The 144,179-nt window shown below is 42.5% G+C and overlaps 7 protein-coding genes across 7 annotated transcripts in view; 2 read left to right on the top strand and 5 right to left on the bottom strand.

Annotated features, from left to right (window-relative positions):
- LOC110528803 (adenylate cyclase 10) overlaps window positions 1-9,760 on the bottom strand; it is a 12,353-nt gene extending 2,593 nt beyond the window's left edge. Inside the window, exons 1-28 of the mRNA XM_036982855.2 lie at window positions 9,548-9,760; window positions 9,293-9,397; window positions 9,116-9,154; window positions 8,865-9,008; window positions 8,348-8,553; window positions 8,151-8,241; window positions 7,966-8,054; window positions 7,543-7,734; window positions 7,125-7,246; window positions 6,692-6,768; window positions 6,325-6,514; window positions 6,055-6,110; window positions 5,783-5,954; window positions 5,342-5,534; window positions 5,137-5,223; window positions 4,738-5,018; window positions 4,134-4,345; window positions 3,839-3,970; window positions 3,249-3,536; window positions 2,781-3,089; window positions 2,494-2,536; window positions 2,181-2,394; window positions 1,854-1,994; window positions 1,594-1,760; window positions 1,130-1,286; window positions 622-826; window positions 403-499; window positions 213-328 (exon numbers count right to left, since the gene is read on the bottom strand). Of these exons, the coding sequence (XP_036838750.2) occupies window positions 213-328; window positions 403-499; window positions 622-826; window positions 1,130-1,286; window positions 1,594-1,760; window positions 1,854-1,994; window positions 2,181-2,394; window positions 2,494-2,536; window positions 2,781-3,089; window positions 3,249-3,536; window positions 3,839-3,970; window positions 4,134-4,345; window positions 4,738-5,018; window positions 5,137-5,223; window positions 5,342-5,534; window positions 5,783-5,954; window positions 6,055-6,110; window positions 6,325-6,514; window positions 6,692-6,768; window positions 7,125-7,246; window positions 7,543-7,734; window positions 7,966-8,054; window positions 8,151-8,241; window positions 8,348-8,553; window positions 8,865-9,008; window positions 9,116-9,154; window positions 9,293-9,397; window positions 9,548-9,704 (4,282 nt within the window). The 5' untranslated portion in view covers window positions 9,705-9,760. The remainder of the gene's footprint in view (window positions 1-212; window positions 329-402; window positions 500-621; window positions 827-1,129; window positions 1,287-1,593; window positions 1,761-1,853; window positions 1,995-2,180; window positions 2,395-2,493; window positions 2,537-2,780; window positions 3,090-3,248; window positions 3,537-3,838; window positions 3,971-4,133; window positions 4,346-4,737; window positions 5,019-5,136; window positions 5,224-5,341; window positions 5,535-5,782; window positions 5,955-6,054; window positions 6,111-6,324; window positions 6,515-6,691; window positions 6,769-7,124; window positions 7,247-7,542; window positions 7,735-7,965; window positions 8,055-8,150; window positions 8,242-8,347; window positions 8,554-8,864; window positions 9,009-9,115; window positions 9,155-9,292; window positions 9,398-9,547) is intronic.
- Window positions 9,761-10,063: 303 nt separating this feature from the next.
- gcg2 (glucagon II) lies at window positions 10,064-12,898 on the bottom strand. Its single transcript, NM_001124700.1, is given in 8 exon segments — window positions 10,064-10,497; window positions 10,705-10,848; window positions 11,445-11,561; window positions 12,143-12,298; window positions 12,542-12,570; window positions 12,572-12,582; window positions 12,585-12,642; window positions 12,839-12,898. Coding segments are annotated over 7 exon segments (534 nt in total). The 5' UTR covers window positions 12,637-12,642; window positions 12,839-12,898; the 3' UTR covers window positions 10,064-10,472.
- A 1,552-nt stretch (window positions 12,899-14,450) lies between these two features.
- On the bottom strand, window positions 14,451-25,084 carry LOC110527424 (dipeptidyl peptidase 4). Its single transcript, XM_036982854.2, has 25 exons — window positions 24,874-25,084; window positions 24,644-24,731; window positions 23,987-24,079; window positions 23,542-23,633; window positions 23,276-23,350; window positions 22,975-23,027; window positions 20,814-20,886; window positions 20,282-20,402; window positions 19,882-20,036; window positions 19,350-19,447; window positions 19,072-19,213; window positions 18,834-18,872; window positions 18,604-18,702; window positions 18,377-18,501; window positions 18,110-18,234; window positions 17,783-17,833; window positions 17,595-17,693; window positions 17,414-17,483; window positions 16,914-17,108; window positions 16,314-16,368; window positions 16,053-16,152; window positions 15,872-15,930; window positions 15,679-15,751; window positions 15,375-15,448; window positions 14,451-15,227 (listed from the first exon to the last, which is right to left on the bottom strand). The coding sequence occupies exons 1-25, from the start codon at window positions 24,874-24,876 to the stop codon at window positions 15,135-15,137; spliced, it is 2,250 nt and encodes a 749-aa protein (XP_036838749.2). The 5' UTR covers window positions 24,877-25,084; the 3' UTR covers window positions 14,451-15,134.
- A 6,709-nt stretch (window positions 25,085-31,793) lies between these two features.
- On the top strand, window positions 31,794-41,776 carry LOC110527423 (grancalcin). Its single transcript, XM_021608685.3, has 8 exons — window positions 31,794-31,928; window positions 36,318-36,500; window positions 37,027-37,096; window positions 38,902-38,945; window positions 39,640-39,787; window positions 40,143-40,256; window positions 40,585-40,643; window positions 40,893-41,776. Exons 1-8 carry the CDS (start codon window positions 31,905-31,907, stop codon window positions 40,917-40,919), a joined length of 669 nt encoding a protein of 222 aa, XP_021464360.2. The 5' UTR covers window positions 31,794-31,904; the 3' UTR covers window positions 40,920-41,776.
- Window positions 41,773-113,424, bottom strand: LOC110527422 (voltage-gated inwardly rectifying potassium channel KCNH7). Its single transcript, XM_090240319.1, has 16 exons — window positions 112,861-113,424; window positions 111,839-112,069; window positions 89,868-90,023; window positions 75,537-76,007; window positions 72,651-72,865; window positions 66,995-67,420; window positions 61,542-61,780; window positions 61,089-61,249; window positions 60,660-60,859; window positions 57,698-57,950; window positions 51,734-51,939; window positions 51,498-51,597; window positions 50,248-50,544; window positions 47,545-47,704; window positions 45,869-46,067; window positions 41,773-45,080 (listed from the first exon to the last, which is right to left on the bottom strand). The coding sequence occupies exons 1-16, from the start codon at window positions 112,934-112,936 to the stop codon at window positions 44,799-44,801; spliced, it is 3,672 nt and encodes a 1,223-aa protein (XP_090096445.1). The 5' UTR covers window positions 112,937-113,424; the 3' UTR covers window positions 41,773-44,798.
- LOC149982319 (uncharacterized) lies at window positions 86,703-89,633 on the bottom strand. The gene is made up of 4 exons (XM_090242348.1): window positions 89,607-89,633; window positions 88,273-88,638; window positions 87,585-88,197; window positions 86,703-86,755 (listed from the first exon to the last, which is right to left on the bottom strand). The coding sequence occupies exons 1-4, from the start codon at window positions 89,631-89,633 to the stop codon at window positions 86,703-86,705; spliced, it is 1,059 nt and encodes a 352-aa protein (XP_090098474.1).
- Window positions 112,960-118,305, top strand: LOC149982318 (uncharacterized). The gene is made up of 4 exons (XM_090242202.1): window positions 112,960-112,973; window positions 117,294-117,657; window positions 117,844-118,035; window positions 118,168-118,305. Exons 1-4 carry the CDS (start codon window positions 112,960-112,962, stop codon window positions 118,303-118,305), a joined length of 708 nt encoding a protein of 235 aa, XP_090098328.1.
- The last annotated feature ends 25,874 nt before the right edge of the window (window positions 118,306-144,179 follow it).

The raw sequence follows: 144,179 nt of genomic DNA, 5'->3' as shown, positions 1-144,179 counted from the left end.
TGCTAGTGGTCCTCTGTAGCTCAGTTAGTAGAGCACGGAGCTCGCAACGGCGGTTCGATTCCCAGGACCAACCATATGTAAAATGTATGCGCGCATGACTAAGTCACTTTGGATAAAAACTAAATGGCATTTATAATTATTCTCCATTAGTTCATTAACTAAGATATGTCACGTGGAGATGGTGTCCCACAGTGATGGAATATCCAACTTGCCTGAGTAGAGCAGGAAGTCAAAGCAGCCTGCATAGAACCAGCCTTTAGCCGTGCTGATGCGGGTCCTGTTTCCCAGGTACTCCAGACTCTGCATCAGCTGGACACACTCCTCATACCTGGGTATCATAGTATTCAACAGTAGATAAGGTACACATCCCAGTAAAAGAAACAAGTAGAAGTAGTGCTTCACCTCTGTGTGAGGAGGAGGGGTGTGTGAAGGACAGAGATCACCAACATGTCCAGGCCCCGGCGGTTCGTCAGCTTGCTGATCTGCTCTGCTCGGAGACCTGAGAAGTAGAACTACTTTCAATACTGAAACTTTTTTGCTATTTATTTCTTCTCTGTCTGTCTCGCTTGCTTACACACTTATTTGTTTAAACCGAAGACACACATCCACTCCTCTCCTCACCATACTGGATGGAGTCGTGCAGGGCTCCGGAGCAGAGCTTGACGATGGAGAGGGAGCGTATGAAGTAGCTGGTGAGGATCAGGCCCTCCATGCAGTCAGGCAGCTCAACACAGGTTCCACACAGCATCCTCTCATAGATCTTACACCGGTCGTCCTGGCCATTCAGCTGACAATACTGGAGGTAGTCGATGCACGAGAAGATGATCTATAGACAGAGGTGGTGTGTCTGCGAGTGAGAGGGATGTGGAAGAGTGTAGGGGTGAATGTATACCAGGGTTCCCCAACTGGCAGCCCGCGGGTGCTTTTATTTATCCCTGCTGTATACTCTCTAAAGGATGGAAGACTTAGAGAATGTCAGATCATCTGTATTTCCTGATGAATCAATCTCTGAACAGTGTCTCTCTTTCTCCCCCCTCTCCCTCTCAACACACTGAGCCACATTGTGTTTGAGATTTCCACTGACCGAACAAACCCTGTAAAAAACAGAGAAGCAGAGTAAACAATCCACCTTGGTCTCCTCTGCACTCTTCTGGGCTGAGTTCATCTCCATAGTGATGGCCAGCGATGCGTTGAGCATGTTCTTGGGAGCTCTCCTCATGCAGCCGATCTGCCACATGTACGACAGACAGCAGATCTGCTCGTGGAGGAACGCCAGCTTCTTCTCTCTTTGGACACCAAGACAACAACAATAACAACATCTAAACAACAAAACCTTTATAAAAAGTGGAGCATGCACACGATTGTAAGATCCACTCAATTGATGGTGGAGCGCCTACATCACCACTGTGCTAGAGTTTATCTTTATAAAACTTTTTTACTGTTTGAGTTGAATGCAGATAAATGACTTAATTGTAGGTTGCGGTATGTTGTATTATTTTGTCGTCAATAAACTGAAAATAGTTGATATTATAGTGCTTGCTGTGTATAAAATTGGTTTAATCTTTATAGGGGCTTGTTGAACATAGAACACACCCAGGGTTGTCAGGGTTCTTGAATCTGTAGCACAGACTCTTCATCTTCTCACAGACATACTTCAGGGACATGGCCACGCGGTTCGTAGGGAGACGTCTGTTCAGGAGCCGTAGGGCGCTGGAAAACATGCTCTCAGCCTCCTCGATTTGGCCTGTGTTGTACAACACCTACATGTACAACAAACTAAACACTTTAGTTTGAGAAAAGCACTATTTTCCTTATCCTTTGAGATCATAAATATCATTTCAGTGAACTGTTACCTCCCCTCTGAGACGGAAAATACAGGCTCTCTCAAAGTTGTTGATTTTCACTTTGACTTTCGGGTCGGCAGTCTCAAAGGCCGGCTTGCCCACTTTCAGATTATCCAGTATGATCTTGGCTTCGTTTAAATAGGACAGGGCCTGAGAGCGAGAGCGAGAGCGAGAGCGAGAGCGAGAGCGAGAGCGAGAGCGAGAGAGAGAGAGAGAGAGAGAGAGAGAGAGAGAGAGACAGAGAGAGAGAGAGAGAGAGAGAGAGAGAGAGAGAGAGAGAATTTCTGTATGAGCATGAACAGATCAGAAAAAAGTGTAAAGGACACACACACACACCTTGAGGTTGTTGGAGAGGTAAGCCGATGCTGCGGCGGTCTCTAGCAGGTAATAAAAGGTTTTGGGCACGTCGCCCACGCCTGTGCAGTGGCGCACCATGGGGCACAGCACACACTCCGTCACCTGGGCACACCTACACTTCCTGGTTCTGTCCACTGTGGTGTTGTACTCATTCACCATAGAATCTAGTTTCAACAAGAACTCGTCCTCCTCACTGACACACGCAAACACACAAATACATTTGTTATGGAATCAGCCCACTTGTATTACTGGCCAGCTGATCTGGGACCAGGGGTAGAATATAAAACCTTACCTGTTGGGATGCAAAGGGCTGACCTGGTTCAGTTGTATAGTCTCTGAGAGGTGGAGAGGAGAACAACAGCAACAGCACACGTCAAATCAACCCTCAATGGTTACTTAGATCAGTTGGTTACAGCGTCACTAGTGTCAATCAATCTGCATGAAGTGTTTGTGTGTGTGTGTGTGTGTGTGTTTGGCCGAGCATGAGTGTTTGCGTCTGTCTCTCAGGGAGTGTTTGTGTACGTTTTCTCAGCTTGCGTGTGCTTCTCTAGCGGAGAGGTCAGTGGGTCCATCACTCACCCTTGGGGAGCCCCAGTGTACTTTGGCCCAGGAACAGGGCCTCCCCAGACTCTTGTACGTTGAGCAAACTCGGGTGGATCTCGATGAGGTTGTTCCCTATAGCCGCCTTGTGGCCGAAGATGAACTCGGCAATGCCGCAGTCCCTGCAGCGGTGGGCCTGCTTGAGGAGGTAGCTGGCACACTTCTGGTGGATCTCTCTCTTCTGCTCCTTCAGCCACAGCTCGTAGGCCGTCTCCTTGACCAGGGCCGTACAGAAACGCATCACCCTGCAGCGCCACGCGCCGTCCACAGATGCCTTGCCTGACACTTCTGAGAGGGGGGGCGAAGGAGGAAGGGCGAGAGAAATATACATGAGAGTGGGAGATAGATTTGGGGGGAGGAAGGTAGAGAGAGTCAGAGGGGAGACAGAGAGAGGTAGAGAGAGTGAAAGTTTTCCTTGTCTGCGCTAGCCTCAGCTCCACTACTGACCTTCACGGACGTCTTCTTGGCTGTCCTGGACACAGTAGCAGTTGAGTGCGTCCCAGCACTCTGACTCCTTGGTGAGTTGCTTGGTAAACTGCTTGGGCTTGGAGCCGCACTCAAACGTGCCCGACTTGAACAGGGAGGTGAGCGACAGGTTGAGCTTGTCGGGGTTTTCTGACTCTGGCAGGATGTTGATGAGCATCTGCGTGGTGATGGTTTGGCCGATGATGGCAGCACACTTCACCACCATCTGGTCGGCCGGCTGCAGGTGGTCTAGGTGGGCCAGGGCCATGCCTGAATAGAATTCCCTTTCATTAGTAGATTGGTTGGTAGAGAATGGCGCTTACAACGCCAGAATAGCGGGTTCGATTCCCGGGACCACCCATATGTAAAATGTATGCATGCATGACTAAGTCACTTTGGATAAAAGTGTCAGCTAAATGGAACTTATTATTAGTAGGCCAATAGACATGCCTGAACAGAAAACATCCTTAATGATTTTAGTGTTTTATTTATGAGTCATTTCTATCAAATAAGACTAATGAGATGAGGTTGCATTGTGTTTGGGGGCAGAATGCAGGAACCCTGTACCACACCTTTCAATGTCAGAGGGATGGGAACTTCGTGGAATTTGGCAGCTTCTCCGACAAAACAGACCAAAGCACGGTCAACAAAATGGTCCAGGGCTGTGATCTTGCGGGATTTCAACATGGATGCCTTGGGTGGACCTGCAACATTACAGTGTTTCACAAACAAGGGTGTTGATTGGCTGGGAAACCTGCCACTCATATATTCTCAGCCAATAGGTCTGTCCGTTTCACAGACAAGGGTGTTAATAGGCCGGGAGACCTCCCACTCAGACATTTTCAGCCAACAGATCCATCTTCCTACCCAGCGCTCCGGCCCTGGCGTCCTCCTCTTGCCCCACCTGGCTGGGTTTGGAGCAGTGTACCACCAGGGTGGGCTCAGGGAACAGGATGTCTACGTCTTTAGCCTCATCCTCCCCCTCCACCTCCTCGATCACGATCAGATTTCCCAGATACAGACTCTTCAAGAGCTCCTCACAGTAGTATGGAACTCCATGGCTTCTCTCCACCAGGAACCTATAAAACAGATGACACTTTTAATTGATACATGGCATGTTTTTATGAGGTAACTCGGCTTCTTCTGTGAAATATTCATGTACTGAGACAATGACAGCCTTAGAATGAGTCTTTAAAAAATTGCTAGAGTCGACAAGCCAATTCAAAAATGTACATTCAAATAAATGACTTTTTACTTCCTCTGGAATTCGATGCTTCAGTTGTCTTTGAGGGGTCAAAGGTCAAATTGGGGTGCTTATATTTGTCCTGTTTCACTGTATGTACAAGTGGGTAACCTGAACGTGTGTGAGGTGTGAAACTCCCAACTCCCCCCCGAGACACCCTCGGCGAGTCGATATGTGTAACATATGTATATTAACACAGTGTGTGTGTGTGTGTTCGTGTACACGTACAGCTCCACCTCGCTAGGGATGCGGACCACCCCCAGGATCTGGCAGGCTAGCTGGGCGATGACGGGGGGCTCCAACCCAGGCAGGTTAAGGTAGAGGGTCCGGGGGTCCTTGATGATGCGGCTAAGCTCCGAGAAGGGCCCGCTCTGACTGGTGTGGGGGAGAAGGGCCATACACACCAGAACCGAGGCTTTTTCACATGCTTCGAGCAGGAAGGTCAATGAGGATCGATCCACAAAGTGAGCCTGGTCCAACACGTACACGCACGGCTCGTCCTCGGCGAACTGGACAGACCACACACACGTAGTTATCACGAATCAATTGAATTCTAAGTAATCAAACAATCAATTCTCCACCTAAGTCGTGTTTTTACATCATCCACGTTATTTTCTTCTACATTACCTTGCAAAACAACTCCAGAAAGTAGTTCCTCATCTTCTTGTTCTTCGTTTGACTGTCCATGAGTGACACATCTTTCGACACAGGAAACTAAAAGCATAGAACAGATCTTACAGAAAAGACCCATCTACCCTCGTTAGCTACTACCAAACAGAATAAGAACTTTTAGAAAAGCAACAGTTCAGAGACCTGTTAGTCAAGGACCTACCTTGACTAACAGGATATCATTGAGAAGGCAGAGGTTCTGCCTCATCTTTGGGTCTAGGATCTTGGAGAGGAGGACTCTCTCTCGCTCGGCGTAGCTCTTACAGTTCTGAACTGACATGACGATGGCCAGTAGGGTCTGGAGGGCGTAGTTGGACTGCTTGATGTCCGTCTTGGCCAGCTCAAAAGAGATCACTCTGAAAGAAATCCCCCATTGTTGATGTCTATTTTTCTTTGTCACTACTGGAGTTGACTTACAACGAAATTAAATGACCACGGCTTGGGATACAGCACATATCTGTTTGTATTATCAACTAGCCTGGTGTCAGATCTGTTTGTGCATTTGGCATGACAATGACCATCGTAGTTGCCAAGACCTGAGCTGGGACCAGGCTAACTAACCAGGCTGATCTGGGACCAGGCTAAACTAACAGCTGGCACTGACCTGACTCCCTCCTTGGCTGTTCTGTATACCACCTCAGCCAGCAGGCGGCTCTTGCCATAGCCGATAGGTCCCTCGTAGATCAAAACATTGTTGTAGTTCTTGTGACCTGCAGCCCTGGCCTCCAAGAAGCCCTTCAGCATGCTGGAGTACACTTCAATTTCTTTCTCTCGGCCTAGCGCAACATTATGAGCGCAACATTATCATTCAAATCAATGTGATCTTCCACGATGAATGCATGTCATTCATAATCGTCAATACTTGAGAAAACTCACCCAAAAGAGGATATCCCTCCTCTCTCTCAACGGACATAGGTGCTTTACCAACAGTTCTGGAGATTAGATTTTGTTTTATAAGCATGTATGAACCTTTAGAATTTCTTATTACAATTGCAATGTCTCATTATGTAGCTTTTCAATACAAGAAAGCCACGACAATACACTTAATTATCTAACATGACAATAGTCCAGTCCTCAATATGAAAGTGAGTACCAGTCAAGAGTTAATGGAGTATAAATGATGTTGGTCACATCAGATGGTCGTACATCTGCTGTTTATTGGCCATGAACTGATAAAGGACTCCAGGGTTCTTGACTCCCTTCATGGCTTTCTTGGGCAGTTCGTTAAAATAAAACGCGGGCAGTTTTGAGTAGTAGCAAGTCTCGCTGTCACATGACACCACCCCGGGGTAGTGCATCATCAGCCGTGCCGCCAGGTTCACCTTACGACCAATCACTAACGGCAAAGGACACAGAGATAGAGTTCAAAGTGCACTGGTCAAAATCTGAAAATAATAGTTATGTGAGTTAAAAAAAAACAATATAAAAGAGTCTACAACAAGTTATAGTAAGGTGGCAGTGGCAAAGCACAGTTCCAGCTGAGAGTTCAAGAGGATGTCAAGGTGTATTGTACCTGTGTATTCATGCCTCACTGGATGTCCTACTACACCACAGAACACTGGACCTGTGGTTACTCCAACAGAGACAGTCCTGTTGGACAACATTGGACCTTTTGTTAACTAACTATACAACATATTGCCCTCAAGTGTAATACAGATGTAGGATCTTAATTTGAGCCAGTTTTCTATAGCAGGAAAATAGTCCTGTAGCAAAAGAAAATGTGAATTATTATGTGAATTATAATTCATGGTCATTTTTGTAGGAGTTTATACATTTTTCGTAAGGGAAAATCAAGTGGAAATTACAAACCTCAAATACACTTAACATGTCCTGCATTGCAGGGAAATGATCCGGCAACAGGGTGATAAAATGTAAATCCTACATCTGTAGCTTGATAAAAATTAAAGGCATGTGGTCTTAGAATATTAGGATCAAATGGGACTTACTTGAGGCTGCGGATCTCTTTCTGGCAAAGGTCATGTACTCCATAGGCAGCCTGTAAGGCGTGGGCACTCTCATCCTCCCGCTTGTCCCCAGGGAGCCCAAACAGACAGAGGAAAGTACAGCCCTGCAACAAATTCCTTGTTATTTAAAAACATATAGCGGGTTTGACTGAAGAAGAAAGTATTGGTGAGTGCACCCATTGTTTCTGTTTCTCGTTAATTGTGCTTGTAGTTTTTCTCATTGCCACCGGGAACAGAGAATTGCTGGGTTGTTTTCATTTGTTCACACCGTACCAAAACATTTTGCATTTCTTATTGGACAAGTTCAGGTTAGTCCCTCCCTGTTTCAGCCTGGTTACGTTCATTTGGTTCCTACTGAATAAACCCCCAGGATTCCACCTTGAACAAACCACTAACTGACCTTGTCGAACATGAACACTTTATTGACCCTCCCGTGGTGCTTGACTATCTGCTGACCAATGCCAATGGCAGCCTGGTGGATGGTCATACACTGCTCCTGGTCACTCTCTCCTCCCTTGAACTGCATGTTGACAAACACTATGGTGGCCGGACGCATCTCAGAAAGATACTCCAGAGGCTGGTCGTCATCTATCTAACGAGGGAGGAGAGGTCAGAATAGAAAACCATGGCTACGTTCCAGTGACCGTACTAACATACTTAGTAGAATGTTTAGCTCAATACATTTCTTAATTCTAGGTTAGTAGTAGTGTGGACATTAAAACAGAGCCTACATTTATACATTCACAAAGTGATTCTGATTTGGGAAAAAACTGACAACTTTTGCTATTGTACAGAAAGTGGACGGTAGTAGGTAGGTTCTTACCTTCTGCAAAACCGTTTTCATGATGTACTTCCGTAAAGTTTTCTCAAGCTCGGCGTTTGGCATCAGTCGAGATGCTCTCCTCACACACTCTGTAGACCAAAAAAAAGGACTGGTTAGGATGTTACAACACAACCGTAGAAGTAGAAATATCACAGGCTGATATCTAGCTACTCTCGTTACGGTACCTCTTGTCACTTTGTCATGCTCTACAGACGTTCCTATTGAATCCTGGTACTTCTCAACAGAGAAACTGGGCTCTCGCTTGATGTATCGCACCTGCATTGAATGACAACCATTCACATAAAGTAATCTAGAAACCACCTGCCTGCTTGAAACTGCATTCATCATAAATGTATCCATCCATCCACAAACACACACACACCTTCACGGCTCTCTCGTTCTCTATGGGGTCAATGGCGATGTTGTCCCGCTCACATAGTTCCCAGGCGTTAGGTGACAAGATGATTGTGCTGGCCACCGCCAAACCCTCTGCCAGCCGCACCTCGTCTACCGCCCGGCCAATCACCACAAAGTACTGACTGATCTCGTCTCCTACGATCACCTTGGAGAGCTTCCCAGCAGATATACCTTGGGACAGCAGAGGAGAAAGGGTATCATATTTGAGGTTCTAGTAGCCTATAAAGTCAAGTGTAACCGGATAATAAGGGCACAAATTCACAAAGAGTAGAGTACTGATCTAGGATCAGGTCCCCCTTATTCAAATCAAAATCAAATCAAATGTTATATTTAGCAGATGTTATTGTAGGTGCAGCGAAATGCATGTGTTCCTTGTGATTTAAAAGGAAAAACTGATCCTAGATCTGCACTCTTTGTGAATGCAGGCCCTGGTGTTATAGCACAAACACGTCTCTCGGCCTGTAGGAGACTCAGACAAGCACCTATTTTAACTTTTAGCTGACAGCCCACTTCTGTCTCCCGGACTCCACACTGGTCCTGGATGTTGAGGCTGCATTTGACTACCAGGGAGATTACTTCACTGAGCTGGACTCTCTCCACAGTCCATAGAGCCAAGATGGCATCGCCTGTGATTAAAAGTTGTTTGGCCATGAAGAGTTGAAAAGCACTGTAGGTAGGAATTGTGATTATGGTGAATCTGTGTCTAAAAGCTGAGAGGGAAGCCTATTGTTACCTGCATAATTCAGAATATCTCCCCCAGCATCAAGAATATCTGAAATACAGGCAACAAAGCATTGCTTGGTAATATTATTTTTTTAGACTAATTTATTCTAAGTTAAGTTAACTAACGGTACATCACGTTAGATTGATATTGTATTGCTTTAACTTAATAAAACCATCGCTAACTTACGACTGACTATTTCCCCAATGTAGCTGTTAAGCGTGCGTGTCAACTCGTCTGCTCCATAGCCTTTCTTGCTACTCAAACTGAATTTCTCAGTCAGATTAGTAAAGCCTAAAAAATATACAAAATGGATTAGTTGACTTCCAGCTAGTGGGTTAGCAAACGTTAGCTAGCTAGCTTCTAAACGTAGATCGAAAGGGAATTCCAGCTCATGTTAGCTGGCGAGATAGCTAATGTAGCTAGCTACTGAGATTAGCTTGCCTGAGACATCCGCGAAGAGAAGGACTCCATGAAAGTTCTCTGCGTAGGGGATATCGTTGGTGAGGGTGCTGTAGACAACAAGATCAGGTACATGGGCAGCTATTTTGCTTATTTTGTACGAGTCCTCTATCTCACCCTCTCCCTTTATCCAACCCATTTTAGATGTAGTTTAGGGGCATCATGTTTTTCCGTTGAGCGAATCTGAACGGTCGTTTTTTTCCGTGAAGAATTCCGTTCTAGAATTCAACTGTTCACTACAAACTGGTTCACCAATTCAAAAACAAGTAGCTATGAAAATTATTTTTTTAATAACTAAACGTTACTTGAATGCCATGCATTTCGGTTTCAGAACCATGGACAGAGCTTCTTTGAGACGCAAAACCACAGCTTCTCAACTCTAGTCTAGTACATAAACTACGATCATTGGCACAACAGTTGAATGTCAGCACCATGAAGTGAAATAGTTTGGGATTCCATTGGTATGGATGCATGGCTAGTCAAAAAGAGTACAGCAAACACAATGAAAGAGTTTAATTTTGCAGAGCAGGTTTTGATACATATAGAATAAAAAACCTAATTCACACAAATGTTACCAGATAATTTTGCACATTATATCTGAGTTTTTACCATGTTCCCTTTTTTTCAACATTACAAATATAGAAAATAATGTTAATTTATAGAAAAATATTTGTATAATTTGACAACTTGATGCATAAATGCACCACAAAGTTAAGGAAGAATACATTATCTGTTTTTTTTATCACATAATGTAGAGTAAACAATGTAAGTATTTCCAACATTGTATCAACGTTACAACAATGCTAAGCAGTATGGCTTTTTAGTATGGCTTTTAGTTTTTGTCAAGGCTTATCATTTGTAGCACAGTATCCAAGTTTCTCTTGATCAAGGAAGTGTTTGTCTTCTTTCAATGATCTTCTTGACGTTTGTTACTGAAATAAACAATAAACAAAATGATCAAACTGTGACACCGTACACAGTTAGTGTGTGAGAGTGAGATACAGAGAAAAAGAGTGTGACAGCAATAAATTATGGATCAAAATGGCACCAAATTCACTCGTTTCAATCAGAGCCCTAGTGCACTATAAAGGCAGTAGGGTCCCATTTCATACAGCTTCTGGTTGTGTTCTGATGTTTACCTTTTCCCTGAGGGTTTGGAGGTCATGACCCAGAGTAAATACTCTTTGGCAGCCAAGCTGTCTAGGACCTTGTTCACGTCGCTGGTGAAGCTCCCATCTACATGTCTTCTGCTCATTGGGCCATTCATGCTCTCCTCTGCAGATCTAGGTACAGCACACAAGATAACACACCTTTGTCAGTGGTTCCAAAGACAATACTTCCACACACAATACTACCACGCACAATACTTGCACACACAATACTTCCACACAAAACACTTCCACACTCAACGCTTCCACACACAATACTTCTGTACATGATTACCAACTAGGTTGGGTTCAACTTTTAGTCGGCCGAACACATTTTCTTCAGGAAATGTACCCTTTTCTAGTTGCGCCTTATGACTATTGGATGATTTATGAAGTAGTGATCTGTAGCTGTAGTCATTCATTGTGCATTAGAGGACACCTTGGCTCCCTGAACAGGTGTTTGTGCACACAGTAACTGTGTAACATGCTCTCTTCCAACCCAGTCAACACAGTCATCCGAGGGGCAAATATCAATAAATGTAGAGCATAGTTTCATGGGATTTATTGGGCACGACCACATGAAATGTCAACACAGGCCTTAAGAAATCAGAAAGCGACGGTGTGGCAATGGATCAATTAGCTAAGTAGTTGATTATCTTTTCTCTCTCTCTTCTTCTCGCGTTAGACATGACACACAAGAGGTTGGTACTGTAGGGTGAAGGGAAGCCTACTCTCGTCTGGCCGGTCCTGATTTGAGCCAGGAAACAAAGTCCTTGGCCGCCTGGTCCTGTAGGTAGGTGCTCACGTCGCTGGTGTAGGTCCCATCGGCATGGCGTTTGGATGGAGCACTAGATGGAGGTAGAGAGGAAATGGTGTGACGGACACGAAACTCCACTAAACCAATGATAGTACTGTGAAATCATTCTGGCTCAGCTAAAAATGGCCTCTGAGTTCTTATAACTGTGTTTCACTAACTTTGCTGGTAAAACATTCAAATATTGTATTTTAAGTGTATGTATTAATACACAAGTTGAGGATAAGTTGATAATGAAAATGGATGGGTGGTATTAGTTTCAAAGTGATGAGTAGTGTTAAGGACGTCATGTTACTTTGTTTGACTTGGAAAGACTGTGTATATGAACATGTTGCTCAGTACTATCCTTTCTCTGTATGTATAAACAATGCCATAATATACATGGTGCTTTAGACATGTGTTTTTGGGATGAAGTTTACATCTGTAATTTCTCCATCCAAATCTTTGATTGTTCATCTCAAGATATACCGTATTCATCACATTAAAAGTTTAATAAAAAAAAACAGAACTGTTCTTGTTCTCATTATGATAAATAGCTTATTATTTCTCGACCCCACAGTATAATATCAGTAATGAGCCTAGAAATATATAATATTACTCTGATGAAACACTCACCCACTCCTCTTGGAGTTCATAAGCCATTGAAGAAAGTCCCGAGCCATCCTTTCTTCCTGGTATTTACTGTAGTAGTTAGAGAAGGTTCCCTCGGATTGTCTCTTCATGTTAGGCACGCCCCTCAAATCCTCCAATAGTGAGTCTGCTGTCTCTAAGCTACAGGAGAAGAATAATCTTTCATGCTGAAATTATGCTGATAGATGCCTCATTATAGTCTAATTATGAGTAACAGTTGCTGTTGGATACATGTACATGATGTGTTAAACACTAGTCATTCCGTCTGTACTCTACGTTGATACTGTACATTTTTTTCTCTGATATGTTCTGAAAATATCCCATGGAAAATTGTGATCCCCCCCCCCCCCCCCCCATGGAAAATATACAATTTTTGAGCTGAACCTTGAGTTGTCCTCAGCCTCTTGCAAAGGAACTTGCCAACTGCTCTGTACGATGACCAGGAGGAGAACACCAGCCAGGGAGTGGATGCCAAACATTGTGACCTGCAGACAGAACTACAATTGAGTAACTTAGCTGAAGACAGTCATGTCCATTTTACATTGACAAGCAAAAGGCTCCGTATCAATCATACATCCATTGACAAAATCAAAGGTTTTGTTCACAATGGAAAAACTCATACAGTTTTGAAACAGATTTTCCTAAATCAATTAAGACGTATCCTGGATGCAAGAAACTCACCTGTTCCTGTTAATATGCGGGTAGATGAGAAGAAATGTGTGTTTGAGAGAGAGTGAGATCCTCTTCTTCAGTCCTGGTTCCTTGTGGTTGTATCTTGCTGACCTGACTGGCTGTGGGGGTCTTATATAGCATGGCCATGAGGCCAGGTCTGCTCCGGTGGCCCAATCCTCCCACTCTCCCACTCTGTTACACCCATTTGTTACTCTCGATCCATTACACATAGGGCCCCGTTTGGTTGCATTGGATTAACTCGCAATGAAACGTCTGTTTAAAATGGAAGATGTGGCATTATCCATGCGAGAAAACAGCTGTCACTTAGGTGTAGAAATCAAACAAGATGACATCCTGTCAAATAGTGTGTGTGTGTGTGTGTGTGTGTGTGTGTGTGTGTGTGTGTGTGTGTGTGTGTGTGTGTGTGTGTGTGTGTTTACTGTAAATGGGAAGCTGAGTCAGTGTTTGTGGATTTTATTAACTATGATAGAATCAGAGGTGGAAAATATTTTTGGGGTGTTTATACAGTACCAGTCAAAAGTTTGGACACACCTACTCATTCGAGGGTTTTTCTTTATTTTTACAATTTTTTACATTGTAGAATAATAGTGAAGACATCAAAACTATGAAATAAGACATGTAGAATCATGTAGTAACCAACAAAAAGTGTTTAAAAAAATCGAAGTATATTTTATACTTAAAATTCTTCAAAGTAGCCACCCTTTGCCTTGATGACAGTTTTGCACACTCTTGGCATTCTCTCAACCATGCATTTCAATTAACAGGTGTGCCTTGTTAAAAGTGAATTTGTGGAATTTCTTTCCTTCTTAATGCGTTTGAGCCAATCAGTTGTGTTGTGACACGGTAGGGGTGGTATACAGAAGATAACCCTATTTGGTAAAAGACCAAGTCCATATTATGGCTAGAACAGCTCAAGTAAGCAAAGAGAAACAACAGTCCATCATTATTTTAAGACATGAAGGTCAGTCAATCTGGAAAATGTCAAGAAATGTGAACATTTTTTCAAGTGCAGTCACAAAAACCATCTAGCGCTATGATGAAACTGGCTCTCATGAGGACCGGCACAGGAAAGGAAGACACAGAGTTACCTCTGCTGCAGAGGATAAGTTCATTAGAGTTACCAGCCACAGAAATAAATGCTTCACAGAATTCAGATAACAGACACATTTCAACATCAACTGTTCAGAGGAGACTGCGTGAATCAGTCAAATTGCTGCAAAGAAACCACTACTAAAGGATACCAATAATAAGAAGAGACTTTCTTGGGCCAAGAAACATGAGCAAGTCCAAAATTTAAATTGTTGGTTCCAACCACCATGTCTTTGTGAGACGCAGAGTAGGTGAACGGATGATCTCTGCATGTGTGGTTCCCACCGTGAAGCATGCAGGAGGTGTGATGGTGTGGGGGTGCTTTTTTTTTTGATTTGTTTAACACTGTTTTGGTTACTACCTGATTCCAAAGGTGTTATTTCATAGTTTTGATTGTCTTCACTACTATTCTACAGTGTAGAAAATAGTTAAACATTTAAATAAACCCTTGAATGAGTAGGTGTACTGTACTGTATGTACTGTCAATACCCTACAGTAAGAATCCACAATCTAGATTTAAACAATTTTATTGAAACAGTAGACACACACACTGTAGGTACAATGGTCTTCCAATATTCCCTTTATAAAAACATACAGTATGTTTGTACAATGTAAAATACAAAGCAATATAATGTATGGACATTCATGTTGATACCTCATAAATAAAATCAAGGCCCTTTAATGGATACAAGTCAGACATGCTTAGTCACTGGCTGATCAGTTCTCACAAAGCTCTTTGGTATTTCAATATAATCACATCCTTCATTTCAAATGTAACCCCATAACTCGCAGTGAGGCTCAGAACAAACAACGATAGATCAATCCTGCTGATGTCATTGTTTTATAACTGTATAGAGAGAGGAGAGTCGTTTGGAGTGTATGTTTGGGTACTGGCTCAAACAACTCAATTGATCAAAAAATAGGACAACATTCAATTAGATTTACATCATTTAGTAGACGTTCTTATGCAGAACTACTTCCACGAGCAATTAGGGTTAAGTGCCTTGCTCAAGGGCACATTGGCATATTTTTTCACCTACCCGGCTCGGGGATTCAAACCAGCAACCTTTTGGTAACTGGCCAAACGGTCTTAACCGCTAGGCTACCTGCTGTCCAAATGAATTCCAAATGAATTTGGAGCAGTTTGGTTATCGTTCGGCAAGCATCAGGTTGGGCATCATTCATTCGAATGGCATCAGGCGAAGCACCTCTGGAGGAAGTGACTCATGTGGGTATAGACATGCTGATTGGCTGAACCATCAAGACCATGGTCCTTGTCCGTGTACCACTGTAGTAAAGTGATAGAAAGAAGGAATTAGCACAGATCATGTGTTTATTGGAGAAGTGCTTTCATGGAGCAGGTTCATGGAGGTATAAAGCTGTACAACCACTGATTGTGTAGATAACTCATCAATCTAAAAATCTAAATATTTACCATAGCCTCAAAGTCCACTTGTTCCTCAACCAGAGCTGCAGAGATCTGAGCAGCTTGCTGAAAATGGACGTTGTCTGAAACAAATAGAGAGATATAAATAACAATGTAACAGCATCCGATGTGCAGTGTTTTCCTATTCTCACATGATATGGTAAAGCCTCAGGAAAAGTATGCACGTTGCTTAGTGGGTTTATGGGTTTACAAAGTCAAATGAATAGTCTAGACTCTAAACATTGCACGGTTGTTAATTACACAGGTGGTGTGTTTTTAAAGAACATTCCAGAAATACTAGAGGAGGCCTCACCATCTGCTGTCCCATGGACCAGAAGGTATTGCACTGATTTGAAGTTCTTAGCTCTGGCTGTCACTGTGGAGTTCTGTAAAACACGTTCACATGGTGTTGTTTCCGTGGAGAGTAATACCAGTTTGGGTAATAAATATAGTATAAAATCACGTGGATAAATAGCCATTTAAAACGTTGGCTTTGGTACACTTACTTTGTAGAATTCAAGATTTTCAGAAGGTTGATTCATGTAACGTTCTGTGTAGATTGTATCTGAAATATTGAACGTCGGGGACATTTTATGGATCATTTGCAATGATTTACAATTAGATATTTAGCTAACCTGTACATTATTGTAAATATATTAAGAACATATCAATAACAGAATGGCATACCATAATAATCCCACTTGGAAACTGGGGCAACTGCCATTCCACATTTGAAAACTCCACTCCCAGCTCCTAGAACCATTGATGTGACATAACCTCCATAGGACTATAAAACACAACGACAGCTGATCATTTTGGCCATGAATTCAGATAAGATTAGATTACTCAAGGCACACACACAAGATGATTGCACACATGCTGCATTTCATTCCGTTGCACTTGATGGTTCCAACTGATCACATGTTCAAACCTTATGCTTTAACTTACCCAACCCCAAATTGCTATTCTGCCTTTGTCGACAAAGCCCATATTGGTGAATTCTCTGAAAGAGAAAAGTGACTTGCTGTGATTGGGAACCACCATCACAAACACAAATGAATTTAAACGTGATGGTCAATTAAAAGGGGTTCTAATGGATCATGCCCACTGATGGTCCGTGGTCTAACTCTAATCTCTACTGTCCTTCGTCAGTGAGTCATCACTGTCCCTCTGACGTGAGATAAGGGAGAGGTAAGTAATATTGCATTCCAGCTGACCACATGTGACGTCTGATCAGTCACATCACTAGCCTGGTGGTCAGATCTGTATGTTCTTTAACCAACACCTCTGTCACATCCGTTGTCCTGCCAGACAGGAAACATTTAGCATGAAAGTGGAGATGAAGAGGATTTGGATAAAGCACATAAAGATCTGTCCACCAGGCTATTTTGCTCATAAAACTCAAACCACAATAGCCTTGGAATCTCTAAATATCCATGTAGAAATATATTGTGTTAAATCATGTTATCAAAATGTCACTATTGCAGTGTGACACAGTATAATACAAAGCAAGCTGTTTGAGTCTGTTCAACCACAGTTCAACCTTACTTTGCGGCCGTTATCTGATCTTCCACTTCATAGGTTCCCAGACGTCGGTAGATGGAGTGCATTAGCTTGTCACCTTGGTAACCACTTCCCCTTCCATCGAAGCTGGCAACGATGACCTTCTCTGTGCTCGCCAGGTATGCAGCCCAGCCTAACCTGTAGCGGTAGTCTGCTTTCTGACTGCAAGGCCCTGCATACCTGGAACACAAAAGAGGAAGACCAACGTTTATGGTTAGCGTTTATGGTTAGAGTTTTCCCTGACCACTTGAGCTCACCAGAAAACACTGCAGACTTTTGAATGTAACTAGGGCCAAGAGTTTTCCCTGACCACTTGAGCTCACCAGAAAACACTGCAGACTTCTGAATTTAACTAGGGCCAAGAGTATTTCCTGCTCAAGTCATGTTGTCAGGATTAACTCCCGGCCCACCTTATTACTACAGGAATTCATCATCAGATAAAGCAGATCATGTATTCACAGAGGTTAATGAATTAACATTCGTACACATCAATAAGTAAGGGGTATTTCTTGGATTTATCAAATCCAGGAGGCAAGGTCATCTGGTACCAAAGATCTGTCGGGAGAAACAGAAACATCCATCAGTGGACATCGAGCGAGGGATGTCCCATGGTTTTAATATCAGTTGAAAGATTACATTGAAGTCTTTAATAGTCGAAAACCTTACTGAATTCCCCTTGCTTGATGAAGCCGCGTCGCATGGTGGGCATGTGGATCTCAGACAGAAGGCCTTCTAAAGCCATGTTGTCTTCAAGAACCTGCATCTCTAAACAGGGCGATGAGAAGATGCACTGTGACGTTGCTTGGCTTATATCATTTATTTCCATCGCACACTAGTAAATGTAACTGGCCTACCTGAACCAGCATCCCTGTTGTCCCTGAGAGTATACAGAGGTAGTCCAGGACCTGTGGAGACAAACACATATTTAATATAGTGTGTGTCCAAACAAATGATCTAGAAGCACTACTACTACAGAAAATATCATTTTAAAGTAAATACCCCGGCTGGGATCTTGTTTAGGGATGTCACAGCACCAGTATTGCAATGACTTGACTGCACAAACACTGTTGGGATAGTGGGTTGTGTAGTGTGTGTGTGTGTGTGTGTGTGTGTGTGTGTGTGTGTGTGTGGGTGTGTGTGGGTGTGTGTGTGTGTGTGTGTATGTTGTGTGGCTGACGGACCTGAGCAGTCCATGCGGAAGAAAGAGGCATCATGGCTGAAGTAAGCTGAGTTGTATTGACACCTGTCCTCATTCAGGGTACAGGTCAGGCACTGGGTGGTGGGGGGAGTGGCTCCGAGAGTGGTCCTGAGACACAAACACAAACAACTGACATGATTCTATTGGCTGCAAATATAGAGTGAGAGTAAGTCATCGATTATGCATGTTGGAAATGACTGAATGAGCAGGACAGAACGAAGGCATGAAAACGAAAGAGTGATATTCTTACTTGTAAACGTTTCTCCCTCCTGGCTTGTGACCATATTGGTTGCTTGAATAGTATATGGTGTTGCTCGTCACTTTTAAAATGTCAACGACCTCCCAAGTCCCCGAGGTGACAGCTGTTGCTGTGCCCTGCAAGGACCCCATACAAATATTACAAATCAAGTGTGTATCATAACCATGTCTGGGTTACTGAGAAGGCGCATGAAGAGAAGTGTACTACTTAGTACTTACACCTGTTACGTGATGAATATGTTTATAGCCGTTATTGTCACTCATCACAATGTAAAAACCGTCTTTGTCTGCCGATAATGTAGGATTAGAAGGTGAAAACTAGAAAAAAACCAAAGATAATGTATTTATTTACAGGAATAATCCATGCTTGTTACTTTGTAAATGATGTTTTTATGGCCCAGGGATAGTGTAAACATGTTCCTATTGTTGTGTTCGTATAAAGTACATACCCGTCCAATCCAACCTGTGTTGCTTGTCATGTCAAGTTTCTGAAAACACAACAGAAAAAGTACATGATTTGATGGTTTATTATAATTTAATAGGAAATGTATTGTTTGTCATTCGTACAGTCTGATCCGATCTGTGTGACATATTAGGACCCCAACAAGTTCTCTGAGGTAAGGGTGATGAGAGGACAGGAGGGGAGGGCGGCGGGAAAACGTGGGGTGGGGGGCGTTTATGACGTACCTCTAACGCATTCTCGATCCAGGTGTTTCCGACTATGCTGAAGTCGTAGATCTGAAAGCGGAGCTCGTTCTGTTTCCTCTTCTGCCACTGGACAGCGATGCGTTCATCCGTTACCCAGGTGACTGTGGCCAAATAGTGATCACTGTAAAAAAACAACACCACTTGTCTCACAGCTTACACCTAAAATAGATTTTAAAATTCCAATGCAATGCATTTCTCTCCTACTCTTAAAAATGACAGCATTGTATAATGTATTGTGTACTACAGAGTTTCCTTACCCTGCACCAACTGAAGCTGGCACAACAACTTCTGTGATGTTTGATATGTTGACAGTATCATACACAAACAGCTTCACCACTGGATTGGGAGTACCAGGCTAGAAGATGGAGAAAAAAATACATTTATGCAAAACAATTACGATGAAATAAAAACAAACTTTGGGTCTTATAGGTTTTTTTTCTTACAAGCAAGCACATCTTTAAAATGTATTTTGTAATGCCTTGTTTTATAATGACTATATGTACAGTATCTATGCATTAATATGTGCAAATACAGAGTATATGACTCAAATACACAGTCATCAAGAGAGGTTTCCGAATTGGGAAATCACAGACCAATATAATTTTATTGGGACAGGGGAGGGCCTGAATGTACCCTGAGTTGTGATAAAACAACATGTTTTTAACCCAGAGGCCTTATGGTCCAGAGTCCAGTTCCCTTATCAACTGCCTCAGAACCTCATGCCAATAATGACCTACTCCAGCACACGTTTTTAGATACACATCAAACATACATTAAGTGTTATCTTACCTTAGGATAGGGGAAAATGACAGTGTCAGGATACTGTTCCTTCCCATACCAAGAATACTCTATGTTTTGGACCAGAGTGTCGTTAAACTCAGCATAGGCCAGATACCTCCCTCCAGGTGACCACCACATTGCCTCGTAAGAAGAGAACATTTCCTCTAACAAAACAATCAAAAAACAGTGTTAGGCCTACACCAGGATGGCACATCTATTTTGTGTGTTGTGTTTGCCTGTGTGGCTTAAACTGTTCACAGACTTCTGTGTTGTCAAAAGAGAAACTTGTGCACTAGGGACTATATAAATCACATTTTACACAATTCACATCACAGTGCTGACTAATATCTACTAGTTATAGTAAGAGGTATGTAAGATTCACTTCTGCCTTCTTGTATGTAATGCTTACCCTCATACACCCAATCTGGGATGCCATTTAAAATGTTGTTGTGTTTTCCATTGGAGGTCACCTGTATGGCCTTAGCAGTAGGGCTGGTCTTCACATAGACATCATTTTCCCACACAAAGGCCTGCATGTGAGAGGAACAAAGATATGGAGATAAGTCTTAATGACTCGAGTTCCTCTTTAAACAAAGGTATAACACTGTAATATGCACACTAGTGAGGAATATCTTTTGGTTTTCCAAGTAACCTGCAATATTATGTTTAGAGTAACAGTAACCTATTACATGTTGTCAATAAGTTATTTATTTGGCGCGTGATGAATATGCGATCTTTGAGCATTCCAGCTTTGAACTGAAGACAAACAAAAGTACATGTTGAATTGTTGGGTGAGTCCTATTGATGAGGAGTGTTTGGAGGACGTGTTGAATTGACAGCATATGGTGGCTGACCCATAAGAGTGTAATGGGTCAGCCACCAGAGAAGCATAGTATATCAACAAGTCCAATGGTTTCTCTCAAAGTGTCCTTGTAACCTACCATTTTGTTCCCTATTGGCGCCCATGCAAACAAATGGACTCGGTGAGGGATGTCTGGTGTACTGAGAAATGTCCTAAAATGAGATTAAATAAAAACTAACAGTATTAATGTCTTTGAGTTTGACAAAACACCATATACAGTTCATTCGGAAAATATTCAGATCCCTTGACTTTTTCTACATTTTGTTACGTTACAGCTAGAGGTCGACCGATTATGATTTTTCAACACCGATACCGATTATTGGAGGACCAAAAAAGCCGATACCGATTAATCGGACGATTTTTATTTATTTGTAATAATGACAATTACAACAATACTGAAATAACACTTATTTTAACTTAATATAATACATCAATAAAATCAATTTAGCCTCAAATAAATAATGAAGCATGTTCAATTTGGTTTAAATAAAAGTGTTGGAGAAGAAAGTAAAAGTGCAATATGTGCCATGTAAGAAAGCTAAAGTTTAAGTTCCTTGCTCAGAACATGAGAACATATGAAAGCTGGTGGTTCCTTTTAACATGAGTCTTCAATATTCCCAGGTAAGAAGTTTTAGGTTGTAGTTATTATAGGAATTATAGGACTATTTCCCTCTATACCATTTGTATTTCATTAATCTTTGACTATTGGAAGTTCTTATAGGAACTTTAGTATTCCCAGTGTAACGGTATAGCTTCCGTCCCTCTCCTCGCTCCTCCCTGGGCTCGAAACAGCAACACAACGACAACAGCCACCCTCGGAGCAGCGTTACCCATGCAGAGCAAGGGAAACAACCACTGCAAGTCTCAGAGCGAGTGACGTTTGAAACGCTATTAGCGCGCTAACTAGCCAGCCATTTCACTTCGGTTACACCAGCCTCATCTCGGGAGTTGATAGGCTTGAAGTCATAAACAGCGCAATGCTTGACGCACAATGAAGAGCTGCTGGCAAAATGCACAAAAGTGCTGTTTGAATGAATGTTTACGTACCTGCTTCTGCCTACCACCGCTCAGTCAGATACTTAGATACTTGTATGCTTGTATGCTCAGTCAGATTATACACAACGCAGGACACGCTAGATAATATCTAGTAATATCATGAACCATGTGTAGTTAACTAGTGATTATGATCGATTGATTATTTTTTATAAGATACGTTTAATGCTAGATAGCAACTTACCTTGGCTTACTGCATTCGCGTAACAGGCAGTAAGTATCCTTGTGGAGTGCAACAAGAGGCAGGTCGTTATTGCGTTGGACTAGTTAATTGTAAGGTTGCAAGATTCTGTCTTCTGCCCCTGAAGGAGCCAGCTAAATGAAGCTAGGCCTTCATTGAAAATAAGAATGTGTTCTTAACTGACTTGCCTAGTTAAATAAAGATTAAATAAAGGTGTACATTTTTTTTGTCAAAGTCGGTGTCCAAAAATACAGATTTCCGATTGTTATGAAAACATGAAATCGGCCCTAATTAAATCAGCCATTCTCACCCCCCCCCCCCCCCCCCCCAGTTACAGGCTTATTCTAAAATGTGTAGTTTGCACCTGAGCTCAATTTCAAATCTCAGCAAAGGCTCTGAATACTTAAGGTATTTCTCTTTTTTATTTGTAATTAAGATTTCTAAACATTATTGTGTGTAGATTTATTTTATTTATTATTTTTTTAAACTTTTATTTAACTAGGCAAGTCAGTTAAGAACAAATTCTTATTTTCAATGACGGCCTAGGAACAGTGGGTTAACTGCCTGTTCAGGGGCAGAACGACAGATTTGTACCATGTCAGCTCAGGGGTTTGAACTTGCAACCTTCCGGTTACTAGTCCAACTAGTCCAACACTCTAACCACTAGGCTACCCTGCCGCCCTGATGAGGATTTTTTAAAATGTAATCCATTTTAAAATAAGGCTGTAACGTAACAAAATGTGGAAAAAGGGAAGGGGTCTGAATATTTTCCGAATGCACTGTAAATGCGTCCCTATGAATAATTTGCAGTAAACAATACATTTTATGGCCCTCTTCAGTTCCTCTATTTGTTGAGTACTGGTGACCATTTCCTGCACTAGTCCCATGAATAAAATTAAACTCCCTATTTTCTCTACACTGCATATGTAATTCTCAAAGTCAAAGGGATATTGAAGATGTGTGTATAGTACACATTTGCAGACAAGAACAGTTGAAAGAGGCTTACGAGTCTGCCAAATCATAGAGAGAATATGAAGCTGTGAAGGAGTGTCTCCATATCTGTTGAAATAAATTAAGCAAATTATAATTAGGAATCATTAGATCAATTACTTATATGCATTAATGAATACATTAATTCAATTAGATGTATTTCTTTTTAAACTTTATTTATCCCTGCAGGGCAATTACTTTGAGCACATAAGTCTGATTCTGCAACAACAACCACACCACAATGACATGCCACACATAGCTACTTCACAGCAGGATAGCACAACAGCAACAAATCATTAAATAGCACAATCCATTACCTTAGTCCAATTGCTCTTGAAAGCAACATATCTTTTATCAGCAGACACTACATAATCAGAGGCAGCCACTTGATCCTATTTTCAACAAAAAAAGGAGCTGTGTTATACCTGACAAAAACACTCCTTCCTTCACCATGCTTACTTCCAAATATGCACTCACAGACAGACAGACAGACAGACAGACAGACAGACAGACAGACAGACAGACAGACAGACAGACAGACACACACACACACACACACACACACCCATGAGGGGTATCTTACAAATGTGATGCTGCTCAGGAATTCTGAGTTGTTTCCTGTAATCAGGTTGTGAAGGAAGACTGAACCGTCTTTTTGATGCAGATACTCATGGTCTATGAGGAGGGGAAAGAAGAGAGGAGTTTAATAATAACGAACTAACTGACCTTTAAGTTGAAATATCAGCAGTGTTGCTACTCGGGTCTCTGCCTAGCACTGATGATTTAACAAAAAGCCAAAGTGTGCCATTTAAATAGATGCAGTACATAGGCCTAGTATTGTTCTTTATTGTTTCTTATCATTTCTTAATGGGAACATTGTGTTGTTGGCTTATATCTAAACGTGCGTCCTACCAGGGTTAGAGTGTTGTGTCATACATTCCAGGCACACAATTACTGACTGGATTGAACATAACAGCCATCCACTCATTTACATACAGTTGATTGATTAGGCTTCTAGGGTGTTTTACCTGAGATCCAGCGCATGTTGTAGGATCTGGCCCTGATGGAGCTATTGAAGACATCACTGAGAGTGAACGTCCTCTGAGCCGTCACTTTTTCCTCTGAAACATGGGGCTCAAAGTTAGCATTCACTTATGTATTGTACTATACTCTATACTAGGAGGAATGTATCAGTGAAAACGACAGCAAGTCATAGGCTACTATAATGATTCATAAGACTACAATGCATTTACACATGATTAAACAGGGTCTTGATAAAAAATAGATACGGATCATGGGAGGAGGACTATAAGATTGTAACAGATAACAATGTAAGATCAATGCACATTTGACTGGGTTTGTAGAGCTGCTATAACTGAGGTAAATGTGCTAGTAGGCTACACAAATGTGGTACCTGCATAGAAGATGTGATATTGCAACAAGGTCCTACATTTCTAAAGCAATAAAGGACTAGGTCTACATGTTTGTATGGCACATGGATTATGTAAAAGTGTTTAATTTATGCAGTGTTCTGTTACAATAATACAATATTATTGTCCAGTGTATGCAATGTTCTATTGTAATAATAAAATACTTATTCTGAACATGTTTTATTTTTTTTTTACAGTTATGGTAGGCTACAATTTAACGGGTCACTGAAAGCAACTGAAAGTGGAACCACTCACCGTTCAGATATATTGCCGTGGGCACTGCTATCAAGATGATGACGACAGCAAGCCCCAAAAGTCCCAACACCACCTTACCTATGGAATTCTGTCAAAGGTGAATAGAATGATGGAAAAATGTTATGAAATAAATCGTTGTTTGAAGTATCTAGATTTGCGACACTTGTTCATCAACGAAATGTTATGTTGTATTATAAACAAATAATTGTCATTGAAGTTTTTAAGTTTACCATCCTGCCGATTTGAAGGTGGTGAATCCGTTTATATTCAAAATCACATTGACAGTAAACACGTTACCCACTAAACTGTTGAAGTGTAAATGGTGCAAAATAAAGTTCTGCGCAAGATAATTTCTGTAAAATATTATCTCAACGTCGGTTATAAAGCTGGGGCAATAAAATTCCGAAGTCCAAGGTAAAGCTCGTGAAGTTTGGACGTGTCTATTATTTTCCCCAGCGCCTGTTTTTGTGGAGAAGTTTATGGTTACTTATTGACCAATCTATTGTCGGATTGCATCCATACACAACTTTCATACACAAAACCGTTGAACAGTTGTAGAACAAGAATAGCCTTCAACACGCAAATTATTAATTTACGCAAATGATTAATTGAAGGCTATTCTTGTTCTACAACGCCATCCAGACACTGAATTTACAGTATTTAATTATTTTATAATTCCATTCAATCTGAATTTGGCATACATGTTTTATCTCCCTTTTTGAATTGTATTGTTTGGGCATTTTGTAAGGCATATGTCCTTGTGAGGGCAGGGTAGTCACATATGACTCTTGAGTGAATATCAACAATAAACTGACGTTTCATGTCTCACTGTTAATGGTATAAAAACAATGTAGCCTAATTCACAACTGCGTTGGATGACACTGACGTCACAGTTGGGCGAGATCTAATGCGCTAGCATCCCCTTGCACATTGGGTCAAAGAGTATCACTACTCTAAACTACTCATGGCTACAAATTATATTTACAAACTTCATCAATGAACTTCCTACTTGGGGTTCAGGTCAGGTTCCCCTCTTTAATCAGCGTGGGATCTCAACAGAAGTGTGAAAACAAATACCGGTCTACATTCAGATACAGTATATCTGAGAACCAAATGAGTGTATATTAAGTGTAATTTAGTGACTTTTTTATTGGTTGCTTTCCTATTAACATTTTTATTTAGATTAATTGAATTGTCACAGTAAGCTGTAACTCAACCAAAGGTGGTGGAATGATTCTCAAAGTTTAATTCCAATTTCTGTGGTGATGTAATGCCTTTACTTCAAGGTCAACAACAAAGCCCCCTCTATTTTATTCTCAAGGGTTTTATGACATTGTCATCACATCTGATTTTTTACATGACTCACAGTTATCATCATGATGTCAGAGGCCCCCAGCTTGTGAACTTATGCTTCTGGTTATCGGCAGATTCAACCAGTTTCTCTGCGTAGGACTTACTCCATCTCATGGACTTTGTGTACAAGGCTACAAAAATAGATAGGGGTTACGTTAACTTTTACAACATGTCAACAGACAGACAAACAAGCAATTTTACAAGAAAAAGCTCTTTATTGAGAGACCGAGAGAGAGAGAGAGAGAGAGCGAGAGAGAGAGAGAGAGAAAGGCATACTTATATAGCTGTCTTGATGAGTAAGGATGAAGTAACATGGGTTGAAAAGCTCAATAACTAGTGGAAGGGTCACTGATGAGTCCATAAGTGATGAGCATTTGAAGATAAAGACTAAAAGCCAGTTAAAAGCTTAACAAATATCAGGTTCTTTTTTTTATTGACCTGAGCACTAGTAGCCTTTGCTGCTCTCGTTCTCTCAGACCGGACTTCCTATGTGAACAAATAGATCACTCTATTTTTGCCTGATGCTGTATAATTTGAGAAGCATTACACCGCGGATCTTTCCATTTACAGTATCTACTCTCAGATTCATGGTTAGGGCTAATGAAATTGTTTCCAGGTGTCACTTTGAACACGTTTGAGGTTTTATTGGCGTTCCTGGAATGAGAGAGGGGGAGGAGGGGTTATATAGTGGAGTACAGTGAGCACTATGGCGCAACATCATACCATAAAGCCATGGTTGATACTGGTGCTTTTTCCTCTCTCTGGCTGTTCTGTCCTTGGTTTTTACAACACATAGTCCCTGTTTCCTATAGCTTCCTATTGTCCCTTGAATAGATGGAATACTGTGGCATTTGAAGGTACACTGTGATGACAGGAGGTCGGTGGCACCTTAATTGGGGAGGGCGGGCTCATGGTAATGGACGGAGCAGTATAAGTGGAATGGCATCAAATACATCCAACATACGGTTTCCATGTGTTTGATGCCATTCCATTTGTGCTGTTTCAGCATTTATTATGAGCCATCCTCCCCTCAGCAGCCTTCACTGACTGTGATAGTTTATCAGTAGGCTAGGATTGAAAGAATGAAAAAGTGTAGTAACTACCGACATACAGTTGTAAAATGTCTACTGGTGGTGTCTACTGTCTAATCAATGTCTACTGGTAGTGTCTACTGTCTAATCAATGTCTACTGGTGGTGTCTACTGTCTAATCAATGTCTACTGGTAGTGTCTACTGTCTAATCAATGTCTACTGGTGGTGTCTACTGTCTAATCAATGTCTACTGGTGGTGTCTACTGTCTAATTAATGTCTAATCAATGTCTACTAGTGGTGTCTACTGTCTAATCAATGTCTACTGGTAGTGTCTACTGTCTAATCAATATCTACTGGTGGTGTCTACTGTCTAATCAATATCTATTGGTGGTGTCTACTGTCTAATCAATGTCTACTGGTAGTGTCTACTGTCTAATATATGTCTACTGGTGGTGTCTACTGTCTAATAAATGTATACTGTCTAATCAATGTCTACTGGTAGTGTCTACTGGCTAATCAATGTCTACTGGTGGTGTCTACTGTCTAATCAATGTCTACTGGTAGTGTCTACTGTCTAATCAATGTCTACTGGTGGTGTCTACTGTCTAATCAATGTCTACTGTCTAATCAATGTATACTGGTAGTGTCTACTGTCTAATATATGTCTACTGGTGGTGTCTACTGTCTAATCAATGTCTACTGGTAGTGTCTACTGTCTAATCAATGTCTACTGGTGGTGTCTACTGTCTAATCAATGTCTACTGTCTAATAAATGTATACTGTCTAATCAATGTCTACTGGTAGTGTCTACTGTCTAATCAATGTCTACTGGTGGTGTCTACTGTCTAATCAATGTCTACTGGTGGTGTCTACTGTCTAATCAATGTCTACTGGTAGTGTCTACTGTCTAATCAATGTCTACTGGTAGTGTCTACTGTCTAATCAATGTCTACTGGTAGTGTCTACTGTCTAATCAATGTCTACTGGTGGTGTCTACTGTCTAATCAATGTCTACTGTCTAATAAATGTATACTGTCTAATCAATGTCTACTGGTAGTGTCTACTGTCTAATCAATGTCTACTGGTGGTGTCTACTGTCTAATCAATGTCTACTGGTGGTGTCTACTGTCTAATCAATGTCTACTGGTAGTGTCTACTGTCTAATCAATGTCTACTGGTGGTGTCTACTGTCTAATCAATGTCTACTGTCTAATAAATGTATACTGTCTAATCAATGTCTACTGGTAGTGTCTACTGTCTAATCAATGTCTACTGGTGGTGTCTACTGTCTAATCAATGTCTACTGTCTAATCAATGTCGACTGGTTGTGTCTACTGGTTGTGTCTACTGTCTAATCAATGTCTACTGTCTAACTAATGTCTACTGGTTGTGTCTACTGTCTAATCAATGTCTATTGTCTAATCAATGTCTACTGTCTAATCAATGTCTACTGTCTAATCAGTGTCTACTGGTTGTGTCTACTGGTAGTGTCTACTGTCTAATCAATGTCTACTGTGGTGTCTACTGTCTAATCAATGTCTACTGTCTAATCAATGTCTACTGGTAGTGTCTACTGTCTAATCAATGTCTACTGGTGGTGTCTACTGTCTAATCAATGTCTACTGGTGGTGTCTACTGTTTAATCAATGTCTACTGGTAGTGTCTACTGTCTAATCAATGTCTACTGGTAGTGTCTAATGTCTAATCAATGTCTACTGGTGGTGTCTACTGTCTAATCAATGTCTACTGGTAGTGTCTACTTTCCAATCAATGTCTACTGGTGGTGTCTACTGTCTAATCAATGTCTACTGGTGGTATCTACTGTCTAATCAATGTCTACTGTCCAATCAATGTCTACTGGTAGTGTCTACTGTTTAATCAATGTCTACTGGTAGTGTCTACTGTCTAATCAATGTCTACTGGTGGTATCTACTGTCTAATCAATGTCTACTGTCCAATCAATGTCTACTGGTAGTGTCTACTGTTTAATCAATGTCTACTGGTGGTGTCTACTGTCCAATCAATGTCTACTGGTAGTGTCTACTGTTTAATCAATGTCTACTGGTAGTGTCTACTGTCTAATCAATGTCTACTGGTAGTGTCTAATGTCTAATCAATGTCTACTGGTGGTGTCTACTGTCTAATCAATGTCTACTGGTAGTGTCTACTGTCCAATCAATGTCTACTGGTGGTGTCTACTGTCTAATCAATGTCTACTGGTGGTATCTACTGTCTAATCAATGTCTACTGTCCAATCAATGTCTACTGGTAGTGTCTACTGTCCAATCAATGTCTACTGGTGGTGTCTACTGTCTAATTAATGTCTAATCAATGTCTACTGTCTAATAAATGTCTACTAGTGGTGTCTACTGTCTAAGCAATGTCTACTGGTAGTGTCTACTGTCTAATCAATGTCTACTGGTGGTGTCTACTGTTTAATCAATGTCTACTGTCTAATAAATGTCTCCTGGTGGTGTCTACTGTCTAATCAATGTTACCTGGTGGTGTCTACTCAATGTCTACTGGTGGTTTCTACTGTCTAATCAATGTCTACTGTCTAATTAATGTTACCTGGTGGTGTCTATTCAATGTCTACTCGTAGTGACTACTGTCTAGTGCATTTGGAAAGGATTCAGACCCCTTGACTATTCCACATCTTTTTATGTTACATCCTTATTCTAAAATGGATTCAATTGCCCCCCCCCCCCCCCCATCAATCTACACACAATATCCCATAATGACAAAGCAAAAATGCATTAAATGTTTCACTCCCTGAACTTGCTTCCCGACTCCCAGCGCACACGTTACGGATTACATCCGCGAGTCTACTTGGGTATCATATCAAATGTATTTATAAAGGCTTTTTTTAACATCAGCTGATATCATAAAGTGCTATGCAGCCTAAAACCCCAAACAGCAAGCAATGCAGATGTAGAAGCACAGTGGCTAGTTAAAACTCCCTTGAAAGGCAGGAACTTACAAAGAAACCTAAAGAGGAACCAGGCTCTGAGGGGTGGCCAGTCCTCTTTTGGCTGTGCCGGGTTGAGATTATAACAGTACATGGCCAAGATGTTCAAACGTTCATAGATGACCAGCAAGGTCAAATAATAATCACAGTGGTTGTAGAGGGTGCAACAGGTCAGCACCTCAGGAGTAAATTTCAGTTGGCTTTTCATAGCCGAGCATTCAGTAAGAGACAGCAGGTACGGTAGAAAGAGAGAGTCGAAAACAGCAGGGTAGCACGTCTGATCACACCAGGGTAAGCCTACATGAAACACAGCCCTTATTTTAAGTATTTTAAAAATCCCCTATGTGAAAAATAAATGTTGGAAAAGCGATTGGAACATTTTTTGTTTGACCGCTAGGGTTTATGGGTATTTAGACTCATACTGTGGTACTCTATAGTCTGTGAGTCTGTGTAAGCCTCTATATATTGGCATGTCTGATACCTGTAGAAATGCTTTAAAAATGGACTATGCCGAAATCGCTCTGCCATTTCCTGGTTGCAAAAATTCTAATAGCGTGCCTAATTTCAGTTTATGTGACAAAACACCCAAGTATAGTGTAAATAATCATTGTACCATCTAAACCGCTAAACAAAAAATATTATATTTTCTGCTGTTTCAAGCTGGTTTACAAAAACGAAAGTAAAAGATGCAAAAACAAACGTAAGCACGGGAAGCATAGAACAGCGCACATAGAAGATATCTACCGTTTCTTAGACTTGCTTTCAATGAGCATAACAGAGCTATAACTCACATCTCTATGTGCATTTGGTCAGGTCGCCTAAAAAGTTACATATTGCATGCATATTGCATGTGTTTTATTCTAGTCAAATGTGTTGTTGTACTATTATGTTTTTTGTGATACAATTTTCTCAAAAGTAATCTCTTGTGAGGATTGTCAATTTTGAAAAGTGTGAAGCTTCTGGTTTTGGTAGCCTAATGAAATGGCCTTTAAAGCTGCATCTTGGGTACCCTCTTGTGGTGACTATTGACTATTGTGTGAAGAAGATAGTGGTATTTTTGAGTCTGTGTAGTTCTTATTGGTGAATGTAAATGCTTATTCATTATAGGCCAGTCAGCCCTTGTACATTTTAGATCCGATTATTGTGCAGGAAAAATATAAATATCTGATAGCTTTTCCTATTTTTACTTGCCTTAATCAAGACAACCTCACAATCTTAATTTAATTTATTGGACGTTGAAATAATACAGCATTATTGGCTTCAATAAGAATATGTTTAACTCTATCAAGGTCTATTTCTGAGTGATGCTTGGTTGGAGCCGGTGAACAATAACATTACTATTTGGATGACTTATATTCTATTCTATTTTAATGGCCAGCAGGCCTACCTACTAGTCAACAGAGTACCAAGAATGCTGCTGGAGCTAATTGAATGCTATGAGCTTCCTCATTGGCTATCTTCACTATCAGTCAATTAGCCAATTCGCACTTCCGCCTTCTCGCAACACTTTATCGGATATTATGGTTTCCACTAGATAGCACAGTCACAATGTAAAAGTTGGCTATATCGTAAAAAAAAAAATATATATATATATATATATATATACAAATTCGATTTTTGGTCTTAATTTAGGGTTAGGGTTATGCATAAGGTTAGCAGTGTGTTTAAGATTGTGGTTAAGATTAAGTTATAAAAGGTATAAAATCACATTTTAAGAAGATAAAATGTAGAAATGGGCGGGTTTTTAGATATTGTGGCTGTAGTAACTAGTGACGACCGGAAATTATGTACACGTTACGTTGTTGCAGTGCATTTCAAGTAACGAGTTCGGTTTTGGTTTACATTTACTGACATCGAAACATTTCAGTGCATCGAATCGTTTTGTGGCAATTCTTTATAGTGTACAAATGGCTTATCCAGGATATGGCGGGGTGAGTAAACGCTTCATTTGTTATTTTACCTGGTGTTACAGTAGTCTACATACCTCAGGAGTTTGGCCTATTCCATTTCCGATATGGGGAGTGCTCAGATAAGACCCCTAAAATGTATCTTTGTTATGATGAAACATTGGATGGAACACGGTCAGTTGTAAGTGCAATCGTTTCTAAGTATCGACGTTAAAAGGTTTTGCATCTTTCTAGGCACAGTCATTTTGGCAAGTAGCTGTTGGGCTACATCTTGATTGTGACAGAAAAGTTGATATTGCCCTCAGTTTTAGTTACTTAGTTTAGTCACTAGTTCCAGTTTTCATAAATAGTTTTTGACCCCCTCGATGAACTCTGAGGGGACTGTGGATCTGTCTCCCTGTACATTAGTCACACACGATATCTCTGACAGCTTTGGGTCGATTTTGATGAAACTTGGCTGAATTAATCGTCTTGTCATTGTGATCCGGAATTTACAAAATTACACTGATTGGCCCAATGTGGGATTATGTAATTAACTGAAATGTGTTAGTTACTCACGATTTCTCAATTTTCCCAAGGGTGGCACTGCATCATTCTTGGGGGAGGACATGTTTACTTTTGCTTTGTTTATTTTTGAGTAATGTTAACAATTGACAAAATACCAGCTGGCAAAATTCAGTCTTTAGAAGCACTTAATGCTGTATTTTCAAATCACCCCATGTAAATGCACTAAGTAGGTGGCTATTTAGGCTAACTAGTTACAGTAGCCTATCTGTAGTCTTGGCTACATACACTGTTTCAACCCCTCTAGCATGGCCCACAGCTCAACCTTTCAACCGCTGTCATGGTCACTGCATTGACCTAGGATATATGTCCACACCTACAGTAGCCCCCGAGAACCCAAGTGGGGCTGGGCTTATACCCAGATCTTGAGTCTGGGACTCAATTGAACATATGGACTTCAGCTGGATCAATGAACTGCAATCCCAATGATCTGTTTTTAACATTTAGAAACATTATAATCCTTGCTTGCAATACCGTTTTGGAAACCTTTGGAACTTTCACATCGTGAGAAAGAATCTTTCAAATCCATAAGATACACTTACTGTATGCAGTTTTGCAAAGTTTTACCAGACAGAATTTTCAAAAACACAACCCTCAGCTGAGGTACAAAACTTCCTCCCTAGTTATGCTCCATTGCAGATTTTTGAAGTGGAAATTGGCGGTGAGGAAGTGTCGTCTCGGTTGTAGTCGGTGTTCTTGAAAATACAGCTGGGTGAAATGTTCCTAAACTGCGTACCGTAAGTGTATATTTTGTATATGACATTTTTTCTCACTTATATGAAAGTTAAGTTCCAAATGTTTACAAAACTGTCACGTGCGAGGCGTATTTGCATTTAGACAGAACATTTGGGCAGCGTTGGAGCGCCGGGCGTTTTCCGCACAAGTTGAAAGGGGATTTCCAGTGGTGGAATGGAGTTGGAGTCATGGTCTCGTCCACAACCTGCTAATATTGTCAGTGCAAATGTCCCCTCACTACATTTAGAAATAGGTCCACAACCTGCTAATATTGACAGTGAAAATATTTTGAAATGGGGAAACTGGAAAGAATGCACATCACTCAATTATAAACAATCACCTGACTACAGTGCCTTGCGAAAGTATTCGGCCCCCTTGAACTTTGCGACCTTTTGCCACATTTCAGGCTTCAAACATAAAGATATAAAACTATTTTTTTGTGAAGAATAAACAACAAGTGGGACACAATCATGAAGTGGAACGACATTTATTGGATATTTCAAACTTTTTTAACAAATCAAAAACTGAAAAATTGGGCGTGCAAAATTATTCAGCCCCTTTACTTTCAGTGCAGCAAACTCTCTCCAGAAGTTCAGTGAGGATCTCTGAATGATCCAATGTTGACCTAAATGACTAATGATGATAAATACAATCCACCTGTGTGTAATCTAGTCTCCGTATAAATGCACCTGCACTGTGATAGTCTCAGAGGTCCGTTAAAAGCGCAGAGAGCATCATGAAGAACAAGGAACACACCAGGCAGGTCCGAGATACTGTTGTGAAGAAGTTTAAAGCCGGATTTGGATACAAAAAGATTTCCCAAGCTTTAAACATCCCAAGGAGCACTGTGCAAGCGATAATATTGAAATGGAAGGAGTATCAGACCACTGCAAATCTACCAAGACCTGGCCGTCCCTCTAAACTTTCAGCTCATACAAGGAGAAGACTGATCAGAGATGCAGCCAAGAGGCCCATGATCACTCTGGATGAACTGCAGAGATCTACAGCTGAGGTGGGAGACTCTGTCCATAGGACAACAATCAGTCGTATATTGCACAAATCTGGCCTTTATGGAAGAGTGGCAAGATGAAAGCCATTTCTTAAAGATATCCATAAAAAGTGTAGTTTAAAGTTTGCCACAAGCCACCTGGGAGACACACCAAACATGTGGAAGAAGGTGCTCTGGTCAGATGAAACCAAAATTGAACTTTTTGGCAACAATGCAAAACGTTATGTTTGGCGTAAAAGCAACACAGCTGAACACACCATCCCCACTGTCAAACATGGTGGTGGCAGCATCATGGTTTGGGCCTGCTTTTCTTCAGCAGGGACAGGGAAGATGGATGGGAAGATGGATGGAGCCAAATACAGGACCATTCTGGAAGAAACCCTGATGGAGTCTGCAAAAGACCTGAGACTGGGACGGAGATTTGTCTTCCAACAAGACAATGATCCAAAACATAAAGCAAAATCTACATTGGAATGGTTCAAAAATAAACATATCCAGGTGTTAGAATGGCCAAGTCAAAGTCCAGACCTCAATCCAATCGAGAATCTGTGGAAAGAACTGAAAACTGCTGTTCACAAATGCTCTCCATCCAACCTCACTGAGCTCGAGCTGTTTTGCAAGGAGGAATGGGAAAGAATTTCAGTCTCTCGATGTGCAAAACTGATAGAAACATACCCCAAGCGACTTACAGCTGTAATCGCAGCAAAAGGTGGCGCTACAAAGTATTAACTTAAGGGGGCTGAATAATTTTGCACGCCCAATTTTTCAGTTTTTGATTTGTTAAAGTTTGAAATATCCAATAAATGTCGTTCCACTTCATGATTGTGTCCCACTTGTTGTTGATTCTTCACAAAAAAAATACAGTTTTATATCTTTATGTTTGAAGCCTGAAATGTGGCAAAAGGTCGCAAAGTTCAAGGGGGCCGAATACTTTCGCAAGGCACTGTATATCGTTTAAGAATGACTACTGAGGAAGACGTCCTGTCCAAACGTCAGTAATAGTATACCTGTTTGCTTCCCACCAAGGCATCAGGCCTTAGTGTAAGAACGTCTACAGTGCCTTCAGAAGGTATTCATGCCCCTTGATTTATTCCACATTTTGGTGTTACGGCCTGAATTCAAAATTGATTAAATTATAATTTTTTTCACCAATCTACACTCAATACACCATAACGACAAAGTAAAAACATTTACATAAGTATCCGCACCCGAGTCAGTACTTTGTAGAATCACCTTTGGTGGCGATAACAGCTGTGAGTCTTTTTGGGTAAGCCTCTAAGAGCTTTGCACACCAGGATTGTAAAATATTTGCCCATTTATTCTTTACAAAAAAATATTCAAGCTCTGTCAAGTTGTTCATTGCTAGACAGCCATTTTCTTGCCTTGCCATAGATTTTCAAGCTGATTTTAGGTCAATACAGTAACTAGGCCACTCAGGAACATTAAATGTCATCTTGGTAAGTAACTTCAGTGTAGATTTGGCCTTGCATTAGGTTATTGTCCTGCTGCATGGTGAATTCGCCTCACCTCCCGGTGTTGGAAAGCAGATATTTTTACACATCTACTGATTCGTGCCATTCTTTGTGAAGCATTTAAAAACGTCCCTGGTCTTTGTTGTTGAATATGTGCTTGAAATTCATTACTCGATTGAGGGACCTTACCGATACTTTTGGGGGTACAGATATGGGGTAGTTATTCAGAAATCAAGATGACCACTATTATTGAACACGGAATGAGTCAATGCAACTTATATATATATTTTTTTAGCACATTTTTACTTCTGAACTTACTTAGGCTTGCCATAACAAAGGTGTTGAATACCTATTGACTCAAGACATTTCAGCTTTACATTTTTTATTCATTTCAAACATTTTCTACAAACAAAATTCCACTTTGTCATTAAGGGGTATTGTGTGTTGGATCAGTGACACGAAATCTCAATTGAATCGATTCAGACTAACACAAAAAATGTGGAAAAGTATATGGTGAAGGCACCGTATATAGCTGCTTGTTTGTTGAGTGCTACAATCTATTGAATTAGTCATTTTTGGGAAGTTTTCCTTAAGCCCTGTTACTTGATGACTGTACTCTCCTTTTCCTGTCAGTATGGAGGACCAATGCAAGGCATGCAACTCCAGGGTATGCCCATGCAGGGTGGACCCATGGGAGGCCCACCCCAGGCAGGCTACCCCCAGAATGGTGGAGGCTACCCTGGTACCTTTGCTGCTCCTCCTCAGCAGCCTGTTAATGACCCCATGTGGGGATACTTTACTACCATAGCAGGACAGGTGAGTGATCAATGCTTTTTATTTAAATTCATGATCATGGGTACAGTAAATATTCCTCTTTGGATAGAATGCAACATTTACTTGCGTCCCGAGTGGGGCAGTGGTCTAAGGCACTGCATCGCATTGCTTGGCGCTGTAGCAACTCCTTTTGGCAGGCCGGGCACCTGCAGGCTGACTTCCTCCGACACATTGGTGCAGCTGGCTTCCGGGTTAAGCGGGCGAGTGTTAAGAAGCACTGCTTGGCGGGTCATGTTTCGGAGGACTCATGACTCGACCTTCGCCTCTCCCGAGTCCATTGGGGAGTTGCAGCGACGAGACGAGTTCGCAATTTGATATCATGAGAAAAAGGGGGTAAAATACAACGACAACAAAAAGAATGCAACATTACTGGTACATGCATGGTGATGTCATGGTTACACCACAAAGTGATCTCAAGACATTCAAGTCTTTTTTTTTTTACATTCATTGCATAGTAATGATAAGTTGTTGCTGGAGAGTAATCTTACAGGGATATTCCTCTGTGCAGGATGGTGAGATTGATGCAGAGGAGCTTCAGAGGTGTCTTACACAGACTGGTATCAGTGGCACCTATACTCGTAAGTTCACACCCAGTCCCATGATCAAGGTTCACTTTGTGGTTCATGAATGATTAGATTATGTTGTGTGTATTTTATGATTTTAGTATCCCGCGTTAATACAGTGCCTTGCGAAAGTATTCGGCCCCCTTGAACTTTGCGACCTTTTGCCACATTTCAGGCTTCAAACATAAAGATTTAAAACTGTATTTTTTTGTGAAGAATCAACAAGTGGGACACAATCATGAAGTGGACGACATTTATTGGATATTTCAAACTTTTTTAACAAATCAAAAACTGAAAAATTGGGCGTGCAAAATTATTCAGCCCCCTTAAGTTAATACTTTGTAGCGCCACCTTTTGCTGCGATTACAGCTGTAAGTCGCTTGGGGTATGTCTATCAGTTTTGCACATCGAGAGACTGAAATTTTTTCCCATTCCTCCTTGCAAAACAGCTCGAGCTCAGTGAGGTTGGATGGAGAGCATTTGTGAACAGCAGTTTTCAGTTCTTTCCACAGATTCTCGATTGGATTCAGGTCTGGACTTTGACTTGGCCATTCTAACACCTGGATATGTTTATTTTTGAACCATTCCATTGTAGATTTTGCTTTATGTTTTGGATCATTGTCTTGTTGGAAGACAAATCTCCGTCCCAGTCTCAGGTCTTTTGCAGACTCCATCAGGTTTTCTTCCAGAATGGTCCTGTATTTGTCTCCATCCATCTTCCCATCAATTTTAACCATCTTCCCTGTCCCTGCTGAAGAAAAGCAGGCCCAAACCATGATGCTGCCACCACCATGTTTGACAGTGGGGATGGTGTGTTCAGCTGTGTTGCTTTTACGCCAAACATAACGTTTTGCATTGTTGCCAAAAAGTTCAATTTTGGTTTAATCTGACCAGAGCACCTTCTTCCACATGTTTTGTGTGTCTCCCAGGTGGCTTGTGGCAAACTTTAAACAACACTTTTTATGGATATCTTTAAGAAATGGCTTTCCTCTTGCCACTCTTCCATAAAGGCCAGATTTGTGCAATATACGACTGATTGTTGTCCTATGGACAGAGTCTCCCACCTCAGCTGTAGATCTCTGCAGTTCATCCAGAGTGATCATGGGCCTCTTGGCTGCATCTCTGATCAGTCTTCTCCTTGTATGAGCTGAAAGTTTAGAGGGACGGCCAGGTCTTGGTAGATTTGCAGTGGTCTGATACTCCTTCCATTTCAATATTATCGCTTGCACAGTGCTCCTTGGGATGTTTAAAGCTTGGGAAATCTTTTTGTATCCAAATCCGGCTTTAAACTTCTTCACAACAGTATCTCGGACCTGCCTGGTGTGTTCCTTGTTCTTCATGATGCTCTCTGCGCTTTTGACGGACCTCTGAGACTATCACAGTGCAGGTGCATTTATACGGAGACTTGATTACATACAGGTGGATTGTATTTATCATCATTAGTCATTTAGGTCAACATTGGATCATTCAGAGATCCTCACTGAACTTCTGGAGAGAGTTTGCTGCACTGAAAGTAAAGGGGCTGAATAATTTTGCACACCCAATTTTTGATTTGTTAAAAAAGTTTGAAATATCCAATAAATGTCGTTCCACTTCATGATTGTGTCCCACTTGTTGTTGATTCTTCACAAAAAAATACAGTTTTATATCTTTATGTTTGAAGCCTGAAATGTGGCAAAAGGTCGCAAAGTTCAAGGGGGCCGAATACTTTCGCAAGGCACTGTATAGTCTTTACAAAGATTTGTCACTGGTTTTCTGTTTGGTATTGTCATTGTATGTCTGTTTTTCATTGTGTGATCATGGTTTCTCTTTTCCAACAGCCTTCAGTTTGGAGACATGTAGAATCATGATCGCAATGCTGGATGTATCCTTTCTATATCAATGAATCTCTTGGACTGGGCCTCTGTCCAGTGTCATTGAAGTTTGTTTGGTATTGCACTTTGCTTCTTTGACTTGCTGGTGAAAAATGAATAACAGTCATAAATGTTAATGAAGTAATAAACCTAATGTGTCAGTGCCGAGTTCATCCTTCTCTTTTAACAGGTGAGAAAGCTTTGAGCAGTAGGTGACTTGGGATGATTCATTTTAATTCCCCTAAATTACTTCCTGGCTGCAGTATATTTCACACTTATGCAAGGCCTAGTCTACTGGGTCCCATTCAGTATGCATTTGCCAATGAATTTGCAAGATAGAACTAGCCTCATGCTCTAGTTGCGTCATGCCTGTAGCTCCATTTTCAGAGCAAGTCCTGTTTCTCTCTGAACATGTTCATGCTTCTTATGTAGAGTAATAGACTTTACGACAAGGATGTACAACAGTCAGCATTTGCAGTTTGAGATGTTCTATATAATGTTTTTTCAGATTAAGCACATGATGTGATGTGTAAGTGGGCTGTATTGAGACAGAGGGTTTCTTATGGAATTGATTTAGTCGCAGAAAGGTCAAGTTCTCCCACATTTAACACAACTCATCATATCCTTTGTGAGACCAGTTCACATGGCCATTTTTAGTTTCTTACCTAACGAACAAAGTTAACCCTTTAACTAACCTCCCACCAGAGAGACATGACTGGAAAGCTGGGCTTCATTGAGTTCAAGGAGCTGTTTGCTGCCCTGAGTAGCTGGAAGCAGAACTTCATGATGTTCGACCAGGACCGGAGTGGCACGGTGGAACCCCATGAGATGACCCAGTCCATCTCCGCTATGGGTGAGTCAGTGCTCTGCCAGGCTAATGATATGGGGCAGTCCATTCTGACATCCAAAGAGGGGCAGCGTTCCAGGGCCTGGTTCAGATGCAGCATCTGAAAGGGGTTGGGAGGTTTGACTTCTTTAAATGATTTAAACCATTGATAGACTCCTACAATAATTATAATTTTGGTGTAGCTGGAGATGATTGCAAGGTATTGGTCCGTGAGTCCCTTCTTGATGCAAAGTAGATGGACAATAGGCAAAGGCTGGTGTTTATGATCATTGTCAACTAAATGCAGTGGTCACTATGGATGAATCCTAATACTATGTTGGCTTATGACTAATTGAATGCATGCTGTGATCTCATTCTACAGGCTACAGGATCAGCCCGCAAGCTCTGAACGCTGTCATCAAACGCTACAGCAAGGCTGGCCGGATCTACTTTGACGACTATGTGGCATGTGCTGTGAAGCTTCGCGCCCTCACAGGTAAGATGCTGACTTGGAGGCTGCCAATTAAGATGTTTAACTTCAGTTTTTTTTATTTTTATTGATCAGCATTTCACATTTCCTCACAATCCAGAGCTATGGATTTCGTTATAAAATCAAATCAATTCTGTCATTCATTAAACTTTTACTCATTCCAATCCATTATCTTTTGAGGTGTAATTTGTCTTGTTTGGTCCTGGTCTCTTTTGTGTATGTACATTCATAGGCTCATTAACACAGTGAGTGTCTCGCTAGGTTATTGTTGTCCAATGAATGGCATTCAAATTTCACCACAGTACACCTACATCTTTACTATGTGTGTCTACAGAGAGCTTCAGGAGGAGAGACCAGATGCAGCAGGGGGCTGTCAACTTCCAATACGATGACGTAAGTGTGCAATTCAGGGCCGTGTTCAGTAGGCACAATACGGAAGAAAACACTTTGAAACGGGGAGGTACTATCTGAACACGTGTTTTTGGTTTCATTTTGAAACTTTAGTATGCCCTGATGAACACATCCCAGTTTTCCTCTCTCTTTCCCCAGCCTGTACTGTGATTCCCAATAGCCTGTCCTGACTTGCGAGTTATAGTAATTACATCAAAATGAGCTAATTTTCTCTTGATTTTCCTCCTGTAGTTTATCCTGTGTACCATGTCCATCTGAGTGGTGTGGTCCGGCCCATCCCGTGCTGGAGTCAGAGCGGGGTGCTTCGACCGGCAGTCTGGGGCTCGCTGACCACTTCCCCTAAATAATGGAAAGGCACCAATCAATATTAGCCTATTGTTCTTAGGTTGAGTCCCATAACCAACTTAAAATGGGGAAGGAGTTTACAACAGAAACTGCTTGTTTGCTTGCCATAATGTCTGCCTGCCTTGTACGCTATGCAAGAATGTGCAGATTTGCCAGATATCATATGGCGTGTTTCTAAATGTATCTGCTTGTTGTAAATTCTGTTGCTAAAGGACAGTGGTAGATTTGAATAAAGAAAGGGATGGCAAAGCTGTTACTGATCTTTATGATGATGACTTTTGTGCCTCAGATCATACGGTTTCCATATTCTTCCCCATCACTGTATACGTTCTGTTTTTATAACCACTATATTGTTTTATAACCACTATATAGGTGTGAACTAGTTTTACATTAAACACATTTTAAAGTATAGGTATATATAATATTTTTTATTACAAATATACAGTTATGCTAGCTTTGCCTTTTGTTTAAGGTAACTATATGCATCTCTTGATTTAAATAAAATGTGGCCTAACATGATAAACAAATGAATCAAACATGGAATTCACAAATATATATGAATAACACGCACTGTGGTAAACATGCACTGTTATTCCTTTGCGAAGAAAAGCATGCATTAACTACCAATGACAATGTCTCTAATTTTGTGATACCATTTGCGTAACTCAGGATGAAATATTTATCAGACATGTTAAGTGCTTCATGACTGTTGGGCCATTCATCAGTGATATTGGTGTCATTCACAACACAATAAACTCAGTTTGTAGTCAGTATGTGTTCTGTTTATTCATTTATACAATTGCACAAATGGTTTTCATCAATATATGTACACAATATATTAAATATCTTTAAGTACAGTATATTCCAGGACAACATTCATATTAGCTGTTAAGTGTTGCATTGTATAAAATACAGTGGCAAACATTTTAAAAAATGCATAAAAACAATTGTGAACAGCACTAGATTTAAAAAGTGACATTTAGCTCTAAAGTACACATTTTATAAATGTTTTCCTGTGCAAGTATGCACTCTGAAAAGTTCAGTGGGGCACTCTTCATTGGACACGTCATGTTTCAGCTACTTTGTATCGCGTCTGAGCTCTGGAACGCTTCTACTAGAAACCCCTTACCGTGTTTCGCCAGGGTTACGTGAGTTTCAGCCCATCTGTGGTGGGTTTTAAAACCGATTAAGCAGTTGTGGCCACTCAACTGGCATTACAATGACATGCAGCAAAGGACCTGTGCCCTCGGAAAAGGCTTATAGCTGTGTATGGGCGCAACTCATAGGATAGGGCCGGTAAGATCTGACATTAAAAGTAGACTCAGCAATATATCATATTGCTGAGTCTGCCTTTAATTCAAACCTATCTAAGTACTGCTACAAAACATGCATAGCTATAGTATTCCCAATGAATATGACTTCCCTAGATTCCATTTGCTCTGACTACAAAGTTATTAGTATATATGTTAATTGCTACATATGGGAGCATGATATGTGTTCTTCATATTGTATCTGTCACTTCTTGGGCTGATACACAATTGAACCAAAACACTTAAAAAATTATGGAATATTAAGTGTCCTCTTATAGAAACATTGAGTATTTATTACCATTGTTTATCATTTTATAACTCCAGCTCTCCCCTTCATGATAAATCACAAACCTGTTGTTTTGAAATATGTTAAAACAAATTGCCAGCAGATGTTGATCCATGCAATACCACACATCTGACTAAGTTTGTGTTTGTGTAAAATAAGTCATAACTAAAATGGCTTACTTTGCAACATGCAGAATCCGTCCATATTCAATACATTTACATTGCTGAATTGAATGCATATTATTCAGCTGAATAAATGTGTTTAGGACATTTGTGAAGGCTAATATAGGTTAGTAAAGCTAAGGCTAACGAGGGCTAAGCTGCTAGCTCAGCCTGAATCTCTACGTTGTCGGTTTCTGACACCGTCTCAGCATTGATTTTGTCACTTGTCTAGAAACAGCAATAAAATCAGTTTTCTTGGAATATAAATGGAAGCCCCTAAACATGCATGGAAAGAAGAATTTAAGCTTGTAAAGATTGTGGGGTACAGTACTTATGAAAGGTATTAATTAAAGGTAGACTCAGCGGGTTGACTTCCTGCTTATAGACAACAATCAAATCTGTCAAACTGCTATTGGCTCTTCCTTTGCATGATTGGCAACGGACAATAGTGACTGATTACAATGTGGTAGTTGATTTCTGGAACTTGGATGTTTTCATGATGAAGTCATACTGCTATGCCTACTGTACCTTTACATAATTGGTTACATGTAACTACTCAATAACTCGTTAGGAAAATGAAATAGAATTTGGCCTGATTCCTCTTATTACAATTCAAAAAAGATATCTGAGCAATTCACCTTTAGAGAGTTGCTATTCATTGTAGTTTTCTACATCTGAACATGTAATGTTGCGTTACAACTCCTTTTATACAATGATATGCATTTCGTTAAGTGCTGGCCCTTTCAAGAGAGAAATGATCCTGCACATCGATTACATATCGGGAAAAGAATCGTTAGTCCACCCTGTTCATGCCTCTGTGTGTCATTACAGTAATACATCGTGTTTAATACAATACCAAAAAAACTATGCATACACTTCCCATCAAATTATTTTTTGACAATATTTTCAATGGTAAAACATATTCAGTGATTCAGGGAGGAAAGTAGCTATATCAAGTGGATGAGTATCCCATTTTGTAAATTTAAATATACAGTAGAGACCATTTGCATTTTTTTTTACAAGAATACAGAACTTGAAATACAGTCCTTTAGTTTCTGTTTTAGTTCATGCCATACACACTTTAAAGATCATTTTGACTTTTGGGCTTCTACCTGTGTTCATTTCTAGATTTAATCAAATATGTATATTATTCATGTGTGTAAATGAATGTTTTAATGCTATCGTTATTGCTTTCATGGCCCCATGAAAGAGACTTGTGGTGCAAAGTGATCACAAATCAACTCTCCCAGGAATACTTTAGCAGTGTAAGGGATACTTTGTAGAAGAGCTTTCCCAACCATTTCAATCATATTCATTTGCATATCTGTGTATTTATAATCCAATAGAAGATGCATTTTACATAGTGGTTCTTTGTCTCTTATGATCAGAGGACTTTTTGAAAGACATGTGGACGGTAGGTACTTAGGCACAGTATATGATGAAATATTATTATATATCATGTCGGACGTGGAGATTGTTAATTAGCCAAATGCATTACATGGTGTCTGTTTGATAAGGTCATTAACGCGATGAGTTTAAAACCGCACACTTATTTTCAGATCGAAAATGCCTTTGAAACAGAGTTTCAAGTGGCTTTGTCCCCATCGATTGGGAATAATTATATAACGGAGACTCATCACTCTGAAAGCATGCCGACCTCACACCATGACTGTGCAGTGCATGAGATGGTGTTGTGTTTTGAACATGCAACAGAAAACACTTCCAAAACATGCATTTTTCTCTCTTGGAAGAACAAGCATGTTAGGTGCCTTTGTGTTGCTGGCAGTGTTACATCTGAAATATGTACATGGTAGATAATTACAGATGTTAGTAATATACAGTATAAATACCGCTGTATAAATGTACTATATAACACATCTAAATCAGAGACCGGCAGAAAATATTGGAAAAGGAGTGGAAGAAAGTCGACAGTATTCCTTGCATATACAGTCTCCTTCTAAGACCCTGAGTCAAACTTTGAGAGAAGCCCTAGTTTTCCATAGAGAGAAAGAGGGGCGCAGGTAGGCGAAATGGCCTACTTTCCCAGAAGCCCAGGGTCGGATACCGGCCTGTGGAGTCCTGACGTTTCTGAATTTTCAGGTGCTGCGTCGGGGAGCGAGGCTTGTCTGGCGGAGGGGAAGAGGGCACTAGGTTGTTGTTGTTTCTCCGGAGAGTCAATTTTGTTTTGTATGTGTCTGGGCTCTGTGTCCTTCTCTAGCAGTCCCGCCCTGAGGTCCTCTTCTGGGGGCATTTCCGTGGGACCCTGGCCTGACATAGATTCTTTGGATTTGTTCAGAGGCTTCTCCATGTCAGGATTCTGTGAAGCAGTAAGCACAACCTGGTCTCAGAGCAAAATGTATTATATTCAAAACAATCTGTGCCACTCCATTTAGTATGGTATGTTACTTTACGTTAGGTTACATTACATTGGCCGACCAATGTAATAACGTCCGTACAATAAAATAATTGCATGACGTATAGTATCCTGCGTCTTGATTGCATTTTACCCGTTTAGTATGATATATTATGCTTGACTGCTTTAGTATGATATGCCACGTTAGTTTAGGGGTTAAGGTTTGGGTTAGGAGTTAGATTATAGGGTTAGGGAAAGGGTTAGTGAACATGCTAATTAGTGGAAAATTCGCTAAAAAGTAGCAAGTAGTTGCTAATTATTTAAAATGCAAAAGTTGTCTGTGATGAGGTTTGAATACGCAATATTTAGGTTGCTAGACGTTCCTTTCGTTTTTGTCTTAAGTAATTTACTGTCCGTACCAAACGTAACATATCATGCTAATTTGAGTGTCCCGGATTTACGTTTACTATGTTATGTATAGTCAATGTAATGTACCCTAACATAAAGTAACATATCAAACTAAATGGATGGCATGGATTTTGGTCAAATATAATACGTTTTGCTCTGAGACCAGGCTGGTCAGAAAATAATGTAACCATCCGTCAGTATACAGAACAGACAGTGATAATGCACCTATAGACCATTATATTGACTGGGGAGTGTAATGTGCCTAGCCAGTATATACAGAGCCATTATGCATAACACAGTATACAGCTCTGAGGGCTAGTGTAGACTTGGCTGGTTCAGTATACCTGAGCCAGTGGTGAAGCAGGGTTGAGGCTGTGTTGAGGCTCTGAGATCCTGATGGCAGAAACAGGCTGCACCCTGATGGCAGGCCTCTGGTACTTTGGGCTGGAGGTGACGATGCTGTAGGCTGGGGGAACCACGGTGCACTGCCTTTGCAGCAGCTGGAGGATGGCCTTGATGTCTGACGTCATCTGGAACTCCAGCCTGGATGGTGGGTGGGGGGAGTCAGGGAGACAGCATAAGGGGTGGGTCCTAGCTTGCGATCCACATGCGTCACTCACATTTTTAAAATAAATCTGCCACTTACGTCAATGCGTGATTTATGTAAAAATCTGAGCACCTTAAAATAGGTCCTCAGTGTATTAGCTATGTATTAGCTTAAGCTACTGTAGGTTTCGTTTTATGCATGTGTCTGGGGTTGTATTGGGAGAGCGCAGTCAGTAATACTCAATGCAAACAGTAGAGGGAACCCCAACCCATACAATTCAGAGAAGACACGAACGCTGCAAACCTGTCCAAAAGCACATCTTTATCTGTTTCAGATCTTTCCACCCCAAACAAAATGTCATCACAATTTATTTTTATGTGGACTTCTCTATTTTGTGAATGATAATTTCTTGATTTTTCTCCATTTTTGCTTACAACACCTTCAAGGTTTCGAAAAGCTAATGTTGAAATATATCACTTTAATGGATTTATTTCCAATGACAAACACACAGACCTGTGTACTGTATCTAGAAACGGCACACCCATACTGCCTTCAGAGCACTGCGGACAGAGAACAAGCCAGTGTTTGTCACAGTTGCTGTTGAGCTGTAAGACAATCTGAGCCTATCAACACCCCCGGCAGGCGTGCTCCAGCTAGATGAGGCAGGGTAGTGTGGCCGCCATGTCTGTTGAGTGGCCAGGCGTCTGCCCATTACCTCCCTAAAGCAGGAGAAATGAGAGCGACGTACGCCTGCAAAGAGCCTGAGGTGGCCAGTCTGTAACCGCCACTTCCAGTGGAAGAAGGGATATGGAGAGGGAAGATACAGTAGAGAGAGAGAAAAAAAGTGAAAGAGAGCATAGGCTATATATAGATGGAACGTATATATATATATATATATATATATATATAGAGAGAGAGAGAGAGAGAGAGAGAGAGAGAGAGGCAGAGAGAGAGTGAGAGAGATAAATAAAAAGAGAAAGAGTCGGACTGACTCAGAGGCCTCCTCCCACTTTTTGGCTGATGTGACCCCTCCCTCTGTCTGCTGTTGCCCCGCACCATCTCCCAACCCTCCCCTCCAAACTCTGCCGTGACGTCTGCTGTCTTTGTGTTGCGACTGCGTCTCACGGGCGTCAGCTAAAAATAGGCGATGCTGTCTGCTGTCTGTAGCAGCTGGATCCCTTCCACGCAGAACGTATGCAGAAGTCGACTCTGTGTTATATAGTGAGCCTTACTTTACAAGCAATGCTTTACCGTGGACCGTGGATGCGTACGGTAAAACCAGTTGTATTCTGATGGCTGTTGTACTGGAAAAACCTTGCTGTGGAGCTAGTCTATAGTGCAGTGGGATGTAGTGATAGTTGGGCTAGGGTTATTTGAAGACGGTGTAGTCTGTTTACCACCAGAACGGCTTGGTTAAAGTTGTGTTTTTTTTTAATGGCGAATTACGATCAGAATTTCGCATCTCCCCTTCACCTGTTTAGATGCTCTTGCAGCAGGTCCAGACGTTGCTCCACCTCTCCGTAGGTGTTGTCCGGCTCACTGTCCTCCTCTCCGACCCCACTTCGGGAGTCCTGGGCCGACTCCTCCAGGACCTCCCTGGGCCGCACGCACCCCCACTCCTCCCCACGCAGGTCTAGACACACACATGCACAAACGCATTTATATACCATTATATATGCAACTAAATCACAGCACCAATCATTTCCCACAGAACATTGAATCCTTTTTAGTTAGGTATGATCCTTTGCCAACAATATTGTCTGATGACCGTAGTGGCTTGAGAAGGTACAGAGTACTAACCACCAACACTGACTATATAGCGGTCCCTCATCCATACCAGTCCTGTCAAAGGCTACCATTTAATTGATCAATGGGTACATTGGGCCCACTGTATAACCAGCAGTTATAGCATCAATCACTCTCTCCCTCACATTGCTACCTGGTTGTTAGAAACTATAATAGCAGCACTGTGTCCAGAATCATTTCCCCCTCAGGCACAAAAAAAGTTGGTCTAGTCTTTTACAGCTACTGAGTGGGTGTCGATAGGAATAGTACACACCTGATAGATGTCTACCACTGTGTTAAATCGCTATAATGCCAACAATGTTCTTCAGTCCTGGTACTGTGGACCCACAGGGGTGCACCGTTTTGTTCTAGCCCAGCACTAGCAAAGCTGATATAGAAAGAAATACCACAATCATCCAGCCCTTGATTCTTAAAGCAGGTATGTTAGTGCAGGGCTAGAAGTAAAACCTGCACCTTTGTTGGTTTAAATTCCAGTCCTTGGGTACCCCAAAAGGTTGCACATGTTTGTTGTAGCCCAGCAGTAAAAAAAAACAATTCAACTAACCAACAGCTAGATATGTAGATGTGTTACTGCTGGCCTAGAACAAATATGTACTCTAACCTTAACCCAGTGCAAGGCTAGAGAAACATTGGGTTGTAACTAGAAACCTCAGCCACAATGTCAACAATGGCTATGTCGTAAAAATTCATGAAAACCAAAATGTTCTTTTTGGTCTTCATTTAAGGTTAATGTTAGGCATTAGGGTTAGCAGTGTGGTTAGGGTCAAGGTTAGGTTTAAAATCAGATTTTAAGTGGAGAAATTGTAGAAGGGTAGGCAGGGTGTATGAATTTGTGGCTGTGGTGACTAGTGATGACCGAAGCACTGCACTAGACTCAGTGATTGAGTTGATCATGCTTGGAAGATAGCTTTTACAGAAATGAAAGATGTCAAGAACAGAAGCTACCATTTATTTTGCCTCCATGCTGGGGTGATTACAGGAATCAATATCCAGCAGGCAACACTGCCTGCCTCCTACTCAAACCAGGAATCATCATCATCCGCTTAAGAACTGAATTACAGCATATTACTCTCAAATCACCACATGCTGACAGGAATGTTCATCACGGAGCGCAATACTCTGGAGACGCAAATAGAAACGTGTAATTTCATTTTTCCAATTGTTATTGTTACAGTGGCCATGTGCATATCGAGGCAGTTTTAATAATTTTTACCACATTGATGTTAACATATTACCAAAGTAGTTGAGGATTTTACAAAGAAAGTAGTTATGTTAGGGATAATTATTTGTGAAAGTCGTGTTTGGGGGAGTAGAGGAAGTGTGTGTGTCTCTCTGTGTGTGTGTGTCATAGGTGTGTAGGGCTGATAAACAAAGCATAAACAAACAAGCTAAGCTCATGATCTCTTTCACAAGCTGGTCACCGTATATCATGCCATCTTTAATGCCAACCAGGCATCAACAAGGTAATGAGCTGGCATCTGGTGGCAAATTGGCGAGGGATAAAACATGAACAGGATTTTCCAACAAACCTGTAAGAGTGCCAGGTCTGAAATTAACCTATGGCCTGTAAGAAGCCAGCCTCACCAGTCCTTCTGTCTTCTTCTTACTCACTGGGAAAAAATGGTCTGGGATCAGTGCTAGGATTTACCATGTAGGGCCTGAGGTTTTCCTGACCATGTTTCCTAACCAGGGAAAACTCCTGGCCACAGGAGCTTAATTCTATTTTCATAGCTAGTTTACCTCCTGTTTTGCTTGGTTTTAGATGACGCCTTAACACTGTGCTAGAACAGCACAACAATAGATACTGTGTCAGTCGAAGCACTCTGCTTTAATATTAGCATTGATGCATTTTCTACCACTGAATAACAGTATATATACAGTAAATGAAAACATCTAACAGAGTGTGTTCGAAACCCTGCATTTCCAGACCAATGACCCTGGTTGGTTGTCGGATATAAATAATCCTCTTATAATGGTAGTTGCCGTGGCGATGAGCCCTAATCCTTGTTTGGATTTTTAATATGTGTGACATCCTGCTCCAGTGGCCCAGGGTCATTTCCTTTATCCAAATTAATTACAGACAGTTACTCAATATTCTGTAGAAAAGGGCTTGAAAGGACATGTCTTGTCGTGTGACCATTGGTTGTTTTGGGCCCTCTGGCTTCGGTGTTGTGCTACCCATACACTCACTGAAGGTTATTTCTGGTATGGACATTTTACCAGGTCGTTGTTGCAAGATAAAATGAGTTATTTTGATCTTTTAATGGTTATGGAGCTCATTTGAATTGGTGGGTCAGCTTTTGGTCTTGCCAAAATGGCCTAGCCATTAAAAGCATTGTTGTAGGGATCTTTAGAGGCTTCTAACTGTACCTTTATAAGACTGGCTCCTCTCCACATTGTCTCCTCCCCCTGACGCGTCCGGAACAACGTCCCCCAGCCCAAGTCCCAAGGTGTGGTCCCTCACCAAGGGGTAACCCTGCCCCCCCGAGCACAGAGGCCTCTGCTCCTCCCCCTCCCCTCCCTCCTCCTCCTCTTCTTCCTCTTCCCTCTCCTCCTCCGAGTCTCTCCTCTCCTCCAACACGGTGGCTACAGCCTGGGAGGAGGGGTAGAGCTGCCTCTCCCGCTCACCACCATCGCAGAACATCGACGTTTCTTTGATCTGGGTCCCTGTGGGGAAGGAGGAGGGCAATCAGGATGAGTGTGTCTGTGCGTGCGTGTGGGCATGCATGCATGTGTGTGCATCCATGCATGTCTGTGTGTGTGTGTGTGTGCGTGCATTTGAGTGTGAGTGAGTGTGTGTTGGAGGAACACTGGGTTCTTTGTTACAGACAGCTCCTCTGGGAGGCAGCAGCTCGGCAGATCAAACAATAGGAAGGTGTCGTGCTCTAAACGGTCCCCACCAGATCTGCTGCTGCCTCAGAGCCTTGCTGCCGTAAAGATCCTCTATATATTTCATTGTGTGCTTGCAACTTTGCCTTTACAGAAGCAGAGGAAAGGTGACAGAGAGGGAAACTGTCAGTAAATGTGAAGGAAAATAAGTACAGGAGAGATAACATCCAATGGCATGCATTGAAGGATATGATATGGCTGAAAATGTAGAACATTTGACTTTAAATGTGGTATAATCTGTCTGAATTAGACAAAAACACATTTGGACAATCTGCAGTACAGGTCAACATGACATGGTGGGAGAGGGGTTTATTTTAGGAGATGGAACTGTATTCTGAAAAACCGTAACCATGGTGACCACTTTAATTAGTTTGAATGGATACCAAACTGTTGAGTGGTGTGTTGCAACAATGCCTCCCAACTTACAGAGCTCTTAGAAGCCAAATTAAAACTTTTCCCTTTGTATGAATACAGTCTTCTCACACTTGGAGACACTTTCATGAAGGCAGGTATCCTAGCGGTTAGAAGGGAAAGGTCGCTGGTTCGAATCCCAGAGCCAACTAGGTGGGGAATATTCTCTCTCTCGATGTGCCCTTGAGCAAGGCACTTAACCCTAATTGCTCTGGATAAGAGCGTCTCCTAAATAACTAAAATGCATGATATTGTATAAAACAGGCTGGCTCAGTTGAACTGTTTGAAAAAGAGTTGTCATAAAAACCACCTCAACTCACCTGCGGAAGATGTCCTCTTGTTAGTGAGCCTTCTTCTGCATTTGATGTCATCCCCATCAGAATCACTGGGGGAGGGGTAGACTGACTCTGCATTCTGAGGCTGCAAACAAGAAAATACACCCCTTACAATTGTATCTGTACTGCCTACCGGTCGCATGGTCCATCCATCCACCCACCAATCCATCCATCCTTCTGTCCTTCCATATGTGTCTGTCTGTCAGTCCTTCTGTATTTACCTTGCCGCTCTCGTCTCGGAGGTTAAAGGTCAGCTCCAGGTTGCTGAGGAAGTAGTCGGCGAACTCGGGGTACATGTCAAGCACCTCCAGGATCTCCTCCCTCTGGATGGTGTGCAGGTCACAGTAGCTGAGCGCCCGCACGTCCGCGTTGGCCTTCCCCGGCTTGGCGTACAGGTGGATCATCTCCCCAAAGATGTCATTCTTCCCTGGAAGAGAGAGAGAATGAGGAGAGAGGGGGAGAAAATGAGAGGGAGGGAGGAGAGAGGGAGAGAGGAGGGGAGGTAGAGAGATGAAAGGGAGAGGGAGGTAGGGAAGGGAGAATGGGAGTGGGTAGAGAGATAAAGGGGGAGAGGTAAATGGAAGGGAGAGAGGGAGAGAAAGAAAGATAAAGGTTTGATAAACATGGTGAAATATAACATGCACATAATGACACACATGCCTTGACCCACAAACAGCTGAACCACCTGGTGTATTTCCCATAATGCAGCTCAGCTGTCTTTTGAGGTCATCTAACAGTGCATTTGGAAAGTATTCAGACCCCTTTTCCACATTTTGTTACGTTACAACCTTATTCTAAAATATATATTTTTTATCACATCAATCTACACACAATACCCCATAATGACAAAGCGAAAACAGGTTTATCGAAATTTTAGCAATTGTGTTAAAAAAAAAAAAACAGAAACCCTTTGCTATTAGACGTGAAATCAAGCTCAGGTCCATCCTGTTTCCATTGATCATTCTTGAGATGTTTCTACAACTTGGAGTCCACCTCTGGTAAATTCAATCGATTGGACATGATTTGGAAAGGCACACACCTGTCTGTATAAGGTCCCACAGTTAACAGTGCATGTCAGAGCAAAAACCAAGCCATGAGGTTGAAGGAATTGTCCGTAGAGCTCTGAGACAGGATTGTGTCCAGGTACAGATCTGGGGAAGGATACCAAAACATTTCTGCAGCATTGAAAGTGCCCAAGAACACAGTGGCCTCCATCATTCTTAAATGGAAGAAGTTTGGAACCACCAAGACTCTTCCTAGAGCTGACTGCCCAGCCAAACTGAGCAATCGGGGAAAAGGGCCTTGGTCAGGGAAGTGATCAAGAACCCGATGGTCACTCTGACAGAGCTCTAGAGTTCCTCTGTGGAGATGGGAGAACCTTCCAGAAGGACAACCATCTCTGCAGCACTCCACCAATCAGGGCTTTATGGTAGAGTGTCCAGACAGAAGCCACTCCTCAGTAAAAGGCACATGACAGCCTGCTTGGAGTTTGCCTAAAGGCATCTAAAGGACTCTCAGACCATGAGAAACAAGATTCTCTGGCCTGATGAATCCAAGATTGAACTCTTTGGACTGAATACCAAGCGTCACGTCTGGAGGAAACCAGGCACCGCTCATCATCTGGCCAATACCATCCCGACGATGAAGCATGGTGATGGCAATATCATATTGTGGGGATGTTTTTCAGCGGCAGGGACTGGGAGACTAGTTAGAATCGAGGGAAAGATGAATGGAGCAAAGTACAGAGAGATCCTTGATGAAAACCTGGTCCAGAGTGCTCAGGACCTCAGACTGGGGCGAAGGTTCACCTTCCAACAGGACAACAAACCTAAGCACACAGCCAAGACAATGCAGGAGTGGCTTCGAGACAAGTCTCTGAATGTCCTTGAGTTACCTGGACTTGAACCCGATCGAACATTTCTGGAGAGACATGAAAATAGCTGTGCAGCGATGCTCCCCATCAAACCCGACAGAGCTTGAGAGGATCTGCAGAAAAGAACGGGAGAAACTCCCCAAATACAGTTGTGCCAAGCATGTAGCGTCATGCCCAAGAAGACTCAAGGCTGTAATCGCTGCCAAAGGTGCTTCAACAAAGTAGTGAGTAAAGGGTCTGAATACTTATGTAAATGTGATGTTTTGTAACGTGTGCGCTGGGAGTCGGGAAGCAAGTTCAGGGAGTGAATAATTTCATCAATAAATTAAACACCATTCAAAACAAGAAACACAAACAACACACAGACATGAAACTGAAACAGGAACAATAACACCTGGGGAAGGATCCAAAGGGAGGGACATAAATTGGGCAGGTATTCAAGGAGGTGATGGAGTCCAGGTGATTGTCATTAGGTGCTGACGCGCGTGACAGGTGTGCGCAATAATAAGCAGCCTGGTGACCTAGAGGCCGGAGAGGGAGCACACGTGACATGTTTCAGTTTTTATGTTTTAAAGACACGAGCAAAAATGTACAAGAACGTGTTTATACTTTGTCGTTATGGGGCATTTTGTAGATTAATGACGTGAAGGAAACAGGAAACCACACACTGCTCTTGATACTATCACCAATCTTTAATAAGCTTACGTATCGGCCACAGGGCCTTCGTCAGAGCTCTGGTGTAAGCTTATTAAAGATCGGTGATACTATCAAGAGCAGTGTGTGGTTTCCTGTTTCCTTCATCTTGTTCAGTTGTTGCCATGCACCTGCAAATTAGATTGCTCAGATGTGCGAGTGCCTTTTGGATTTTGTAGATGAATGACCATCCATTTTAGAATAAGGCTGTAATGTAACAAAATGTAGGAAGAGTGAAGGCGTCTGAATAATTTCCAAATGCACTGTTAAATGTATACCTGTCCTTCTGCCACTTCCTTATAGGACAACAGGGAGGTAGTGTGAATGTCTATAGGGCTGTGTCTATATGACAACAGGGAGACAGTGTGAATGTCTATAGGGCTGTGTCTATATGACAACAGGGAGACAGTGTGAATGTCTATAGGGCTGTGTCTATATGACAACAGGGAGACAGTGTGAATGTCTATAGGGCTGTGACTATATGACAACAGGGAGGTAGTGTGAATGTCTATAGGGCTGTGACTATATGACAACAGGGAGGTAGTGTGAATGTCTATAGGGCTGTGACTATATGACAACAGGGAGGTAGTGTGAATGTCTATAGGGCTGTGTCTATATGACAACAGGGAGACAGTGTGAATGTCTATAGGGCTGTGACTATATGACAACAGGGAGGCAGTGTGAATGTCTATAGGGCTGTGACTATATGACAACATGGAGACAGTGTTGTCATATAGTCAGCCCTATAGTGTGACTGTTTATAGGGCTGTGTCTATAGGACAACAGGGAGGTAGTGTGAATGTCTATAGGGCTGTGACTATATGACAACAGGGAGACAGTGTGAATGTCTATAGGGCTGTGACTATATGACAACAGGAAGGTAGTGTGAATGTCTATAGGGCTGTGACTATATGACAACAGGGAGACAGTGTGAATGTCTATAGGGCTGTGACTATATGACAACATGGACACAGTGTGAATGTCTATAGGGCTGTGACTATATGACAACAGGGAGACAGTGTGAATGTCTATAGGGCTGTGACTATATGACAACATGGACACAGTGTGAATGTCTATAGGGCTGTGACTATATGACAACAGGGAGACAGTGTGAATGTCTATAGGGCTGTGACTATATGACAACAGGAAGGTAGTGTGAATGTCTATAGGGCTGTGACTATATGACAACAGGGAGGTAGTGTGAATGTCTATAGGGCTGTGACTATATGACAACAGGGAGACAGTGTGAATGTCTATAGGGCTGTGACTATATGACAACAGGAAGGTAGTGTGAATGTCTATAGGGCTGACTATATGACAACAGGGAGACAGTGTGAATGTCTATAGGGCTGTGTCTATATGACAACAGGGAGGCAGTGTAAATGTCTATAGGGCTGTGACTATATGACAACAGGGAGGTAGTGTGAATGTCTATAGGGCTGTGACTATATGACAACAGGGAGACAGTGTGAATGTCTATAGGGCTGTGACTATATGACAACAGGGAGACAGTGTGAATGTCTATAGGGCTGTGACTATATGACAACAGGGAGGTAGTGTGAATGTCTATAGGGCTTTGTCTATATGACAACAGGGAGACAGTGTGAATGTCTATAGGGCTGACCTGGAATGACCGAGAGGCTCAGTTATATCATTATTTCACGCAGGACTTCCCTTTGCGCAGACCTGTCAGTTTACAGTGTTGGTATGGTAGTGATATCCTGTCCTGTCACCTCCAGAGATACCAACATGTGTGTGTGTGTGTGTGTGTGTGTGTGTGTGTGTGTGTGTGTGTGTGTGTGTGTGTGTGTGTGTGTGTGTGTGTGTGTGTGTGTGTGTGTGTGTGTGTGTGTACGTGCCCCACAGCATGCCCTGGCTCTTGGCCTAGATCTCCATGGTCAAATGAACGAATACGGCTTTGTACAAACCTTGGCCGGCGTTAAGGTGAGAGTAAGGACAAGCACCTAGTCTTTCCTCTGCTCAGTTCACCATTTTAACTTCAAAAGCTCGATGCAACATCTATTTTACAGATACAATTAATTGTTTATTGCTCTCTGTCGATTACACACTAATTGCAATTACTAACTCACAATAGAATTTGCATAGAAATACTTGACTAGCATTTGTGTCCTTATTAACCCATCTCATTCAACACACCTGTGGTTTTTCCCCTGCTCAGCTGTTGCATGTGTCAACCAATGGTTCCCTGCCATGTCATCAACTGTAACGTCAGCCATCAGATTGCTATAACATACTGTATAATGTGGTTAACTGATGCACAAAATACTTATCCAGGAGTTGTAAGATCTGGCATGCATCAGCAATGTCTGAGCAGGGGAACACGACCGCCGTCTTCCCATGACCCTATTGTGTCGCTGCGTTTTGCTGAAGCTCATTGGCTGAGTGAGAAATGAGCAGTTTATACAATGCTTAGCCTGTAACACTTGCTTGGCGCTGGGCTGACGCCGAGAAAGAGAGAGAGAGAGAAAAACGGAGAGAGAGAGAGATAAAGGAGATGGGAAAGAAGGAAGGAGAGATGAAGGGGAGATTTACTCTGATTACATCCCAGGGATGTCAATATCTCCTGCGAGCAGCGACTGCTAACCCCACCAACACTCCATCACCCTCAGCAGGCAATTAGATAGCATAATACATGATCCAATAAACCACCCTACGTTCCCCTCTCTCCCTCCACCCACTCTCTACTCTCTCTCTCTCTCTGTCTCTCTCCCGCCCCACCTCTCCCCTCCCCCCTCTCTCTCTCTCTCTCCCCCCATCTCGCCCCCCACTCTTTATCTTCCCCTCTATCGCTCTCTCCTTTATCCTCTACCCCTCTCTCTCTTCTCCCAGCTATAAAACCCTCCAATAGAGCGCTATTGTCTATCACAGTTTGTTCTTGGAGGGAGCCATGAGAATCTGTGCTCATTAGAGATGTCAGCTGCTCACCCAGGCATAGCAGAACAGTGAGACTAGCCTCTAATAAACAGTACACAGAGGGTATACAGACACACACAGAGAGGCAAGAGACACACACACACACTTTGATGAAGAGTGCAGCACTGGGACACCTGAACTGTACTGTGTTACTATTCATTTCCAGTACCGCTTGAACTGTTTAGAGACAAAAACAGTGTTTGAAAGTGTGCCTGCGGTGCTGCTGTTCTAAGCCTGTTTCTCTTCCAAACATCCTGATTAAGCTGACCTTCAGGCAGAGGGAAATCATTAGAAGTGTTTGAGTAGTGTGAACATCCAGTAAGGAAGTATTCACACAGCCATAGGTATGCACACAGCCATAGGTATTCACACAGCCACATCTCCAGGATGTCAATTTACTGGAGAACAGCACACCTTCCACAGCCCGACATGAATACAAAGACAAGTTATTGTTGCAGTAACTAGTGAGTCGCATATATTTTGGTTCGGGACTTTTTTACAAAGCACAAAATACCTCTGAAGTGTCAAATGGATGTAAACAATGAAACTTGGTTTTAATTGCAACCTTTCATCCGGTTGTTCTTGTGAAAGAGAATGTGTATTCAATAACCTACCAGGTTAAATAAAGATATATTAATAAACAATGTGAAACAATAAACAACGTCCACATTTGAGTAGCGCATACCCAAAATGGCCACCACAATGTCTTCCTTGAGGATTTCGATGGACCCCCGGGACAAGAAGTAGAGGGCAGTAAGCACGTCTCCACAGTGGACTAGTGTGTCGCCCGGTGGGGAGTGCGTGGTCTTGAACCTCATGGCCAGGGCCCTCAGGCAGCCCTTAGTAGCCCCTTGGAATGCCTTGCAGCCCTGGAGCAGACTCGCGTTGAGGTGGAGGCAGATATCAGCCTGGAGACACTCTGGGAAACCCTTTAGGACCTGGGGGCGTGAAAAGACAGGCCACAGCAATAGGAGAATGGTCAGATAGGACTGGGACGGAAGCGTTTATGGTGTTATCAGAGGTCTGCTGTCAAACTAACTTGAGACGTCTTTGGGTGTGGGTTTGGTTTGAGTTTGTGAGTCAGATTTGGTTTGGAATCCAGTGGGTTGATACAATTGCCAAATGTGTTTTGGGTCTTCTTCTCAAAATCTAAATACTGCATTGTCACATGTGACTGTTTGAGGGGGTATTTTTATGGCATCTTTCCATAGTTTTTAATCAGAGTACTAGCAGTTGGGGGTAAACAGATGGATATCCAACACTGCTGTACAATACACAACAAACTAGGAAAACATGGAAACAAACATGGAAACACGCCTTCCCTTTGATAAAATAAATAAATAATTGGCACAAGTGTGCTCATGAGGGAACTTTCTATCTTAGTGGGGTATCATTAGTGTCTGTGATTCAGATTTATTATAAAAATGAATAAATAAAATACTTACCTCAAACCTGAATTAACCTGTCATGTCATTTAGAGTTTAAGGATCAGAGTGACAAAAGTATTTCAACTATTTCAATTACTACATGCTTAAATGCAAATAGTATCACTGGAAAAAATGTCACCTAAATGATTCAGTGACATTAATGCCCTCAACTGGAAAACAAGTCATTCGCCTGGGACTGAACACCACACAGGGTCAAAGGTTACAGGTTAAAGGTCATGAGATGACTGTAAACAGAGGATCAAATCTTGAACTGTGAAATCACAGAGGACCAGAGTGCAAGGGAAGGCTTCAAACACACAAAAGGGGAAAATTAAACAATAAAACATACTTACTCTATATCACATACAAAACAATGACCTTATTAACAAAAAACTAATCTGGACAAATCTACATTTCTTGAAAAAGAGAGGCTATTTTTCAATAGTTGGGGATTAAAATCATAGCAGAAGATTTTGGAAAGGAGAGATTGAACAACATTTGGCAAGTGCAGGTGCAATATCGCTGGACATGTGTGCCAAGCCTCCCACATGGAGGGAAACCTGGCAGTGCCAGGCTGTCTGTGCCTCTAACTGCCATATAAAATTATGTGATTGTGTTTGAACACACAGATTTCATGCAAACGGTGACCTTGTGGCAAGCCACATGCAAGTCAATCTGTGATGGACAATATGGGCTGCTAGAAGCACTGAGGGTTATACTACTGGCTGACATGCAATAGGGAAGTCAGTATGTACACTGAGTGTACAAAACATTAAGAACACCTGCTTTTTCCAGGTGAAAGCCATGATCCCTTATTGATGTCACATGTTAAATCCACTTCAATCAGTGTAGATGAATGGGACGAGACAGGTTAAAGAAGGATTTTTAAGCCTTGAGACAATTGAGATATGGATTGTGTATGTGTGCCATTCAGAGGGTGAATGGGCAAGACTAAATATTTAAGCGCCTTTGAACGGGGTAATGTAGTAGGTACCAGGCGCACCTGTTTGAGTGTGACAAGAACTGCAACACTGCTGGGTTTTCACGCTCAACAATTTCCCATGTGTATCAAGAATAGCCCACCACCCAAAGGACATCCAGCCAACTTGACACAACTATCGGAAGCATTGGAGTCAACATGGGCCAGTATCCCTGTGGAAAGCTTTCGACACCTTGTAGAGTCCATGTGCTGACGAATTGAGGCTGTTCTGAGGGCAAAAGGGGGGTTGCAACTCAGTATTAGGAAGGTGTTCTTAATGTTTTCTATACTCAGTGTACAAGGCATGATCTAGAGAGGGCTACAGTATTTAAAAGTAACTGGGGAGCATGCCTTCAAATTATCATGATTTTTTCCTAGACTATAAAGACAAAGTTATGGATTTTAATAAATGTATTCTTTGATTTTCGTCTTGGTCAACGATTTACTACACTATGCCTTTTTTTTTTTAAAACAACACGTTTCTTTGAACACAGTACCTCCTGCTCTTACCAGAGTGATGAAGTCATTCCATTTGACATGAGGCAGACAAGGAAAAGACACATTTAAATAAGTACAGTTAACATCACCAGGGGAAAAGCCGGTTTACATACAGTATCCATGGCTTTCATTCTAGAGTTTAGAATCCTAATCAAGATCATAATAATGTCATATAACCATGTCGCTAAGGGAATGGTAAGAACCGTCATGGAGACAAGGTTGTTTAAGGTCAGAAAAAAACATTGAACAGCTTCACCGAGAAGCTAAGTACTGTAGGAGAAACACAGCAAGGCAGTAACATAACCGCATCGTCAAACTGTGGGGCTGAACATGAAAAACCTCTCGAAGAACAGCAGCAATCTGAATCATCAATCGGAGACTTAACCATTATCTCTTCCCTTATCCCACCATATGACTAACATTATGTCCCAATATGAGCATTTTTTTTGCCAAAGTCTCACTTGGAAGACTTATTAGCCCCACACACACACACACAAACACGCACACACACACACACACACACACACACACACACACACACACACACACACACACACACACACACACACACACACACACACACACACACACACACACACACACACACACACACACACACACACACACACACACACATACACACACACACACACACACACACACACACAGCCTCCCCTACATCCCCACCCACCCACCCCCACCCTCCTCCCTACACAACCCCCACACACTCCCCCCATTCGCACCATATTCATGTCGATGCCATTGGTGTAGTTCCAGGCGTGTTGGAAGTACTCCTCCAGGCGTTGCCTCAGTGGGTTGGGGATCTGGTGGAAGCGGATGAATTCTTTGACCCGGAGCATCTGCAGGTGGTACCGCGCCGTACCAGAGTACAACCGCTGGATGATGGCCGACACATTACCAAAGATACTGGCGTACATCAGGGCTGCGAGAGGGAGAATCACACCAGACAGGTGATCATCATGTCGTCATCACTGCTAGCAATATTCTAATTTCCCTTAATTAATCAGTAGCTAGGAATATAGTAGTACAATGACTTATTGAGTAGTACTACTTGGCTTTACAGTAATAGTGATTCACTGTAGAAATGTGTATAATGTATTCATTTGTTTGTTCGTTCATTCATTCCATCTGTTTTCAGTCTAAACACTCACAGCCAATCAGCATGACACAGATGGAGAAGATCTTCTCGGAGTTGGTGTTGGGTGAGACGTTGCCAAAGCCCACGCTGGTCAGACTACTGAAGGTAAAATAGAGGGCCGTGACGTATTTGTCCTTGATGGACGGGCCAGAGCTGGGGTCACTGTAGTTGTACCTAGGGGGTGAGACAGTACACTCAGTTCATGGTTCGATACATTTCACTGTATTTTTTCTACAGTATTATCCCAACATAATAATGGGGAAAGTATTTTTTTTTAAATCTGATTTTGTACCAATATTTCTTAGTGTAATTAACAAATCATAAAGTTATTTCCGATCATTCAACTGCATCGTTATTAAAGAGTCATGTGATACAGTAAATAGTATTGGGGTACATTGAGGCACAAGTCCATGGTGCATGTTGTTATGATATTCAGTAATTCAGTATATTTTGGCTTGCCTAGTACCTCTTTCCAATGGACACGCCCAGGTTATCCAGCCAGCCAATCTTGTGCTCCAGATAGGGCTTCTCCACATTGCCGATGGCGTACCAGATGCAGGCCAGCCAATGGGCAATGAGGGCGAAGATGCACATGAGGAGCATAAGGACGGCGGCGCCGTACTCTGAATATCGGTCCAGCTTACGGGCCACGCGAACTAGTCGGAGCAGCCGGGCGGTCTTCAGCAGCCCAATCAGAGTTGTGGTCTGAGGGGACATAGAAGTAAACAGAGCTGTGATTGGCTGGGGGTTTGAGTGTTGCAGTACAGTCCAGGCAAGTTATTTGTTAATTGGATGCACCACAACAGGAAGCAATTTGTTGTTATTAGGGGTAACCTTAAGGTCAGATCAAAGGTTAGGAGTTAGGGTTAAGATAGTACTGTTTACAATCAAGCTTGGCTAAATGACCACGATCCAGTTTCTAATTCCAGTTTCTAAATCACTGAACATGACAGCGTGTCAATGGAAGGGAACTCTGCAAAAAATAGACTGCTGTCTAAACCAGCAGAGAGCAGTGGCAATAATACGAATATAACATAACATATTTCGGTCATTCTAAAATGTTGTTAGGAGGAATGAGGGGAAAGGGGGATTTATCAAGCCTACATGCTACATACTAAGACGACTGCAGAGAAAAATGTGTTTTTAAAGAACAATAAAAAAAGAACATCTAAAAGAACTGAGCTTTTGACAGAGAACGTCCAAGTCTTCCAGCCAGGCAGCATGAAAGCAAACACCACGCCTCTCCTGTCCTCCCACCCCTCCTTCTGTTCAGTTTCATTTAAACAGTCTCGATCCTGGCATCTCTCCATCTCGGTTCCTGCCCAGCTAAATTAACACGGTGACAACAACAACAACAAAAACGACCACGGCCTGCCATGAGATAAGAGCTGATTTATTAGTGTCGCACAGTCTGCAAACAGCATAAGTGAGTCTTAGGGAAATTCTAATAGTTTGTTCCACGTCTCCTCAGGACCAACGATTATAGTAATATCCTGAGGGAAGTCATTACTACTACTGTTTCTTGTCCTCTACAGTCACTCAGCTCTCTGCACCTGTACACGTTTATTTACAGGGTGCTTCTCCCGTTTACACATGAGACTCAATTTGACAGTGACTATGGTTCCTTGTCTCATAGAAGGGGGTCTGATTTATGGCGCAACACTGACTTGACTCTGTCACAGGTGAATGTGCTCTGGTGAGGGACACGGATGCTACTGCTGAGTCTCTGAAAGCTCCATTACAAACCGCCCGGGCCATCCGCCCAGATCTTCCCTCTATATCGCTGCAATCATTTACAGCAGATTTGGTCTACTTTACTCTTAGAAAAAAAGGTGTTATCTAGAACCTAAAAGGGTTCTTTGGCTGTCCCTGTAACGTCTGCTTCCAACTCACACTCTCAAACACGTAGATCCCCTGAATGTAGCTCACTCTCCAGATCTCAATCACCTGAATTCTGATCACCTGTTCACACACCTGTATGTCATTATCACACACTATTTAGTTCAGTCTTTTGCACCCCATCTTTGTGAGGTATTGTTTGTTTTGTGACACACTTCTATTTGGAGCTTTGTTTTTCCCGTAATGTAATCCTCCAGTGTACGATAGTTTCTGCCTGCCTCACTAACGACGCCGTTTGCCTATTCCCTGCCTGTACTGGATTTCCTGTTCTCAACCTATTGCCTGATCTCCCAGACGACGTTATTAGACTTTTCCCTGTCTGTAACTACTTGACTCCTTCTGTGGTCCTTTACAATAAACATCTGCTGTGCCCTGCGCGTGAAACCAGCTCTCTGTCTCAGAAAGTGTTCATTAAAGGCCCCTAAGGAGAATGCTACGAAGAACACTTTTTGGATCCAGGTAGAACCCTTTTGGGTTCCATGAAGAACCCTGGAACCAAAAAAGGTTCTCCTATAGGGACAGCCGAAGAACCCTTTTTTCTAAGGGTGTACTTCTCAACCGGGAAGAGAAATCAGTCTCAGACAGACAGGGCATATCCTAAATCAATCAGAAATTCTTTCTGGGTTTTTAGAATTGGTCCTAACTGTTGATCTTGACTGGAATGTCGGATGTGCAGAGTGAAAAGGGGTGCTTTAGTAGGCTATATTAGTGTATGGTTGATTAAAGTACTTGCTTAAGTCTGCAGTGCTTGTGAGTTGAAGAGTGGAGAGCTAACGCTTCTCCCTAACAACCCTGATGATAAATCCGGGGATGGGGTTTGCTAGTCATCTGTGTTGGCCTGTCCACTCTACACAACCCCTGATAGGCAGACAACATGTGATGGCTTGTGTTCAACCACTGTCTGAAATAGAAGACATAATCCCATAGGCTACTGGCTACAACAGGGTTTTCTAACTACGTTCCTGGGGCCCGATCCCAATTTAGGAATTGATGCCTTTCCTACGCAATCAATCAATCAAATGTGTTTATAAAGCCCTTCTTACATCAGCTGATGTCACAAAGTGCTGTACAGAAACCCAGCCTAAAACCCCAAACAGCAAACGATGCAGGTGTAGAAGCACGGTGGCTAGGAAAAACTCCCTAAAAGGCCAGAACCTAGAAAGAAACCTAGAGAGGAACCAGGCTATGTGGGATGGCCAGTCCTCTTCTGGCTGTGCCGGGTGGAGATTATAACAGAACATGGCCAAGATGTTCAAATGTTCATAAATGACCAGCATGGTCAAATAATAATAATCACAGTGGTTGTCGAGGGTGCAACAGGTCAGTTGTGTCAGTTGGCTTTTCATAGCCAATCACGCACGCCTTTCCTATGCACTCATCAGTATTTGGCATACAGATTTACCTTATTTAGTTGGCTACCTTGCACACTTTGTATACATTTAATTCAACTGCTGAAAACCTTCCCACTTGCTGGCCAACATATTTTCTCGTGGAGTTTTCATTCAATGGGGTTTTCAGTACATGCATCTCTTTAAATAAGGTTTTAATTACAATTGTCAACAGACTCAATAGAATACATTAAGAGAACAGGTTCAGAATATGGGGATCAATGAAAGAAAGCCATCTATGCATATTGTTCTCCATTTCAGCGCCAACTAGATTTAAAAATACTCTTGCAGATTATTTCGGCACATTTTAGGGTTAGGAAAGTATGTATGAATCATACATTTTTTGGGGGGAGAGTCTACGTACTAAATACTGGATATTGATGAATAAGAATACAGTGGTTTGATTCATCCTGAAAGCTGTCATATTCAAATTCAATCCATGAAACATTGGAAGAAGGAAAAAGGAGTTACCTTTTTGTATAAATATAACCTTAATTCTCACTAATCATGGAAACGGTCTAGTCGCTGTGAACCTTGTGCCAGGCTCCAGGTTTAACCGGCTAGTCTGAGTTCCATAATGATTCAAATAGGCTACATGTCCCAAAATATTGTGCAACGTTAGCCAGATATGATCCACTAATGCTAGCGACCCTCAAGAAAATGAATGATGCAAAAATAAATCCATATGGGTAGTATTACTGACTGCGGCTCCTGGTAGTGGCTAATGTTTATCATGATACAAACTAGAAAATAAAACAGAGAAAAGCCTGGGTATATAATCAAAACATTATAAAGCGTATACATCAACTCGGGAGGTCCAGCCCTACAGAAGCCTATAGCTTGGGTCTCCACACTTCATCCATGCAAATTATGAGGGCACACAATAACAATTCTGAATAACGGCACAGCTATTTATATCTTATTTCACTGTGAAAAATATGATTTTCAGTTTTCTTCCATATGGCTGGTTTCACATTCGTCTCCAGGGATCATAAGGAAAAATCATCGGAAAAACAATTGCTATGTGTATTTACGATCCCCTTCTCCAAACGGATTAGTCATTTACTCTTATCAATAGATCCTACCAAGTTGTAAACTACAGTGCACGGAGAACGGTACTATTTCTATCAGAAAGAAATGAAGTAGATGCATTTTCCACTTGGAACCGGTAAATTCGCTAGACCTTATTCATGGTTTCATTGCGCGTCAAATTGGTGGAATTATGAGGGAATTAGGTAAAGTTCAGAATCTGTAGACACACCTCCTCCACACCTTCATTTATTCTAGCTCCACCTCAAACAAATAGTGGGTGAATAGCATGCTATTCTCATGTTTCAATTTAAAGTAAGACTACGCATAGAGAGAAAAAGGCCATAAAAAGGCAATTACGTTGCATTTACGCATGCTCAACTCGGGCATGAATCTGGGTCCTGGAAAACTACTGTCTGGGTATGCAGGCTTTTGTTTCAGCCCCGCACTGACACACCTCGTTCAAATGATCAACAAATTCAATTTGGACGTCCATTTTCTTAATTGGTTGTTGCTGCAGGACCTGCACGTGTTATCATAAAATGTAGCCTCTGCTGCTTATTTCCTGAAAAGTGAGAAACATTATATTACAATGGACACACGCTGTGGCATGGCACCCCTCGTCTGTCTGTTCCTCTTCCTCTTCCTGCCATTCACTGACAAACCCAGACGGAGGGTAACTCTCTGGTACAAGACACCTGATGGTAAATAATGACTCGACAAATCACTGCTCTGACACACCACTGCTCCCTACACATGCTCACTTGTCATCATTTTGCAGGAGACATCTTTTTTTTCTTTCTGGAACATCATGTACCCTCTCCTGTCCTGCTCTGTGATGTGCCAGCAAGGGACACACTTAGCAGTCGCTGCTCGGCTGAGATATTGACATCCTGTGGGTGTAATCAGAGTAGATAAATCGTCCCTCTCTCTTCCTCTTTCCCTCTCATACGCGGGAGCACATCTCTCCCTCTCACTGCAGTTCAACAATCTTTCTTTTAATCTGCATCTTTCTTGCTCTGTCTTTCCCTCTCTCCTTTTCTCGAGTTGAGAACTTGGAAAGCTACTGTTCCACCTGATGGGAGCCAAAAGTAACACAGACAAATCAACAACAACAAACTGCAGTTTAGGACTCAAAGCTATTTGAGAGGCAGACGCCGTTCAACAGTTTTAGGACGCCTGAGGCAATCTGCCATAGCTACAGACTGAGACCCAATCAGATGTGAAAACGAGAGGCGTCTGACTAGCGAAACCTACAGGGGCACCGTCATGTCGACGAGGACCCTGAGGTTGTCTGACGTGTGCCTGTGAGTAAGTGACTAAGCGACTTTAATTCAAACATTTCAGAGAATGAGGGAAAACTAGAGGAGCACCATGTCATCACGACTTGGACCCGAGGCCTAGTGACACGTGTCTGTGAGTAAGCGGCTAAGTGACTAATGCCCGATTCACTCGATTAGGCCGATGCAAATGGCTCTTTCAAGCACTGTTCCCGTAACTATGGTGGACATGTAACCAGGCCAACACAGCACAGTACAGCTCGGTTTGACTCAGTTTCAGCTCGGTTGAGTAGTGTAAAAATAGTCTACGCGTTTGCCCTTACTTCCTCCGAGCCCGAGCCGAAGATGAGCAGATCAAAGGGGATGGCAGCCACCATGTCGATGAGGAACCAGCCCTTGAAATAGTGGATGGCTATCTTCGCCGGGTGGCTGACCACCTCCTCGTTGAGATTCACATAGGTTGTCCTGAAGTTGATCAATATGTCCACGATGAACATGATGTCCACCATGAGGTCGACCACGTTGAGCGGCGAGCACGAGTAGCCGCACTCCCTCCTCTTCTGCTCCTCTAGGTCGTTGAGGAGGAAGGCGGCGGAGTAGGGCGTGAAGATGGCCGTGTAGATGACCAGCAGCAGGATGAGCCAGTCCCACACCGCTTTGAAGGGGCTGTAGTGGAGGATGGTTAACTTGTCCATGCGGGGCGTCTGGAGCTTGTACTCGGGAAGCACATCTGCGCCCAGGGATAGCACCTGAGGAGGAAGGAGGGAGGAGTTAAGAGGAAGTAAAGTGAAGACATTAAGAAAATGGTGGTTTGGATCAATGTATTAGAAGAGCGAATGAATGCTATAGAATCCTAAGGAAATACTTTGAAATTCAAGCTAAATATTGTATAGGGGCCTAGCGCAAAAGCAACAATGCTAATGTTGCATTCAAATATTCTATAACACTATTTAAAACACTATTTAAACTACATATGTGGGCTATTATGGATACATACTGTACATGTATATGGCCTATACTCTATACTGTATATAACATTAATAAGTTCATTATATGGATGAAAATACACAAAGGTTAACGTCATCAGTTTGCCCTTTGTGCTTGGCTGTAGGGAGGATAACTATACATTTATACATTCATATACAGGTTGCTTATCCTCCTCAGGCACTCTATTCATTCTGTATGAGTCGATCACTAGACAATAAACACCGCTGAACTCCCAAGAGGAAATCAGTCACGTGGAAATATTGATGGAAGAACAGTGTCTTAACCACCCGTCCAGAACTACAATACCCATTAGCCACACATACAGTACATACTTCAAGAAGTTCATGTTAGCTTAGTATCTGACAATATCAGCCAGCAAATTGCAAACAAGTAATAAGACGGGAATGTCCTTGTAGGGGGCTTCTATGTAGGAAAAGCACTATTTAAGGAATGTTGAATTGCATCAATATCCCAAATATTCCAGTTGCAGTATGGCCTGTCCCTGGATAACTTTTAATATCAATATCACAGAGCAGATAGTAGTCTCAATGACACTAAGGTGATTATCGTTGTGGGATATAGTCATTCATTCTGCAGCTTGACACTTCAATGCCAGGGAAGACATTTCTGTCTCTGCTTCTCATGGCTGATTATCACTGTGGCGAGAGGGAGGGAGAGGAGGAGAGAGAAAGGTAAAGTGCTTCACCCAAGGGCAGAGAAGTAATTATTGTAGATGGAGAGAAGCGCAAGCTGAAATAGAGCCTTGGAAATGGAATTAGGGCTCCATTTTGGCCGCCTTCACCATAGAACTAGAATTACTAGAATGGGAATTCCCATTCAAGTCGATGCTCCATGATGGTCCATCATAATTATTTCCAATTATTTCCTCCATCAGCTAGGCCTACTCCTAGTCGCACCCTGGCAGGGATCGCCTCGGCAACCCCTGTGTTTGAGTGGGATGAAGGGCGGCGGGCTTAAGTGATTATAATGAAATTGGTTATTAGATGTCTTCTGTCCCCTCCCCTGTGTGATTACAGGTCAATAGAACAACCCTCCACTCTATCACACCCTTTAAAGCAAATCACCAAATAAAGGGCAGAGAGAGAAAAAAGCTTTTCATTATTCATGTCCAGCTACAGTAGTTATCTTCATTAAAAGTTTTGGTAAGTAGGCTACAGGCAGTTTTATTTATTTCATCAAACTGCCCTTTGCTCAAAGTGGAAAAGAATCAAAAGACAGTGATTGTCACGAGAAACCTCTTTTTGAACGAACGTGCTGTTTTGTGACTCTTGATGACATACCACCTAAATCAGGCAGAATCACATACCATGTGGATAGATTAGTCAATGTGGCCTACTGGGCTGCTGCATTCGTAATGAGTTGGTAAAAGGAGTACCTAATCTCTGATTCAATGTCAGACGTTTCTAGGCCTATATGATCCTGTTAATCAATTTTGGGTTGGGTGATCTGATCCGATATCTGTGGTTAGTGGCAACATCTAATTTGAGCCATACGGTTACATAGATAAACTGTCTCTGAGCCTGCTGGCAAGCTCAGGGAGGAGTCAATTTGCAGAATGAGAGCTCAGTTGAGCACGTCGTTCCCCCTGATCTGTTACTAAATAAATTATTCAGACGTAATCATTTGATGCACCTAGTGTGGATTCAAAGGAACTCTCTCATCTGGAATAACGGTATGCAAATGAGTGGTCTGTTCATTTCACCCTCTCACGTTATTTGTTTGTATTGTTGGAGTATTTAGAATACTGGAGTGTCATTTCGTGTCTTGGCCAGTGCTGTTTTGTCATGTGACCCACAACATGTATTGTTGACAATAAATAAAAATAGGCAAAACTGAAGCAAAGCCATGACATAACTGGTAAAACTGAAGCAAACCCATCCAAACCTGGAGAAATAAAACCTCATGGAGCGAACATGAAGTATCAAACGTGTTGTTTTATATAGAGCATCAACATGCATTGATGCCCCTTATCAATCTACAGCACAGACTCATGTCAATCATCCATCTGTTTAGTCTGGTTGAGCTCTGTGTCGTGTTCTGTGTTTATTCTGCAGCCTAGAGCACGTCTCTCTACACAAACTCTGGAGAGACTTGGTCTCCAGACATCGCCTGGAACAGCGTGAGCCTCACAGCCAGACAACAAGGGAACAGGGAACAGGAGCTCGGGATGTCACATCCAGACAACAGGGGACAAACAGGGAACCGGAGCTCAGGGCGTCACATTCAGACAACAGGGGAGGAACAGGGAACAGCAGCTCAGGGCCTCACAGTCAGAGAAATATATCAAATACTAAAGAAACAAGAAACTGTCTAGTTTGATCAAATGACAGAATGAGATGGTGAAAAGGAAAAAACATGTTCAATGTCATCTGTTCAATAGTAAGCAGCAGATGGTTGCTAACCAAACGTACAACCAGGAAAGAGAAACAAGAGTCGGTTATGAGTCTAGATAATCAACTATAACTCTATCTGACATAGGCCTGCTGTATAACAACAATGTTCCACTGCAGTAGGTATATCCAATATGAACTATATCAGGGATGGCAACTCCATTCCTTAGGGGCCTGATTGGTGTTACACTTTTGCCCCAGCCTCAGCTAACACACCTGACTCCAATAGTCAACTAATCATGATCTTTAGTCTAGAATGCAATTAGTTTAATCAGCTGTGTTTGCTAGGGATGGGGGAAAAGGTGTGACACTACTCTGGCCCCCTGAGGATTGGAGTATCCCATCCCTGAACCATATAAATAATCACAACAAATACTAAGATCCGGTTGGAAAATACAAGCTGAAACCCACTATTGAGATGTGTGACACACACACACACACACGTCACCAAATAATTGATTAAAACACACTGTTTTGCAATGAAGGTCTACAGTAGCCTCAGCAGCACTCTGTAGGGTAGCATCTTGGTGAATGCCGGAATGCAACTAGCTTCTGTCCTCCTCTTGGTACATTGACTTCAATACAAAACCTAGGAGGCTCTTGGTTCTCACCCCCTTCCATAGACTAACACAGTAATTATGGCAACTTCCGGAGGACGTCCTCCAACCTATTAGAGCTCTTGCAGCATGAACTGACTTGCTGTCCTCCCTATCAGAGGATCAGAGAATGAATCTAGTACTGAAAGCAGAAGCTACAGCGAGCTATCACTGCAGTGTATAAAATGTGAGTAGTTGTCTTAAAGAGAGAAAGACCATAGTTGAACAGTTTTGAACAAGTTCATTTCTTCCAATATTAAGGAGAAGCAAGAGAGAGAGAGAGAGAGATATTTGGTTTTATTTTTTTAAACATTCGCTTTCACTTAGCTAGCGAATGCAGCTAGCTAGTTTAGCCTACTCAAACACCTGGCTCAAACAGAGAGAGATGCTATGTTAGCTACCTGGCTATAGCTATCCAACACTGGAACTCTTCCAAGTCAATGTAAGCTTTGGTTTTATTAATGTATTGCCACCGTGGCTTGCCAGTGTAACTAATAAACTGTACACTGTACTGCATGATTGTAGCGAGTTTACTAACGTGTTAGTTCTAGTTAACTATGATGTGACAACAATGTAGGCTGTGTGTAGAGGTAAGCGGTCATGATATGAGGGTTTGGCTTGGAAAGGATTTTTCACCTGGTCACAGACAGCTAATGTGTTGTACACATAGTTTTGAGAAGGAATTACATCTACAACGAGCGAAGTGATCATGATGTTATTATGTGGCTGCTATGAAAGTGAACTGTTTGCGTGTGATCAGGTGTGTATTGATTCCACCGATTCTGTTGAAAAACATTTCGCAAACGTAACACAATGGGGATAAACATACCTGAATTTGTCCAATAGAATCTCTAATTTGCAATTGTTGGACTAATGATTACACCCTACATTAGCTAGCTGTAGGCAAGAGTGTGCAATGCGGTATTGAATGTGCCTCTCACCTTGACTGCTCAAAATTCCCTCGGCCTATGCACCTATGCACGTTGTAAACTTTAATTCATAGGCTAGGTTGTAGCAACCTTATGATGGGTACAGTATCATGTAGTAGGCTAAACCTATCAATGTTACATTGAACTGGGTGTATGGAATATGAATGACTGTCATCCAATATTCTGTAATAGAATAAGGCCATGCTCATAAAATTAAAATAATCATCCTCCCTCATCTTAAACGGCACTGCCAACTTTATACACATTATCAGTAGAAAACGCAACATCCTCATCTGTTCTGGTCAAAGTGGCCCTGACAGATCTCAAAGGTCAACCAGCTCTGCCATAGTGACACACCCGGACACACAGACAAACAAGCACGCAGGCAGGAGTACACACAGGCAGCCTGGTTTCTCTCCTCCCCCAAAGGGACCCACACAAGGAGGCGTCAGTGTACTGCGCACACACACTCACCACGGGGAAGACAGACAGACAGACAGACAGACAGACAGGCAGGCAGGCAGGCAGGCCTGGAGGCAGGCAGACAGGATGGTGAGGATGACCTCTAACCTGTGTGTAACTAGAGTGTATCCCTGAGCCCTGGTAAGAGAATCTGTCCTGATCCCCCCCCCCCCCCCCCCCCCCCCTACGGGTGATATACACCTTCACCGGTTTACTTATTAAAACAAGCCGCTTGAGTTTCAATAAATTAGGTAATGTCAGACAGTAACAACAGAGCAGCGTGTACAGACACTGTGTTCTGACCTGGTGGTGTTCCGTGTGTGTGTGTTTTGTGTGTATGTGGGGCAGGGGATAATTACCGCTCTCTACTGTATAACATTGGGGCACATGACTATTCATGTGATTATTCCATGAGGTAATAGTACATCCAGCTAAATCACACTATACATATGTAACTGTATGTACAGAACAAACACACAGAAAATACATGTCCTCTGTATGGAACCTATTCTATAGAATGGCAACATCTTGGCTTATGTCAGTGAGCACCAACTCTACTGAGCACAAGGCACAGGGCCTTTCATTACCTCTTACCTGTGTGACCTTATCGGTGACGTTGTGCGTTCGGTCCTTGACCTTTGGGGCGATGATGGCTTTCTCGGAGGACGGAGGGGAGGGGCACTTCTTGTCGTTGTTGGCCTCTGAGAAGTTGAGCGTGATGAGGGGGATCTTGTTAATGGTGCTGTATCTGTTGAGGTGAGAGTCAGATGTGGAGCCCAGAAGACTGGATTTGATCTGGTTGAAGGGTCCTGGAGGAGAATTTAATGGAGAGAGAGGTTTGGAAATGGCTAGCGCTGTGATGCTAGGCTAGGCTAGAGCGGCAATGCTATGGTAGGCTAGTGCGGTGATGCTAGGCTAGGCTAGTAAGGTAGTGCCTGACACAGCTTGAGAGTTTGACGGTATGCTAATGGTTTAAAAAGGGGACCTCAAGTGCAGTTCATGTGGTAGGTGTGTCAATAGGCTGCTGTGTCTATTTGTTATGCGTGGGAGCGTGAGTATGGAACTTTTCTTTTGAAAACTCAGTTGCTGCCACAAGACAAGTGAACAACCACAGGACAACAGTAGAAATACAACAGTCAAGCAGATCCACCCTAACCCTCTGCTTGATCCTGTTACCTTCCTTTCAACAGCTGTAGAAATGACAAACTTGGTGTAATGAACAATTTTAGTGAAATAATTATGTCCACGAACAAAGGAAATGTATACTTATATACTTATATCTCAGTCAAGGTTTTGACTCAATGACACCATATGGATATGGCTTTCATGATTCATACATCCACAAATGCTCTATGTTACTATGCGAAAATACAGTACAACAGTGCCATAAAACCTCACCACGTTGAACAACACACACACTGTCACACATAGTAACTACTGTGGGCAATATGGATAAGAGAGGGAATGTGTCAACTGCTGATCCAAAGGAGAAGATGGAGGGATGACTCATTCTCCCATTTTCACAAACGAGTGTTGAGACTACAGTGAGTGATACTTACACACACAAAAGACATGCACAGCTTGAATTCATGCTACAGCAGCATTGTACGGTACAGTATGTATGCATTACAGACATATAGGAAAAGCTCAAGCCATACCCCCAGCCATCCAGGACCGAGACACTAGCGAATCAGGAGAGAGAGAGGGAGGGAGGTAGAGAGCAGCGTAAAGAGGAAGTGACCTCAGAGAGAGGGGAGGGGTCAAAGGTCAGGATAATTCTGCTGGCACTTCCTGAGTGTCATGTTACATTTATTTTAGCAACATCAGAGTGATTTTAGGTTAAAATAAATCTGGCCACTATGTTATGGTAATGAAAAATATCCTGGAAATCGGAGACATAATGTCTAAAGTTAAGAATACAAAATGATAGCGGATAACATTTATCAGATGCTCCTCCAAATGGAGTAGGTATCAGTGGAGGCTGGTGGGAGGCGCTATAGGAGGAAGGGCTCATTGTAAATGGAATATTGGAAGAGTATCAAACACATCCAACATATGGAAACCATGTCTGACTCCGTTCCATTTATTCCATTCCAGCCATTACAATGAGCCCGTCCTTCTACAGCTCCTCCCACCAGCCTCCTCTGGTAGGTATTGATCCAGAATGCACTTTTAGGCTCGTAAAGAGATTGATTTCAGAGGAAAGTACAGTCATTTCATTTATTTCTGGAGGTTAAAAGGCTCTCGGATATTTGATAACATTCCATTGACGTAGAATTCAGTGGAGGCTGCTTAAGGGAGGACAGCTCATAATAAAGTCTGGAATGGTGCAAATGGAATGGTATCAAACACATGGTTTCCATGCATTAGCATTCAACACAGGCTTATGTGGTTGTTGAATGGAAAAATCCATGCAGCAAGCAGTTCAGGCCATATACTCTATATCCGTGCTATGTTCAAGGAACGTGGGGTTGTTACCTTTGATATTACGACCATTGTCTGCGATTGGATAGTGTTGAGGGAGAGAGAGGGGGATGGGAGGAAGGTGGAGGAGTGAGAGGAGATTCCAGATCTGTACGTTGCTAGCTAGTGATGGAAGGCGACCCACATAAAAGCCCTATCGCCGTCACACCATTCATTATCATGAAGTAGATGTATTACAGTGTCAGCCGCAGGGGCCCTTTCAATGAGAAATGCAGATACAATGGTGTAGGGAGGGATAGAAATATTAGCTGGGTACAGAGACAGGGAGATTCTGAGGCTGTACTGTACCCCTCTTGTTGACTGTGGGTGGAAAGGTGATCTGTGATGCAGGAGTCAGGATAGATGTGGTGATTCAGGAGTCAGGATAGATGTGGTAATTCAGGAGTCAGGATAGATGTGGTGATTCAGGAGTCAGGATAGATGTGGTGATTCAGGAGTCAGGATAGATGTGGTGATTCAGGAGTCAGGATAGATGTGGTAATTCAGGAGTCAGGATAGATGTGGTAATTCAGGAGTCAGGATAGATGTGGTAATTCAGGAGTCAGGATAGATGTGGTGATTTAGGAGTCAGGATAGATGTGGTAATTCAGGAGTCAGGATAGATGTGGTAATTCAGGAGTCAGGATAGATGTGGTGATTCAAGAGTCAGGATAGATGTGGTAATTCAGGAGTCAGGATAGATGTGGTAATTCAGGAGTCAGGATAGATGTGGTGATTCAGGAGTCAGGATAGATGTGGTAATTCAGGAGTCAGGACAGATGTGGCGCTGCCTGATGACTAAGAGTAGGTACAGTTGAGCTGGGGGAGCTACCCTCATTCACTGATCCAAGGTCAGCTTTGATTTGTACCACATGATAACAATGGTTGGGATTGGGACCAAATCTACTGTGTAAGAACAGCAAGGCCAAATTGATTTAATATAGCATAACATCTCAGGGTGAGGCGGATGGGGGAGACAATCATTTCCGACCATGGAGGTGGTGTTGACTTACATACCTTCACTTGCATGTCGGTCCCTGAAGGCCATCTTGGAGTTGGAGCCAAAACCCTCCATGTCCTGAGCAGAGGAGGCCCTCCGGATACTACACACACTCTCCCTGGACGCGGTGGGGGTCAGGCCTGGAATGGAGGGGGCCAGAGGGCCCACAGTCTGGGGATGGGCCTGGGGAACCGCTTGAGGAACCAGCCTGTCCCAGAAGGGCCCCTTGGGGGAAGAGTGGTCCAGGGGTCCCGACACAGGGGTGGAGCAGTGGCTGGGGCCAATGAGGGCCCGCGTGTCGTTGGCGTAGGAGGGGCTGCAGCTCTCCCGGGTGGGCAGTGACTGGAAGTCGCGGGTGGCCACCGACTCTTCACTGCGGCGGGGCGAATCGATTATGACGGCATCAGGGTCCTGCTGAGGGAGGGACTGCTTACTGATGCCCAGGAGGTGTAAGGCTGGGAGCCGGAAACAAAATAATCTACCTTTACCTGGAAGAGAGAGAAAGAGATAGAGAGAGTTCAATTGTTCAACAGTGATGCTTGGAATATTTCCAACAATAAGAGAAATTGTTTTTACAAAACTCTGAGCTTTTCAGAGTGGTTCGTGATGACTTCATTCATTGCGGAGGAATTCTTCATTTGATCGTGACTAGGTAGAAACAAGTAGGGGAAGATGGTGAACTGGAGAGATGCTCTGTAGCTCATGCTAATCCTCAGTTTCCAGCTCACTCCCCAGATATCAAGCAGTGAGTGCCAATATTGTTCAAAAGGAGCTAGCCAACAGTTATTTCAAAAAGAGCAGCAAGAACAAATGCCTCTTATCCCAACGGCCTAGCTTCCTTGTGCTTGAAACTACAATCCCAGTCCTAACTATGAGGCATGTGTGTTTTCTCCTCCTAGTCTGTAGAAACCATCATTAATCTGTGCACACAGTTAACATGTGTCGTACTGTATGTGAACACGACACCGGACCATGGCAACAGAACGTATAGTACATACATTGATGATGCCAGATCGTGCCAGCTAAGGGCCATTGAGTCTAGTGAAGCATTCTTTCCTGGAACAAAAATCCCATGTTATTCCCAGTGGTCTTCTCAGCCTCATCCAAGCACCCTTACAGAAGCTACCTAACACTGAGTAATGGAAAAAGGGAAAATGGACAACCTGTATACTGCTGGAGACATTGACGTCTTTATTTCTGTAATTAAAAGAGTACATTTTCTATTAAAAACTGAAAACATAAGTGAAGAATTTCATAAAATAACACAACTTCCAAAAGTAATTTTCCTGATGAAGTATTACTTTACTCTATAAATCTAAAAGCGAATTTAAAAAAAAAACAAGCATAAACTACGAAAAATAAAATACTCTCCGCTCCATATCCCTCTTGATATTTGGGCTTCAGTGAGCTAGCGTGCCTGCTACATGACATTTCAGAGGTTGAATTTTTAAAGGCAGTGTGTGGACTAGCAGAGAGATGATTGACAATGTTCAGCAGGCGTTCTTTTGTTGTGCCCATAGCTCGTTCTTCTTTGTTGACACTCACGGCGAGGAGGAGAAAACCAGTTTTCGACACTGTCACGTGTACACTTGGGTCATTTACTTTGAAGGTGTTACTTTTACACACCAACTAGATTCCAACAAAAATCAACACATATTTCAGTGCATCTGGTTCTTGGTATTTTTCATTTGTCAATGGTTTAATTGTATCTGTCCCTATCAAATAAATGAATGAAGAAGTGCATAATCAATATATTAATGGAAATATAGGAAAGACAACACATCTACCTCACCATAAGCATATCCACTTTATGCCCCCCCCACACACACAGAAAACATAAATGACATGCTTTAAAGCAATATGTTTGTTCCTTGTTAAGCTGTGTCTAATTACACCATTTCAAAAGGATACAAACCTACAGGCTAAGAATCCCTTAATTGGATAGAAAATTAAGCATGCCGAATAATATGCCAATGTATTTGTGGCAAAATAATATATGCATTGGCCTGTTATCATTTTTAAAGGTGACACTAGGAATGATGCTCCTTGCCGTGCTGAGTTCCACTGTAGCCCTTTCCTGCAGTCAAATGACCAAATGGCCCTTTAGTGGCCTCATGGGCGAAATGTTATTAATATTTTTCATAATTTCATAACTCGTAAACATTGTTTTTTTTAAACAGCCGAAAATCTGGTGTTTCTATGTCAAACAGTTTTGTTATTTTTCAGTCTTCTGTGATGTGTAATATTGGGATGCAAACTCAAAATGTAATACATTTCAACTATATATCTGACACGATACAGGTGCAAGAAAGCAAAGGTAACTGAACTAAATGACTATCGCCCCGTAGCACTCATTTCATCATGACGTACTTTGAGAGACTAGCCAAGGATCATATCACCTCTGCCTTACCTGACACCCTAGACCCACTTCAATTTGCTTACCACCCCAATAGATCCATAGAAAATGCAATCACCATCGCACTGCACGCTGCCCTATCCCATCTGGACAAGTGGAATACCTATGTAAGAATGTTGTTCATTGACTATAGCTCAGCATTCAACACCATAGTAGCCTCCAAGCTCATCATTAAGCTTTAGGCCCTGGGTCTGTACCCCGCCCTGTGCAACTGGGTCATGGACTTCCTGATGGGCCGCCCCAGGTGGTGAAGATAGGAAACAACACCTCTACTTCTCTGATCCTCAAATCTGGGGCCCCACAAGGGTACGTGCTCAGCCCCCTCCTGTACTCCCTGTTCACCCATGACTGTGTGGCCATGCACGCTTCCAACTCAATCATCAAGTTTGCAGATGACACAACGGTAGTAGACCTGATTACCAACAATGATGAGACAGCCTACAGGGAGGAGGTGAAGGTCCTGGGAATGTGGTGCCAGGAAAATAACCTCTCTCTCTACGTGAACAAAACAAAGGAGCTGATCATGGACTTCAAGAAACAGCAGAGGGAGCACCCCCCTATCCACAAATTCCTTGGCGTACACATCACTGACAGACAATGTGGTGAAGAAGGCGCAACAGCTCCTCTTCAACCTCAGGAGGCTGAAGAAATTTGTCTAAGCACCTAAAACCCTCACAAACTTTTGCAGATGCACAATTGAGAGCATCCTGTCGGGCTGTATCACCGCCTGGTACGGCAACTGCACCGCCCGCAACCGCAGGGCTCTCCAGAGGGTGGTGTGGTCTGTCCAACACATCACCAGGGGCAAACTACCTGCCCTCCAGGACACCTACAGCACCCGATGTCACAGGAATGGCAAAAGGATCATCAAGGACAAGAACCACCTGAGCCACTGCCTGTTCATCCCGCTATTATCCAGAAGGCAAGGTCAGTACAGGTGCATCAAGCTGGGACCGAGAGACTGAAAAACAGCTTCTATCTCAAGGCCATCAGACTGTTAAATTGCCATCACAGGCACATTAGAGGCTGCTGCCCTATATACATAGACTTGAAATCACTGGCCACTTTAATTGCCTATGCCGCTCTGTACCATCACTCATTCATATATCTTTATGTACATATTCTTTATCCCTTTACACTTATGTGTATAAGGTAGTCGTTTTGGAATTGTTAGCTAGATTACTCGTTGGTTATTATTGCATTGTCGGAACTAGAAGCACAAGCATTTCACTACACTCGCATTAACATCTGCTAACCATGTGTATGTGACAAATAAAATTTGATTTGATTTGATTTTTAATGGAACACTAGTCACTTTAATAATGTTTACATTATGTTTACACTTTGCATTACTCATCTCATATGTACAGTTGAAGTTGGAAGTTTACATACACTTATGTTGGAGTCATTAAAACTTGTTTTTCAACCACTCCACAAATTTCTTGTTAACAAACTATAGTTTTGTGCATGAAACCAGTAATTTTTCCAACAATTGTTTACAGACAGATTATTTCACTTAGAATTCACTGTATCACAATTCCAGTGGGTCAGAAGTTTACATAAACTAAGTTGACTGTGCCTTTAAACAGCTTGGAAAATTCAAGGAAATTATGTCATGACTTTAGAAGCTTCTGATAGGCTAATTGACATAATTTCAGTCAATTGGGGGTGTACCTGTGGATGTATTTCAAGGCCTAACTTCAAACTCAGTACCTCTCTGCTTGACATCATGGGGAAATCAAAAGACATCAGCCAGGACCTCAGAAAAAAATAGTAGACCACCACAAGTCTGGTTCATTCTTGGGAGCAATTTACAAACGCCTGAAGGTACCATGTTCATCTGTACAAACAATAGTACGCAAGTATAAACACCATGGGACCACGCAGCTGTCATACCGCTAAGGAAGGAGACACGTTCTGTCTCCTAGAGATGAAGTACTTTGGTGTGAAAAGTGCAAATCAATCCCAGAACAACAGCAAAGGACCTTGTGAAGATGCTGGAGGAAACAGGTACAAAGCATATTTATCCACAGTAAAACGAGTCCTATATCATCATAACATGAAAGGCCACTCAGCAAGGAAGAAGCCACCGCTCCTAAACCGCCATAAAAAAGCCAGACTATGGTTTGCAACTGCACATGGGGGACAAAGATCGTACTTTTTGAGAAATGGCCTCTGGTCTGATGAAACAAAAATATAACTGTTTGGCCATAATGATCATCGTTATGTGGAGGAAAAAGGGGGATGCTTGCAAGCTGAAGAACACCATCTCAACCATGAAGCACGGGGGTGTCAGCATCCTGTTGTGTGGGTGCTTTGCTGCAGGAGGGACTGGTGCACTTCACAAAACAGATGGCATCATGAGGAAGGGAAATTTATGTGGATATGTTGAAGCAACATCTCAAGACATCAGTCAGGAAGTTAAAGCTTGGTCGCAAATGGGTCTTCCAAATGGACAATGACCCCAAGAATACTTCCAAAGCTGTGGCAAAATGGCTTAAGGACAACAACGTCAAGGTATTGGAGTGGCCATCACAAAGCCCTGACCTCAATCCTACAGAAAATGTGTGGGCAGAACTGGAGGCCTACAAACCTGACTCAGTTACACCAGCTCTTTCAGGAGGAATGGGCCAAAATTCACCCAACTTATTGTGGGAAGCTTGTGGAAGGCTACCCGAAATGTTTGACCCAAGTTAAACAATTTAAAGGCAATGCTACCAAATACTAATTGAGTGTATGTAAACTGGGAATGTGATGAAAGAAATAAAAGCTGAAATAAATACTTCCCTCTACTACTACTACTACATTTCACATTCTTAAAATAAAGTGGTGATCCTAACTGACCTAAGACAGGGTATTTTTGCTAGGATTGAATGTCAGGAATTGTGAAAAACTGAGTTTAAATGTATTTGGCTAAGGTGTATGTAAACTTCTGACTTCAACTGTATATACTGTATTTTATTATATTCTACTGTATCTTAGTCTATGCCACTGACATTGCTCGTCCAAATATTTATAAATTCTTAATTCCATTCCTTTACTTAGATGTGTGTGCATTGTGTGTATTGTTGTGAAATTGTTAGATATTACTCGTTAGATATTACTGCACTGTTGGAGCTAGAAATATAAGCATTTTGCTACATCCGCAATAACATCTGCTAAACACGTGTATCTGACCAAGAATATTTGAGTTGGTTTGATTTGGCCTTCTTTTATTTAAAACCATAACCATGTGTGTGAGGTGTATACTTTTGTTTCAAAGTAGATTTGTTTAAGACTAACAAGAATCACTCTGTGTGACCCTGATTTAGCCCACTGCAGTAGAACTACAGGCAGGGAGCATGGCACTCTCTCTGCAAACACACACAGATAACACTGCACAGCAGCCAGTGCATGCACAAACACCATCCCCCGTTGCTATGATACCAGCTAGTCGTAATATTTGCATTGAATATTAAATGGAACTCAGATCCCCCAGTCCTGAAGTGAAATGGTGACTTTATAATGAAATAATAATTTGGATGAAGTAAAAAGAGAGAGGGATATCTAGAGATATGGTTCCAATCCTCACCAAGGCAGAATAGAAAGCATTAAAAAAAATGTATCTCCTCCCTCAAGCTGTGATTCTGCTGAAGATGGATGGTTTAAAGTGGATATCCAGCCGCGCAGTTTAGGTGCTTAGTGCACTCATTCTCTGATTTCCATACAGCCTCTCCTTTTGGAGGATGTACACTGCCCCTTGGATTTCAGACCCCTTGGGTTTCGTCACATTTTATTGTGATGTCCCTGTGCCCAAGAACAGCAAGGTAACCAGCCTAAATGATTACCGACCCGCAGCACTCACGTCTGTAGCCATGTCCTTTGAAAGGCTGGTAATGACTCACATAAACGCCATTATCCCAGAAACCCTAGACCCACCCCAATTTGCATATCGCCTCAAAATATCCTTTGATGACGCAATCTCTATTGCACTCCATACTGCCCTTTCCCACCAAGAAAAAAGGAACACCTATGTGAGAATGCTATTCATTGACTACAACTCAGCGTTCAACCCCCTAGTGCCCACATAGCTCATCCCTAAGCTAAGGACCCTGAGACTAAACACCTCTATCTACAACTGGATCCTGGACTTCCTGACAGGCCGCCCCAGGGGGTAAGGGTAGGTAACAACACATCCCCCACACTGATCCTCAACACAGGTGAGAGGGTGTCAGGTAGCCTAGTGGTTAGAGCGTTGGACCAGTAACCAAAATGTGGCAAGATCGAATCCCTGAGCTAACAAGGTAAAAATCTGTTGTTCTGCCACTGAACAAGGCAGTTAAGTCACTGTTCCTAGGCTATCATTGAAAATAAGAATCTGTTCTTAACTGACTTGCCTAGTTAAATAAAGGTTCAATAAAAATATATTTCCACCAATAACCTTTTTGGAACCCTTTTTTCTAAGAGTGTAGAAGTCAATGTCGTCAGAAGCACCCCAGGGGTGAATGAATAGTACTTCAACATCACATGGATATGCCCATAACATTGAATGACCGCCCCTGTACCTTCACTCCTCTCAACAAGTAATGGAAACATTTCCTTGACATCTCCACCCTTACGACACAAAGCCAAAGAGACACGACTGACCACCGGCAGGCAATACATTCTATTGGCTCTCAAACCATCCAACCATCAATGCCATTAATGGGTCCATACCAAGCACCATTTCCAGCAACCCTGATCAAAACAAAGAGAAAACCGACTAAGACGGGGTGTGAAATTAGACTATGGTTGACCAACACGCCACCAAGCAGCAATACATACTGTAGCAGCAGCACCTAATGCATGGCCGAGCACTCCCTAGGTCAAGCTAAGGCCACGGCATCATTCTCTCTCTGACTCCCTCGCTGAGCCCTGACGTCATTTGTGTGTATGGGGCTTAATCAATGTTCATGTAGGAGCATTTCTGCATGGCTAACCCAACGTAGCAGGTGTAAAAGAAACGCCTGAACTGCTTTTCTTTCTTTCTGGCACGGCAAGAAAAAAATGACTGTCGGGGGAGGTTATTTTCTGCACTGTTGAACCAATCCAGTAAATGTGGAGGAGTTAAGATGGAGCGTTCCCTTGTTAACTTACAAAAGCGGAAGACGTATCACAGGCTCTCTTTCCATTGCATCCGGTTTTTGCACTAAACCACAGAGGGTGATGCGTAACAGAATTCTGTATTGGACCAGGTCTAATTGTGGTCTTTAATTATGCATGGACCGCTATGAGTCATGACCATCATCTATCTGCTAACAGAAGAAAAGGAACAGTTCTTCTGGAAGAATGAGGAAAAAAATGATGTCCTGAAATGTGCAAGGGCTAAATGTTCCAACCTAAATCGCCAAAGTGCGAAAACGATAATTTCCCTGCCAAGGTAGGTGAGCAGAGCAAGACTCCACCTTGTAAATGAATCAGTCTGACAGCAGCATTCACACTGCCGAGCTGTTTAGAAATTCATGATTTTAGGCCTGAATCGTTGTTTTTTTTCATGCTCCGTTCAATTATGGGATTGCCCGCCCCACACTTTTGGCAGAGGTGCTTTTGAGGAACTGGGAGTGAGACCCTTATAAGAACAGCCGCTATAAAAATATTTTTTCTCCAAAATTATATTTCTCCTCTCTGAACCGACATACATGAAAGAAGTCAAAATAGTAGAGAGCATAACAGAGCTACAGAGGATCAATAGCGTCTAACAAATAGCTGGGGATTACGTTTTATCACAAGCACTTACAGTTGGGAAGGCTGCGATTTGGGCTGCACGTGTGCCAAATAAAGAACAGCTTGTTGCGTTGTGGCCAAAATCCTCCTTTGAAGGATTTTGGAACCTCTTACCCTGACACTTGACTGTTAAACTAATGGGTACACAAGCAATGGCTGCCAGTCCTGACTTGAATGGGAACTGCCATCTATGGATTATATTTCTATGGTTGGTTGCAGCTGTAAATTAGCCTTTTGCAAATTTCAAAATACTCAATTTCAAAATTTGAAAGCAAATGCCTACTGCTGAAAAGAGAAGACTAATCTGAAGCTAACAAAACATTTTCAACAATTAAGTGATTCTGAGCAAACAGCACTATTTTTCAAAGTAGCTTATCTGAGAAATTGGTACGAGTGCATTGGCCATCACAGATGAGTAGCCAATGCTTAATCTTTATAATTGGAAACAGTGCCTTTGGCACCTTGACTTTTTCCACATTTTGTTACATTACAGCCTTATTTTAAAATGTATATATATTTTTTTAAATCATTAAAAATCTAAACACAATACCCCATAATGACAAAGCAAAAACAGGTTTTTAGACTCTTTGACCTGAATACCAAGCGTCACGTCTGGAGGAAACCTGGCACCATCCCTACGGTGAAGCATGGTGGTGGTGGCAGCATCATGCTATGGGGATGGTTATCAGAAGCAAGGACTGGGAGACTAGTCAGGATCGAGGCAAAATGAACAGAGCAAAGTACAGAGAGATCCTTAATGCTCCAGAGTGCTCAGGTCCTCAGACTGGGATGAAGTTTCAGAATGTCCTTGAGTGCCCCAGTCAGAGCCCGGACTTGAACCCGATCGAACATATCTGGAGAGACCTGAAAATAGCTGTGCAGCAACGCTCCCCATCCAACCTGACAGAGCTCGAGAGGATCTGCAGAGAAGAATGAGAGAAACTCCCCAAATACAGGTGTGCCAAGCTTGTAGCATCCTACCTAAGAAGACTCGAGGATGTAATCGCTGCCAAAGGTGCTTCAACAAAGTACTGAGTAGAGGGTCTGAATACTTATGTAAATCTGATGTTTCCTTTTTTTTCCCTAAATGAGCAAAAATGTCTAAAACCTGTTTTCGCTTTGTCATTATGGGGTATTGTGTGTAGCTTGATGAGGGACGTTTAAAAAATATATATTTTAGAATAAGCCTGTAACCTTATAAAATGTGGAAAAAGTCAAGGGTTCTGAATACTTTCCGAAGGCACTTTCCGAAGGTCACTTGTCCGGCACTGTATCTGGTGCCGGACAAGTGACTGGGAAGATTTGAATTTATCGGACATTTGATACATTTACCGGTCAATCATTTGCAATGGTTGCGTAACCGATTAGGGCATCCACCCACGCAGCCAGCACCATCAATAAACAAGGGATTTTGGTCAAATGAGCTACATTTACATGTCCCTAAAAACAGTCTATAACAAATGATAAAAACACTATTCCTTGTGTTCTGATGTGTAACATGTGCAAAACTTTATAGCCTATTGTTTAATTGGTTTTTACTTTCCTAAATACAACAAGAGAGAGAGAGAGAGAGAGGGAGGGAGAGAGAGAAAGAGGAGAGAGAGAGAGAGAGAGAGAGAGAGAGAGAGAGAGAGAGAGAGAGAGAGAGAGAGAGAGAGAGAGAGAGAGAGAGAGAGAGAGAGAGAGTGAGAGTGAGAGAGAGAGTGAGAGAGAGAGAGAGAGAGAGAGAGAGAGAGAGAGAGAGAGAGAGAAAGATGGAGGGGGCATGCTATAATAAGCTAATAGCCACACCACACCAAACCTTCACAAAAGTTTCTAAACTTTATTAAGGTCATATCAAAAGTGCAGTAAGTCAGGCCATCGTTTATAGGGAAAATACGAGCAGGATATTATGTCGCGGCAAGCACATCATACAGTTGGAACTTCATTTGGCCAAAGAAAATGACTCAACGGAATGAACCAAAAACGTTGTGAACCGGTTTAAACCACAAACATTATTGAACAGGCTATATTGCAGCATTTTCAAAGAAAACCTAGTGCCTTCCGTAACCAACAAATTAAAGCAATACATATTTTTACAAAAGGCTTTTAAACTACATACGGAGTGTACATTTAAAAAGACAGATCGAACTTAATTTATCCAAAGAAAATGTTTCAACAGAATGAAACAAAACATATTTAGCATATTTAAAGAACTGGTTTAGATGAATAAATAGGCCTACTATAATAACAATGATGTACAATAATAATAATAATAAACAAAGAATTATAGATATGAAAAAAGTAATTGAAGTTCCAAAATTGCATCCTACAGTACCTGAATAGTCAGGTGTGTGATAAAAAGTGTTCTGCTAATATCATGTAAATTATGTAGAACTGCATGAAATGCGCTTTTATAAAGGCTGCTAAAACAAATTCTCCATGTGTGGAAATCCTAAAAACCTGTCTGCTCAACTGTATGCCACTACGCAAATACGATTATAGAAACACGCACTCTCTCTCTCTCTCTCTCTCTCTCTCTCTCTCTCTCTCTCTCTCTCTCTCTCTCTCTCTTTCTCTCTCTCTCTCTCTCAAGCCTGTAAGGGCCTCCAATTACTCTGATCTAAGGAATGACCTCTCTCTGGGTCTGTGGGGGCCATTTTACATGTCAATGCCTGAAGAGGAAGCAATGAGAGCAAGTACAGCACCACTGGGAAGCATTAGAGAGAGACAGCCCTGCCAAGCCGAGGAATAACTGTGGGTGAATAGTAGTTCACAAGGTCGAGTGAGCGGTGAACACATGATGGGACTACTGTAGATCTGGGGATGACAAAAAACAAAGGCCAAGTGTCTTTCATACAAACCGGACATTTGGTTTTGTTCATCTACACCAGACGCGTTCATAACACGTCGGTTCAAATATGAAAACTGTAATGCAATGTCATACATTTAGCTAGTTGCTGTTGCATTTTAACATTGGGTAGATACAAACATTATTGGGCACAGACAACAGTACAAAGGGCAAGAAGGTAGAGATAACAATGCATCACGCAAAGTAGTCACAACTGTCAGTAAGAGTGTCCATGATTGAGTCTTTGACTGAAGAAATTGAGGTAAAACTGTCCAGTTTGTGTCACGGGCGTTGTAAGAAGTAGACCAAAGCGCAGAGTGGTGAGCGTACATTTTCTTTTTATTTGAATAATGTCGCCAACAAAAACAATAAACAATACAAAATGACCGTGAAGCTTACAGGGGTATAGTGCCACTAACAAAAGTCAACTACCCACAATCAAAGGAGGAAAAAAGGGCTACCTAAGTATGATTCCCAATCAGAGACAACGATAGACAGCTGTCCCTGATTAAGAACCATACCCGGCCAGAACATAGAAACAAAGAAACATAGAAAACAAACATAGAACATAAAACAGATCTCTAAGGTCAGGGTGTGACAGTACCCCCCCCCCCAAAGGAGCAGACTCCGGCCGCAAAACCTGAACCTATAGGGGAGGGTCCGGGTGGGAATCTATCCGCGGTGGTGGCTCTGGTGCGGGACATAGACCCCGCTCCACCTCTGGCTCACCCCGCTTTGGTGGCGCCTCTGGTGTGGGGACCCTCGCCGCCGACCCCGGACTGGGGACCCTCTCTACGGGCCCCGGACTGGGGACCCTCGCTGCTGGCCCTGGACTGGGGACCCTCGCTGCGGAGCCCGGACTGGGGACCCTCGTTGCGGGCCCCGGACTGGGCACCCTCGTTGCGGGCCCCGGACTGGGCACCCTCGTTGCGGGCCCTGGACTGGGCACTCTCGTTGCGGGCCCCGGACTGGAGGCCGTCGCCAGAGGCTCCGGACTGGAGACATTCTCTGGAGGCTCCGGATCGGAGCCTGTCGCTGGAGGCTCCGGACTGGAGGCCGTCGCTGGAGGCACCAGACTGGAGGCCGTCGTTGGAGGCTTCGTGCCATGACTCCTCACTGGAGGCTTCGTGCCATAGATCATCACTGGAGGCTTTGTGCCATGGATCATCACTGGAGGCTTCGTGCCATGGATCATCACTGGAGGCTTCTTGCCATGGATTATCACTGGAGGCTTCGTGCCATGGATCATCACTGGAGGCTTCCTGCCATGGGTCATCACTGGAGGCTTCTTGCCATGGATCATCACTGGAGGCACCGTGCCATCGATCATCACTGGAGGCTTCGTGCCATGGGTCATTACTGGAGGCTTCGTGCCATGGATCATCACTGGAGGCTTCGTGCCATGGATCATCCCTGGAGGCTTCTTGCCATGGATCATCACTGGAGGCTTCGTGGCATGGATCATCACTGGAGTCTTCTTGCCATGGATCATCACTGGAGGCTTCGTGCCATGGATCATCACTGGAGGCTTCTTGCCATGGATTATCACTGGAGGCTTCGTGCCATGGATCATCACTGGAGGCTTCCTGCCATGGGTCATCACTGGAGGCTTCTTGCCATGGATCATCACTGGAGGCACCGTGCCATCGATCATCACTGGAGGCTTCGTGCCATGGGTCATCACTGGAGGCTTCATGCCATGGATCATCAATGGAGGTTTTGTGCCATGAATCATCACTGGAGGCTTCTTGCCATGGATCATCACTGGACTGGAAAGACACACAGGAGGCCTGGCTCTGGGAGCGGGCACAGGATACATTGGGCCGTGGAGGCGCACTGGAGGTCTCGAGCGTAGAGCCTGCACAACCTGTCCTGGCTGGATGGTGACTTTGGCCCGGCATGTGCGGAGCGCAGGCACAGCACGCACTGGGCTGTGCAGACGTACCGGAGACACAGTGCGCAGAGCCGGCGCAAGATATCCTGGGCCGTAGAGCCATATGCGCTGAGCCGGCACCCTCCGACCTGGCTGTATGCCCACTCTAGCCAGGCTGTTTCGGGGAGCTGGAAGGTAGCGCACCGGGCTGTGAATGCGCACTGGAGACACCGTGCGCTCCACCGCATAACACGGTGCCTGACCAGTACGACGCTCGCCACGGTAAGCACGGGGAGTTGGCTCAGGTTTCCAACACTTTGTCCAAATATATTTTGGAGGGGGGCCTGCCTCTCGGGCTTCCTTGCTAGCCGTGTTCCCTTGTAACGATGGGCCCCTTTACCAGCTGCCTCCGCCTTCCTGGCTGCTTCCACGTGTTCCCATGGAAGGCGATCCCTTCCGGCCAGGATCTCCTCCCATGTCCAGGATCCTTTGCTGTCCAGAATGTCATCCCATGTCCAGTCCTCCTTTTTACCAAGCTGCTTGGTCCTTTTGTGGTGGGTAGTTCTGTCACGGGCGTCGTAAGAAGTAGACCAAAGCGCAGCGTGGTTAGTGCCCATTTTCTTTTTATTTGAATAATTGAATAAGACAGCTGTCCCTGATTGAGAACCATACCCGGCCAGAACATAGAAACAAAGAAACATAGAAAACAAAACATAGAATGCCCACCCCACATCACACCCTGACCTAACCAAATAGAGAAATAAAACAGCTCTCTAAGGTCAGGGCGTGACAGTTTGATTGTTTGTTGCAGGTCGTTGCAGTCGCTAGCTACCGCGAACTGAAAAGAGGAGCGACCAAAGGATGTGTGTGCGTTGGGGACCTTTAACAGAATGTGACTGGCAGAACGGGTGTTGTATGTGGAGGATGAGTGCTGCAGTAGATATCTCAGATAGGGGGGAGTGAGGCCTAAGAGGGTTTTATAAATAAACATTAACCAGTGGGTCTTGCGGCGGGTATGCAGAGATGACCAGTTTACAGAGGAGTATAGAGTGCAGTGATGTGTCCTATAAGGAGCATTGGTGGCAAATCTGATGGCTGTATGGTAAAGAACATCTAGCCGCTCGAGATCACCCTTACCTGCCGATCTATAAATCACATCTCCGTAACCTGGCATGGGTAGGATCTGAATCAGGGTTAGTTTTCATAATGTATTTTAGCATACTCACTTCAGCACCTGGCTTTAAACTAGCCATAGGGGAAACGGTATGAAACTGTACTCATTAAGGGAACTTGAAAGACTTGAAAGAGTAAAGTTCCATTCCATTGTTTAGTTTTCCTTCGGATATACTACTGTGTTACTCCTGTACAGCCACTACACTGCGTGTAGAGTGACAGAGACATTCAGTCCCTTTTCTGGTAAAGTTTCATTTGAATGTAGGGTTTTAGCCGACTGAGCTAAAGCCTAGGCGTTAGCTCAGGTTACTCACTTGGTTCAGCTTTGGCAGGAGACGTGTGGTTGAGTCCCTCCAGAGAGTCACTGCTGTCTTCCTCTAGGATGTAGTCAAAGTTGAGGATGAACATCATGACCATGCCCTCCTCGTTTTTCACTGGGATGATGTGGGTGTTACACAGGAAGTCAGAGCCTACGGGACAGGAAAAAGGAAAAAGAGACACAGGTTTCACACTAGAGTTGATTTAGATATCTTTGTCCAAATAGGATGGTTTAGATAAAGGAAGGTGGGGATAAAAGAGAACAAATGGAAAGGTCAAGAGAGAAATGTTTCTGCTGTGTGATCTCAAATACTGATATACATCTTTTGAAAAAACGTCCTCATTTGGCAAACATTGTGTTATTCCAAACTAAAGGTATTTAGTAAGAAGCCCTATATGAATTCAATCAATTATTATCAGAAGTATGTTGAGGCTGGTAAAACATTATCACTGTTAACATTATACTATTATAGATTCTCATTGTCAAATGCATTCAGTCTTCCTCCCTGATTCTTAGTCCCTTCCTGTGGATGAGCGATCACTAAAACCCCAAAATGGATTGTGTTAATACCAATTATGGTTCGCTGCAATCAACCTAATCCCTGTCTCATTAATGACATTTAAGTCATCGCCGGGACTCAAATAAACGAGACGACGTCATCCCTTAAAGTGTAATTAACATGTGTTAATGTTCCCCCTTCATCACAAGGCAGCATCGCCCCCAGAGTTAGCGGTGGTGTGTGATCGAAGCCCAGTGGGCAGGATATGGCCGGCGCATCCCGTATGAAAAAGGAAAACGATGCACTTAAAACACTCTGGGTTAAATTGAGATTGAAATGGCAGACAATAACACTAAAATAGTCCCACAGGTGTATTTCAAGCACACTGAAAACCCTGAATGTGCATTTACAAATGATAAGCCATGCAGGACTTGTACGCTTGCATTGGCCACAGTGTCAAAATGAATGAGGGACACTGAGAGATGAGAGTGAAGACAAATAGATTTTGTTCAACATATCCTCTGCCTACAATGGAGGTGGAACCTCTGTCATTACTGTGATGGCCTGTGTCATATGTTTTATATATAGATCACATGGCATCTCTTCTCTTAAAGTGCTTCTCTCTCAAGCAGATCAAAGTCTTGCTGTCACCACCAGCCTATTAATAGCTCAGCATGGTCCCACGGGACAACCAGCCCTGCCAGTTTTACACCATGAAAAACACACATTACCACCAGGAAACACACACATTTACATTTCAGCAGACTCTTATTCAGAGCGACTCACAGTAGTGAGTGCATACGTTCTAATACTGGTCCCCTGTGGGAATCGATCCCACAACCCTGGTGCTGCAAGTGCCATGCTCTACCAACTGAGCTACAAACACATATACACTTACCACACCAACAAACACACACTTACAACACACACACACACAAACATAGACACACACTTACCACACCAACAAACACACACTTACAACACACACACACACAAACATAGACACACACATACCACACCAACAAACACACACTTACAACACACACACACACACAAACATAGACACACACTTACCACACCAACAAACACACACTTACAACACACACCGTCCGTTTGTTCTCCCCTCACTGGGGCTTCATAATCTATTTGGGGCCCCAGAATTCTATAGGCCCTAATAGTAAGTCAGTGCCAGCAATATTGGACAGAGCCATAAATTAAAGGGGGAACAGGATTTACTATACAGCCTTTGTGTTATTTCGGCGGGTAGCGTTTGTACAGTATAAATGAATGTGTATGAAGATGGGTGTGTGTGGAGGCTGGGGTGTGTGTGGAGGCTGGGGTGTGTATTGAAGCTGGGGTGTTACGGAGGCTGGGATGTGTATGGAGACTGGGGTGTGTGTGGAGGATGGGGTGGTATGGAGGCTGGGGTGTGTGTGGAGGCTGGGGTGTGTGTGGAGGCTGGGGTGTGTATGGAGGCTGGGGTGTGTGTGGAGGCTGGGGTGGTATGGACGCTGGGGTGTGTGGAAGCTGGGGTGTGTGTGGAGGCTGGGGTGTGTGTGGAGGCTGGGATGTGTATGGAGGCTGGGGTGTGTGTGTTGTGAGGGTGTGATTATAATGATCGTGCTTTGTAAACATTTCATTGTGTAATCTGGACTGACCTTGATGACACTAGATTTGCATGTCTGTCTTTGCATGTGGGTGTGCTTCTGTGTGTGTCTGAGTGTGGCTCTGCGTTGTGGCGTGTGTGGGTTAAATCAATCTCTCTCAAGTTCAAATTATTCAAATGAGAGGAGTCAAGAAGGAGTCATGAATGGAGCAATCCCATATGTAGCACTGCAGAAATCCCATATCAATCACGGGGTACAAATGCATGCAAAATACAAGCACACTCTATCCATCCATCCATCTATCTATCTATCTATCTATCTATCTATCTATCTATCTATCTATCTATCTATCTATCTATCTATCTATCTATCTATCTATCTATCTATCTATCTATCGATCTATCTATCTGTCTATCTGTCTATCTGTCTATCTCAGTCCCTCTTCCTTTCCCACCCCTATCTTCATCTACCTCTCTATCCCTCCTTCTCTCTCTCTCTCTCGCTCTCTCTGTGATGTAAGAAATAAGATATCCACTCAGCCTCTCTTCAGGAAGACACCTGTATTATAAACAGACTGATCAAAAGATCACCGCAGGTGCTGATGCTAATTTCTGCTTTCCGCCTACATATTCAGTCTCAACAGTAGATCTGATCATATTCAGTCTCAACACACACACACACACACACACACACACACACACACACACACACACACACACACACACACACACACACACACACACACACACACACACACACACACACACACACACACACACACACATACACACACACACACACACACACACACACACACACACACACACACACACACACACACACACACACACACACACACAGCCTACCAGTGGCATTAATTAGGCAGATGTTCCCTGTCCAACTAAATGTAATAGGCCATGATGAAGCTGATTTACATGGTGCTATGTAATGGGAGAACACACCTGCAAACACAATACATCACTGAGGAAGACATGGGCCTGTATTCATGAAGCGTCTCAGAGTAGGAGCGCTGATCTACGATCAGGTCCTCTCTGTCTGTCCAATCTTGTGAAAATGAGCGCTGGTCTTTACAGTATTGTACCTAGTGGGTATTTCTGTATACAGTAACATACAACCGCAGTATTCCAAACTTACTATATTAGAATTGTCTATCTTGTTAACTTAAAAAATAACATGAACATATTTTTTGGATTCAAGTAATGATTTAGCATTTGAACGATTTAACGTTATTCCTCCCCCTAAAATCTCTTTCCTCTTCTGAGTCAGGAGGGGGCTGAAATCAGCTGTTTCCAGCTACAATAGTCATTTACAACATTAACAATGTCTAGCTAGTGATGGCCAAATGTTATGGCTATACATGCCACAGCAGGTGTAAATGACAGGAAGAGAGAAAAGACCATGTGTTTTTATTCAAATTACATTGACGGTAGTTAATTTGAAAAGCACCAATGATCTCACAAATTCAAGATACATTTTGATGTTTGTTCAACTGCAGCATTTGCCACATTGAGAAAAGTTCAGGAAAAGGACGATTCCTAATAATTTATGTTATTTCTCCTATCCCAGTCAAGTTTTATACGTCTAGTTGAAACTGCTACTGTAGTGACTGAAGCCTTGAAATCCATTTGATGAACAACAGGGGGTTTGGGAGTGTGATCCTTCATTCTAAGTTGAAAGGTTGTGTGTGTGTGTGTGTGTGTGTGTGTGTGTGTGTGTGTGTGTGTGTGTGTGTGAATACACAACAAAGTGTCCTATGTGTGCTTACTGCTCATAATTAATTATAGCATTTGGGGAAATTTCCGTTTCAAGATGCTGGAAAATGTCATTAGATTCTATTTCCACTATCAATAATTAAAACAATGGTGTTCATCAAGAGGCTCCATCTCAGCAGCTGAAGCACACAGACAGTCAGTCCCTGGTCCCTTTAAGAGAGAATCATCAACCCTGTCAAGTCATCTTCTCTCTCTGTCTCTCTCTCTCTCTCTCTGACTCTCTCTCTTTCTCTCTCTCTCTGTCTCTCTCTCTGACTCTCTCTCTCTGTCTCGCTGACTCTCTGTCTCTCTCTCTCTCTCTCTCTCTCTCTCTCTCTCTCTCTCTCTCTCTCTCTCTCTCTCTATCTCTCTTTCTGTCTGTCAGTCTCTCTCTCTGTCCCACCCCTTCGCTCCCTCTCCCCCTCCATCTCTGCCAGTTCCACAGCTTTAACCATCTACACTACAGTACAACAACCCACCTAGGAGATAATTGCGTATGGATAGTTCTTGACAGATGGTTCCATAGATAGGTATATACTGTGAATTTCCCTGCAGTGGGAGTCATTTTAGATTGCCCTCTCAGAGGACAGGGACGGTGGTGGGAAGTTAGAGTAGCGGGAGGTAGGGAAGTGACACTGATGAGAGCTGAGGCGTGCAGCAATGGGGGAGCTAGCTGATGGTTGGTACCGTATTGGCCTGAGGGCAGAAACCACAGTAGAAGCTAATTCCTGACAGCTGTCACTGCAGGAGAGAGGGAGAGAGCTGTTTCAGGAACTGCTCAGGACGAGATTATTTCACCTCCGTGGTGAAAATCGCAGTACCTCTTCTAGTTGATCTGTGCACTGTAGAGTGCACTTCAATCCAAGTTGTCGCCGGGATTAGACATTTTTAAGGCAATTGACAAGGAAAGAAGGAGAATCCACATGCTACTTGGTCCTTTTTCATCTGTGTATCATTTCCTACTGCAGCACCCACATGTTGGATGTGCATGTTCTTCCTTCTCTTCAATTGTCAAAGCTTCCTTAATGGTCGACTAGACGCTTTCCACCCACCTTCAGAGAGAGAGAGAGAGAGAGAGAGAGACAGAGCGACAGAGAGAGAGAGAGACACTCAAGCAGCCCATGGAGGCTCCAGAAATGTAATCCTCCCTCCAGGGGACATTTAAAAACACAAAGAGAGGAGAGCAACTGATCCTGGAGGGAAGGGAAAGCGTTACTCTACCCCAGGGTTTCCCCTATGACCTAACTCCATTAGGCGGGCCCCTCCCATGCAGCTCTGTGTCCTTGCTCTGGTTTGTATTCGCTAATGCACAACGTAGCAAAACGCTTCGCAACAAAAAAACAAGCGCTTGTTATTGGACCGGTTCAGGTAGTTGCTCCCTGTTTCCGTCAATTTTTCTTTAGTTTGGTGCCTGGTGAATATGACCCTGTCCATGTCCTGAATGGATTGATGAGGTGATGCTACTTTTGTTTTGTTCGTCTGTTGGATGCATCCAGCACCATACAGTGTCCCTGCAATCGCAAATGGCCGACTTGTCTAGAAAACCATGGAGAGTGATTGAAGGCTCAGTGGGTTCTGGAAAGAGCCACGCTCCGAACGGAGCAGGAAATACACAGAGTATACAAAACATTAAGAACCTGACATAGACTGACCAGGTGAATCCAGGGGAAAGCCATGATCCCTTATTGATGTCACTGGTTAAATCCACTTCAATCAGTGTAGATGAAGGGGAGGAGACAAGTTAAAGAAGGATTTTTAAGCCTTGAGACAATTGAGACATGGATTGTGTTTGTGTGCCATTCCCGAAGGTGAATGGGCAAGACAAAATATTTAAGTGCCTTTGAACGTGGTATGGTAGTAGGTGGCAGGCGCACCGGTTTGTGCCAAGAACTGCAACGCAGCTGGGTTTTTCACACTCAACAGTTTCCTTGTGTATCAAGAATGGTCCACCACCCAAAGGACATCCAGCCAACTTGACACAACTGTGGGAAGCATTGGAGTCAACATGGGCCAGCAACTCAATATTAGGAAGGTGTTCCCAATGTATCCAATGTCTGGTATACTGGCGCTACATAGGCATTGCATAAAGCTATCATCGTCTTTCCAAAGAGACGGATTTACACTCGAGTAGGCTTCAACATACTACATGCTCATTTCAGAATTGTACAGATGTTGAAATGTAGAGAACACCTGCAGGAAATGTGTTGGCAGCTAGCTGTTTGTACCTAACACATACACACATACAGTATCTTGTTCATTCGATGTCACTTCTTCACCGTTTGTCCGAGTCCAAACTTTCAAGTAGGGAGAGTCTATGGCCGTGTCTGAATACCCGTACTTGTCCATGTGTTTAGTCCACGTTTTGAGTCTCGAGCACTGAAACATGGTTATCACATCGCTTTCATTTGGAGAGCAACGCTTGACGCAGATTCAAAGGGACAGAAACGAGGAGAAATAGCAAGCAGTAAATGTCAGCGTTTTGCCAATGCAAATGTGCTTTGATAATCTGGGCGTCAACTCTAATTGAGAAGAATGGCAGAAATGATGAAGTGGTGAAATAGGTCGGGGTGCCCGGGGCGTTCTCTTATGGCATTGGAGGGTTGGCTGATTTGATCTCTGTCAAAGGCCGTCCTTGGGCTGGGCTAAAGTGTGGATGCCAGCTTGGCATTTAGCATTAGTAATGGACTGGTGAGTTCCTGTGAGGCAAGCCCAGGGTTGGGTAGGATACTTTCTAAATGTAATCCGTTACCGTTACTAGGTTACCTGTCCAAAATTGTAATCAGTAACGTAACTTTTGGACTCCCCAAACTCAGTAACATAATCTGATTCCATTCAGTTACTTTTAGATTGCTTTCCCCTTAAGAGGCATGAGAAAAAGACACAAATGTATGTTCACAATTGAACCACATCTATCGCAGGATAAATCAATGTTAAAGTTTACATAGCTGGCCATATATGGATGTTAAATTTTACTTCATGGGTTGGTTATGTAGGCTTCTTCTAACCCATCGCTTTCTACTACATATCATAATAAGATTAAATTATATATTTACATTAAAAACCAAAGTCAGAATTCCGCTCATTCCAATAAATGTTATACCACTTGATCTTCAAGAACAGGACTTGGAAATATGGCAGTATAGATTAGCCACATTTTTTAAACCTGAGCATGACTCCAAAACTAAGGACTAATTAGCCAGCCTTACTCGGTTTATGATTTTGTTGTCATGGAGGACTGACTGGGCTCTGTGATTTGAGTTGAAAAAGAAATGCTGCACTCATGGAATGGCATTCTTTAAGCACTACTGAAAAGTGCTATTTACATGTGAAAATGAATGACATATGCTGCATTTGCTTTAGGCCTATCGTTTAACTTTTTGTTGGTGACAGTTTGAGATCTTGATAACATGCAGCTGTTTAAAGGGCAAATCCACAGATGAAATATAACCAAACGGCTCCTCACCTCTGTTTCGGTAAAAAGCTGAGGGATGGGCTTGGAGAAATGTAACCACTCTCAGGTTAATAGACAGCTGTGGATGCAAGGACTGACCATTCATAATATCAACATTATAGTTTTAACCATGTTATGAGGTAATACAGTGTTTGTTTACATTTACAACAAACATTTTAGAAAAACAAGCTTATATCATGGAGTGTGACAGTTGAACTAATAAGCTTATGAGGCATTTATAAGTTATATTCTTCAAGAATCAATGGATCTACATATATTCAGTGGGGCAAAAAGTATTTAGTCAGCCACCAATTGTGCAAGTTCTCCCACCTAAAAAGATGAGAGAGGCCTGTAATTTTCATCATAGGTACACTTCAACTATGACAGACAAAATGAGAAAAAGAAATCCTGAAAATCACATTATAGGATTTATAATGAATTTATTTGCACAATATGGTGGAAAATAAGTATTTTGTCACCTACAAACAAGCAAGATTTCTGGCTCTCACAGACCTGTAACTTCTTCTTTAAGAGGCTCCTCTGTCCTCCACTCGTTACCTGTATTAATGGCACCTGTTTGAACTTGTTATCAGTATAAAATACACCTGTCCACAACCTCAAACAGTCACACTCCAAACTCCACTATGGCCAAGACCAAAGAGCTGTCAAAGGACACCAGAAACAAAATTGTAGACCTGCACCAGGCTGGGAAGACTGAATCTGCAATAGGCAAGCAGCTTGGTTTGAAGAAATCAACTGTGGGAGCAATTATTAGGAAATGGAAGACATACAAGACCACTGATAATCTCCCTTGATCTGGGGCTCCACGCAAGATCTCACCCCGTGGGGTCAAAATGATCACAAGAACGGTGAGCAAAAATCCCAGAACCACACGGGGGGACCTAGTGAATGACCTGCAGAGAGCTGGGACCAAAGTAACAAAGCCTACCATCAGTAACACACTACGCCGCCAGGGACTCAAATCCTGCAGTCCCCCTGCTTAAGCCAGTACATGTCCAGGCCCGTCTGAAGTTTGCTAGAGAGCATTTGGATGATCCAGAAGAAGATTGGGAGAATATCATATGGTCAGATGAAACCAAAATAGAACTTTCTGGTAAAAACTCAACTCGTCGTGTTTGGAGGACAAAGAATGCTGAGTTGCATCCAAAGAACACCATACCTACTGTGAAGCATGGGGGTGGAAACATCATGCTTTGGGGCTGTGTTTCTGCAAAGGGACCAGGACGACTGATCCGTGTAAAGGAAAGAATGAATGGGGCCATGTATCGTGAGATGTTGAGTGAAAACCTCCTTCCATCAGCAAGGGCATTGAAGATGAAATGTGGCTGGGTCTTTCAGCATGACAATGATCCCAAACACACTGCTCGGGCAACGAAGGAGTGGCTTCGTAAGAAGCATTTCAAGGTCCTGGAGTGGCCTAGCCAGTTTCCAGATCTCAACCCCATAGAAAATCTTTGGATGAAGTTGAAAGTCCGTGTTGCCCAGCAACAGCCCCAAAACATCACTGCTCTAGAGGAGATCTGCATGGAGGAATGGGCCAAAATAAGTGTGTGAAAACCTTGTGAAGACTTACAGAAAACGTTTGACCTCTGTCATTGCCAACAAAGGCTATATAACAAAGTATTGAGATAAACTTTAGTTATTGGCCAAATACTTATTTTCCACCATCATTTGCAAATAAATTCATTAAAAATCCTACAATGTGATTTTCTGGATTTTTTTCTTCTCATTTTGTCTGTCATTGTTGAAGTGTACATATGATGAAACTTACAGGCCTCTCATCTTTTTAAGTGGGAGAACTTGCACAATTGGTGGCTGACTAAATACTTTTTTGCCCCACTGTATATGAATATACAGTTGAAGTCGGAAGTTTACCTACCCTCAGGTTGGAGTCATTAAAACTTGTTTTTCAACCACTCCACAAATTTCTTGTTAACAAACTATAGTTTTGGCAAGTCAGTTAGGACATCTACTTTGTGCATGACACAAGTAATGTTTCCAACAATTGTTTACAGACAGATTATTTAACTTATAATTCACTGTATTACAATTCCAGTGGGTCAGAAGTTGGGTCCAATTCCAGTGGGTCATAAAATGATGTCTTGGCTTTAGAAGCTTCTGATAGGCTAATTGACATCATTTGAGTCAATTGGAGGTGTACTTGTGGATGTATTTCAAGGCCTACCTTCCAACTCAGTGCCTCTTTGCCTGACATCATGGGAAAATCAAAATAAATCAGCCAAGACCTCAGAATAAAATAGTAGACCTCCACAAGCCTGGTTCATCCTTGGGAGCAATTTCCAAACTTCTGAAGGTACCACGTTCATCTGTACAAACAATAGTACGCAAGTATAAACACCATGGGACCACGCAGCCGTCATACCGCTCAGGAAGGAGACACGTTCTGTCTCCTAGAGATGAACGTACTTTGGTACAAAAGTATCTATATCCACAGTAAAATGAGTCCTATATCGACATAACCTGAAAGGCCGCTCAGCAAGGAAGAAGCCACTACTCCAAAACCACCTAAGAAATGGCAGGCTACGGTTTGCAACTGCACATTGGGACTTTTTGGAGAAATGTCCTCTGGTCTGATAAAACATAAATATAACTGTTTGGCCATAATGACAATCGTTATGTTGGAGGAAAAAGGGGAGGCTTGCAAGCTGAAGAACACAATCCCAACCGTGATGCACGGGGGTGGCAGCATCATGTTGTGGGGGTGCCTTTGCGCAGGAGAGACTGGTGCACTTCACAAAATAGATGGCATCATGAGGTAGGAAGATTATGTGGATATATTGAAGCATCTCCAGACATCAGTCAGGAAGTTAAAGCTTGGCCGCAAATGGGTCTTCCAAATGGACAACGACCCCAAGAATACTTCCAAAGTTGTGTTAAAAAGGACAACAAAGTCAAGCTATTGGAGTGGCCATCACAAAGCCCTGACCTCAATCCCATAGAAAATGTATGGGCAGCACTGAAAAAGTGTGTGTGAGCAAGGAGGCCTACAAACCTGACTCAGTTACACCAGCTCTGTCGGGAGGAATGGGCCAAAATTCACCAAACTTATTGTGGGAAGCTTGTGTAAGGCTACCCGAAACGTTTTACCCAAGTTAAACAATTCAAAGGCAATGTTACCAAATACTAATTGAGTGTATGTAAATTTCTGACCCACCGGGAATGAGATGAAAGAAATAAAAGCTGAAATAAATCATTCTCTCTACTATTATTTTGACATTCCACATTCCTAAAATAAACTGGTGATCCTAACTGACCTAAGACAGGGAATTTTTACTAGAATTAAATGTCAGGAATTTTGAAAAACTGAGGTTAAAATTATTTAGCTAAGGTGTATGTAAACTTCCGACCTCAACTGTATATATAATTTATGTCCAAAAATGGATGTAGCAACTACAGATCGCACTTTTAAGTCTAGAAAGTTTGTGAGTTTGAACATGTGTCAATTTTTTTACCAGCATGAATTAGACTGAGCAATAAAATCCCCACTTTTATTACATAGGCTGGGATCCGCACTGTGCAGCTGTTGCAAGAGCACATTTTTCACTGGCTATCCACTGGTGTCAAAACCAATGATTGATAGGCAGCTTAAACTTCTTGAATTCAACCATTATTGGGTTCAAATACACATTTAGATTTGTGAACAGCCGTCCACAACAACCACAATCCGTAAGGCGTAAATAGCTAAATGAGAGAGCAGCTGTGTGATTCACATCAATGAACTATGTTGATATCAATAATAAGTGATATCGGAATCGCCGTTGACTACACCACTGCTGTCATCCTTACCTCCAAGCGTTTATTCAAATTGGATAATCTTTGGATGCCGACAGCAGTTGGAATACGTAGCTTGGACTGTAACCTACAAAAGCCTATTCCTGCTATTTTCCAGCGATTCATCAAACACATTCGGGGTGTGTCATCATAGTGTTCTCTGATTTATGGTCTGACTCGCTCATTTGGAACAAACTTAAACTTGCGCCTTTTTTCAATGCTAATTTGAATGTCATTATGAATACAGAGAAGTGTCAAAGATTGCAAATCTCCTTTCTGAACTTAAAAGTAATCCTCGAGGTAATCATCTTGTTTTTCAAAAGTATCTGTAGTCTGATTACAATATTTCTGCTGGTAATGTAACATAATATTGTTACAGTTTTTAAAATATGTTTTTTATAATCCCCTACATGGATTACATGTAATCCGTTACTCCCCAACCCTGGGCAAGCCACTTTCACCTCCTTCAATTTAGCCTCTAGCGATATTATGGATCAGCTGACTGCCCCGAAGGGCTCAGTATGGTACAGTAGTTATACTCCTTTAATACGGTTGTAAAGGGAGGGTATATTACTTGCAACATTCTACATTTACCAGTAAATTACCAGAATTTTGGTATCTTTCAAGAATTTTATGTAATCTATCACAAGACATCTAGTGTCCCTTTTAGGTACTTCAGATTATCACATATGTCTGTAATTATCTCTGGCCCTCTGTGTGGATTTATCACATGTAAAATATATGAAATAATTAAATAAGATACAAATATATATAATAATTGGAATGACAAGTTGTAAACATTATCCATCAATTTAGTGGGGCGGCAGGGAGCCTAGTGTTTTAAGAGCATTGTGCGAATAACTGAAAGGTTGCTGGTTTAAATCCCTGACCTGACCTGAAATAACTGTTGCAGCACCCTTGAGCAAGACACTTTACCATAATTGCTTTTGTAAATATCAAATTAATACCATTGATGTTTAATAGGAGGGTTTATTTTTGTACACACTTATTTATTTTACTATGTCAAAATGCATTTGTTGTCAATGTTTTACTGTCAAACTGGAGGCAGATTTGAAGAAAAATCCATTGATGGAAGAGTTGCAGTTGAAAAGGGAAAATAATGCCAAAGATGATTAGGTATCTCTTTCTGTAGGGTTGTAGTGATGTGTGTTTTGTCCTACATTTTTATTGGTAATCCCAGCCCCAGTCCCCCGCGGGAGGACATTTGCCTTTTGGTAGGCCGTCATTGTAAATAAGAATTTGTTCTTAACTGATTTGCCTAGTTAAATAAAGGTTAAATAAAATACAATAAAATATTTGTTTTTCATTAATAAGTATATTATCTCTTGAACCATATGGTCTATCTACAAGAAACTCATGGACAATATGGACACAGATATAACAAATTAATCCTATATGAATACATTTTCAACTATAAATTACCAAAGTTATTTTCTGTTAATTACCAAAGTTACTGAAGATTCTGGTAACTTTGGTAATTTACCGGTATCTGTGGAACCCTAAATAGGAGTGAACGTAAAGAGAGAGCGAGTAAGCAAAACTAGCTCAGACTCATCCACTATATCTTCAATCTTTAAATGCATTGAAAATAACTTTTATATCAAACGATCTTAAGAAAATATGAGTGTATAATTATTATTTTTCTCTCACTTTAATTCAATAAAAGTCCCAAAAACTTAAAACTGGAACTGTAGAAGTATCAGCCTCATTGAATACACAATAAACAAACAACCATGATTGGACCAACACAATCAACAGTCAACATCAGTAGTAAATGAAATCATGAATGACTGTTTATTCACAGATAGACTGCTCACACATGTAATCCATGAACGATACGAGAGAAGAGATCAGGGGTGAAATTCCATTATGCCAGATAATAATGGCCACAGAATCACAATTTTAGCAATAAAGTGTACAGTCGAGGCCAAAAGTTTTGAGAATGACACAAATATACATTTTCACAAAGTCTGCTGCCTCAGTATGTATGATGGCAATTTGCATATACTCCAGAATGTTATGAAGAGTGATCATATGAATTCCAATTAATTGCAAAGTCCCTCTTTGCCATGCAAATGAACTGAATCCCCCCCCAAAAAATTCCACTGCATTACATCCCTGCTACAAAAGGACCAGCGAACATCATGTCAATGATTCTCTCGTTAACACTTGACAAGGACAAGGCTGTAGATCACTCTGTCATGCTGATTGAGTTTGAATAACAGACTGAAAGCTTCAAAAGGAGGGTGGTGCTTGGAATCATTGTTCTTCCTCTGTCAACCATGGTTACCTGCAAGGAAACACGTGCCATCACGCCATCATTGCTTTGCACAAAAGGGCTTCACAGGCAAGGATATTGCTGCCAGTAAGATTGCACCTAAATAAACCATTTATCGGATCATCAAGAACTTCAAGGAGTGCGGTTCAAATGTTGTGAAAAAGGCTTCAGTGCGCCCAAGAAAGTCCAGCAAGTGCCACGACCGTCTCCTAAAGTTGATTCAGCTGCGGGATCGGGGCACGACCAGTACAGAGCTTGCTCAGGAATGGCAGCAGGCAGGTGTGAGTGCATCTGCATGCACAGTTAGGCGAAGACTTTTAGAGGATAGCCTGGTGTCAAGAAGGGCAGCAAACATCAGGGACAGGCTGATATTCTGCAAAATGTACAGGGATTGGACTGCTGAGGACTGGGGTAAAGTCATTTTCTCTGATGAATCCCCTTTCCGATTGTTTGGGGCATCCGGAAAAAAAGCTTGTCCAGAGAAGACAAGGTGAGCGCTACCATCAGTCCAGTGTCATGCCAACAGTAAAGCATCCTGAGACCATTCATGTGTGGGGTTGCTTCTCAGCCAAGGGAGTGGGCTCACTCACAATTTTGCCTAAGAACACAGCCATGAATAAAGAATGGTACCAACACATCCCCCGAGAGCAACTTCTCCCAACCATCCAGGAACAGTTTGGTGACAAACAATGCCTTTTCCAGCATGATGGAGCACCTTGCCATAAGGCAAAAGTGATAACTAAGTGGCTCGGGGAACAAAACATCAATATTTTGGGTCCAAGGCCAGGAAGCTCCCCAGACCTTAATCACATTGAGAACTTGTGGTCAATCCTCAAGAGGCGGGTGGACAAACAAAAACCCAGAAATTCTGACAAACTCCAAGCATTGATTATGCAAGAATGGGCTGCCATCAGTCAGGATGTGGCCCAGAAGTTAATTGACAGCATGCCAGGGGAGATCGCAGAGGTCTTGAAAAAGAAGGGTCAACACTGCAAATATTGACTCTGCATCAACTTCATGTAATTGTCAATAAAACCCTTAGACACTTATGAAATGCTTGTAATTATACTTCAGTATTCCATAGTAACATCTGACAAAAATATCTAAAGACACTGAAGCAGCAAACTTGTGGAAATTAATATTTGTGTTATTCTCAAAACTTTTGGCCACAACTATACACCTACGCCTAATATGCATTTCACTGACAACCCTAAGAGGAGATATCTAAGCTCATTTGGAAATATTGATTTCCATATGTAGAATATATATCGAAATGGAGAGTGAACAACCTACAAAATATTTTTCTTATCCCTGCCAATATGTCGTTTGGCTGATCTTCTTTGACGGTAGCTTGCTGGGCAGGGTGTTGTTTAGCAGGGATCTGGTGCACTGCTAGGATCTGGATAAGATAGCCTCTAGGACTGTAGCCATATGGGGAGAGGATGGAGGGAAAATAGGAGGAGAGAAAAGAGGGGGGATGGTGGGAAGAGAGAGGAGGAGAGAGAAGGGGGAAGAATACTGCCTGCCTGGCTGGCTACGTTGTTTGCTGCTTGGAGGCTGTTGTAATGCCATCAAGTCAGTCAATCAGTCAGTCAATCAGTCAGTTAGTCAAAGCAATACATCGATTGTGTTCCTGAAGTAACACACCTGTTTCAAAAATACAACAAATCAACAAGGATCTCATTCAGTGATTCAGATGTTTAAAAGCCTGGACACCCTGCCCTACATCCATCCATACTCAACCAGGCATGGCATCTCCTATGGTAGAGTTCTGCATCAGGTCGGATACCCATGGTTCCCCGCGGGTGACATTTGTGGAGATAGAATATAGGAGTGCTACAGATGTAAGATCTTAATTTGATCACCCTGTTGCAGGATAACTTTCTTCTAGTGTATTTCTGGTTAAAAAAGGCTTCTTAAAGTTTGTCATTTCCACTTTGAAAACATTTTTTTTTTTTTTATCAACCCCTACAAAAATGTCCATTAATTATAATCCACATAATAATTAACATTCCCTGTAACTGAAGGATTATTTTCCTGCTGGAGCAAACTGGCTGAAATTAAGATCCTACATCTGTATATAGTGTCTTACACGGGCATGGCCCTATGTAGGCTACCCTATGGCTAAGTCTTAGGCATATCCAGTATCACAACTAGGGTACTAATGACAATTAATAGAATTAAGAACAGAATTCTCAACTTCTTTTGACAAAATGTCTCATTGAACGTCCCATAATCCCTTGAACAGCTCAAACAGCACGACTCAGCAATCTGCACATCTCATGAGAATGGAATTGACAATTGTCATGGCTACAGTGAGCTCCAGTGCTTCAGGTGCTGGTAGAGACATGCCATGATAGATTAGAGAAGAGGACAAGAGAATATATGTTGGCTGGTTCCATCCTCCATCTGTTGCTATGACAACACTATGCGGTAACTCTGTGACTAAAACAATCTCTGGTTTAGGGGTACATGAGGAGGGGGAGGGGCACAATAGGCAAGAGAGGAATTCATTGTGAAATTGAACTGATTTCCAAATGGTCATGCAAAGACACAGCGGAAAATTTGCACCAAAGGAAGTAGCCTGAAATAAATGATTTTACTGTTTCATTCTACAGTAGGCCTACATTGTACACCCAATGTAGGAAGTGTTTATATTGGTCCTGTTTCACACAATGTATTGTCATACATAACCAACCAATGCAAGAGTTTGCTTATTGCTTCAACATGCAAGCTGCCTGCTCTCCGACACACCTACCAACAGGCTAGGAAGTCATAAACTTTGACGGTAGTGCAAATCGAACGGGTGCACAAGAAAAACCTATCCACAACATCACAGCTATTCATCCCTGTCATATTGTATGCTATATATACAAAATTATGTGGACACCCCTTCAAATTAGTAGATTTGGCTATTTCAGCCACACCCGTTGCTGACAGGTGTATAAAATCAAGCACACAGCCTTGCAATCTCCATAGACAAACATTGGCAGTAGAATGGCCTTACTCCAGAGCTCAGTGAGTTTCAATTTCCAAAAAGTCAGTTTGTCAAATTTCTTCTCTGCTAGAGCTGCCTCGAATACTGTAAGTGCTGTTATTGTGAAGTGGAAACGTCTAGGAGCAACAACGGCTCAGCAGCAAAGTGATAGGCCACACAATCTCACAGAACAGGACTGCTGAGTGCTGAATTGCACTCAGCAGTCATCTGTCCTCGGTTGCAACACTCACTACCTAGTTCTAAACTGCCTCTGGAAGCAACGTCAGCACAATAACTGTTTCCTCGGGAGCTTCATCATGCGCAATGACAAGTATCGGCTGGATTGGTGTAAAGCTCATCAGCATTGAACTCTGGAGCAGTGGAAACGAGTTCTCACGCTTCACCATCTGGCAGTCCGACAAACAAATCTGGGTTTGGTGGATGCCAGGAGAACTCAACCTGCCCGAATGCATATATGTCAACTGTAAAGTTTGGTGGAGGATGAATAATGGTATGGGGCTCTTTTTCATGGTTTGGTTTAGGCCCCTTAGTTCCAGTGAAGGGAGATCTTAAGCATACACTGACATTCTAGACGATTCTGTGCTTCCAACTTTGTGGAAACAGTTTGGGGAAAGGCCCTTTCCTGTTTCAGCATGACAGGGGGGGGCAGAGAGTGGGAGAGAGAGAGAGTGAGAGAGAGAGAGAGAGAGAGAGAGAGAGAGAGAGAGGGAGAGAGAGAGAGAGAGAGAGAGAGAGAGAGAAAGATGGGGAAAAGAGAGGGAGAGAAAGAGAGAGATGGGGAAAAGAGAGGGAGAGAGAGAGAGAGAGACAGAGAGAGAGAGAGTGAGAGAGACAGCGATAGCTGGTGCCAGGCTCATCTATAATTGAGACAGGCTGCTCAGGCTGCTCAGAGGAGCTTGGACTAAATTCAAGAGGGTGTCCCCGTGATGGAAATATCCATCCAATATTAAGCAGCACCTGAATTCTCCTCCCTCCCACTCACTGTATCTCTCTCTCCCACTATCCCTCTCTATATTCATCCCTCCCTCCCTCTTTCCTTTCTCCATTTCTCTCCATCTCCTCCCTCCCTTTCTCCTTCTCTGTCCCTCTTTCTTCCTCCCGTCTTTCAATCTCTTTTGCATCAGTAGCATATGCAATGTTGTTGACATTACCTCAGTATTCTCTCCTGATTCAGTGAGACTGTGGAACCTGATATAGCATATTTGACTACAGGCCATACTGCAGATAGATGATCTTATTTGCACAGCAAATCCATATAAAAATGACATTCCACTCTCTGCTCTCGAAAGTCATTCAATTCAATAGATGGCTTTATGTACATATCATCGCTCGTATCACCACTCATAATTCCAGATGGGATAGGTCGGAGTGGTTGTTATAGCCCTTTTATCTTCTAGGAAATTTGCATACTACTGCAGGTTGGTACTTTGTCATGGCAATGGTGACAGAGAGCTTCGCTTCATGCTATTTAGATGTGTTCAGTGCCTATGGCGGAAACCCAGAGTGAATGATAGGGACTTTAATGTAACCAATGAATGCAAATTATTGTCTCACTGATATTATAAGTACCAAACAAAACTGAACAAAGACAATAACTAAACATATTGAACGTAAATACATCCATACACCCACACGTGCATGCACACACACACACACGCACACACACACACACACACACACACACACACACACACACACACACACACACACACACACACACACACACACACACACACACACACACACACACACACACACACACACACACACACACACAGGGATATAGGGACAGAGTTATATTTCTCAAGTGTGTAGGATGAGACTAATGGCAGATTTACTCAGAATTACAGAAATACTATGCTTCATGGGGTAGTCAATGTAATGTTTCATTTTTAAAATGCCACTGATAGGAACGAGTCATTATTGTGACACCTACAGATCTAGACAGACAGCGCAACAGAGAGAGAGAGAGAGAGAGATAGAGAGAGAGAGAGAGAGAGAGAGAGAGAGAGAGAGAGAGAGAGAGAGAGGGGGAGAGAGCAAGCAGAGAGAGAAAGCAGAGAGCAGAAAGAGAGAGCATGGAGAGAGAAAGAGAGCAGAGAGACCGAGAGAGAGAGAGAGAGAGAGAGAGAGAGAGGAGGTAAAAGTGAGAGTTTGTGTTGAATCAGGTATGCTAAACACTGAAATTCTACAGTCACTAACTCGTCGGTCCTCTCCCTTTTTGTTTACCTAATGTGTATGTGTTTGGGCCTGTCTGACCCTCTGGTCTAGATGGAATGTTGACTTACTCTCGTGTGTCTCACCCTCGTGACCTGCCCAGCACACAATAAAAATATGGGCCCAATAAACCCTATGGGCCCTCGTCAAAAGTAGTGCACTAAATGAGGAATAAGGAGTCATTTGGGATGCCACACAGCATGTATGGGTTTCTCCACTCACCCGATCTCCACAGTCTGCTCTGCGTAATAGAGGTTAAGGCTGTGTGATTATTCCATTTGAATATGTGAATACGTTGAGAAATTCAAATCCAAATTGAGAAAACACACACACACACACACACACACACACACACACACACACACACACAGAGCGACGATTGCATTCAATTGAATAGAATAGTCTGCATGTAGTAAGATAGGTTGAGATTAAGCATTTGTAAAAACATGATGTTGTTGTGTGACAGAATTTCACGACTGTCATTACACTAATTCGGCAGAGTGAGAGACATGGAAGGAAAACAGAAGAGAACTCTACTGTGAGCGTTCATCAGACCAATCTGAAACACGGATGGATGTGAAGATTGCAAAAGGATCCCATCGCAGCACAGAGGCATCAAGCTCTAGTTTCCTCTTGATTACATCTTAAAAAAGGGACCGAATCGGAACGAATGATGTCACCACAGACACGCACTACAAGATGTATAGTGATTACAATGACATTGTCTTGTTCCGTCTCCAAGAGAACAAGCCACCTGCATGGCCTTAAGTGTGTTTTGTTGTTGTAGTATCCGGGACAAACAGAGACAGCAGGGAACTGAAAGACACAACTGAAATGTGCCACTTTGGGTGGTACATTTTAAAGAAGTCAAGGTTGATAGCATAATACAGATGGTGTTAAGATCATTACAACATTGCATCACACTCGGCACCTCTATACTGTATATGACGCGAGGCAAGCAGCCATTTTGGATCCTTGAATGCACAGCCGTTCTGAGCGAGAGGCATACCTCACTTACTAAAGAACAACGCAATACCTAATGTCTGATGTAAGCACAGGAAACGGTTCGAGGAGGACTTTGTAACTTTATAATAGAACCAAGCTATAAAAGGAACACCAAAGGTTCACCAAAAGGACAAGATGTCAACTCATAATAGATTAATCTGCCTGACAAAACTCTGCTGAGGCAAGAAAATCCTTCACAGGCTGTAAAGGACAGAGACGGGCTCTAAGGGCCAGGGGATTACTGTAAATTGGAGGAGATTGGCCTGCAGGTTCCAAGTGGTCCATCGGGGCATCCAACTAAATGACCAATCACCCATGCCACAGTGACATCTCCCTCGGCAATACAATATCAGAGAGAAATCTGATTTCAGAAATGTATTTATTTATTTGACCCTTATTTTTACCAGGTAAATTGACTGAGAACATTTACAGCAACAATCTGGAGAATATCTAAAGGGGAGATTAGGAGGGATGAATGAGCTAATTGGACGCTGGGGATGATTAGGTGGTCATGATCATACATCCTCTTTTGAAGAAATTCCATCAAGTGTACCTAGACCTTTTTTTGGAAAGGTCGTAATTTCCTGATGTTCCTCAGGGGCTTTTTGCTCAGTCTGATTGGGGGGGCCTGGCAGGGCCTGGCTCCCCAGTGGGTGGGCCTGTGTCCACCCAGGCCCACCCATGCCTACGTCCTTGATGTGCATACCAATGTCATGTCGTTTTACCAATACTTAACCCAAAATATGAGCATATTATAATGTAACGCTTATGATCAAATCAATTGTTATAAGGAGGTGAAAATCTATCTGTGTTATGAGAGGTTTGTGACCCTCCCTAGAAAGACGGCTCATGGTCTGAGTCCCAAATAGCACCATATTCCCTACTTGTGTACTACTTTTGACCACAGCCCTATGGGTCCTGGTCAAAAGTAGTGCACTATATAGGGAAAAGGGGTCTATTTGGAACGCAACTTACAGATTCAGGAAGTTTAGACCGGGAGGTAATTAGAGCCTTACAGCTCCAGCAACAATAATGAGGACCCCTCTCTCTCTACCCCTCCAATCTTTCTTTTCATCCCTTCATCCCATCTCTAGGGGGCGGCCTGGCCAGCGAAAGATAGCAGGACAGACACTATTGATTTATTCTCCCAACACGGCAGGTTTGAAGATCAATGCAACATGAAGGTATTTGTGTCCTCATTAAGCGATCGATGCCTGTGAGGCCTCTCCTATGTTGGAAAAACACACTGCAGAGACGGTCCATTCAGAGGTATTGGAGCACTGATATGAGTTTGTGGTAATGATGTGTTTATTACCAGGGCCACTTCACACCCCATGTATTCATCCACATCTCTGTCGAGCTAAATCACTTTATCAGACCCCCAGACTATGTCCTGGCTTAGTAACAGTACAAGTCCCTCGTTCCCTCGAACACTCTCCCACGTTGTCCTCTCTTTCTTCACCATTATACCTCCGTCATCCATCTCTCCAGTACGGTCCTCCACCCTACCTGTCCACATCCCCCTATCCACATGCAGGGTTCTCGCCAGGATTTCTTTAACAAGGTGAAAATGTCCCGTCAGCACACAGCAAACCATGTTTCATGACCAGTCACCAACTTTAACCCGGCTTCAACCAGCTCTTATGAAACCGTTCAGCCCTTGTAGGTGGAAATGACAGCAAGGCAAGTGATTACATACACCTTGACCATGACGCAACCGCTACAAGCTTAGTCATCTGGATAGGAAGGAATATCATCGTTAGAGGGCATCCGCATGCACCCTGGGTGACCCTGGTTATTGGATATGGGAGAGGTGGTTTAAACTTTCACTCTGCCCCTCGCTAAGCATGTGACCTGTCGAAACAATAGCAGCTGTCATGCCAACTCATAATCTCCATGGAAAATTCAGAAGCGGCTTAAACTAAACGACTCATTCAATTATATGTCACCTTTTTATGTATTAAAATGTTCAATTTTGTATACAGTGACTGGAGATGCAATTGTCTTCACAAACAGATACTGTTTTTCTACTTCAAAAGCTCTAGACAGAAACCCCCCTATCTGAGCGCCAATAAATGAGATGTCATACATACACTGTAAGTGTTTTTGTTCAACACAAATGACCTAAGTGTTTACTTCAGACACCCAGAAAAGTCCCTTGTCAAGCCAAGCCCATTCCATTTCCTGTCTCTCCTGCATTATTCTGTCACTATTCACTGACCAATATTTTGCTTCAAATTTCTCATATAAATGCAAAAGCATGAGCAACAAGCCCAGTGGGGAGGACTCCGTAGTCCGTACTCACCATCCTTGCGGTGGTAGGTGATCTCCACTTTGCGCTCCTCAGACCCCATCAGAGCCTGGGCTACCTGGGCGATGGCATGCCTGTTGGTGAACTCTCCATGGAGGAAGTCACAGGTGCACGGCCTCTGCATCACGTCCGGCCGCGAGAAGCCGGTCATCTCACAGAAGCCATCGTTGCAGTAGATGATGGCGCAGTTCTGAACCCGGGCATTGGCTATAATGAATTTCTTATCTGTGAAGGTGTAGAAGAGTGTATGATCATAGTGGGGAAGAATGGGATGGTGAACACACTCATGGTAGCAACAGAGGTATATGATAAAATACCACTCTGTATGATGCTTTATATACAGTATAAAATGTACACTGTATTATAAATCACAAAATATACAGATGATCAATTAAACATTTCTCTTTCAGTCTTATCATTGCTTCAGTATTTGTTAATGGAGGTGTGTGCTTCATTCCTCTTGATTAATGTTCATGCCATTGCCATACTATAAAACAGAGATATCCACATTGAATAACTGGCACATAACCACCTGACCATAACCATGTCAAATGTGGGAGTATTTGAAAAAGGTTATATGCTTCTACACCTGCATTGCTTGCTGTTTGGGGTTTTAGGCTGGGTTTCTGTACAGCACTTTGAGATATCAGCTGATGTACGACATACATTTGATTTGATTTGATTTGATTTATGTGTCTGTTGTTTGGATACTACTTATTGCCATGTAATCTTGTGGAGAAACATACGTTGTTGCTACTTCGAAGTACCTTAAATAATGCTCAATGATATCCCATATTTAAATTATTTTAACCTCAACTCTCCCACTTCTAAAGTATCACAAGCACAACAATATCAGCTCTACTCTTACTGATTGTTTTAAAAAAAATGTGTTGTCGAAATTCCAATATTCAGATCAAAACAATGTGTGTGCAAGCAAGGCAAATACATTTTCCCAACAAAATGAATATTATGAGTTTTAAGATACATTATTGTGAAAACACAAAGATAATACTCACTTTGTCCCTCAAATTTCTTTATAATTATCCCCAAAAAGGTGTTTTGTGGCGCAACATGACCTCTCCGAACAGGCATGATTATTGCCAAAAATAAGAACGATGCCGCTGTCCAAGTAGGAACGCACCTTTCTCCTGAGACTCAAGTTGTAGTGGTTCCAACCGCTAAAGCCTGAATGTCTCCCCTTTGTCTACACTCATCCTTAGGAAATCTCCCCCTCTTAGCTCTTCCGACCTTTTCCTTATTTCAACATAAATATGGTCCGACTGGGGCACATTTTGAAGCATTCAAAGTCCACTTTGCCCGCATTGACTCTGTAGTAAAAGGTTGTTGCACAGCGTAGTTTCTCCAACATTTCAAAATGATCATGTGAGGGACCCTGCCGCCGCTCTATAGCGTTGCGCTCGCTGCTACTGCTGCTGTTGTGGAGAATGGACTGATGCTGCCGTGCCACCGACAGTGACGTTACCCCGCTCAGGCAGCGCTCAGCTCATGCACCTCGCGCTCAGCTCAATCAAGGCTGTGGAGGAAATCGTATATCCATGCGTTGAGAAGGAGCTATGCGTGACGCCAGGCCAGGGCAATAAAGGTGTATCGTCTATTTTTACATTGACCCATGGGAAACGCGTGGGTTTATGTCTCCCGTTGACTGTGGCATTCCTGTAACTGCCAATGCATAGAATGCATAAGATGACTGCAAGATGACTGTTGTTTATCAGATACAGAGAAGGATACAGTTCCACAAATGAATCAATGGAAACAGGCCACAGTACTAATGATTATATCAAGTTACAGAGAGGGGGAGAATGTTGCAGATGCTGTTCCCTGTCCATGGTGCTGAAGTTGTCATAACAAAACTCCTTTTTGAACTACTATGTCAAGTTCATTTTTATTCCCCCACCCCACACACGCACTCCCTCTGAAAAACATCTGTCTCAGAATCTCTGCACAACCTCACCATCAATCTGGTCCACTGAGAAAACAATACAATAGTCAGGCTGCAGGGGAAGATAGTCAAAAAGTCAGGATTTAGAACTTTTGCGTCCCCAAATGATGACCATACAGAGCAGTAATTCCGATTTGTCTCTCTACACTGTAAGACTTGTCTGTCATTTCAATAGCAAAACCATGTAGAATGTACAGTAAAATACTGCACATGTGTTTTACAGCGTTAATGCTGTGGATTGCACTGCATTATGGGTCAAATGCAGAAAAATATTGTTATTAACTGTTATTTGAAGCCTCCTGTAAAAATGACTCTAACATACTGTATTTCTTCACTGAAATAGCTTATAGCTACTGTAGATTCAACGTTTCAGTTTCAGACGACAACCTCGTGCTGTCGGGTGAGACACGTGAAGCTCAGAATATTTGATTAAGTATCTTCTTAGCAGTGGTGAAGTGGAAGAATATTTGTATCACATGCTGGTTTGGTACTGCACCTTGACCTGTTTATAACTATCTTCATTGATAGACAACTTGTTGTTTTCTTAGTTAACTGCAACTGCATGTTTTATTTTTTATTTTTATTTTTTTTTAAATGTCACCTTTATTTAACCAGGTAGACTAGTTGAGAACAAGTTCTCACTTACAACTGCGACCTGGCCAAGATAAAGCATAGCAGTGTGAACAGACAACACAGAGTTACACATGGAGTAAACAATAAACAAGTCAATAAGACAGTAGAAAAAAGGAGAGTCTATATACATTGTGTGCAAAAGGCATGAGGAGGTAGGCGAATAATTACAATTTAGCAGATTAACACTGGAGTGATAAATGATCAGATGGTCATGTGCAGGAAGATATACTGGTGTGCAAAAGAGCAGAAAAGTAAATAAATAAAAACAGCAGTTCTTAGTTAACCATATATGTTAACTGTTGTTACTTCTATTGTCAATTGTGTTGCTAATTGGTTTTAATGTTGTTACCAATTTGAATAAATGTATTTTATGTTCAAACGTATTGTATTTCTTACATTTAGATTTCAGGGAGAATTTCACTGTAGTTCGACAGCATTATACTTGTACCAGTTGCCAGCTTAATACTGTCATTTTACTTTACAGAAGAGATGCTGTAATATATTTTACAGAACATTCTTCCTTATTGTAAAACATATTATAGCATCCCTGCTGTACATTTAATATTTATTTGTAAAAGTATAAATTACAAAAGTTACCATAGACTACCTGTTAATTACCAACATTAAGGAGGATTCTGGTAACTTTGGTAAATTACGGATAGCTTTGCAAACCTATGTTTACTTAACTGGAGTTCATTTGAAAAAGTAGTTCACTACATCCAAACTACTTCGTCATAAATTACCATTACACACACACACACACACACACACACACACACACACACACACACACACACACACACACACACACACACACACACACACACACACACACACCACTGAAAAGGGCATGCTTGCCCCACAGTCTGAATCACATTAAGGGCCGGTGTGACAGCCTTTTATGAAGTGTGCTTATTTCACACACTCAACTCACTGATTGGACTGGCGCTGTTTTGGCACTGCCGCGCAGCCTGTCACTATATTCACTGAACTGTATCTAATGTAGTCAGATTATTCAAATGGATGAAACAGGAGACAAAGAACAATATTTGAGTGTGGATAAGAACAAACCGTCCTTTCCAAAAACGTCGTAAGAAACAGCAAAAAAAGACAAAAGGTGTCTGAATTCTACTTCAATGAAATGGCAGTCTGCAATACTGTATGTTGTTGATTATTTTTGCTCTCTGTTAAGACACATGGACGTGGGAAATATAGTTCACATCGAGGGGTTATAGCCATGTAATGAAAGCTGCAGTGATCCCTACAACAATACATGAAGTGGACCAATAGGAATGTGTTCTGCTGTCACCTATCCTATATCACCAGCAAGACAATAAGCCTGGGAACAGTTTCACTCCATCTTATCTGGATGTGAGAGACCCGTAGGCTGCAGGTGTGGCGGCAGATAGTGCTTACTGAAATTACCCACAAAATGATTTCTCCGGGCAATAGTAAAAGACGTATAGCTAGCAACAATTCTGAGAGACATTTTCCCCCTGACTCTTGTCCATGATAGCTGTTACAGTATTTATTCAAAATAAACACAGCTTGGTGTAATCGTTCTCTCAGGAGTCACGTTCGACTCATTCAAGAGTGAAATGCAGAGAGAGAGAGAGGGCAGTGGCTGAATATGTTCGAATGAGAGAGGGATGGAGGGAGTTAGGGAGGGAGGGGGGGAGGGGGGGATTAAAAGAAGAGATAGAGGCTGTGTCCCATTCTCCCAAATACCCACAGTGCGCTATTTAGGTGGAGCAAGAGAAAGGGCGATGGAAAGGAAAAGAGGAGGGGGCGGTTAAAAAGAGATCAGGAGGGATAGTATTTTGTAATTCCAAGTTTTTCATGATACCGTCTGGCTTGTTTTACACAATGTTACACACTATTTGTTCAATATTTACGACATACTAATCATGGGAAGAAAAAGGCTGACGCTGCATATACAGATGTAGGATCTTAATTTGACCAGCATTGTTGCAACAAAATAATCCTGCAGCAACAGGATTTGAACGTTTAGTTCATAATGTTGCTTGATCGATGGTTAGGTTATTAGTTGGCAGTGGAAAAAAATACATGAAAGTACTACTTAAGTTGAATTATTGGTGTGTCTGTACTTTACTTTACTGTTTATATTTTTGAAAACGTTTACTTTTACTTCACTACATTCCTAAAGAAAATAATGTACTTTCTACTCCATACATTTTCCCTGACACCCAAAAGTACTTGTTACATTTTGATTGCGTAGCAGGACAGGAAAATGGTCCAATTCCCGCTCTTAACACTTGTGTGGTGTTCTGGTCTGTGGGACCCATTTTCAATGTTTACTAAAATAAAAATTATACAATTAAGTATTTTTTCAAGCTGAGACTCATTGGCCTTGGTTCATTTTCTGTGAAGAACATGTGAAAGAACACATTTTCATTGATTTTCACCCCCCTACACATTATATTACATATGTGGTGTTCTGGTCCACTGCACCTGAGGGTTGAAACGTGTGGGAAAGTGTGTGTGGGGGTGAAAACAAGTAAAAATGAAACAAAAAGGTTTGCCTTCACTCATCTTCTTCCTCCATGGGCCTGCTGTTTCAAACATAGCACTAATAACCTGTCTGTCTCCCTGCCTGTCAGCCTGTCTCCCGCCTTTCTCACACTCTTTACCCTTTTGTCACGCCCTGACCTTAGAGATCCTTATTTATTATCTATGTTTGGTTGGGTCATGGTGTGACTCGGGTGGGTAAATCTATGCTTTCTATTTCTTTGTTGTTTTGCCCGAGTGTGGTTCCCAATCAGAGGCAGCTGTCTATCGTTGTCTCTGATTGGGGATCATATATAAGTTATTATTTTCCGTTTTCATCTCCTCCAGTGATAATCCATGGCCCGGAGCCTCCAGTGGCCCGGAGCCTCCAGTGATAATCCATGGCCCGGAGCCTCCAGTGATAATCCATGGCACGAAGCCTCTAGTGATAGTTCATGGCACGAAGCCTCCAGTGATGATCCATGGCACGAAGCCTCCAGTGATAATCCATGGCACGAAGCCTCCAGTGATGATCCATGGCACGAAGCCTCCAGTGATGATCCATGGCCCGGAGCCTGTAGTGATGATCCATGGCACTAAGCCTCCAGTGATGATCCATGGCCCGGAGCCTGTAGTGATGATCCATGGCCCGGAGCCTGTAGTGATGATCCATGGCACGAAGCCTCCAGTGATGATCCATGGCCCGGAGCCTGTAGTGATGATCCATGGCCCGGAGCCTGTAGTGATGATCCATGGCCCGGAGCCTGTAGTGATGATCCATGGCACGAAGCCTCCAGTGATGATCCATGGCCCGGAGCCTGTAGTGATGATCCATGACCCGGATCCTGTAGTGATGATCCATGGCACGAAGCCTCCAGTGATGATCCATGGCCCGGAGCCTGTAGTGATGATCCATGGCACTAAGCCTCCAGTGATGATCCATGGCACTAAGCCTCCAGTGATGATCCATGGCCCGGAGCCTGTAGTGATGATCCATGGCACGAAGCCTCCAGTGATTATCCATGGCCCGGAGCCTGTAGTGATGATTCATGGCCCGGAGCCTGTAGTGATGATCCATGGCCCGGAGCCTGTAGTGATGATCCATGGCACGAAGCCTCCAGTGATAATCCATGGCACGAAGCATCCAGTGATGATCTATGGCCCGGAGCCTGCAGCGACGGTCCCCAGTCCAGTGCCTGCAGCAACGGTCCCCAGTCCGGAGCCTGCAGCAACGGTCCCCAGTCAAGAGCTTGCAGCGACGATCTACGGTCCGGAGGTCCCGGTGACAATCCCCGCACCTATAGGGGAGCCTAAAGCGGAGAGGGGTCTGTGTCCCGCACTGGAGCCCCACCGAGAGTAGATGCCCACCCGGACCCTCCCCTATAGGTTCAGGTTTGCGGCCGGATTTTCCGTTTGTGTTTTGTGGGGTGTTTTGATACATTGTAAAATAAAAACTGTATTTTCCCACACTGTACCCCAGCCAGGTCCGAATTGGGGGAGGGACACAACAAATAAATAGCTTTGCATATGTGGCTCCTTACCACAATCAATCAGTATGGCAAAAAATAATCTCTGCTCAGAGGGCCTTAGAAATAAGTTTTGCAGAGAGAGAAGCTAGTGTGGAAGGACTGTCTTCCATTTTGGAAGATTAAGACATGTCTCTGTCAATTCGGAGTCTGACAGTGAGTTAGAAGAAGAGGATGAGATTGACCTTCAACCAGCCCCAGGACCAGCCCGTCAGCAGCCGGCCCCAGAACCAGCCTGTCTATCAACCAGCCCATCAGCAGCCTGCAGGGGGAGAAATATGAATGTAAAAAAATGCTTACATTTAATGGTCTTCTTGCCCTAGGATTGAGCTTCCCCACATGGCTGACATTATGATAAGGATGCAACCAGGGCCGATGCGGATGGTGGTTACTCATGTTCAGAACATAAAGTCTTCTTTTGAACTGTTCATACCAGACACCAACCAGAAAATCATTCTGGACTGCACTCATTTGGAGGGAAGGCGTGTTTTTGGAGAGAGATGGAAGGAGATGGACCAAACTCCTTTACATGCATACTTTGGGGTTCTTATTCTTGCAGGCGTTTCCAGATCCAAAGGGGAATCCACAGAACCCCTGTGGGATGCAGAAACGGGCAGAGAACTTTTCCGTTCAACAATGCCTCTAGAAAACCTCCACATTATTTCCAGGATTATCCGCTTCGATAACCGAGACACCAGACCAGCTCGGTGACAGAGAGTCAAGCCAGCTGCAATCAGGTCAGTGTGGGACAAGTGGGTGGACCACCTTCCCCTGTTTTATAACCCTGGACCCAATGTTACTGTTGATGAGCAGCTTATGCCATTTAGGGGCCTCGGCAGTGCATACCGTCTAAACCCGCAAAATATGGAATCAAGATCTGGTCTGCTTCATCATATGTATGGAATCAAGATCTGGTCTGCTTCATCATATGTATGAAATCAAGATCTGGTCTGCTTCATCATATGTATGGAATCAAGATCTGGTCTGCTTCATCATATGTATGGAATCAAGATCTGGTCTGCTTCATCATATGTATGGAATCAAGATCTGGTCTACTTCATCATATGTGTGGAACTTGCAAGTGTATTTGGGGAAGCCAGATGGAGGAGCCACTGAGAATTTTTTTATTTTTTTTATTTCACCTTTATTTAACCAGGTAGGCTAGTTGAGAACAAGTTCTCATTTGCAACTGCGACCTGGCCAAGATAAAGAACCAAGGGATGCGGGTTGTCCTGGAAGTGACACAGGGACTCCATGGCCACAACATCACATGCGATAACTTTTTTACTTCGCACAAGCTGGGACAGGAGTTCCTCAAGAGGAATCTGACGATGGTAGGAACAGTACGAAAAAACAAGTCAAAGCTCCCACCTCAGCTGTTGAATACACGGAAGAGGCCTATCAATTCCTCTAAGTTTGTGTTCACGGCCGACACTTCCCTAGTGTCCTATGTGCCAAAGAAAGGCAAAAATGTGGTACCCATGAGTACGCTGCATAGGGATGGAAGAATCTGTGGCCAAGAACATCAAACACCAGAAATCATAATAGATTACAATGACACAAAAGGAGGGGTGGACCATTTAGATTAGTTGGTGACTGGCTACAGCTTCAAAAGAAGAACCCTACGCTGGCCACTTGTGAAATTCTTCAACATCTTGGACATCTTGGCGTACAACGTGTTTGTCATCTGGATGGTGTTGAACCCAGATTGGAACAGAGGGAAGCTCCAGAGGAGACGACTCTTTCTCGAGGAGCTGGGCAAGGCATTGGTAAGACCTCAAATCCACTGCAGACAACATATCCCAAGGACCCCAGCTTCTGCAGCCATTGTGAGGAGGATTCAGGAGGAGGATGCTGGTGCCCCATTCGCCCGACCCACAGAACCAACAACTCCAATACCGGAGGTAAGTATGAGTGATGTTGTTACATGTGTGTGTGTGTCTGACTCTCTTACCTTGGCCTGCTGTAACTATATATGTGAGTGAGATGTTAGTAAAATTCCTGATCTAAGTGTTTTCATCATTCTAGATTGCAGCCGGTGGCAACAAGAAGAAGCACTGCGATGTGTGTGGACCCAAAAAGGACAGGAAGACACAGTGCACATGCATCAAGTGCAAGAAATGCATTTGCAACACACACACAGTAAAACTCTATCCCTTATGTGGTGTTTAGACCAGCCGTAATTTGTGTTCAATGGGGCTCACTTACCATTTCCATTAAAAACTGTATGTAAAAATTGTCCTTCCAATTTGTTCAGTTCAAAGCAATAAACATAAATAGTGATGAAAACCTTGTTTCATTTATATTTGTTCAAGAGAAACTTGATTTATTCCACCCATGTCTCGATTATAATGGATTTTTGTTAACAAAAATCACATTTTATCCCAGAAAACAAATAACGTTTTTATTGATAAATGTGATCTAGCAGAGGTAAATGGCAAATATGAACCATGCATGCTCTCTATATTGCTTGTAATTGACATACAGTGCCTTGCGAAAGTATTCGGCCCCCTTGAACTTTGCGACCTTTTGTCACATTTCAGGCTTCAAACATAAAGATATAAAACTGTATTTTTTTGTGAAGAATCAACAACAAGTGGGACACAATCATGAAGTTGAACGACATTTATTGGATATTTCAAACTTTTTTAACAAATCAAAAACTGAAAAATTGGGTGTGCAAAATTATTCAGCCCCTTTACTTTCAATGCAGCAAACTCTCTCCAGAAGTTGAGGATCTCTGAATGATCCAATGATCCAATGATCCAATGTTGACCTAAATGACTAATGATGATAAATACAATCCACCTGTGTGTAATCAAGTCTCCGTATAAATGCACCTGCACTGTGATAGTCTCAGAGGTCCGTTAAAAGCGCAGAGAGCATCATGAAGAACAAGGAACACACCAGGCAGGTCCGAGATACTGTTGTGAAGAAGTTTAAAGCCGGATTTGGATACAAAAAGATTTCCCAAGCTTTAAACATCCCAAGGAGCACTGTGCAAGCGATAATATTGAAATGGAAGGAGTATCAGACCACTGCAAATCTACCAAGACCTGGCCGTCCCTCTAAACTTTCAGCTCATACAAGGAGAAGACTGATCAGAGATGCAGCCAAGAGGCCCATGATCACTCTGGATGAACTGCAGAGATCTACAGCTGAGGTGGGAGACTCTGTCCATAGGACAACAATCAGTCGTATATTGCACAAATCTGGCCTTTATGGAAGAGTGGCAAGAAGAAAGCCATTTCTTAAAGATATCCATAAAAAGTGTCATTTAAAGTTTGCCACAAGCCACCTGGGAGACACACCAAACATGTGGAAGAAGGTGCTCTGGTCAGATGAAACCAAAATTGAACTTTTTGGCAACAATGCAAAACGTTATGTTTGGCGTAAAAGCAACACAGCTCATCACCCTGAACACACCATCCCCACTGTCAAACATGGTGGTGGTAGCATAATGGTTTGGGCCTGCTTTTCTTCAGCAGGGACATGGAAGATGGTTAAAATTGATGGGAAGATGGATGGAGCCAAATACAGGACCATTCTGGAAGAAAACCTGATGGAGTCTGCAAAAGACCTGAGACTGGGACGGAGATTTGTCTTCCAACAAGACAATGATCCAAAACATAAAGCAAAATCTACAATGGAATGGTTCAAAAATAAACATTTCGAGGTGTTAGAATGGCCAAGTCAAAGTCCAGACCTGAATCCAATCGAGAATCTGTGGAAAGAACTGAAAACTGCTGTTCACAAATGCTCTCCATCCAACCTCACTGAGCTCGAGCTGTTTTGCAAGGAGGAATGGGAAAAAAATTCAGTCTCTCGATGTGCAAAACTGATAGAGACATACCCCAAGCGACTTACAGCTGTAATCGCAGAAAAAGGTGGCGCTACAAAGTATTAACTTAAGGGGGCTGAATAATTTTGCACGCCCAATTTTTCAGTTTTTGATTTGTTAAAAAAGTTTGAAATATCCAATAAATGTCGTTCCACTTCATGATTGTGTCCCACTTGTTGTTGATTCTTCACAAAAACATACAGTTTTATATCTTTATGTTTGAAGCCTGAAATGTGGCAAAAGGTCGCAAAGTTCAAGGGGGCCGAATACTTTCGCAAGGCACTGTAAGTCAACATCTAAGTATTAAGTGTTAAGTATTTTTACGTAAATTGATATGGCTGTATTATTTTAAAAGCCAAATAATGTTGTTGGTTCATCAGACCAGCGGAAATTGGGTGAATAACAAAAACATGAACACCCCACAAGGTTTAAAATCCCCTGTCATCCCTACTGCATCTGATCTGGCAGACTCTGGCAGACTCACTAAACACAAATTCTTAATTTGTAAATGATGTCTGAGTGTTGGAGTGTGTCACACCCTGATCTGTTTCACCTGTCCTTGTGATTGTCTCCACCCCCTCCAGGGGACACTTATTATCCCCGGTGTATATATCCCTGTGCTTCCTGTCTCTCTGTGCCAGTTCATCTGGTTTGCCAAGTCAACCAGCGGTTTTCCCTTGCTCCTATTTTCCCCCGGTCTCTGTTTGTTTCTAGTCCTCCTGCTTTCGACCCTTGTCTGTCCTGACTCCGAACCCGCCTGCCTGACCACTCTACCTGTTCTGACTACCTGCCTATCCCCATGTACTGTTTTTGGACTCAGATCTGGTTTCTGACCCCTGCCTGGCCTGACCTCGAGACTGCCTATCGTCTGGTATTGTTTGGACTCTGAACTCTCACCTGTCCCTGACCTGCCTTTGCCTACTCCCTTTGTTATAATAAATATTGGAGCTCTACCATCTGCCTCCTGTGTCTGCATTTGGGTTTCGCCTTGTGCCCTTATAGTGTGCCCCTGGCTATCCGTAAATAAAAAACAAGAAAATTGTGCCGTTGATTTGCTTCATATAAGGAATTTGAAACGATTTATACTTTTACTACTGATACTTAAGTATATTTTAGCAATTACATATACTTTGATACTTAAGTATATTTAAAAACAAATACTTTTAGACTTTTACTCAATAAATATTTTACTGGATGACTTTTACTTGAGGCATTTTCCAGTACTGTATTACTGTATTTACTTTTACTCAAGTATGACAATTGGGTACTTTTCCCACCACTGTTAGTTGGTTATAGGCTAAATGAAAAGTGCAATACTGTTAATATAACTGTGTGTAAGTGTTTTTTTTGTGAATTTATTTAAATCACGAACGCTCATCTGCATTTCCTGCAGTCATAGGAAAATTCTCAGCCACAGAAGTGTGATCCAATGAAGATTCCAAATCCATAGAGCACCATTTCTTGATTTATATGCATTTAGATATACTGTACTCTAAAGGCCAATGCATTTAACTTCCGGGTGTCCCCCGGTTTGTTTTCTGAAAGGAGAATACCCAAACACAAGCTTGGATCTGTCTCTCTGTCAGCCCATTCATTTTTAGTGAATCTGTTGTCAGTATGTGGAGCAATTTAGAAACAGCAGCCAGGGCTTTTAATCCACAGATCACACCAGGACAAATACCTCGCTGCTCCCAGGAATGACCCCTTTCTCCTCTTTTTCTCACTCAATCTATTGCTCTATCTATCTATCTCCTTCTCCTTCTCCTTCTCCTTCTCTCTCTTTCTCTCTCTTTCTCTCTCTTTCTCTCTCTCTCTCTCTCTTTCTTTCTCTCTCACTCTCTCTCTCTCTCTCCCTCTCTCTCTCTCTCTCTCTCTCTCTCTCTCTCTCTCTCTCTCTCTCTCTCTCTCTCTCTCTCTCTCTCTCTCTCTCTCTCTCTCTCTGTGGATATTGAACACGTGCAGTGCACATGTTTAGGTTTTGGCACATCTTTATATTGGGCTCCCGAGTGGCACAGGGATCTAAGGCACTGCATCTTAGTGCTAGAGGCATCACTACAGACCCTGGTTAGATTCCAGGCTGTATCACATCCGGCCGTGATTGGGAGCCCCATAGGGTGGCGCACAATTGGCCCAGCATCGTCCTGGTTTGGCCGCAGTTGGCCGTCATTGTAAATAAGAATTTGTCCTTAACGGACTTGCCTAGTTAAATAAAGGTTAAATAAATAACATAAATATTAATGCTCATATGTAGCCTAGTAGAGAGCTTTTAAAGGTCAACTCTACAGGTAACTGCTAAAATAGAGAAAGAACCAGCATAAAGTGTCTTAATAAGTTGTTGGGCCAACACGAGCCAGAACAGCTTCAATGTACTTTGGCATGGATTCTACAAGTGTCTGGAACTCTACTGGTGGGACGTTCTTCCACAAAAAAATCCATAATTTGGTGTTTTGTTGATTGTGGTGGAAAATGCTGTCTCAGGCGCTGCTCCAGAATCTCCTATAAGTGTTCAATTGGGTTGAGATCTGGTGACCTTGACGGCCTTGGCATATGGTTTACATCGTTTTCATGCTCATCAAACCATTCAGAGACCTCCCTGTGGATGGGGGCACTGTCATCCTATGGGGGCATAGCCAATGATAGCCAAAATAATGGTCAAAATAATGGCCAGCCCAGCATTTTTATACATAACCCTGAGCATGATGAGATATTTACTGCTTAATTAACTCAGGAACCACACTTGTGTGGAAGCACCTGCTTTCAATATAAGTTGTATCCCCCATTTACTCAATGTTACATTTTTGGGGCAGTTACAGTACCTGTACATTCACATCTCTCCCCCTACATCTGGTACATGGATCCTTGTTACCAGTACAATTTCACATGCAACGAAAACATTAAACAAAACAAAGATCATTGAATAACAGGGAAAATGTAGACAGACGGAAAGAGAGAGGGAGAACGGTACAACAGGACAAGCTGTAGGAACCTCTTTGTGCCCCACACATTTTCCACCGGCTTCTCCACTTTGGGTACAGAGTTGATGGGAAAGGATTGCTGCAGCCCGGGGGCCAAGGTGTTGGAATGGCAGTGATAGCCTGTCCTGTCACCTCCAGAGATACCAACATGTGTGTGTGTGTGTGTGTGTGTGTGTGTGTGTGTGTGTGTGTGTGTGTGTGTGTGTGTGTGTGTGTGTGTGTGTGTGTGTGTGTGTGTGTGTGTGTGTGTGTGTGTGTGTGTGTGTGTGTGTGTGTGTGTGTGCATATCTGAATCCTTGTCTTCTGTCACTGTCACCAACCAGGCTAACAGGCCGTGACTTCCACAGCTCATCACCAGAGCAAGATTTGACACCCTCCCCCCCCCCCCCCCCTATCCTTAGATGTATCACCAGGAACACTGTACCTTGTTTCAATCACCACACACCCAACATTCTGGGCCAAACACTGTGGGTGTCTAGCAGGGTGAGAGTGAGGGGAATGTGGAGACGACATAGGATTTTCTCCTTGTGTAAAAATGTGTCGCCTCATGCGATGTTGAAAGGTACACGAAAAGTACATTGTAGAATTGAATGAACAGGACACGTTTAGGACAATGAGTTCAGTGGGTTTATTAGTTTCCTATTATAAGTATCAGGCAGTTTGGGCCCGCCTGATTTCTCTGTAAAAAGCTGTGCAAGGTGTTGAGAGGAGGCATAGCTTAGCACCCTAATCATGAACATGTCCTCTAGGGGTGAAAACATATGTAAGCACTTGGGAAGCTGCTTCTGGTAGAATACTAAACGACTGATACGCATTACCTTATCTAATAGATGTGTACTCACAAAGAGCTATCTAATGAATAGGTTTATTATGCAACACACACACACACAGGTGGTGATGACTAAATCTGTCAAATGAAATAGCTGGAGAATGTTCTGAAACAACATAATAATGAATTGAAGAATGTCTCGTAATCCACTAAAAGGTCATCCTGATCTTGTTCTTTTGAGCTCGCTGGTTAATTCCATGGCCTTTGTCTAAATCGTTTAGATCTATGTTTAAATACAAATGTGAACAATATTCATGAATGTCTCTCAAAGACATTCTACCATCGCACTCTGACCTCGTACGTTTGCTGCTCTTCTTCAGGTATAGCACACTGCAAGGGTGATTCTTTGGAACTTCTTTTCAGATCACACAGAATACTCGTAAACTGAGAGTTTACGAAGGAATTCAGAGAAATGAAACTGGAATACAAAATGTATTGCATGCTGTGGGCAACATTATCCCTAGCATATTTCTAATGGGTCTTTTGGCTGTACTGAGTCAATAATGGATGTCTCGGACAATCAGATAATGAAAGAGGATACAGATGTGGCCCATTCTGACCACAGAAATCAATGGAGGAACCGCAGGCTGGACGTGAGATGGACAATTTTTAGACGTTGTTTACATGGCAAATGATTCCATTCCTTGTAATCCCCTGTCTTTTGTCTGGCCATCTGTAGCTAGAGAGAGTACTCAGATAATTAGACAAAGGTACCATTTATACTGACTTTATAGAAGATTTATAAGATCCTTCTTAATCATTTATAAATGGCTTGTTTTGTTCATTGCTACAATAGCTACAGTGTTTAGAATGCTCATATGTATTTATAGCATCATACAGGCTAACTACGGTCCAGGGAGTCGACTGTGGCTACTTTAGTTATCAGCAATGGAGATGATGCCCCTGTCCCAAATGGAACCCTATTCCCTTTATAGTGCACTTCTTTTTAACAGGGCCCATAAAAGTAGTGCACTATAAAGGGAATAGGGTGCCATTTGGGATATAGTTATATTACTGCTGCTGTGCAAAAGGTAAACATTTGAAATATTTGCGGCTCCTTCACAGTTATCTAAAAACAATATTACTTCTATCTCTTCTGCATCTTTAAGAATGCCAAAGGTCAAAACAATTGTCTAGTGGTCATTCCAGAAGATTTTGGCTCATTTCAGGGATATGCAAATAAGCCAAAATCTGTATGGAATTAGTTTTTCTGTTGACAATAATTGCTAATGACAGGAGAGCTGGGAGCTGCTTGAGAGCTGCATTCAAGGACATGGGTAGTCCCAACACACAGGGGTGTATGGTGTGTGTGTGTGTGTGTGTGTGTGTGTGCGTGTGTGTGTGTGTGTGTGTGTGTGTGTGTGTGTGTGTGTGTGTGTGTGTGTGTGTGTGTGTGTGTGTGTGTGTGTGTGTGTGTGTGTGTGTGTGTGTGTGTACAACCATCCTTGTCAGCACTTACAGTTTCGGTTGCCTTGCCTATTGGAGGGTCTCTATGGAGCCAGACTCATCACCCCCCACCCCTTTCCAAAACTCCCCTTGCTCCCCACTCCACCCCCCTAGCGTTCATTAGGCCCTGTTTTTTTTGTCAAAACTCTGACAGCGATCCAACCCACAGAGTCAACCCACGATCTCGTCTCTCTCCGCCTGCTCCAGCCAGTCTGGGTGATCAGAGGTTGCCGTGGCAACTCCTCCTGTCCCTGTCTCGATCATCCCTAGATCCCCCCCTCCTTACTCTCATCCCGCCCGCCCTACCTCCCTTCCTCCCTCTATTAGAATAAGAATATTCCTCTAAGAGACTAATGCTTTCCGATCTCTCTCTCTCTCTCCCTTTCTCCCCTCCTATCTTGCATGTTTTCTCTCTCTTTCTTTCCCTTTCTCTCCCTCTCTCTCACTCTCTCTGTCTCTCCCCTCCACTCTCTCTCTCACCCCGTCAGTCAGAGTGGGAGCCAGGCCAGATCTGGGATCAGTGTTGAGACAGCTGCTGCTGGCCTCTAGGTGGTTTGTGTGGTCTGTCTGTAGCCGACAGGGAGGGAACCCAAGCCTTTATCAATGGCAGTTAAGACTGAAGCTTTAGGATCAGCCATAACGCAGCATGGGATTTCCCATCATATGTCCTTTGTACAGACATTAGTTTGAATCCATTACCTGGCACTAGGTCGGAGGGATGGTTGAAGAGGGATTGCCTGTTCTAAACGATGAAGACTGATTGACAATCTCCTCTCGCTCCTGGTTTGCCTGGTAGTCAAAGCTCTCTCTTCCGTATTTCAAGCTTTTATGCACACACACACACACACACACACACACACACACACACACACACACACACACACACACACACACACACACACACACACACACACACACACACACTCACACACACACACACACACACACACACACACACACACACACACACACACCCCCACACACACACACACACAAACAAACCCAAACACAAAAGACAACCGTCATAAACCATTGTTAAACAAAGGACTTCAGAATGACAGTGCAGTTGGAAAAACAATCAATTCAGAGCTTGACAAGGTTTCCTTCATTTGGAGACAGAGGAGGCTATCGACCTAGGCCCAACTTGACTTCTATCTGTGGACGGAGGGATGAACACAAAAGGCTACTATATAGTTAGCTCTATCAAATTATGAATGGAGGGGGAATCTGGACCTCTCTCTCCCTCATCTCTTTTATTAACATATTAGAATTGATGCGGTAGTAAAATTGAGGATTATATTCATTTTTTTATTGATTATTTATATTAACTAGTTATAAACCCTATACAAGCCCTTTATAGATGGAACCTGGATGTAAAATGTTACCCGATATTGACTACACAATCACTGTACTGGAGAGAGTAAGCCTGCCTGTTGGCTGTATAGTTTAGTTTATTAGGATCCCCATTAGCTACTGCACAAGCTGTTACTCTTCCTGGAGTCCACATGAAATGTACAAATACATAACAGTGTAGAGAACACATGAAGAACATTAAATTGGCATTCTCTCAACCAGCTTCACCTGGAATGCTTTTCCAAAAGTCTTGAGGGGGTTCCCACATATGCTGAGCACTTGCTGGATGCTTTTCCTTCGATCTGCGGTCCAACTCATCCCAAACCATCTCAATTGGGATGAGGTCAGGTGATTGTGAAAGCAAGGTCATCTGATGGAGCACTCCATCACTCTCCTTCTTGGTCAAATAGCCCTTACACAGCCTGGAGGTGGGTTGGGTCATTGTCCTGTTGAAAAACAAATTTTAGTCCCACTAAATGCAAACCAGATGGGATGCTGTGGTAGCCATGCTGGTTAAGTGTGCCTTGAATTCTAAGTAAATCCCTGACAGTGTCACCAGTAAAGCACCCCCACACCATCACACCTCCTTCAAATGCAATTTCTGAGGCTGGTAACACAAATTAACTTATCCTCTGCAGCAGAGGTAACTCTGGGTCTTCCTTTCCTGTGGCGGTCTTCATGAGGGACAGTTTCATCATAGTGCTTGATAGTTTTTGAGAGTGCACTTGAAAAAACTTTCAAAGTTCTTAACATTTTCCTCATTGACTGACCTTTATGTCTTAAAGTAATGATGGACTGTCGTTTCTCTTTACTTATTTGAGCTGTTCTTGCCATAATTTGGACTTGGTATTTTACCAAATAGGGCTATCTTCTGCATACCTACCTTGTCACAACACAACTGATTGACTCAAACACATTAAGAAAGAAAGAAATTCCACAAATGAACTTTTAACAAGGCACACTTGTTAATTGAAATGCATTCCAGGTGACTACCTCATGAAACTGGTTGAGAGAATGCCAAGAGTGTGCAAAGGTGTCATCAAGGCAAAGGGTGGCTACCTTGAAGAATCTCAAATATAAAACATATCTTGATTTGTTTAACACTCTTTTGGTTACTACATGATTTCATATGTGTTATAATAATGTCTTCACTATTATTATACAATCAAGAAAATTGTCAAAATAAAGAAAAACCCTAAAATTAGTAGGTGTGTCCAAACTTTTGACTGGTACTGTACATTAAAGTTAAATAAGGTATATTGAAAGAGCAGAGGCGCTGTGATACAAAATGTTTTTTCTTAAAAGCTAAACTTGCTTTTTGCCTGAGTTACCTCTAGTGGCAGAGCATTCCACCATGACATGACTCTATACATAACTGAGTTACCTCTAGTGGCAGAGCATTCCACCATGACATGACTCTATACATAACTGAGTTACCTCTAGTGGCAGAGCATTCCACCATGACATGACTCTATACATAACTGAGTAACCTCTGGTGACAGAGCATTCCAACATGACATGACTCTATACATAACTGAGTTACCTCTAGTGGCAGAGCATTCCACCATGACATGACTCTATACATAACTGAGTAACCTCTGGTGACAGAGCATTCCACCATGACATGACACTATACATAACTGAGCAACGCATTAAATCTGTTTTTGTTTTGGGTACCGTGATGAAACCCACAGTGGCGTGCCTAGTGGGGTATGTATGTCTGTTTGAAGTGTATGCAAATAGGTTGTACAAGGCATTTTCAACACATATATGTTTCTTAAAAATACTATAATAGAAGTAGTACATTTCTCCTCAACCTTCAACCAGGAAAGACTATCATGGATGTTGTTGATGTTAGTTCTGTGTGTGCAGTTAAGGGTGAGGTGTGCTGCTCTGTTTTGAGGCAGCTGCAGCTTTGCTTGGTCTTTCTTTGCTGCACTTGACCATATTACCGGACAGTAATCAAGAAGGGACAAGACCAGAGCCTGAGCAACTAGTGCAGTCATTTTTGTGTCAAAAACACAGAATATCTTTTTATAACAGACATACCTCTCTCCATCTTCACAACAATAACTTTGTCAATATGACTTGACCATGATAACTGACCATCCATTGTTACTTCTAGGAGTTCAGCTTCTTCAACCTGTTAAAAGGTCACACCCTTTATGCACAACTCCAGTTGGGGTTTAGGTCTAAGAGAATGCTTTGAACCAAATGCAATGCTTTAGGCTTTAGATGTATTCAAGACCAGTTTATTGTTAATTACCCATTCTGATTCTGACTGTAGCTCCTTGCTAAGAGTCTTAGTGAGCTCACTGGCTGTAGGTGCGGATGTGTAGAGTATGCAATCATCAGCAAACATAGTTATTTTAGCTTCTTGAAAGAAAAGTTGCAAATCTTTTTTAAATAGAGATGATTAACGGCCCACGGCAACTGCCCTGAGGTATACCACACCATACGTTCTCTTGACAATGCACATTTGAGGCTCATTCTTAGTATACAAAACAAGGAAAACGGAAGAAAAACTGAAGTGTCGCTGGTGGGAGGAGCTACAGGGGGACTGGCACGTAGTAATGGCTGGAATGGAATAAATATAACGATATCCAATACATTAAAAATATGGAAATCACATGTTTAACTCCGTTCCATTTATTCCCTTCCAGCCATTACAATGAGCCCGTTTTCCTATAGCTTTTCCCACTAGCCTCCTCTGCGTCGTTTTGCAGGACTGATTGGTAGGGACTTTGTGAGTGCACATTGATCAACTCAAATTGATATATCTATGCCTTTCTATATGTGTTTTATTTGAGAGTCAGTTGGTTATACATTTTGTCCCGTACGCTCAAGTGACAAATATATTGCAGACTGCTTAACAAAACCCTTGGTAAGGGGGTTATTCTATGTTTCTATGGTACAGCAATGCTACAGACAAACTCTCTATGGGGATGTCATCAAACAGAATCAATTGGAACATTCAAACACAGGGTACACCTTATTTAGACAAGACGAGAAACCGGAGCCCAGGCCTGTTGGGTATTGAGGGCAGAGGAAATAGAAGTGCCCTATAATCTTACGCAATGACTGGTACTGGTGAGAGTGATTCCGTTTCCCTTATAGGGCAGTCAGCCACAGAATGGCCCCATTCTAAGACTGTAGGGTAAAGTGATATCTTGCCCAGGTGGCAGCATGAAAAGCATTGCAAAGAATTGTTCTATACTGAGATTTTTAACTTGTTTGATTTGTGGAGCAGCTTATTGTATGGCGTACATGGTCCTCACCATAACTCAATTATTTATTCACTCATTGCCCTACAAAGAAAGGGAGGGAGGAACACTGTGGAAACATATGGCACGAGAAGTATCTGGACAACTCAGCAGTCTTCAAATATGAGATGCATACATTTGTGAATGATCATCAATGATTCTCATTGTGGCCTTGACTTGATATTGAATGCATCAAAATGGGTTTAAATTATAATTTTGGAATAATTCAGTTCCAATAGATTGAGAGATGTCCTAATGCTATCTGACATAAACATATGAAAGTTAGTATCACCCTCTAGTGGGGATTGTGACTAAACACACTTGAACCATGCTACTGTATATATAGAGAGACCTTTCTTCTTTCTCCCTTAGGTCTCATATTGCTCTCAGTGCAATCCAGTAAACAGACTGTGGCATAAGGACATAAGAGGATCATTCGAGGAACATGTTGTCATCTTATAGCAGTCAACACTCTTCCTCGACCAATCACATCGTCTCTCCCTCTGGATCCACAATCAACAAATAGCGTTGGCCCAATCCCCAATTTGCATGTCACTTGTTGCGTCCCAAACAAGTTTGTTATGTTGTAACCCTATAGACTCAAAATATATATGGAATAGGGTAATAGGGTAATATATGGAATAGGGTCATTTGGGACCGATGCCACTGTCTCCTTGTCCCCCCTTCCTAAATCTTTAATCTGAGTGTCACTTGATCAATGTTGGCATGGTTACTTTGCCAAAAGTAACTTTGTGACACCACAACTCATAGTGTCATTGTGTCATAGTGTCATAATCATGGCATCTGGAGTGGCCATTCATTTGGACATCTCACAGAATAATTTGACCCACAAGTAATCCTAAAGAAAGAGGGGCAATAATTACCCAGAGAGCCATTCCAAAAAGACACCGGATATCACCAGAAAGGGGTGTTTAAAACAGTGAAATGAAGCCCTGGCTTGAACGTTCATTAAGCTCAAGGCTCTAATTTAAAGTGAATTGCCATCATTTACCTGGTTTTGTTTTCAAGAGGAAACACAATATGTAATTCTACAAGTCATTTGAAAGGAGAGCTGCAGCTTGTCCTTTAAATGGACTTGTTGACTGGTTGAATAAAGATATGGTATGCTATTTGCTTAAAGACAGAGATAAGGAAAGCTGAAGACCATGGCATTTTCCTCACTGTGGCCACTTGAGAGTTGATATTCAAATGGGCATTACAACCATCTATCAATCATGTATCATATCAAATTCAACTTGGGATACTGTTTTGTTGACATTCTGTTGTACCTGAGCAAACTTTTGGTAAGCATAGATGTCCACCACAAAACCACAAAATGACATGCAACATAAATCAGCTGTACAAGTGCTGGGCTAGAACAAAAACATGCACCCTACGGATTGCCCATGCAAATCACTATTGAAAATCAATTCTATAGATAATATACACACAAAAAAACACTCTCTGTTCGAAGCCCTAGGTCGTGTCTGATTCTCGACCATTGGATTGTCAACTAAACCGCTTAGAGGATGAACGAGAGGCTGAACTCCTCAGATACCCAGCCACAGCATTTTACTGAGCGTATAAGAGCCCAGATTCCTCTGTTAGGGTGGAGATAGCAGATAAGTGGCCTTAGTTCATCCTATCTCAAACCCCTTCAAGCATGGTTCCCATGAGCCTCTTACAGAGGATCCCTTCCTCAAAAGCAGCTGAGCTAAGAGAAACACATTTGTCACGCGACTAAGCTTTACGTATAATACCGTATCAACGCTGTTACAACATATAGTCCATCCACCACTATGTCCAGTAAAAGGTTCATGGAAGGAGCTCGAGTAAGAAGCTGTACCACAGCTTTTAAGCAAGATTACCTGTCTATCATTTCTCCAAACCATCATCGAAATAAGTTCACCGTAGACTGAGTGAACCCATTAGGCTAACATACTATTGTACATTTGTAACTCATTGTAAGTCATTAAATGCAGTACTGCAATTCAAAGGTCAAAGCTTTTTAGCAGGTCAAAGAATAGCTTTCACTTGGAAAAGTACTGTTCCTCTTGCTCCAGTTGGAAGGTGCTTCTGATCCCTAAATGGTCCCATCCCCGTATCATGTGTGAGGAGAGCTCAGCTTTAGACTGGGCTCTAGGCCTACATAGTAGGGACACTGATACCACAAGGTCGCCCCAATGTGGCCAAGGGTAAAAAATCTCACAGGGGTGAGATACAATACGCATGGAAACGACTCTGTAGTCTGTAGACTGGACAGTGTTCAGGGAGTGAATAGCCATGTTCCCCTGTCAATTAAAGTCACAGTGGTGTTGGCGGAATGGAGCTGGGTGCTGGAATCATTTGGATGAGACAGAGATGAAAGGCAACTCAATGTGCCTGGGTTGTTTGGCCTCTCAAACAGACACAGACTGTTGGTATCACCTCAGCTTCCAGATTGAGTAAAAGACATGTCGTCCATATTAGGACTGTTTCCGCTGAGACTGAAGATGTCCTAATATGGACACCGTACAGTGTGAGAAATAAATGATGGAATTAGAGAAAAGCCCAATGTACCAATACTTTAGTGAGAAATCCCAATGTTTTTATTAGGTAAAGTAAATATGAATATACACCCCCATGTTTTACTGTGGTCTATACCTGGAGAGCATATTTGAATGTTTTTCCTCTTACTTGGTTCCATTCCATTGCTTTTTAAATATTGGTACAGTCCGCAGATCTTTAGACACCTTATACTGGGAGAAAATGCAATAGTAACTTTCCATCAGTCACCCACTGCCAATTAAACACTCTATTGATCAAATGGCAACATTACTTAAACAGAGTGTACAGTGTTCGCAATTATGCGCTTAATCAAACCAAGGTTGGAGTCTCTCGGTAACATCAATTCGTTTAGCCCATATTGCATGTCACCGCTGTCTACCTTGGAAAGGTGGATCAGGTACTCGGCACATGTGACAAATGTAACATTTGATTTGATTTGAAATATTTGTTGCATCATCACAACTCATACTAAGCCCATCGTTTTTCCTGGTCAGGTTACGCACACACGGAGGAAAAACCTCAAGGCAATACGTAACAGGAATGACAATGGGGACAGGCACACAGTCGTCATTCATACTACTCTTTATGCACAGCACACTATATAATGTAGATGTAAATATGAACTTCAGGTTTGGCGTTACAGTGGTCCTAATTATTAGGATTTGGGATCATTAGCTCTCTATGATTACACATGATTTGACTAACCATACATAATGCTAATCATACTGTAATACTCATCCTACCAGTGATAGGACAGTCCACTATAGATCCAGCAGAGGGCAGTCGTTTAGCATAATACCATCAGGACAGTCTAGTATAGTACACTGTTAAAAAAAAGGGTTGTAGAAGGGTTCTTTGACTGTCCCAATAGGACAACCCTTTTTTGGTTCCCGGTAGAACCCTCTTGGGTTCCATGTAGAACCCTCCTTAGAAAGGGGTCTACATGGAACCCAAAAGGGTTCTGCCTGGAACGAAAAAGGTATTTTCAAAGGATTCTCCTATGGGGACAGCTAAAGAACCCTTTTGCGTTCTAGATAGCACCTTTTATTCTAAGAGTGTAGTCCACCAACCTGACCGCCCACGCCAGAACACTACCCATGATAATACTGATGTTCTGATGTTATGTCATATGTAAAACACGTAAAATTCCATAAGTAAAATATATGCACGCATGACTGTAAGTCACTTTAGATAAAAGTGTCTGCTAAATGGCATATATGTAATATTTATTAATCATCTTCATAATTATTATTATATATTATGTCATCAAACTCTCATTCAGCTGGTATGCATTTGTTATTGGTGTACAGAGTTGTAAATTATTATTGAAGAACAATGCATGAGCATCTTGTAATATTTTTTTTATTAGGACTAATATAATATATTATAAATATTTCACAGGTTTAGTGCTAGTTAAGATTGGGTTATGATATCTACCAGGCCATAGACATGGATTTTAGAATGCGTGTAGCACTATGTCTACAGTATGTCATAGAAGTCTAAAATAGTCCTCACTGTATGATCCAGCTGAGAAGTCTTTCTTCACAGACTTGAGGTAGAAGTAGACGTTAAGTAACAGATCTAGAACCACCCTCAAACCTAACCTTAACCATTAGGGGGATGAAGAAAGGTCTGATCCTGGACTAGCCGTTTTTAAACTCACTCACTCGCTTATCACAGGTTGTGAAACGTCACAAATCTCCACTAGTTTCCACTAGATGGCGATACACATAGAGGAAAAACCAGCACACTCAACCGCTGTGAGGTCCAGTTCCTCTCCTGGGGAACATCTTTCTCCCTCTATTGCAATTAACTGGAGGATGAATTAAAGCGCTCTTAATGCTTCCAGTAAATGATACCTTTTTAATATCTCCTTAAACCACACTCACTGGCGTGAGTGATAGAGGCGTCTTTAGGAGGGAAATGTCACCAAATCCAACCGTCCCATCATTTGAATTATAAATCTGAGGAGAGCACCAGACAATTTTTTTCAGAAGAAGCTAATGAATATTTAAAGAGCAGAGTTTACGGACCAGCGTTTTGACAATAGAGGAATACTAATTCTCCTCTTGGCTCTCTGATAAGAGGTTGAGCAATAGAACAGCAACGTTAGGCCAGACACTCATTACCATTTCATCTTTCTCATCCGGCTTTACCTCCAAAGTGATTAAATGGAACCAAAAATGTACATTTTGACAAATCGTCATCGTCATTTTTCATCAAGTTTTTTAAACTAGTCAGTACTCAGTCACTTATACGGTCCTTTTAAGATTTTTTGACAAGCTTTTCTCATTACTAATACCAGTGTCCAAACATGTTATCAGTCTGAGGCAATGATTACATATTTCCCTGAATAGTCGAGCCAACTGCAGTGTACGGGCGATGTGAGAACCACCTCATCTCTCTGACATGCTGCTGTCTTCTATCAGTGTTAATGTGAAGCCATACAGGTGGATATTCTCTCTCTCTCTCTCTCTCTCTCTCTCTCTCTCCTTCTGGCTTTCTCCCTCTATCACTCTCTCTCAGGGCATGGGAGGAGTGTGCACTAAGGTAGCTAAATCAATATGATGTGAATTATTAAGAGAGTGAAGTACTGTCATGCACCAAGGATTGGTTCTCAGGGTCTGGAGGCTATAGCAAGGTACTGTAGATATTGTGCTCAGCTGCCAGTCTTACTCTCTCTCTCTTTTTCTCTCTCTCTTTTTCTCTCTCTCTCTTTTTCTCTCTCTCTCTTTTTTCTATCTCTCTCTTTTTCTCTCTCTCTCTTTTTCTCTCTCTCTTTTTCTCTCTCTCTCTCTCTCTCTCAGTAAATCACACTTCATCTCAGCACACCACATTTTGAGTGAACACACACCATCATGCGCTCTCTTACTCTTTCTAACACGCACACGCACGCACGCACACACACACACACACACACACACACACACACACACACACACACACACACACACACACACACACACACACACACACACACACACACACACACACACACACACTTACCAGTCCTACAGCTCACCATTGTCAGAGAGCTCATTAGTCAGTGCAGTGATGCAGAGTAGCCTGTCATTAACTGAGGGGTTTCTGTCCTCTGTTCTCATCCTTCTTTACCACATATCCTCCTTTCTCCATCTCTTTCTCTAGCTTCTCATCCTGCTGTCCAGAGGCATCATAAAGGTCTACATGACAGTGGAGGTCTCGCTTCTCTATAAGGTTTTTTAAGACCTCATCTGTTTTATCTTATCAACTGATTTGGGATGAGCTTTTCACTACAATTCCCACAATGCACCCATAACCGAGGATGCTGGTTGGTGTTGACATAATATGCGGGGCTGAGTGCCATTCTGTTCAGCACACAACCCCAGGGAGTCCCCTCCCACTCGCACCTCCTCACACTCAGACATAAAACAGCATCTCTGTCTCACAAATCAATCCAACAGGGTTGACTTTTACCACTTCCAACCCAATACCACCAGCTTCTCCTCTCTCTCTTTACAGGAATAACGTGACACTGATACATGTTAGTCCTGTTTAACCCTTGATGAATCCTTCAGCAGGGGGAGAGAGATCCGTTTACTCGTCCAGACTCCACCTCAGGCCTTCATTTGTCTGCTGGGATAGGAGGCTGACACACTGAGACTGATGGGATAGCCTGTCGTACTCCGCCTCGACCTATCAGTGATCCGGCTCTCCAACTTGTTGTGTCTCTCATCTATTGTAGCTTGTCGAGGCGTCCCCCGTTGGCGAAGCAATCAGTAATGCACATCCCTAAGCCGGGGTAGAGAGACACCTAATGAAAGTGTGTTGTTGCGCTATCAAGCTACATGGCTTGAGAGAAAAGGAACTATCAGTCCACATCGTTTTGAGAGAAAGGGAAGTATCAGTCCACATCGGTTTGAGAAAAAGGGAAGTATCAGTCCACATCGGTTTGAGAGAAAGGGAAGTATCAGTCCACGTCGGTTTGAGAGAAAGGGAAGTATCAGTCCACATCGGTTTGAGAGAAAGGGAAGTATCAGTCCATGTCGGTTTGAGAGAAAGGGAAGTATCAGTCCACGTCGGTTTGAGAGAAAGGGAAGTAATCAGTCCACATCGGTTTGAGAGAAAGGGAAGTATCAGTCCACATCGGTTTGAGAGAAAGGGAAGTATCAGTCCATGTCGGTTTGAGAGAAAGGGAAGTATCAGTCCACGTCGGTTTGAGAGAAAGGGAAGTAATCAGTCCACATCGGTTTGAGAGAAAGGGAAGTATCAGTCCACGTCGGTTTGAGAGAAAGGGAAGTATCAGTCCACGTCGATTTGAGAGAAAGGGAAGTATCAGTCCACATCGGTTTGAGAGAAAGGGAAGTATCAGTCCATGTCGGTTTGAGAGAAAGGGAAGTATCAGTCCACGTCGGTTTGAGAGAAAGGGAAGTAATCAGTCCACATCGGTTTGAGAGAAAGGGAAGTATCAGTCCACATCGGTTTGAGAGAAAGGGAAGTATCAGTCCACATCGGTTTGAGAGAAAGGGAAGTATCAGTCCACGTCGGTTTGAGAGAAAGGGAAGTATCAGTCCACATCGTTTTGAGAGAAAGGGAAGTATCAGTCCACATCGGTTTGAGAGAAAGGGAAGTATCAGTCCACATCGGTTTGAGAGAAAGGGAAGTATCAGTCCACGTCGGTTTGAGAGAAAGGGAAGTATCAGTCCACATCGGTTTGAGAGAAAGGGAAGTATCAGTCCATGTCGGTTTGAGAGAAAGGGAAGTATCAGTCCACGTCGGTTTGAGAGAAAGGGAAGTAATCAGTCCACATCGGTTTGAGAGAAAGGGAAGTATCAGTCCACATCGGTTTGAGAGAAAGGGAAGTATCAGTCCATGTCGGTTTGAGAGAAAGGGAAGTATCAGTCCACGTCGGTTTGAGAGAAAGGGAAGTAATCAGTCCACATCGGTTTGAGAGAAAGGGAAGTATCAGTCCACGTCGGTTTGAGAGAAAGGGAAGTATCAGTCCACGTCGATTTGAGAGAAAGGGAAGTATCAGTCCACATCGGTTTGAGAGAAAGGGAAGTATCAGTCCATGTCGGTTTGAGAGAAAGGGAAGTATCAGTCCACGTCGGTTTGAGAGAAAGGGAAGTAATCAGTCCACATCGGTTTGAGAGAAAGGGAAGTATCAGTCCACATCGGTTTGAGAGAAAGGGAAGTATCAGTCCACATCGGTTTGAGAGAAAGGGAAGTATCAGTCCACGTCGGTTTGAGAGAAAGGGAAGTATCAGTCCACGTCGATTTGAGAGAAAGGGAAGTATCAGTCCACGTCGATTTGAGAGAAAGGGAAGTATCAGTCCACGTCAGTTTGAGAGAAAGGGAAGTATCAGTCCACGTCGGTTTGAGAGAAAGGGAAGTATCAGTCCACATCGGTTTGAGAGAAAGGGAAGTATCAGTCCATGTCGGTTTGAGAGAAAGGGAAGTATCAGTCCACGTCAGTTTGAGAGAAAGGGAAGTATCAGTCCACGTCGGTTTGAGAGAAAGGGAAGTATCAGTCCACGTCGATTTGAGAGAAAGGGAAGTAATCAGTCCACGTCGGTTTGAGAGAAAGGGAAGTAATCAGTCCACGTCGGTTTGCGAGAAAGGGAAGTATCAGTCCACGTCGGTTTGAGAGAAAGGGAAGTATCAGTCCACGTCGATTTGAGAGAAAGGGAAGTATCAGTCCACGTCAGTTTGAGAGAAAGGGAAGTATCAGTCCACGTCGGTTTGAGAGAAAGGGAAGTATCAGTCCACGTCAGTTTGAGAGAAAGGGAAGTATCAGTCCACGTCGATTTGAGAGAAAGGGAAGTATCAGTCCACGTCAGTTTGAGAGAAGGGGAAGTATCAGTCCACGTCGGTTTGAGAGAAAGGGAAGTATCAGTCCACGTCGATTTGAGAGAAAGGGAAGTATCAGTCCACGTCGATTTGAGAGAAAGGGAAGTATCAGTCCACGTCGATTTGAGAGAAAGGGAAGTAATCAGTCCACGTCGGTTTGAGAGAAAGGGAAGTATCAGTCCATGTCGGTTTAAGAGAAAGGGAAGTATCAGTCCACGTCGATTTGAGAGAAAGGGAAGTATCAGTCCACGTCAGTTTGAGAGAAAGGGAAGTATCAGTCCACGTCGGTTTGAGAGAAAGGGAAGTATCAGTCCATGTCGGTTTGAGAGAAAGGGAAGTATCAGTCCACGTCGGTTTGAGAGAAAGGGAAGTATCAGTCCACGTCAGTTTGAGAGAAAGGGAAGTATCAGTCCACATCAGTTTGAGAGAAAGGGAAGTATCAGTCCACGTCGATTTGAGAGAAAGGGAAGTATCAGTCCACGTCGGTTTGAGAGAAAGGGAAGTATCAGTCCACATCGATTTGAGAGAAAGGGAAGTATCAGTCCACGTCGGTTTGAGAGAAAGGGAAGTATCAGTCCACGTCGATTTGAGAGAAAGGGAAGTATCAGTCCACGTCGATTTGAGAGAAAGGGAAGTATCAGTCCACGTCGATTTGAGAGAAAGGGAAGTATCAGTCCACGTCGATTTGAGAGAAAGGGAAGTATCAGTCCACGTCGATTTGAGAGAAAGGGAAGTATCAGTCCACATCGGTTTGAGAGAAAGTATGTGGAGTACAGTAAGTGTGTTGGCCAATATGTCTGTGAGGCTGGTGTGAGAGTTTTCATGAAAGATTTTGTGTCAAGTTGTGCGTCTGAGCCGGTGTGTGTCTCCCTTGTTTCAATTAATACTCCAGATCTTCTGATTGTCGCCTGACTTTTTTACTCACATTTCATTTCACTAGCACTAAATGATTGATGTTCTGATGGTAACATTTAAATATGCTCATGCCTGCATTACTGAGTCGAACATCACCCCACAGCACATAATTTAGCTAATGTCTCTCTCGCCGCTTTGCACGTCCTCCAAATTTACCGCCATAATCTCGGTGACAGACGACATTAATTACAGCTCTCTCCTCGCATCATCTCTGATTACAATTTCACACGTTTCAATGGAGCGCTCACTGTGTTGCTATACGGAGCGGCTTCGAGACGACACCACCACCCGCCGTCGACCAATGACTTGGGGATTTTGTAATTCCTCAGAGACTCGCGGAAGCAGAAAATGTCGACATGTGATGTGCGACAGCCGAGTCAAAGCCCAATGTGCTCAAGCAAAATGCTTTAATTGCGGCGCATAATGGCAATAAATCTCAACGGCATCTTCATTAGGACAGTGTCGTTGGTCCTAAATGAAGGGACAATGAAGTGCTAACTCCTCGCCGGATACACACATTCACATTTCACATTTGCCAAGTTTAATTAAGCAATAGATTACGTTTTAAAGGGGGCGTTCGATGTGATGAAATCCCTTGAGTGGTCTGATAAACACTAGAATAGGTTCAGTACTTCAATGTCGAATGGGTTTGGAAATAACTTTAAATGGTCTAGACTTGCTTATATTGCCATCAGTCTTTGGCACATCATCAAGTTGATAACGATGTTGAGGCAGTTGGGAAGTTGTCTGACTCATTTGTACTCTTCCTTACACTATTCATGTTATGATCATTGCATGTTAGAGTTAGAATAGTTTTTTCATTAACAATTATATATTAAGTCTTATAAATTAATATATTATATCTACAGCTTATCAGCGTACACCCAATATGTTCCCGCTATTGATGATGCTTATTATGCATTATGGTTGAACCAAAAGATTACATGTAACAAATATTTAAGGACATTGTAAACAATTAATAATACAGTACCAGTCAAAAGTTTGAAAACATCTACAAATTGAAAGGTTTTTCTTTATTTTTGCGATTTTCTACATTGTAGAATAATAGTGAAGACATCAAAACTATGAAATAACACATATGGAATCAGGTAGTAACCAAAAAAGTGTTAAACAAATCAAAATATATTTTAGATTTTTCAAAGTAGCCACCCTTTGCCTTGATGACAGCTTTGCACACTCTTGGCATTCTCTCAACCAGCTTCACCTGGAATGCTTTTCCAACAGTCTTGAAGGAGTTTCCACATAGGCTGAGCACTTGTTGGCTGTTTTTCCTTCACTCTGCGGTCCATCTCATCCCAAACCATCTCAATTGGGTTGAGGTCGGGTGATTGTGGAGGCCAGTTCATCTGATGCAACACTCCATCACTCTCCTTCTTGGTCAAATAACCATTACACAGCCTGGAGGTGTGTTGGGTAATTATCCTGTTGAAAACAAATTATAATCCCACTAAGCGCAAACCAGATGGGATGGCGTACCGCTGCAGAATGCTGTGGCCATGCTGGTTAAGTGTGCTTTGAATTCTAAATTAATCACAGACAGTGTCACCAACAAAGCGCCCCCACACTATCACACCTCCTCCTCCATGCTTCACGGTGGGAACCACACATGCAGAGATCTTCCATTCACCTACTCTGCGTCTCACAAAGACGTGGCGGTTGGAACCAAAAATCTAAAATTTGGACTCATCCGACCAAAGGACTGGTCTAAAGTCCATTGCTCGTGTTTCTTGGCCCAAGCAAGTCTCATCTTCTTATTGGTGTCCTTCAGTAGTGGTTTCTTTGCAGCAATTCGACCTTGAAGGCCTGATTCACACGTCTCCTCTGAACAGTTGATGTTGAGATGTGCCTGTTACTTGAACTCTGGGAAGCATTTATTTGGGCTGCAATTTCTGAGGCTGGTAACTCTAATTAACTTATCCTCTGTAGCAGAGGTAACTCTGGGTCTACCTTTCCTGTGACGGTCCTCATGAGAGCCAGTTTCATCATAGCGCTTGATAGTATTTGTGACTGCACTTGAAATTGTCCTTATTGACTGATCTTCATGTCTTAAAGTAATGATGGACTTTAGTTTCTCTTTGCTTATTTGAGCTGTTCTTGCCATAAAATGGACTTGGTCTTTCACCAAATAAGAAATTCCATAAATTAACTTTTAACAAGGCACACCTGTTCATTGAAATGCATTCCAGATGACTTCCTCATGAAACTGGTTGAGATAATGCCAAGAGTGTGCAAAGCTGCCATCAAGGCAAAGGGTTGCTACTTTGAAGAATCTCAAATATAAAATATATTTTGATTTGTTTAACACTTTTTTGGTTACCACATGATTCCATATGTGTTATGTAATATGTCTTCACTATTATTCTACAATGTAGGAAATAGTCCAAATAAAGAAAACCCCTGGAATGAGTAGGTGTGTCCAAACTTTTGACTGGTACTGTACAGAATATGTGAAATTAAATTAAACAATAATGTATGTTGATGCTAATCTTATGGTAATGATAATGATAACAATAGCCTAATATATTCAATATGCTGTAAACTATTGTCTTTTAACAGTTTCACTCAATTCATTCAATTCAGACCAATAATTATGACACACCCCTCACTATTTTCATTGGTTGCACTAATTGCACTGTTTGTCTACATAGCCTGGTGCAAGCATTAGTGACATTACCCTGAAGGAGGCACA

Source organism: Oncorhynchus mykiss, chromosome 7 (genome assembly GCF_057628025.1).
Source record: "Oncorhynchus mykiss isolate SJ-2025 chromosome 7, ASM5762802v1, whole genome shotgun sequence".
In the NCBI taxonomy this organism is placed as follows: Eukaryota; Metazoa; Chordata; class Actinopteri; order Salmoniformes; family Salmonidae; genus Oncorhynchus; species Oncorhynchus mykiss.
This window is presented reverse-complemented; position numbering and strand designations above follow the sequence as displayed.

Bases quoted from the DNA above. Each gene is read 5' to 3' on its own strand.
- LOC110527424 (XM_036982854.2), bottom strand. The intron at 23,634-23,986 runs GTAAAACACCCT...CCCTCCTCATAG, and splicing joins CAACATGCGCTGGATCTCAG to ACCATGAGTATCTGCATCAA. The intron at 16,153-16,313 runs GTAAGTTAAAGC...TGTGTTTTATAG, and splicing joins GAATAGCAATTTGGGGTTGG to TCCTATGGAGGTTATGTCAC.
- LOC110527423 (XM_021608685.3), top strand. From the start codon at position 31,905: ATGGCTTATCCAGGATATGGCGGG. The intron at 37,097-38,901 runs GTAAGTTCACAC...CTTTTCCAACAG, and splicing joins TATCAGTGGCACCTATACTC to CCTTCAGTTTGGAGACATGT. The intron at 40,644-40,892 runs GTAAGTGTGCAA...TTCCTCCTGTAG, and splicing joins TCAACTTCCAATACGATGAC to TTTATCCTGTGTACCATGTC.
- LOC149982319 (XM_090242348.1), bottom strand. From the start codon at position 89,633: ATGGCTAGTTTAAAGCCAGGTGCTGAA. The intron at 88,639-89,606 runs GTGAGTATGCTA...CGTACTGGTCAG, and splicing joins GTTTAAAGCCAGGTGCTGAA to GCACCGTGTTATGCGGTGGA. The intron at 88,198-88,272 runs GTGATGATCCAT...CATGGCATGAAG, and splicing joins CTGTGTGTCTTTCCAGTCCA to CCTCCAGTGATGACCCATGG.
- LOC110527422 (XM_090240319.1), bottom strand. From the start codon at position 112,936: ATGCCTGTTCGGAGAGGTCATGTTGCGCCACAAAACACCTTTTTGGGG. The intron at 90,024-111,838 runs GTGAGTACGGAC...CCTGTCCCGTAG, and splicing joins CACCTACCACCGCAAGGATG to GCTCTGACTTCCTGTGTAAC. The intron at 57,951-60,659 runs GTGCGAATGGGG...TCACGCCCCCAG, and splicing joins ATGGCATCGACATGAATATG to GTCCTAAAGGGTTTCCCAGA.
- LOC149982318 (XM_090242202.1), top strand. The intron at 117,658-117,843 runs GTAGTGATGATC...CATGGCCCGGAG, and splicing joins TGATCCATGGCCCGGAGCCT to CCTGTAGTGATGATCCATGG. The intron at 118,036-118,167 runs GTAGTGATGATC...CCCAGTCCGGAG, and splicing joins TGATCCATGGCCCGGAGCCT to CCTGCAGCAACGGTCCCCAG.